The 142,946-nt window shown below is 40.2% G+C and overlaps 1 protein-coding gene across 7 annotated transcripts; it reads left to right on the top strand.

Moving 5' to 3' along the window:
• Positions 1 to 59,388: 59,388 nt before the first annotated feature.
• On the top strand, positions 59,389 to 139,851 carry scel (sciellin). 7 transcript variants are annotated; one of them, XM_072577925.1, is made up of 25 exons: positions 59,389 to 59,559; positions 82,694 to 82,794; positions 86,015 to 86,111; positions 87,157 to 87,228; positions 87,992 to 88,057; positions 91,695 to 91,760; positions 97,101 to 97,166; positions 105,516 to 105,551; positions 106,592 to 106,639; positions 107,109 to 107,168; positions 109,286 to 109,375; positions 111,198 to 111,266; positions 111,869 to 111,943; positions 112,888 to 112,971; positions 115,007 to 115,090; positions 115,428 to 115,505; positions 116,888 to 116,959; positions 118,155 to 118,226; positions 121,825 to 121,905; positions 123,896 to 123,973; positions 125,057 to 125,131; positions 127,449 to 127,520; positions 133,119 to 133,227; positions 134,323 to 134,425; positions 137,873 to 139,851. In XM_072577925.1, exons 2-25 carry the CDS (start codon positions 82,737 to 82,739, stop codon positions 137,887 to 137,889), a joined length of 1,728 nt encoding a protein of 575 aa, XP_072434026.1. In that variant the 5' UTR covers positions 59,389 to 59,559; positions 82,694 to 82,736; the 3' UTR covers positions 137,890 to 139,851. The 7 variants fall into 7 exon arrangements, with proteins under 7 accessions (XP_072434026.1, XP_072434025.1, XP_072434029.1 ...); XM_072577924.1 differs by having other exon boundaries at positions 118,152 to 118,226; XM_072577928.1 differs by lacking the exon at positions 87,157 to 87,228 and having other exon boundaries at positions 118,152 to 118,226.
• The last annotated feature ends 3,095 nt before the right edge of the window (positions 139,852 to 142,946 follow it).

Below are 142,946 nucleotides of genomic sequence, written 5' to 3'. Positions count from 1 at the left end.
AAGGATACACTTGAACAGAAGTAATACAGTATCAGAGTGGGCATGAAAAACCTTTACAAATAATGTCATTTTTGCTATACATGGTGCCTTATTTGGATTTATTTTGATGTATTTTGTGTAAAGTCTGCTTCAGGGGTGTCACTGTAATGTAAGGTTAACAACAAAGCTATCCAGTGGGAATTCTACTTGAAAGAAATAAAGGTAGATGAAAGACAAGTTGATCTACATTGCTGTCTGGGAGGTTGGAATTTACCTTTCTGTGATTTTCCAGCGTTCTGAAACTGACAGAAAGAACATCTTGATGACTGTAACATAAAAACATCCTCATTGCATATGAGAATTAATGAGAGTAGCCTCACTGCCTTTGACACCCTGGCTGTAGTTGTCAGTTTGATTGCTCTTATTCAATGAGAAGCTGTAATACAGTTACTCAAAGCAATATGAATCTACTTTGTGGATTCGAGTCTCGCAACGCAACAGTTTAAGTCTACGGACAAGAATTTGGCAGTGCTTTGAGGAAGGATATCACTCCATATGCCTCACAAATGCTGAGATAGCTCTTCCTTTATCTATTTTCATTGTCAAGGGAAAGAAGAACAATCAATTTAGCTGTTCAAACTTATTCTGTTAGACAACTAAATCATGACTGATCAGTATCTCAACTCCTTTTGTCAATCTTATTAGATTACATATGGAATACAGCAAATTCAGTTTTCAAATTTTCAATTTGCCCACCTTCAATAGCTATTTAGAGCAATTTCCAGCTCTGTCCTTGCTAAATTGCCATGCTAAATTGTCCACAGTGTCCAGGGACCTGATTTCCAGCACCACTCTAATCTTGATCCATATCCTGCTAAACCTTCCCTATCCATATATTTGTCCAATTGCCTTTTAAATGTTGATAATGTACCCGCCTCAACCATTTCTGCGAAAAGGTCATTCCATATGTGTACCACCCTCTGTGTAAAAAGGTTGCCCTTAGGTTCCCTATTATTCTTTCCCCTCTAATCTTAAACTGATGCCCTCCAGTCCTTGATTCCCCAACCCTGGGAAAAAGACTATATCACCATATCCATTCCTCTCATGATCGTATACAGCTCCTATAAGGTCCCCCCTCAGTCTCCTACGCTCTAAGGAAAAAGGTCCTAGCTAGTCCATCCTCTCCCTATAACTCAAACCATTGAGTCCAGGCAACACCTTTGTAAACTTCTTCTGCATTCTTTCCAGTTTAATAACACCCTTCCTATAACAAGATGACCAAAACTGAACACAATACTCCAATTGCGACCTCACCAACATACTGCACAATTGCAACAAAACTTCCCAACTTCTATACTCAATGTCCTGACTGATGAAGGCCAGTGTACCAAAAGCCTACTTCACTGCCCTGTCGACCTGTGACTCCACTTTCAGAGAACTATGAACTTGAACTCCAAGACCCCTCTGTTCCTTTACACACCTTAAGGCCCTATCATTCACCATGAAACACCATGCAAGACCTCACACTTATCCATATTAAACTCCATTTGCCATTTGCCATAGTTCATAAATCAGATTTGTTCCCACTCAGACTTTTTTTTAATTTAAATCCACTAGCAGATTCCCTATGATGCTTGTTGATGTGTCAGAGGATCTGATCTTTTATAAAAACCGAGGGCTTTAGCCATGTAAAATAATGAAATCAAGGCCTCTGGTTTAGAGTGAGTGAATAAGTCAAATTATGTCTCTTGTTAAATGGTATTCTGAGATATCTCTGAGTACCTTGTGGATTGATTTTTAGGGTTCTTTTCATGATTCTGTGTAAACGAGTGCCTTTGTTTAACAACATGTTAAATTCCTTTACCAACTCTAAAATCATGTCAGAACAGGAGACCACAAAGAGTTGGCTATTGGGAATATGGTAAAAACAATGACTGCAGATGCTGGAAACCAGATTCTGGATTAGTGGTGCTGGAAGAGCACAGCAGTTCAGGGAGCATCCAATGAGCTTCAAAATCGACTTTTCGGGCAAAAGCCCTTCATCCTTCAAGCTTTATTCCTGATGAAGGGCTTTTGCCCGAAACGTCGATTTCGAAGCTCCTTGGATGCTGCCTGAACTGCTGTGCTCTTCCAGCACCACTAATCCAGTATTTTGAATAAGGGGCAACCTTGCCCTTTAGGGAAACTCTGAACTTGGTACAGAACTGGGGAATAACTTGGTAAAAGAAGGCCTAGTTTAGAGATATGGTAGAAAATGATAGGGCCCTGTGGAGTGTTGTCAAGCAGAGAGACCAGGGCTGCAGGTACATATTTCCTTGAAAGTGGTGTCACAGGTAGACAGGATGGTGAAAAAGGCATTTGGCATCCTTGCCTTCATTGGTCAGAGCATTAAGTATAGGTGCTAGGATGACATAATGTGGCTGGACAAGACATTGTTACAAGTAGTTAGGCCACTTTGAGGGTATTGCGTATAATTCTGGTTGCCCTGTTAACAGAAGGATGTTGTCAAACTGGAAAGGGTGCAGAAAAACATTTACAAGGATGTTGCTGAGACTGAAGGGTTTGAGTTATAAAGCGAGGTTGGATAGGCCTAGACATTTTTTCCTGCAGTGTCAGAGGCTGATGGGTGACCATAGAACAGTTTTTAAAGTCACGAGGGACATAGATATGTTCAATAGACAAAGTCTTTTTCCAGTTGTAGGGGAGTCCAAAATTAGAGGGCATAGGTTTAAGGTGAGAAAGGAAAGATTTATAGTAACTCATGGAGAATATTTTTCACACAGAGGGTTTTGTATGTATGGAATAAGCTGCCAGAGGAAGTGGTGGAGGCTGGTACAATTACATTTAAATATTTCGATAGATGCATGAATAAAAAAAGGTTAGAGGGATATGGGCCAAACATAGGCAAATAGGACTAGTTCAGTTTAGGAAACCTGGTCAGCATGGACAAGTTGGAGAGAAGGTTCTGATTCTTTGCTATCTGACTCTATGGCTGTATTGGGGGAGCGGTATGGTACTTTGATTTATTTTGACAGCACATGGATTGGTTCTGGGCTTTGGAAGAACTGAAGTGGTGCCCCTAAGTTATTTGGTAACACCACACCAGAGTTGTAAAGGTTTGGGGGCATAATGACACCCATCTCGTTTGTTATCATTGTAGTTTTGGACTGGATTTGAGATTTCATAGAATCACATAATAGGATCCAGAGGCTTTAGAGAATTTGTGGTTAGAATGTTTTCTGGGAAACCCATGGCATCTGCTTTATGAGCATTGTGATTGTAATGGGGTCAACTAGCTATACCTCATAGAGTATCAGTTCCCTGATTGGGGCGGTTAACCTGCTCCAGTCAGTGAGCCCTGGGGGACATAAAAGAATGAATGCCAGGGATAATAACATTTTAGTGCCTGACTCAGTAAGAAACATTGCTATTGATTAGATTAGATTCCCTACAGTGTGGAAAGAGGCCCTTCGGCCCAACAAGTCCGCCAAAGAGTAGCCCATCCAGATCCATTCCCTCTAAATAATGCACCTAACTCTATGGGCAATTTAGCATGACCAAGTCACCTAACCTGCACATCTTTGGACTGTGGGAGGAAACCCACGCAGACATGGGCAGAATGGGCAAACTTCACATAGACAGTCACCCGAGGCTGGAATCAAACCCGAGTTCCAGGCACTGTGAGGCAGCAGTGCTAACCACGGGGCCACTGTGCCATCCCTATACAAAAGCTATACATTTGTAAATAAAGGGTGGTCAGTGCTGGGATACTGACCTCTGTGGAGTTACTTCAATGAGGAGATGGATGCAGATTTAAGGAGACCTTTGGTCAGATAACAAAGTGTGTGGAGGAGACAAGATGATCTATGATAGAATTGCCAACACTGACTTGTGTTTCTTTCAGAGATATGTACAACTGTTAAATTTGATATCCGTAAAGCAGACCATTCCCTCTCTAAACATATCTTCATGTTTCAGTTATTGACAAATATTATGATTACATTTTTTGTAAACATGGTTGAATTGAATAATAATTGAAAGCTTTGTTCATATCTCAAACTCAGTTTAAACATCATAATGCTTTAACAGATGGTTTTGCTCTCTCTCTCTCTCTCTTTTGTTTGCACATTCTCTCTCACCAATAGTTAAAAATCACACAACAGCATGTTCAACAGGTAACTAGATGAAGGAACAATGCTCTGAAAGCTAGCACTTCCAAATCAACCTGTTGGCCTGTAGCCTGATGTTGTGTGATTTTTAACTTTGTCCACCCCAGCCCAACACTGGCATTTCCATAATATGATATTATGATAGCCTGGAATTTCTGTTAAATAGCATTAGTTTATCTGATATCATTTGCGTTATTGGTGTAAAGATTGCACAATTTTTAGCATAAAATGCATTTGCTGCAAATGAAGCTTACATGATTTCAAAGCTCAGCACAGCTTTCAGACCCTGCCCAAAAACACAGGCAGGGAGCTAAATGATTGCAGACAGCATTCAAGAAATGGTCTCAGTAACATTCCATAAACTAAAACATTCTATGGGACATGAACATATGAGGAATGAATTGGAAGCAGAATTAAACAATTCAGTCCCTTGAGCCTGCTTTGTCATTCGATAAGATCATGGCTGATCTGTTGGTGTTCTGAATTCCACATTCCCAGTGACCCATGATAAGTTTTTGAATCACTTGCTTAACAAGAATCTATCTACCTCTGCCTTAAGAATATGCAAAGACTCTGCTTTCACCACAGACCCATGACTCTCTGAGAGAGAAAAAAATCGCATTTCTGTTTCAAATGTTTAAAACCCCATTAGAGGATTCACCCATTAGAGAAAACACTTTCTCCACATCTACACTGTCAAAACCGCTTAGGATCTCACATGTTTGGAACAAATGAACTCTTCTGAATGTCAGTGGATACAAGCCTAAACGCTCCAATCTTTTCTCATAAGACAACCACCCTAATACCAGGAATTAGTTGGATAAACGCTCTCTGAACTGTCTCCAACACATTTACATCCTCCCTTAGATAAGGTGCCAGTCCTGTGCATTGTACTCCTGAACTAGTTACACTAGTGCCCTTTATAATTGAAGCATGCCCGTACCAGTTTAGTATTCAATTTCCTTCACTTTAAATAAAAACATTCAATTTTCTGTCCTAATTAGTTGCTGTGCTTGCACAGCAATGTTTTGGGTTTCATGTAATTCAAGGGGTTGTGATAAACCAGAGGATTGCAAAAGTTTTAAAAACCTACAAAGGTGACCAAAAAAGAGTGGGAGAAAATAAGCTGTGAAAGTAAACTACTGAGTAATATGAAACAGACATTAAGACCTTGTTGAGATATCTAAGAAGGAAGAGAGAGAGAGAGAGAGACCGAAGTTGTCATAAGCTGCTATAAAAATGAAGCTGAGGAAATAATAATGAGGAATCAGGAAAGGGCTGAGGAGATGAATAAATACATTATATGTTTTCACTGTAGAGGATATTAATAACATACTAAAAGATTAAATCAAGTTGTCAAAAGGTATGGAGGAAGCAAATTCAATAACTACCATGAAAGAAAAATTACTCGAGAAACTCATAGGGTTAAAGGGCAACAAGTATATTGAAACTGATGGGTTGCATCCAAGGATATCAAAGTAAGTATTTACAAAGATAGTGGATCCTTAGATTTTAGAAAGGTCTCCAAGGATTGGAAAATTGCCCTTATTCAAAAAGAGAAGGATATCAAAAAAAGGTAACTATAGGCCAGTCTGTCATTGGAAAAAAATGTTAAGGTGCTTTATAAAGGATGTAACAGCAGAGCACTTAGAAATGCATAATTTAGTAAAGAGTTTCACCGAGGCTTCATGCCTCTCACAGGTATTAGAATTCCTTGAGGAAGTAGCAGGCAGGATAGATGAAGGGCGACCAGTAGATGTAATATATTTGGATTTCAAAAAGGCATCCATAAGGTACTCTACAAAGATTGCTTAAGAAGAGCTCATGGTGTTGGGTCTAGAATATTAACATGGATGTAGGGTTATCTAACTATCTAAAAAGAGACAGAGAGTTGGGATAAAGGTGGCATTTTCAGTTTGGCAACCAGTGACTAATGGAATGATCCAGGGATTAGTGATGCGTCCACAACTATTTACATGTATTAATAACAGGAATGAGGGAAGCTAATGTACTACTTTATATTTATAAGTGGCACAAAAAGTAATGGATGGGGAAGTAGTGAAGATGTCACAAAGAGTCTGCAGAGGAATATAGGAGAAAGTGAGGACTGCAGATGCTGGCGATCAGAGCTGAAAAATGTTTTGCTGGAAAAGCGCAGCAGGTCAGGCAGCATCCAAGGAGCAGGAGAATCGAAGTTTCATTCCTGAAGAAGGGCTCATGCCCGAAACGTTGGTCCTCCTGCTCCTTGGATGCTGCCTGACCTGCAGAGGAATATAGACAGGTTAAGTGAATGGGCAAAAAACTTGGTGGATGGAACATAATGTGTGAAAATGTGAGGTTATGCACTTTGGTAAAAAAAAGAAGAGCTGAATATTAATTAAATGGAGAAAGACTGGTGCACAGTGAGATTTGTAGATTCTTATGTAAAAACATAGCATACATGTTTAGCAGATATTAGGGAATCAAATAGAATGGAATAATGGTATTTATTTCAAAGGGAATGGAGATAAAAATAATGAAATTGCTCTAAACGTATTCAAGGCACTAGTCAGACTACACCTAGAGTATTGTGAACAGCTTTGCTCCCTGAATCTAAGGAGAAATGCACTGCAGTACAGATATATTTCACTGGGTTGATTTTGGATATAGAGGGATCTTCTAATGAAGAGAAGTTGAGTGGGATTGCATTCATAGGAGTTTAGAAGAATGTGAGACATTTTATTGAAATAGGTAAGATTTTTAAGCGCTGGACAGGATGCAAGTGGAGAGTTTAGGGCTATAGTGTATTATCTCACAGTGAGTGGTTCCCTACTTCAGAGAGAAATGCGGGAGATTCAAGATGGTGGCAGTCTGAATAGTCTTCTGTGTTGGGCTCTGTGCCATACCCCAAGCAAAGTGGGTTCCTACCCCACCCTGCCAGAAGATTGGGAGAAGATCCATAGGCTTTTGCTTATAAAGGTTTGAAGATAACGTTTTTCATGATTTTTCTGGGGTCATAATTAAGCAAAGGAAGATCTTTGATGATGTAAAGAAAAAATTAAGAGATTTAAACATTCAATTTTCTCTGAGGTACCCGGCAGTGCTACATTTCAATTATGTGGAAATTGTTTACAATTTCAATTCAGCGGAAAACGTACGAGAACGTTTGAACTCGCTGATATGATAGACTTTGACCGAGGGAGAAGGAGAAAAAGTTGCATGCGGACAATGGCATAATATAATTTTTAAAAAATCTTTTCTCTCTTTGTTATTTTCCATTTTGGGTATTGGTATTACTCTGGTGTAAAATCCGGTATGTTTTATATTATGTCTGTTTGATAGTTATTAGTGATTCCATTGTTCTGTTTTGCAGGGTGAGGAGTGGTTACTCCTTTGATGTAAAGATGTGTGGGGTGGAGATGTGGAGGGGGAGGGGTGGGCGTCCATTGTTAACTTGTAGGAGTGCAAATAATATGGTTTTTTTCCATTGCTTGGGTTTGGGGCATGGCCTTAACTGGAAGGTGCTAGGGTGGTTGTCAGGATGGGTGGGAATGCCCCCTATGCGCAATGGGGAGAGCTCTAGAGATTTGTGTTTATTTGTTGAAGTTAGAAGTAGAGGTTAGTTTTTTTTTGTTTTAATTGTTTTGGTAGTGGTTGTAGGAATAGACACTAGATTTGATAAAGTTTGTTTTTTTTTCCACTCATTGCACTTTGATTGGACTTGTTCCTCTCAGGAGACTGCGGGCTGTGGGTCTGGTCATGGCTAATGATCTGTTCAGGTGGTGCACCTGGAATATAAAGGGGAGTCATTCCCCCATTAAAAGGAAAAAGGTGCTCTCAAATCTTAGGAAGGAAAGGGTTGACATCGCACTGTTGCAAGAGGCACATATGACTGATAGGGACCATCTGAAGTTGAGGGGTGGGTTTGGGGGTGGGGATGGATCTCCCAGATCTGAAGAGGTACCAAATAGGTACTCTGTTGTCATATGTAGGCGAAAGGGAGTGCAATGACTCGAAGTTGATATTGCTTGATGTAGACGCCTCGCAGGTGAGATGTCCCCTCATAAACTTGCTTTTCCTGGATAATATGAGATCTGTAGTTGAGCAGTGTGAGAGTCTGATTATCATAAATACGGTAAAAGCATGAAGGATAATGCGGCAGGGTGAGGGCAATTTGCTTAAGACTTCGCCATTCACCCCGTTGGTAGGAGCCCCAGGATTTAAACCGGGGTCAATGGGCTCCAGCTTCAGAGTATGGGAGGGTATATGGGTCTCTGTCTGGGAGATTTATTTGAGGGAGAACATAGAACATAGAACATTACAGCGCAGTACAGGCCCTTAAGCCCTCGATGTTGCGCTGCCCTGTCATACTAATCTGAAGCTCGTCCCACCTACACTATTCCATGTACATCCAAAAGGTCTTGTGTCTTTCAGCCAATTAGGTCAGAAATATGGAATCCCTATTAGGGACCTTATTTCGATATTTCCAGGTTAGGGATTATATACAGAAGAAGACTATGGTCTTGGCCCAGCCCTATAAGTTAGACATAGAATGAATTGTGCTCCGATGTGGGGGCATTCTCTCAGTTAGTACTATATGGGAACGACTTGGGGGATATGGAGAGACTCTATGAGATTTGGAATCAGGAGTCAGGGGAAGAAACCTCATCAGAAACATGGGAAGATGTATGGGGGAATATAAAGAAAATTTCAATATGCAATAAGGCACAAGGTGCAATTGAAGATTTTCCACTGGGCCCATATGGCACCAGAAAGATGAGCAAAGTTTAAGAAAGGATCTTCCCCGAAATGTCCCAGATGTGAATACAGTATTGGCACCCTTACACATTGCTTTCGGTCCTGTTACAAGATCAACGGATACTGGGGGGAACCATAGTGAATGAGTTGGAGAGGATCCTGGGAATGGAAGTTAGGGAGGATCCAGTTTCCCTCATTTTGGAATTATCGAATCTTCCTCTTTGGGTGAGCAGGGGAAGGGGTTATTCAATATTCTTACACACTATACGAGGAAAAACATCCTAATGAATTGGATATCAGAAAAGCCTCCAATCTTGCAGGGTGGCACAGGCTTGTGATGGAGCATGTCTCTCAAGGTTATCTGACAAATATGTTGCACCAGGGAATGGAGCAATTTTATAAGACATAGCAGCCCTTTCTAAATGACATCATGGATCTGTCAGCGGTACTGATTAAGGCTTTTATATAGCAACGAGGGCTGTATATGGTGGTCCGGAGACCCCAGGGGTAGGGGAAGGCCCGGTAACTATGGGTATAATAACTGTTGCTCCCATGGACGGGAGCCTTGATGGAGGTGCGGCGAGTGGAGTATTGGAATAGAGTACAATGTAGTGTAATTTAATTTTAGTAGATTGTAACTTAATTTAATGTTGTTTTATTTAATTTGAATTTATGCTAATTTGGTTTAAGTAAATATGAGATGACTGCATCTCGAAGAATAGTCGGCAGTTTATTGTCAACGTTACTGTAATATGATATAATAGTACAATTTTATTTCTACTATTCTCTACTTTTGTACTTTTATAACTTTATTGGTTTGTTTCTTTTGTAAAGGAATGACAATTTTTTTCATTTAATATATACATAAAAAAAGACAGAGAAATTAGGAGGATTTTACTCTTTCAGCAGGAAATAACTCGATGGAATTCTTTGCAATAGGAAATTTTTGAGGCTTTGTGATTAAGAATTTTCAAGGTTGAGATGGACTAATTTTTAACTAGTAAGGGAATCAAAACTTGTGGGAGAAGGCAAGAAAGTAGAGTTGAGGATAATCAAGTCAGCCATGATCTCATTGAATGGAAGAGCATCCATGATGGGCAAATGGCCCACTTCTGCTTCTAAGTCTTATCATCTTATGCTGAAAATGTGTTGCTGGAAAAGCACAGCAGGTCAGGCAGCATCCAAGGAACAGGAGAATCGACGTTTCGGGCATCAGCCCTTCTTCAGGATCTGCAGTCCTCACTTTCTCCTTATCATCTTATGCACAAGGATAGCAGATCCCTGTAAATCTCAGAGCTTGATATCCTCCCAACATGTAGATAATGTACTTCTTTTCTATTTATCTTGCCAAAATTGACAATTGTAGATTTTCCCACATTATACTCTATTTGCCACATTTTTACCCACTCACTTAACACTTTACCTAAGTTTTTACAACCTCCTTATGTCATTTTTATTTACTTTGTACCGCAGGCAAATTTAGCAACCATGTCTTTTGTCATTTCATTCAAGTCATTTATATAAGTTTAAACAATTGAGGTCCTAACACAGATCCTTGTGGTACACTATTCATTTCATCATGGCAAATAGAAAAAGGCCCACTTACGCCTACTCTCTGTTTTTCATTAGCTAGCCAATCTTCCACTCTTGCCAATACACTTTCCTAACATCATGAGCTTTTATTTTCTGTAATGACCTTTGAGGTGACACCTTATTAAATGCCTTCTGGAAATCTAAGTACACTACATCTACAAATTCCCATTTATTTCCAGTACAGACTATTTATTCAAAGAACTCCAATAGATTGGTAGAACATGATTTCCCTAGCACAAACCCTATTGCCTCTGTTTGATTAGCTAAGTGCTCTGTTATAAATTCTTCATAATCACTTCCAAAATTTCTCAATGACTGATGTTGAGCTAGTTGGCCTGCAGTTTTCTGCTTTTTGTTTCTCTCCCTTTTTGAATAAAGGAGTCACATTCACTATCTTCTAACCTAATGTAACCATCTCTGAATCAAGGGAGTTTTTGGAAAATTAGAACAAATACATTGACCCTCACATCAGTTACTTCTTTCATGAGACTAGAATGAAGTCAATCAGGACCCAGACACTTATCAGTTTGCAGTCTGGCAATTTATTCAATACTATTTCTCTGGCGATTGTGATTTTCCTGAGTTCTTCACTCCATTCCAATTTCTAACTAATTGCTGCTTTAGTGACATTACTCATATTCTCTGCAGTGAAGACTGATGCAAAATATTTGTTCAAATCATTCGCCACTTCCTTATTTTCAATTGTTAATCCTACAATTTAATTTTCTGTGGACCACTGCTCACTTTGTTATGTCTTTCCTTCTTAAGTCATGGAAAGTTTTTCTTTCTTTATGTTTCAGTCTAGCATTCACTTACACTATAATTTTTCATTCTTTGCTGCTTTTTGGTCTGCTGTCCAATCTCCTCAACTACCACCTGTCTTTGCACAATTAGATGCAATTGATTTTAGTTTGACACAATTTTTAGCATATTTACTTTTATGCTTAAATGCTCTCATCATAAAGGATAGTTCTATGAACCTTCTTAACCATTTCCTATACCTGCATATCAACTTTTTGTGACTCATGTCCTAGAATCCTCGATGCCTCTGTGCATTAGAATTTTGCAGTTTTTCAGTCTTTTAAATTTATTCTTCCTGTCAAAATGAACAACGTCACATTTTCCCACATTATAGTCCATCTACCAGATTTTTGGTGACTCAGTTATCATTTCAATACAGTCTGCATCCTTGTTATCATCTCTATATCAGCCTGCATCTTTAACATTATTTTCTATTTATCTTTGCGTTATCTGCAATGAAGCCACATGCCTCTGATCCCCTCAACTAACTCTTCGATATAGATTATAAAGGGTTGGAAGTCCAGCAAAAATCCCCTGTGGGTGCCCACTTTTCACATCTCAACATACCAAAAGACCCATTCATGCCTATTCTTTGTGTTTTGTGAGCCAACTCATCATCTATCCATACCAGTGTGTTACCTTCTGTGCCATGATGTGCAACTTTGTGAAAAAGCCTTTTATGTGGCATCTTATCAATTGCAGCCTGGAAATCTAAGTACAGTGCATCAAGGAGCTCCCTTATGTCCACAGTGCATTGCACTCTCTATAATCTAGAAGGTTAAGGAGTGATCTGAACAAGATTTTCAAGATATAAACTAGGGAAAGACAGGGTAGATAAAGATGAACTATTTCCATTGGCTGGGGATTCTGCAAATAGGGGGCATAGTCTAAACATTAGGGCCAGACCATTCAGGGAAGCTATTAGGAAGCACTTTGAAGCCCAAAGGGTGGTGGAGGTTTAGAAATTTCTTCCACAAATGGCAGTGGATGCTACATCAGTTGTTAATTTTAAATCTGAGAAAGATAATTTTTTATTAAGCCAAGGTAGGGTCACCACTCGTGTCCCCACTGCTGGAAGTGCACCTAACTCCAGCTCCTTGGAAACTGCATGAGGGAACTGAAGCTGGAGCTGGATGAACTTCAGATCATTCAGGAGGCTGAGGGGGTAATTGAGAGGAGTTGAGGTAGCCATACCTCAGGTACAGGAAAAAAGCAGATGGGCTACAGTCAGGGGACAGAAAGGGAATAGGCAAACAGTGCAGGGATCCCCTGTGGTGCTTCCCCTCAATAACAAGTTTACCGTTTTGGATACTATTGAGGGGAATGACTTATCAGGGGTAAGCCGTGGGGCACAGATCTCTGGCACAGAGTCTGTACCTGTTGCTCAGAAGGGAAGGGAGTGAGAAGAGTGGAGCATTAGTCATTAGAGACTCCATAGTTTGGGGGACAGATAGGAGGTTCTGTGGGAATGAGAGAGACACACAGTGATTTGTTGTCTCCCAGGTGCCAGGGCCCGTGATGTCTCAGATTTTGTTTTCGGGTCGTTGAGGGGGAGTGGGAGCAGCCCCAAGTTGTGGTCCACATAGGCACCAGCAACATAGGTAGGAAAAAGATGAGGATGTAAGGCAGAAATTCAAGGAGTTAGGGTGGAGACTTAGAACTAGGACAAACAGAGCTATTATCTGTTACCCATGCCCTGTGCTAGTGAGGTGAGGAATAGGGAGAGAGAGCAGTTGAACATATGGCTACAGGGATGCTGCAGGAAGGAGGGATTCAGATAGTTGGATAATGGGACTTACTCTGGGGTAGGTGGGACTTCTACAAATGAGATGTTCTACACCTGAACCAGAGGGCTCCTATATTCTGGCGGGGGGGGGGGGGGGGGAGTGTAAACTAATTAATGCTCTTTGGGAGAATTTAAACTAATTCAGCAGGGGGATGGCAACCTGATTTGTAGCTCCAGTGATTGAGAGTAGTGAGGGCATGAATAAGGTTTCAAGGTGGTAAGGGTGTACCAGGAAGCTGGTTTGAAGTGTGTCTACTTGAATGCCAGGTGCATCCAGAATAAGGAGGGTGAACTTGCAGCATGGGTTGGTACCTTGGACTTTGATGTTGTGGCCATTTTGTACACATGGATAGAGCAGGGATAGGAATGGTTGCTGTAGGTTCCAGATTTAGGTGTTTCAGTAAGCACAGGGAAGGTGCTAAAAGAGGGGGAGGTGTCAAGGTCAGTATTACGGTGACAGAAAGGATGTCTGATGAGGACTCGTCTACTGATGTAGTATGGGCTGAGGTTAGAAGTAGGAAAGGAGAGGTCACCCTATTGGTAGTTTTCTATAGGCCACTGAAAAGTTTCAGAGATGTAAAGGAACGGATTGCAAAGATGATTCTGGATAGGAGAAAAAGTAATGGGGTAATTGTCATGGGGACTTTTTCATCGGATGGTGATGGCTAGCATGAGGGGACATAACTTTAAATTGAGGAATGATAGATATAGGACAGATGTCAGAGGTAGGTTCTTCACTCGGAGAGTAGTAAGGGCGTGGAACACCCTCCATGCAACAGTAGTAGACTCACCTTTAAGGGCATTTAAATGCTCATTGGATAAACATATGGATGAAACTGGAATAGTGTAGAATAGATGGGCTTCAGATTGGTTTCATAGGTCGATGCAACATCAAGGGCCGAAGGACCTGTACTGCACTGTAATGTTGTATGTTCTATGTATTAAGGGATATGGGCCAAAACTCAGCCATGATCTCATTGAATGATGGAATAAACTTGAGGGGCTGGATGGCCTACTCTTGTTCTGATGTTCCTATCCTTCAAAGAATTCCAAGTAATTGGTTAAGCATGACTTTCCTTTCACAAAACAATGTTGACTCCTTTAAATTACTTTGAGTTTTTTACAAGTGTCCACTTATAATCTCCTTTTGCCACAAAATTTGTCAAGTCCTGTAAATTACTTTTAGGTTTCCTGCTCTCTTCCTCTCTTCCTTCTTGAATAGAAGGGTTATGTTTTGAGTTTTCAGTTGGATGAAACTTTTCATAGCCAAATGAATTTGGAAGATTAACACGAATGCACTTACTGTCTCATTAGCAAGCTATTTGAGACTGTAGCGTGAAGTCCAACATGACGTGCAGCTCCATTAGTTTGCTCAGTACTGCCTCTCGAGTGATTATAATTTTACTAAGTTCCTTCCTTCCTTTAACCTTCTGGTTTACAGGTATGACTGGGTGGTTTTTATACTCACTATATAGTGTAGACAAAAACAATATATTTATTCATTTTATCCACCATTTCCTTATTACCTGATGTTAATTCCCAATTCTCACCCTCCACAGGACCATTACTCACTTTACTTGATATTTTCCTTTTTAAATACTTGCAGGAAATCTTGCTGTCTTTTTTTAAACATTTCTAGTTAGCTTCCTTTCATAATTTATTTCTCCTGACTATCATTTAGTCATTCTTTGCATTCTTTATATTCTAAACAGTCTTTGGACTTGATGTTCATCTTTTTTTGTTCACGTACAGAATGTGGGCATGGCTGACTGGCCAGCAATTGATTGCCTGCCTCTTGCTGCCCTTGAGAATGTTGTGCTGAGCTGCCTTTGTGAACTGCTACAGTCCATGCTCTTTGTATGCTTTTTCAAAATGTTTGATGTGCTCCTTAACTTCTTTAGTTATCCACAGATGGCGGGTCCTTCTTTTTGATATTTCTTCATAGTGAGAATGTACTCATCTCTTTTAAACTGTTATATTTCCTGCCTAATATGACAGTTCACTTCAGCTAGCTCAGCTTTTATGCCCATACAGTTGATCATATTTAAGTGTAAAATACTAGTCCTGAACCCAGTCATTTATTTTCTTTCAGACTGAAGTAGAACTCAATCATGTTGTGAGTGGTACATCGAGGTGCCTAAGGGACCTAAAGGGTAACTTTTTTCATGTAAAGTGCGATTTGTGCATGGAATGAGCTGCCAGAGTGTTATGACTAGGACAGACCCCCTCAAAACATTTCAAAAAGGTAGCCCAGACCCTAACTTTGTGAGTTACTTTAAGCAGATATGAAATGGACTCACCAGGAGAAATGCCGCTGGTCAAACCACTTCATTTTGAACATAATGGTGTTTATTTACAAGATTATGGAATGAAACACAAACAAAAGAAAACAGAATACCAAATGACTTAACCTATCTGAAAATCCAACAATTATCCCAACTTAATGATGCTGTTCCAAATACTTGCAACAATTCCCATGAACACCTCTTGGCACAGCAGGTAAAATCCAACACAGGATCTTACAGGGTAGAAGTCAGAGACCCTCTTCTTTGGGTCCAGCAGCTTTTCCACACTACTGTTAACAATCAAACCAAACCAGAGAAAAGCTGAGCTGAGAGAACTGACCACTCCCCTTTTACTGTTCAAGATTTTTTTTAAAACTTGAAAGCCCTTTTCTGAGGCAGTATCTGTTAGCTATTATCAAACTGGCCATAAAACTCTTCAACCCCAGACTTTCTGGAGTTTGTGCCATTTACAACCTTTCTGAAGATAAGTCGAGGACAGTGTAACCTTGTTAAAGGAGCAGCTTTGTCAGAAGAGGATGTGGTTGAGGCTGGTCCAATTGCAACAATTAAAATGCATCTGGACTGGTAGATGAATAGGGAGGATTTAGAGGGATATGGGCCAAGTGCTGGCAAATGGGGCTAGATTATTTTAGGACTGAGAGGCATGTTTCTGTGCTGTACTACTCTATGACTCTATGTCATTAATGAATCCTGGTATATATCACAATTCCAAGTCTAGTATGTTCTGCTTGCTGGTCAGGTCTGGAATGTGCTGCTCTAAGAAACTATCTTGAAAGCAGTCTATGAACTCCTCACTAAACCAATTTTTACCACGCTGATTTTTCCGTTTATATATACATGAATTATTGTCATAATTATTGTGGTTCCTTTGTCACATACATACAAATGTTTCTTCTTGTATACTTCATCCTACATTGTGGCTATAGATCAGTCCCATATGTGACTGATTTCCCCTACTTTTCCACATCTTTGCATAAACTGATTCTATATCTTGATTTCCTGTACCAAAGTCATGTCTGACTACAGCAGAAATATAATCTTTGATTATCAATGCTGCTCCTCCAGTTCTATGTAACCTCCTGTTCTTCTTGAGTATCAAAATCCAATCCTTGTTAAAGGATAGCTATGTCTCTTTAACAGCTAACAGGAAGCCAGAATTCAGGAAATGACAGACCAGTTAGGTTAACATCTATCAAAGGGAAAAATTAGAGGTTTTTCTTTTTTTAATAGATATTTTTATTGAAAATTTAACATGTTTTTACAAACTTACAAAATAAAAAACACAAATACAAACACTAATATACAATTAAATATTAAATAAATAATAACCAAAACCTGTCAAACAAAAAGAAAAGATAAAGAAAAAAAAAGAAAAAGACAAAACTCAACTAACTACTAATCTAACCTATAACTAACCAGAGCGTATAATAAAATATCTTACATTACTCAAGACAAAAAAAGGATAACATAGTAATTAAATAGTGAAGTACATGCTCGGAACGAATTAACATCAAGTCATAATAAAACCCGTGTTCATTTGGAATTCCTACCCCAAGGGACCCCGGACCAGCCAGACCGGCTACCACAACTAGATGAAAGACCTTGACAAAATGGCCGAAATATCTGTATCTATATAATTCAGGAAAGGCTGCCATATTTTATAGAATAATTCCGTTTTTTGGTGCACCATATCTGTAAGGAAGTCAAGGGGAATACATTCCATGATTAACCTGTGCCAATTTGGAAGTCCTGGAGGGCCCTCAGCTACCCAGTTTACTAAGATATTTTTTCTTGCACAAAAGGAGAGAATGGAAAATAATTTCCTCCCATGGACATCCAAGGAAGGCAAGCTCGAAAAGCCCAGGAGAAGAGATACTGGATCTACTCTAATTTCCATTCCCAAGATTTCTATCAAAGCATTTGCTACTCTGACCCAGTATTTGTGGATCTTATGACATGTCCTTAAGCAGTGTGTGAGAGTGCCCACCTCTATTTTACATTTGAGACACATTGGAGATGCTCCTGCCCTAAGTTTTGCCGATCGTTCCGGTGCTATATGATCCCTATGGAGTATCTTTAACTGAATGGCCTGGGTTCTATTACAGATGGAGATTTTTCTGACATTTTCCTAGATGACATCCCACATTTCTGTGGATATTTCCAATCCCAATTCCTGATCCCATGTTCTAAGCAAACGTTCCATGTCTTCATGTCTTCATGTCTTCATTATGTAATGAATGATAGAGAGTGCTGACCGAGGGTAAACCCATTGGCCACAACACTCTATGTTCTCTATCTGATTTATAAAGGTTATCTAATAGCGTAGTCTTCTTCTGGATGTAATCTCGAATTTGGAAGTATTGAAAGAAGTCTCCATTAGGTAGTCCAAGTTTCACATGCAGCTGTTCAAAAGACATCAAGACCCCTTAATCAAACAGATCCCCTAAATAGGAGATATCCCTGGACCTCCAGGATTTAAATGTGGCATCTGTGAGCCCCGGTTGAAAACCCCATGCCCCCATTGTAGGAGGATTAGGGGAGGTTTTATGTGAATTACCCTCGCTTTGCTGCATTATCTTCCAGGCTTTAAGTGCATTTATTACTACAGGGGTTTTACAATGGTCCATAATGACTTTCATCTCATCTAAAATTAGGGGTTATTAAGAGGGCACTTTACTTGAGAAGCCTCAATGTCCAGCCAGATTGATTGTGGGTCAGTTGAGACCCAGTTGGCTATGTAGCTTAATAGGGAACTCAGCTGATACTTCCCTAAGTCTGGAAAATCCAGCCCTCCCTTTGTCTGTGGAAGCTGTAGCTTCTTTAACTTAATGAGGGGCCGCCTATGATTCCAGCCAACCATATAATTTGCGCAGTGCCGGCCTCGGCAGCATCACTGGGAGCATTCTCATAGGGTATAAGAGCCGGGGCATGACATTCATTTTAATTAGAGCTATTCTACCTAGCCAGGAAATTGGAAGATCCCCCCAATGTTAAAGGTCCTGCCTTATCCTTTCCAGTAGATGCACAAAATTTACCTTGTATAGCTGACAAATACTGGGGTGATAAAAATACCGAAATATAAAAAACCCTCCAGAAAGGGAAAGTGAGATCCATCCAATAAGTGTAACATACTAGCGAGACCTATGATCTTGAGAAATTAATTTTGTAACCTGAGAATGCACTAAATAAATTAATAACTTGGATCAGGCGGGGCATGGACATCAAAGGATTACTAAGATAAAGGAGAAAATCATCTGCATAAAGGGTAATTTTATGTTGACCTGAGCCAACCCTTGGGGCCGTTATATTAGCGTCAGCTTGTATAGCTTCCGCTAGTGGCTCAATTATTAGCATGAATAGTAACGGTGAGAGAGGACATCCCTGACGGCAGCCCCTACCCACACTGAAGCTATCTGAGCCTAAACCATTGGTGATCATGACTGCTTTGGGGTCATTATACAACGTTGAGACCTATTTAGCAAATACCTTTTCAACGCCAAGCCTTTCCAATGTATAGAACAGGTATGACCATTCAACTGTGTCGAATGCCTTCTCCACGTCCAATGAGACTACTATTCCCGGTATTCTTTCCTGATGACAGGCTTGAATCACGTTCAAAACCCTTCTAATATTATCAGATGATCTACGGCCCCTTGATAAACCTCGTTTCATCCTCTTTTATTATGTATGGCAATACTGTCTCCAACCTCAATACTAATATTTTAGAAAGAATTTTAAAATCAACATTTAGCAACTGTATTGGTCTGTATGATGTGCAATCTTCTGGGTCCTTTCCTTTTTTGAGAATGAGGGAGATAGTCGCCTCTTCCAATGAAGGCGGAAGGCAGCCCTGACGATATGAGTAGTTATACATGTCCATAAGTGGGCCAGCTAATACTCCTGTAAACTCTTTGTAGAATTCAACCTGAAATCCATCTGGGCCAGGTGCCTTACTGCTCTGAAGCTGCCTGATTGCATCAAGTATTTCCTGGGTTGTTAGGGGAGCATTCAGGACCAATACCTGTTCCAGGGTTAAGTCTGGAAAGGCCAAGCTTTTAAAAAAGAACTGCATCTTCCTGGCTCTATCTTCACAATCCTGCGATTTATACAAATCAGAGTAAAACTTTCTGAATATTGTGTTGATCCTTTTATGATCGTGAGTCAGAGTACCAGCACTTTCCCGAATGGACCTGATAGCTTGGGGGGGCTTTTTTTTACCTTGCAAGAAACGCTAGGTATCTACCAGGCTTATCGCCAAATTCATATAATCTTTGCTTTGCAAATAATATTTCCCTCTTTGCCTTTTGGGTAAGCACGGTATTCAGGGCTGTCCTAAGGGCCGTAATCCTTTGTAATTTAGCATCAGTGGGCCTATCAATGTATACTGTTTCAGCTGCCTTTAAGCGAGCTTCGAGTCGACGCTGTTGTTCTCCCATTAGTTTTTTCTAGGTCGCCGAGTATGAAATGATCAGATCCTGCACAGAAGCCTTAATGGTCTCCCACATCATTGACGGGTTACTAGCCGTACCTGAATTAATTTCCAAAAAAGTTTTGAATTCTTGAGAGAAATATTTTACGAATTTACTATCCTTCATTAAGAAAGAATCCATACGCCAATGTCGGGGGGGCTGTCTCATTGTTCCTAGTCTTGATTTTCATATACATTGCAGCGTGATCAGAAATTATGATATTACCTATTTTGCAGCATAATATGGAATTCAAAAAGGTCAAGGGGGCAAAAAATCATATCAATTCTAGTGTGACAATTATGTGGATTAGAATAAAAAGAGAAATCTCTGCCTTGCGGGTGGAGGCACCTCCACACGTCTACTAATCCTAACTCTTTATTCAAATCCGCCAATTGCCTGGATCTGGGGGATACACCCGCAGTACTCTTGGGTATCCTGTCTATCTCCGGGTCCATAATGCAATTAAAATCTCTCCCTATAATTGTATGACGGGCCCTGAGAGCCATCAAGGTAAAAACAATGACTGCAGATGCTGAAAATCAAATACTGGGTTAGTGGTGCTGGACCGCAAAGACCGTTCCCTCCGTGACTACCTGGTCAGGTCCACAACCCCCTACGACCCACCCTCCCATTCTGGCACTTTCCCCTGCCACCGCAGGAACTGTAAAACCTGTGCCCACACCTCCTCCCTCACCTCTATCCAAGGCCCTAAAGGAGCCTTCCACATCCATCAAAGTTTCACCTGCACATCCACCAATATCATTTATTGTATCCGTTGCTCCCGATGCGGTCTCCTCTACATTGGGGAGACTGGGCGCCTCCTAGCAGAGCGCTTTAGGGAACATCTCCGAGACACCCGCACCAATCAACCAAACCGCCCCGTGGCCCAACATTTCAACTCCCCCTCCCACTCTGCCGAGGACATGGAGGTCCTGGGCCTCCTTCACCGCCGCTCCCTCACTACCAGACGTCTGGAGGAAGAACGCCTCATCTTCCGCCTCGGAACACTTCAACCCCAGGGCATCAATGTGGACTTCAACAGCTTCCTCATTTCCCCTTCCCCCACCTCATCCTAGTTTCAAACTTCCAGCTCAGTTACTGCCTCCTTGACTTGTCCGACCTGCCTATCTTCTTTTCCACCTATCCACTCCACCCTCTCCTCCTTGACCTATCACCTTCATCTCCTCCCCCACTCACCCATTGTACTCTATGCTACTCTCTCCCCACCCCCACCCTCCTCTAGCTTATCTCTCCATGCTTCAGGCTCATTGCCTTTATTCCTGATGAAGGGCTTTTGCCCGAAACGTTGATTTCGCTGCTCGTTGGATGCTGCCTGAACTGCTGTGCTCTTCCAGCACCACTAATCCTGAGAGCCATCAGTTTGGAGAAAGCTTCCATTATAAATTTGAAAGGATACGCCAGGGGACAATACAGATTCAAAATCCCATATTCCTCTCCATTTATAAGGGATTTAATCAATATGTACTGTCCAGATTCATCTTTAATCTGATTTAGGATTTTGAAAGGGATATTCTTCTGAATAAGAATGACTACTCCCCTAGTTTTTGAACTGAAAGAGGAAAAGAAGGCCTGATAAAATCCACCCTGTTGGAATTTCAAGTGTTCTTTATCCAGTAAATATGTCTCTTGTAAGAGAGCCAAATCAACCCTTTCTTTTTTGAGGTTTGATAGTATTTTCTTCCTTTTGATTGGCGAATTATTCCCCTTGACATTCCAGGTGCACCATTTAATCGAATGACTAACCATAATCATCCAGGCAGATCCGAGACCCCCCAGGAGGAAGAACCCCATCCAAAAAACCTCGAGCATAGACCATAGAAAATTCACAAAAATAGAGATTCTTTAATACACTCACGCCAATATAGTAAAAAAACTATTTCTAAATTTAAAAAAACATATTTAAAAGGAGATTTTCCCCCTCGCTTCCGGGGGCATCACTTCCTTTCCGAAAACCCATCGTATCCTCTCCCAACCAGTGCCTCACCCTTGACCCAGGCACCCCATAATAAAATAGAAAGCTTCAGGTGTACTATAAAGTTAATAGTGAGTACCCTACCCACCTCCCCACCCCCCCACCCACACCAACACCTAGATACATTTAGTAATGTTAATACGACATATAAACATATAAAACTATAAAGTTACAGTCTCAGCAGGTAATAATTAAGTATAATAACACAAAATAAAAGGGGGGAACAACCCCGCTGTAAAAGAACGAGATAAGGTAGGACAAGGCAGATGTCCCCCCCTCACCTGAATCAACTTGACTGCCCGGCCTATATAAAAAAAAGAAAATCGCATAGTGGAGAACAAATAAGTTCCCCTTCCTACCCCCCGGAGATGATATTAAACAATAAAGAGAACAAGAGACAAAAAAAGGGTAAACCGGGGTGGCGGTGATGGGGGGTGGGGGGGAGAGCAGAACAGCATTATTAACCATGCAAATTAATTCTTACAATCTATTTAAGAGAGTCCAAAAATTCCTTTGCCTTCTCCGGCGATCCGAAGTTATAGACGGATCATTCGTGGTTAAAACATAGTGTCGCTGGGTAGCGCAGGGAGTACTGAATGTTTAAGTCCCTTAGACACTTCTCCATTTCATCAAACGCCCTCCTTTTGCAGACCAAAGTGGGGAAAATTCCTGAAACAGCACAGTCTTAGATCCCTTGTATGTCATGGCCTGGGGATCTTTCCTGGGATTTCTGGAGGCTTCCAGGAGCATTTGCATCTCCCTGTAACACTGAAGCCAGAACAGGACTGGGCAGTGGCACCAGTCCAACCCGGGCCTGTGAATTGCAACCCGGTGGGTCCATTCTACCCGTACCTGGCCTGATCCAGCCTTCAGCTTCAACATCTGAGGGACCCACTGCTCCAAAAACACTGCAAGCTGCCCTTCCTCTTCCCGTTCGGGAAGGCCCAGCAAACAAATTGTTTTTGACGACCCCGATTCTCGAGGTCATTGAGGTGATCTTCTAAGGCCTGGACTCGCTGTTTGAGAGTCCAGACCCCACCCACGGCTGATTCTGCAGCAGCCTCGGAGGTTGTGGCCTTTAGTTCTGCCCCTCCAACTCGATGTTCGATTTTTTCAATGTCTCAGCCGTGCTTTTGCAGCGCGACCGAGAGTGATTCCCACCTACTCCTGGACTCTTCTATGAAGGCGTTGATCTTCGCTTTAAGCTTGGAAATCACTGCAACAAGGCTTGCCACCATAGGTAAGTCCCCCGGGGCGGCTGCGGACACCTCTGCTGCAGCCAGGGAGGGTGGGGGGAGGGGTTCCTGCCTGCTAGGCAGGAATGACCAGCTGACATTCTTTCCCTTCGTCATTTTAACAAAGCACCAAACTACTCACGTTTGATGCAAAATGACTAACTGTATTGAATAAAAGTTATTTTGAATGATTTGGTGGTGGAGGCGGGCAGCCCACTTTGCCTGAGTCTTTGGCAGAGCACTACAGACTCAGACTTGCTGGGTCGCCGCCATCTTGGATCTCCAGAGGTTATTCTTAAAAAAATGTTATTATAAGACACTTGGTTAAGTCCAAGGTAATCAGGCAAGCTAACATGCTTTTGTGAAAGGAAAATTAAGTTGAATTAATTTACTGGAATTCTCTGAAGAAGTAACTTGTGGTGCAGATTAAGGGGAACCAGTGGATACATTGTATTTAGATTTCCTGAAGGCATTTGAGAGGTGATATATAAAATGTCATTGTGGAAAGTTAAAGCACATGATGTAGGGGTGACATATTGACATGGATAAAAGATTGGTTTACTACCAGGAAGTTGAGAAAAGGAATAAGTGGTTCTTTCTCAGGCTGGCAGGATGTCATGTGTGGTGTACCAAGGGGAATCAGTGCTGGGGCCTCAACTCTTCGCAATTTATAAAAATGATTTGAGTTATAGGATTGAAAATATGGCAGTTAACTTTGCTGATGACATAAAAAATGAAAGTGAATTATGAAGAGGAAATAAGGAGCCTACAAAGCAGTCTAGATAGGTTAAGTGAGTGGATAAGAATCTAGCAAATGGATTATAATGTGGCAAGGTGTGAAATTGTTCATTTTTGTAGAAAGAACAAACAGCTATCTGAATAGTGAAAGAGTGGTAGAGCTCTGTGATGCAGAGAGATCTGGGTGTCTAGTACCTGAATCATCTCAGGTTAATATGCAGATACAGCAAGTAATCAGTAAATCTAATAACATATTATGGTTTATTGTGAAGGGAATTGAATACAACAGTAGGGAGGTTATGCTTCAGTTGTAGAGGGCACTGGTGAGACCTTACCTGTGTTCAGTAATGGTCACCATATTTAAGGAAGGATATTAATATGTTAGAACTAGTTTAGAGAAGGTTTTCTAGAGTAATACTTGGAATGAATGGATTGTCTCATGAGGAAAGACTAGACAGGCTAAGCCTGTGTCCTCTTGAATTGAGAAATATCAGTGATGACTTAATTAAAACATAAAAGATCCTGTGGAGACTTTACCAGGTTGAATGTTGAAAGGATGTTTCCTCATATTGGAGAAGCGATAGAAAAGGGTCATTGTTTGAAAGTAAGAGGGCTCCCCTTCAAACCTGTCAAAGTGTTCGGAGTCTTTGGAATTCTCTTCCTCAAAAGGCAGTGGATGCAGGAACTTGTAATATTTTTAAGGCAGAGATGGGAAGGTTCTTGACTACTAAGAGAATGAAAGATTATCAGGGATATGCAGGAATATAGAGTTGAGGTTCAAATCAGATCAACCAAGATCTTATTAAATGATGTAGCAGGCTCAAAGGGCAGAGTGGCCTATTTTGGTTATTTCCTCATATGTTCTTATGTACCAAATATATTCATTTCAGTGTGTGTTATAGATTCAGTGACTCTGTTATGAATGATACAAATGCTATATGGTTTGTTTTGCATCTTCTAGTCTTAAAATATTAGTTTATTTTGTCTCTCAGTCTCCTCCTGCCACCTCTGACCTTCATTTTCCATATTTGTGTTTTCTTCTCCTGCCTTGACCTTAGATTTGTTACATTTACCAAAGCTTGACCACTCACCCTCCTTCCTGCTTCCCCCCCAATGCACTTAATTTAGTCTAAAGACCCAGGTAATACAGCTTGAATGAGCATCAGTCTCTGAACTGGTAGAGATCCCACTTTCCCCAGTGCTCAATGAAGTAGAACCTATGTCTTCCATGTGTTACCCTACATCATAGAGTCATAGAGATGTACAGCGTGGAAACAGACCCTTTTGGTCCAACCCATCCATGTTGACCAGATATCCCAACCCAATCTAGTCCCACCTGCCAGCACCTGGCCCATATTCCTCCAAACCCTTCCTATTCATATAACCATCCAAATGTCTTTTAAATGTTACAATTGAACCAGCCTTCACCACTTCCTCTGGCAGCTCATTCCATACATGTACCACCCTCTGTGTGAAAAAGTTGCCCCTTAAAGTCTCTTTTATATCTTTCCCCTCTCACGCTAAACCTATGCCCTCTAGTTCTGGACTCCCCTCGACCCCAGGGAAAAGACTTTGTCTATTTATCTTACCGATGCCCCTCACAATTGTGAAAACCTCTATAAGGTCACCCCCTTAGCCTCCAACATTCCAGGGAAAACAATCCCAGCCTGTTCAGCCTCTCCCTATAGCTCAAATCCTCCAACCCTGACAACATCCTTGTAAATCTTTTCTGAACCCTTTCAAGTTTCACAACATCTTTCCAATAGGAAGGAGACCAGAATTACATGCGAAATTCCAACAGTGGCATAACCAATGTCCTGTACAGCCGCAACATGACCTCCCAACTCCTGTAATCAATACTCTGACCAATAAAAGAAAGAATACCAACACCTTCTTCAGTGTCCTATCTACCTGTTAATCCACTTTCAAGGAGCTGTGAATCTGCATTCCAAGACCTCTTTGTTCAGCAACATTCCCTAGGACCTTACCATTAAATGTATAAGTCCTGCTAAGATTTGCTTTACCAAAATTCAGCACCTCACATTTATCTGAATTAAACTCCATCTGCCACTTCTCAGCCCATTGGCCCATCTGGTCAAGATCCTATTGTAATCTTGGGTAACCCTCTTTGCTATCCACTACATCTACAATTTTGATGTCATCTGCAAACTTATTAATTGTACCTTTTGTGCTCGCATCTAAATCATTTATGTAAATGACAAAAAGTAGAGGACCCAGTACTGATCCTTGTGGCACTCCACTGGTCACATGTCTCCAGTCTGAAAACAACCCTCCACCACTACCCTCTGTCTTGTACCTTTGAGCTAGTTCTGTATCCAAATGGCTAGTTCTCCCTGTATTCCATGAGATCTAACCTTGCTATCCAGTCTCCGATGGGGAACCTTGTAGAACGCCTTACTGAAGTCCATATAGATCACATCTACCGCTCTGCCCTCATCAATCCTCTTTGTTACTTCTTCAAAAAACTCAATCAAGTTTGTAAGACATGATTTTCCACAAAGCCATGTTGACTATCCCTAATCAATCCTTTCCTTTGCAAACACATGTACATCCTGTCCCTCAGGATTCCCTCCAACAATTTGCCCAACACCAACGTCAGGCTCACTGATCTATAGTTCCCTGACTTGTCCTTACCACCCTTCTTAAACGGTGGCACCACATTAGCCAACCTTCAGTCTCCTGGCACCTCACCTATGACTATCGATGATGTAAGTATCTCAGCAAGAGACCCAGCAATCACTTCTCTAGCTTGCCACAGAGTTTTAGGAGACACCTGATCAGGTCCTGGGGATTTATCCACCTTTATACGTTTCAAGGCATCCAGCACTTCCTCCTCTGTAATATGAACATTTTGCAAGGTCTATTTCCCTACAGTCTATATCTTCTGTATCCTTTTCCACAGTAAATACTGATGCAAAATACTCATTTAGTACGTCCCCCATTTTCTTCAGCTTGACACAAACACAGCCTCGCTGATCTTTGAGGGGCCCTATTCTCTTCCTAGTTACCCTTTTTGTCCTTAATGTATTTGTAAAAACCCTTTGGATTCTCCTTAACCCTATTTGCCAAAGCTATCTTATGTGCCCTTTTTGCCCTCCTGATTTCCCTCTTAAGTATACTCCTACTGCCTTTATACTTTTCTAAGGATTCACTCGATCTATCCTCTCTATATCTGACATTTGCTTCCTTCTTTTTCTTAACCAAACCCTCAATTTCTTTAGTCATCCAGCATTCCCTATACCTACCAGCCTTTCCTTTCACCCTGACAGGAATATACTTTCTCTGGATTCTCGTTTTCTAATTTCTGAAGGCTTCCCATTTTCCAGCTGTTCCTTTACCTGCAAACATTTGCACCGAATCAGCTTTCGAAAGTTCTTGCCTAATATCGTCAAAATTGACCTTTCTCCAATTTGGAACTTCAACTTTTTGATTTGGTCTATCCTTTTCCATCACTATTTTAAAACTAATAGAATTTTGGTTGCTGGCCCCAAAGTGCTCCCCCACTGACACCTCAGTCACCTTCTCAAGAGTAGGTCAAGTTTGCACCTTCTCTAGTAGGTACATCCACATACTGAATTAGAAAATTTTCTTGTATACACTTAATAAATTCCTCTCCATCTAAACCCTCAACACTATGGCAGTCCCAGTCGATGTTTGGAAAGTTAAAATCCCCTATCATAACCACCCTATTATTCTTACAGATAGCTGAGATCTCCTTACAAGTTTGTTTCTCAATTTCCCTCTGACTATTGGGGGTCTATATTACAATCCCAATAAGGTGATCATCCCTTTCTTGTTGCTCAGTTCCACACAAATAACTTCCCTGGATGTATTTCCGGGAATATCCTCCCTCAGCACAGCTGTAATGCTATCCCTTATCAAAAATGCCACTCCCCCTCTTCTCTTGCCTCCCTTTCTATCCTCCCTGTAGCATTTGTATCCTGGAACATTAAGCTTCTTAATGTTCCAGGATACAAATGCTACAGGGAGGATAGAAAGGGCCAGTCCTGCCCATCCCTGAGCCATATTTCTGTAATTGCTATGATATCCCAGTCCCATGTTCCTAACCATGCTCTGAGTTCATCTGCCTTCCCTGTTAGGCCCCTTGCATTGAAATAAATGCAGTTTAATTTATTAGTCCTACCTTGTCCCTGCCTGCTCTGATAGTTTGACTTGCTTCTGTTCTCAACTGTACCAGTCTCAGATTGATCTCTTTCTTCACTATCTCCCTGGGTCCCACCCCTCCCACCTTACTAGTTTAAATCTTCCTGAGCAGCTCAAGCAAATCTCCCTGCCAGTATATTAGTCCCCTTCCAATTCCTTTACTAATCGTATCCATCCTGTGCTAATTTCTGTATAGTTTTGGTAGTAATCCAGAGATTATTGCCTTTGAGGTTCTGCTTTTTAATTTAGCACCTAACTTCTCATATTTCCTCAGCAGAACCTCTTTCCTAGTTAGACCTTTCAACTTGGGACCAATGTGGACCATGACCACTGGATGCTGCTTTTCTCACGGTGAGTTCATCTCCAGCCCTGGCATTGGACAAACTGCACAACCCCATCTGGACTTACACTGTTTGACTTCAGAGAACAGAGTCAACACTCCTCACTATGCCATCCCCAATGTCACTACATTGTTTTTGGACTCAATTCTTGAATGTCTTTTTTCTATCTCAGTCGTATAGCTAGCTCTGTAGCCCTCATTCCTAACCAAAGATCTGTGAAAATTTAAAACTTGGACAATTGATGGACAATTACAAAACTTGAGACTCCTATGCTTCTGCTCCCTGGCTTCCCTAACCTGCCTGATTTGCCATTATATCTTTCTGTTCCTGAATGCTGACTAAATTAGAAGACCCTATTCAAAGAGTTGTGACTGCATCCTGGAAAAAAATGTCCAGGTAACTGTTCATGCAGTGTCTGCAACTTGGTTTCCAGCTCCGTAACTCTGAACCGAAGTTCCTGTACCTAGCTGTGAGTACTTATATATCACACCAACATCCAGAAACACCCAGGTCCTGCAATCTCAGCGTATCTCCTGCCCTGCCATCTCTAATATGCGTTAATCATTAGTAAATGCTAATTAATTAATTTATAATTAATACAGCCTACACCTCCTCCAGAGTCATACCAGACTCAAAATGCTAACTCTGTTTCTCTCTCCACAGATGCTGTCCAATTAGGGGGATTATATTTAAAATCATTCAGACTTCAGGAAGGATAATGTGTTAGGGCAAGGCTCAGTACTCAGTAAACAACATTTTGCATTTATATAGCACTATTAACATAGTAAACACATCAACAATGCTTCACAGGAGAGTTATTAAACAAAATTTGACACTGAGCCACATAAAGTGATATCAGGAAAATACAGCCTGAAGTTTACCTAAAGATGTCATTTTTAAGGCCCGTTTTGAGAGAATGATAGATAGAGGTAGAGAGGCAAGGAGGTTTAGGGAAAGACTGTCTTTATTTAGAATTGCCTATTTCAGAATGTTTGAGTATTTCATTTCTTTTCACATTTGGTCTATTATTCCTGGTGCTTAATTTACATTGTTGAATAATTTTCTAAGGTTAGAGGCACTAAGTTATCAATGCTGTCCATTGTCCATGAACAATGGTTTGACACAAGATTCATCTCAATGTGTGCACCAACACTTGTTCACACTGAGGTGAGTTGGGGCCTCTTGTTCAAACATTGCGATACTCTTCAGTTCTAGATGTGTTCACATTTACTTTCACCGCATATTAAGACTGGTTTAATTCTAAAGCAAGAACTTAATTAATAAACCACCCCATAAAACACACATAGCACTCCAGAGTATTATCTAAAAAAAAATGAATCAGTGCAAACCACAAAATGCAGTTATACATTTGGCTACTCCACCCACAAGGGCTTTTGCTCAACAACAGCCTAGAATGTAGGTTTATTGCAGCCACTCCTAGTTACAGGTCAACGTCAAGAAACTTTAGCATTTTTTACCATCCTGTGAACAATACAATCTATCTTTGTTTCTATAGCAAAAACAGATCAAGCATTCTCATTGAAGATCTGGTTAAACCTGAACTACTCCACTGGTATCATAATTGCAGAGTGTTTTAAAGATTCAATAACACACCCATATCAAATGACATACCTTTGTAATATTATTTGCACCAGTTTCTTTCTTAATAAATCACAAGGGCTTCCAATGAGAGTAATTTCTGTTTAAGGATGAATTTGCTACTTGTGTTAGTTATGCCACCACTGACACCCCCCACCAACTCTACCAGCCATTTACCTTCATTTGCATTTGATGAATGGTTTACAAGTTAAACAGTGACATCAAGTAGTGCAGCTTTATCCTGAGTGACCCAATATCTTTCTCCACTCATTTTTTGATCAAAGTTAAAAATCACACAATGGCAGGTTATAGTCCAACAGGTTTAATTGGAAGCACTAGCTTTTGGAGGGTCGCTCCTTCATAGACAATCACATGATGAAGGATCAGCGCTCCAAAAGCTAGTGCTTCCAATTAAACCTGTTGGACTATAACTTGGTGTTGTGTGATTTTTAACTTTGTGCACCCCAGTCCAACACCGGCATCTCCAAATCATTTTTTGATCCATCTCATAATGACAGTCTTTAACTTAAAACATGGCATTTGTGCTTGAAGGACAATCGGGTTTGTTTTAAAAGTGCACATTTTTATGTTGAAGAGCCTGTGACCAGCAGTGTACCATAAGGATCAGTGGGTCCACTGCTTTATGTCATTTATATAAATGATTTGGATGTCAACATGGGAGGTAGGGTTTGTATGTTTGCAGATGACACGCAGTAGACAGTGAAGAAGCTTACCTCAGAGTACATTAGGATCTTAATCAGATGGACTCAATGGGTCCCTTGACTAATCAAGTTTAACTTAGGTAAATGTGAGGTGCTGCATTTTGGAAAGGCAAATTAAGGCAGGACTTATACAATTAATGGTAAGATCCTGGGGATGTTGCTGAATAAAGAGACCTTGGAGTACAGGTTCACAGTTCCTTGAAAGTAAAGTCACAGGTAGATAGGATAATGAAGAAGGCATTTGGTATGCTTTTCTTTATTGGTCAGAGCATTGAGTATAGGAGTCGGGAGGTCATGTTGCAGCTGTACAGGACATCAGTTCACCACTTTTGGAGTCTGATGTGCAATTCTGGTCTCCCTCCATTAGGAAGGATGTTGTGAAACTTGAAAGGGCTCCGAAAAGATTAACGAGGATATTGCTAAGCTTGGAGGGTTTGGGCTATGGAGAAAGGCTGAATGGGGTGGGAATAGGGAGCATTGGATGCTGAAGGATGACCATTATAGAGGTTTATAAAACCTTGAGAGGCATGGATAGGGTAAGTAGCCATGGTCTTGTCCACAGTCCAAAAATAGAGGTCATAGGTTTGGGGTGAGAGGGGAAAGATATAAAAGAGACCTAACGGGCTACATTTTCACGTAATGGGTGGTGCATGTATGGAATGAGCTGCCAGGGGAAGCGGTGGAGGCTGGTATAATGACACCATTTAAAAGGCAACTGGATGGGTATATGAATAGGAAGGGTTTTGAGGGATACGGGCCAAGTGCTGTAAAATGGGACTGAATTAGGTTAGGATACCGGGTCGGCTTGGCTGAGTTGGACCGAAGGATCTGTTTCCATGCTGTACATGTCTGTGACTACATGACATTTGTTTTCTTGGTGGGCTCTACCAAATATCTGGAGAAAATTGTTCTGCTTCAAAATTGCTTTTTTTTCTTGGAAAGAGTTTTAAATGTGACCAAATGGCTACAAAAAAAATCAATTAAACGCAGAATCCATCACAAACGCCAGTCAACTTATTGAAAATTATTAATCACGTCTTCAAAAGGGTGGCATGGTGGCTTAGTAGTTAGCACTGCTGCCTCACAGTGCCAAGGACCTGTGTTTGATTCCAGCTTCAGGCGACCATCTGTGTGGAGTTTGCACGTTGTCTCCATGTCTGTGAGGGTTTCCTCCGGGTCCTCCAGTTTTCCTCCCACAGTCCAAAGATGTGCAGGTTAGGTGAATTGGCCATGCTTGATTGCCCATAGTGTTCAGAGATGTGTAGGTTAGGTGCATTAGTCAAGGGAATCAGTCCGGGTGGGATACTCTTCAGAGGGTCACTGTGGACTTGTTGGACCAAAATGGCCTGTTTCCGTACTCTAGGGATTCCATGATTCTAAAATTAGACCTAAATATTCCAATGGCTTGTCAGTCATTATTCTTGGTTAGGTGCAAGTTGAGCATGGGGCCCCCGCAGAACCCCATCAAAGCAGATTCCGAAGGAATTACCTGGGTAATTGAATATGCTGCTGGGTAATTCCTCTACGCTTAGAACCTTCCAAAAGTCTCCATTTAAATCAGAGAATTGGGAGGGTTCTGCTGCTGTTAAGTAAATAGTTACTCAGGAAAAGTTAAATGATTAAACACAAAGTCTAACTCCTGAGTGTCTATTCAACTGACCCCATATTTACCTCACACTCCCTCCCTCAATTCTACCTCCTGCATACTCCTTGCAACAATCTGGATCCTGATACAATAAGCAACCACACACCAACCCCTGGAGGCATTACATCTCTGTCCTGGGATATGATATCCCTCTAGGGATGCAAACCTCACCTCGCCACTATCACACCCTGTGACCTGATACCTCCAGCCCCCTTCTGCCCCCCACCCCCACCACCTCACTCCACACCAGAATAGCCCGATGCGCTGCTGGCGCAGACCCTCAGCTAGACACCTAATTCCTCCTCCACTGAAATCGACACAATCCAGCACACCCTGCAGCCAGGCCTGATCCAACCCAACCTCTCTGGATCAGACCCTACCTTGTCTCTCCCTGGACCCAAAAAACACCCCTCCATCATGAAACCCGACCTCGAAACCCAAACCCCCCAACTTTAATGACTGTTGCATCTGGATCCCCCCACCCCAACTAGGGCCAATACCTGTCCTCTCTGTCCTCCCTACTGGACCCATTTTATTTCACCCACCTCATCCTACCCTAAACACTGCATCACTTACTTTGTTACTTTGTACCCTGGCACCCTACCCTTTGTATCCTACCCACCTGGTACCTTGCCCCCTTCTCAGCTAGCAGTTATTTATCTTGCACCCAACCTACCATACCGCTTACACATCTGGCATCCAGCAACTGGCACCGTATCCCTTCCCCAGCTGTCACCGTATACAGCTAGCACTATAGAAGTTGCAAATAAACCTGTTGGACTATAACCTGGTGCTGTGCGATTTTTTTTACTTTGTCCACCCCAGTCCAACACCAGTACCTCCACATATGGCTATATTTACCTGGCATATTCTCCACCTAGCCTCAACCTACTTTTGTTACTCTATCCCCTTCCTAGTTGGCACACTATTATCCAGCTGATACCCTACTTTATAGGCACCATGCCACCCTGCTTACTTGCGTCTCAGCCCCTAATGATCTGGCATCCTATCCCTGTACCATACCTCCTTTCCAGCTGGCATGCTGCCCTACTGGCACCTTATTTACAGGCACCATTTCCCCCTACCCATCTGGCACCCTTCTCTCCCAGCATCCAAATGTCACACTAACCTGACATATTTAGGTTTGATAGCAGCTGTCAAAGTTATTGTCAGAATCTTTACATTTCAGAATATGGCGGCTAACTGCTATGAAAAGATCCTTTCCAAAGCTTCTCACAAGCTTGCAGGAAAAAACTATGTTGGGGAATGTTCTTTGTGTGCTGTATGTAATAAAGTCAGAAACCTGCTATTTATCAATTACGTTACAATTCTGGGGCACAAATAAATCTTCATGAATCACTTTGGTATGGAGAGGAGAAGAAAGTCAACACAGAACTCTCTGGCTCATTTTATGATATAGATCGCATGAGCTAAGCTATGAAATTGAGGATACTTCAGAAGAACAAAAGGGTTTCTGATTGACTTCTTTTAATTGTGGATTACAGTGAAAACCTTAACAGAAAATGTCATACAGCAAAGAGTTCTTGGTCATGTATAGTTTAACTGAGAATTATGCAGTATAAGCTATTTATACTGGAAGAGATCTTACTGGTGCTGAGTATTGCCATTCTGCTGACCCTGCTGTCTTTAAGACTGTGATAATTAAAAACTATGTTCAGTAACCCTGAGGACACAGAGGCTCTAAAGCATCCTACAGCTCTTTCAAGATAATTCAGCACCCTGCAAGTTGTAGAACTATGATCTAGATAGGCACAAATGAGAAATTCAGAAACCTTAAAAATATTCAAGACCCGGCCACTACCACCTTTTGAGGAAGAGAGTTCCAAAGACTTACAACCCTCTGAGAGAAAAAGAAATGCATCTCATATCTATCATAAGTGGGTGACCACTTTTATTTTAAAAAGGAACTCATAGTTCTTGATTCTCCCACATTCACCCACATCCACCCTGTCAAAATGCTTCAGGATCTCATGTTTCAAACAGGTTGTCCCTTACTCTTCGAAACTCCAGTACTTGCAAGCCTAGCTGGTCCTACCATTCCTAATCAGACGACCTGCTCATTCCAGATATTAATCACAAAAGCTTTCTCTGAATTGATTTCAATGTAGTTACATCCTTAAATAAGGAGATCAATACTGTATGCAATACAAAAAAACCCAAAGTACTGCAGATGCTGGAAATCAGAAACAAAAAGAGAAATTGCTCGAAAAACTCAGCAGGTCTGGCAGCATCTGTGGGGACAAAACAGAGTTAACATTCTAAGGAAAGTTCACCAAAACATTAACTCTGCCTTCTCTCCACAAATGCTGCCAGATCTCTGAAGTTTTCTACTGTATACAATACCTCAGATGTGGTCTTGGATGTGTTTTGAAAACCAATCCTTTCCCTCTTCAGGTAATGAATCCAGTCTTTATCCAAACCATCTCTTCTCTGAAGATCTCCCTTATGTATTTAACAGAATCTTCCACTGGTGTTGAGTATCTCTCCTGTTGGCTGAAAAGCCATTCACAGAAACATGCTACCTCATCTCTGGAAGGTTCGCCATATTTTCTAACAGTCAGTTAGCTCTGAGGTCACCACTGGGCCTGCCTCTGAAATAAGGTCCCTGTGGGCTGAGGTCTCACCAAGCATGAGCTGCCCGTCAATCTGAAAATGGCAGACCCTGTGCTCAGTCATTCCATAGAGGAGGCTATGTTTGCTGTCAGAAAAGCAAATGCAAAGTCCTTGGACCGGAGAAAGGCAAAGGATGTGTTTGTGTTCCACTGTCGCAAGGTCGACCCAGGGTTCTAATGGAAAAAGTGCAGATGCTGGAGATCAGAATCAAAAAGTATGGTGCTGGAAAAGCAGAGCTGGTCAGGCAGCGTCCGAGGTGCACGAGAGTCGACGTTTCGAGCACAAGCTTTTCCTCAGGAATGTGGGGGAGGCCCAAGGGGACTCGTCTCCTCTGCCCTGAAGCCCAGCTTCCTATTCCCACCCCCCCTCCCATTCATCTTTCAGCCCTCTTGAGTCTCCCCCACATTCCTGAGGAACAGCTTATGCTTGAAATGCTGACTCTCCTGCTCCTCGGATGCTGCCTGACAGGCTGTGATTTTCCAGCACCACACCTTTTGACCCAGGGTTCAAAAACCTTTACACAAGAAACACATTGCCTTTCAATTCAAACACCCCCATGTTTTATCATTTTTCTTGTGGTTGTTTAACTGTATTGCTCTGGGAAAGGTTCCCAGCAGTACAGGGATAAGACCCTTTGCCAATTAAACGCCTTCCGGACAAAACAGGAATATTGAGGGAAAGGATGACAGAATGGAGGTTTGAATTTGACACAAACTCATCTATTTAGATACCCTTCCTCACCACTGTAGAGAGTAAAACATTCTGTCTACATTGTCACCTTTCAGTCTTAGACTCCAATCCATCTGGGGTAGTTTTCTTTACAAGTTTTTGAAATGATTCTTCTTCAGTTGGGGCTAAAGTAATAAGATTTGTCCACTTATTAGAGACAATCTTTAAGAGGTTTTAGGCACAAGTGTCAATCCCATCTTCCAATGTGTATGTTTATATTGTAAGTTATTGAAAACATCATACATTTTTGGATAAGTCCTTGCTCTACATGTTGTTCAAAATGAATAAAGCCTAAACTAAATATCTGAAAATTTAGTTCCTATGTTACAGAGACAAAGTGAAGAAGAATTTGCCTTCTGGGGTCCAGAAACAGGGTGGTTCTTTTAGGGTATGAAAGAATGTAAAGCATCATATATGCAGTGGAACCAGTGTGGCTGATCAATTTAATAGGAGTGATATGATGATCACAGAGAACAAAGGCAATGACCATCACATTGGGAATGTAGAAAGCATTTAGTCACAAGAATGACTGAACTACAAATGTGCTCTTTGTTCTTCTATTTAAATAAGATGGTATTCTAGGTCAATCCAAATTTAGCAATCTGAACGTTTATTGGTCTGGAACTTGCTGCAAAAATAACGGTGCGCTAACAATGCATGCCATTGTCGACTTGCACATTGACTAGATGTTCAATCTGTTACAAGATCAAGTTTGAGTTGCACATTTGCTGGTCATTTTTGGTGCCTAATCCCCTTTTTTGTATACTGAAGCTGTAAAACAAAACAACCAAGTAACACTCAAATGAAGGAAGTACTGATAAGATTTTATCTTTTCCACCTTTCACTTAAATATGGATCAGCTGCAACATAAATTAAAATTTAATTAACAGGCTAATGATGCTTCAGATAAAAAAGTAAATTTCATTTTAAATAATCAATGTAACAAACACATTTACCTGCAGCTTGAATTGCAGCACGCAACTACACAGTTCCACAATATTCTGCTTTTTATTTATGACGGGTAGGCCATGAGTCCTCTGTGAGAACAGATACAGCCTTTGAGTTTCACAGATATGATGATTGTCAGTATGGAGCTTCTTGCCCATGGTCACAAAGTCTTGATGGCCTTGCATTCCAGAGTTCTATTTTGACTGACCAGGCAATAACAACTTGGTTTACAGTTTAGTCACTTCTGAGAGAACACCCATTTCTACATTTCCAAACTATTCCTTATTTTAGGCATTGTTAACCAGTTGCAAAACGTATGTGAGATCCAATGGAACTGATGATTTATTCCTGAGCAGGATTTGATTCTTATCCTTCTTCAGTGTGTTCTTCTTTCTGTTACAGTCTGCTTTCTCTGTGTATCCGCATCTCTGCTATATTACACTTCAGTTCCTCTGCTTATAACTCTCCTTTATTCTGGCAGCCACAAGCTAACTTTTTACCTTTCTTCCTGTAGGAACTACTTCTTAGTCAAAGATCAGTCAGTCTCTCAGACCAGTATTTCTTACTGTTGGATAAAATTATAATTGTTCTCTTGGTGCGATTTTTAAAAAAAGTCAGTTTCAAACATTATTAAAAATAATATAGATTACAGTGTCATTTGAAATAAAGTCAAAACTTCTTGCAATACTGCTTCTGGTCAAAGATCATCATGCCCTCTCCTGTTCATTGGTCAGAACATCTTGTGTTTTCACATTTCTTGCCATTCAACCTGCCAGAGAAATGTTGGTAATTAACAACAAAATTTTGTTTTTGCTAACAGTTGCAGCACAGAAATAAGTAATTTTGTCCATCAAGTCTATGTCTACGTTAATGCTTCACACAAACATCCTGAAGCCTTAACTTTATCTGATCTTACTTAAATATTTTTGAATCCTTCTCTGTTAAAAATTTATTTGGCACTCCCTTTAAAATGTAATTGCCCTATTCTACTCAACCCTTCCATGGGAAAGCAAGCTCCACATTTTAATTATCCACTGAGTAAAGTGGTTTATCTTAAATTCTTACTTCAATTTCTTTAACATTTATTAAAAATATTACATTTATGACCCCTACCTTTGATCTCCTCCATAATGCAATGCTCATCAATCTTTTGGGTTAAGGAAAGGAACTATTCAAAATGAAAACAGAAAATATTTGAAAAACTTAAGAGATTTGACAACACCTTTGTGGTGAAAAACTGAATTGTTTGGCTGGATTTTCATAGAGTTGGGAATAGTCTGCACTCCTTGAAAAATAGGATGTGGGATCTAAATTTGGAATCCTGCTACTTTCTGACAGATTTAATTTTTATTGGGTCACGGGATTGAATCATACAAGTGTGACACCCAAATTGCTTTGGGTCAGAGTTAGTCAGAGCTAAGTTCAGATTGATTCAATTTTTATTGTTCCAGGGCCTTATCTCAATGTGGGAGTCACAAATTTATGCTGTAGAAGTAAGTGCTCTTGTGTTATGTTTAACTGTCATGATCTGAGGTTTTTAAAATTACTCTCTTTAAACTTGAAAAAAATGAGCTGAAGCTATCATTGAGAGTTAAAACAACACCCTTAATGTACTGATTTGATTGACAGACAATCTGGTTCATGTTTGGAAATAAAGTACCATTCAGTCATAGAGTCATAGAGCCATAGAGATGTATAACACGGAAACAAACCCTTCAGTCCAACTCATCCATACTGACCAGATATCCTAACCTAATCTAGTCCTATTTTCCAGCACTTGGCCCATATCCCACGAAACCCTTTCTATTCATATACCCATCCGGATGCCTTTTAAATGTGATAATTGTACCAGCCTCTGCCACTTCCACTGGCAGCTCATTCCATACATGCACCACCCTGTGTGTGAAAAAGTTGCCCCTCAGGTCCCTTTTATATCTTTCACTTCTCACTCTAAACCTATGCCGTCTTGCTCTGGACTCCCCCACCCAGGGAAAAGACCTTGTCAATTTATCCTATCCATGTCCTCATGATTTTATAAACCTCTATGAGGACACTCCAGGGAGAACAGCTCCAGCCTATTCAGTTGCTCCCTATAGCTCTTAGAGATCTTTGCCTACATTTTCTAAGGGCTGTTGTTATGCCACTCCTAATGCTTGGTTGAGTTTCAAATGTTACACTGATCTCAGGAGGGGTTTTTTTTTGCATTTGCTGAACAGTTTGAAGAGGCTATTAAAGCATTATCAGTATTTGGTATGGGCTCTGAATAGAAACTTGTTTTTTCTTATAAGGGAAAGTGAGGACTGCAGATGCTGGAGACCAACGTTGAAAAGTGTGGTGCTGGAAAAGCAGAGCAGGTCAGGCAGTATCCGAGGAGCATAAGAGTCGACATTTTGGGCATAAACCCTTCATCAGGAATGTCATCAGGCATTCCTGATGAAGGGCTTATGCCCAAAGTATTGACTTTCCTGCTCCTCGGTTGCTGCTTGACCTGCTGTGTTTTTCCAGCTCCACAATATTCTTGTAAGGGATTTACTTGTTAAAGAGATTTAAGGTTTGTGATTATGTTTCATGGATGGGATTTCTTTCAATATCAAGGAGAGAAAGCTCTTTTAGATGATTAGAGGCTTATATTTCTATCTCCATATGGTTCCTTAGGGATATGAAGGTGATTGGGAGTGTAGCATGTATGGAAGTAATGAATTGGCATGGCAGGGACATGAAGCTATGAGGGTCATGGAGGTGGCCAGGTCACATGAGTAGACATTGAATGGAAATGGTGGTTGCATTGGGAGGGTGATGGAGAGAGGGCCGAACAACCTAAAATGTAACTGGCATTAAATCCCAGTAGATGTTGTTTATGGGCTTCAGTAAAGCCTTTGACAATTAGTAAAGTTAGATCTCATCAGATTCAGGGTGAGCTTGTCAATTGGATACAAAATTGGCTTAAGAGCAACAGCCAGAGAATGGTGATAGAGGGTTGTTTTTCCAACTGGTTCACTTTTGTTTGTCATTTATATAAATAATGTAGATGAGAATATAGAAGATGTTGCTAGTAAGTTTGCAGATGACACCAAAATTGGTGGTATAATAGACAGTTAAGAAAGTTATCTAATATTACAAAGACATCATGATCAATTAAATCAATGGACTGAGGAATTGCAGATGGAATTTAATTTGGATAAATGTTAGGCATTTCATTTTGGTAAAACAAACAAGGGCAGGACTTATACAAATAAAAGTAGGATCTTGGGTAGTATTGTAGAACAGAGAGAACTTGGGGTTCAGATACATAATTCTTTGAAGTTTACATCACATTTGGACAAGTACAGGAATAAGAAATGTTTGGAGGTCTATGGGTCAAGCACAGCCAGGTGGGACTAGTTCAGTTTGGGACTATGGTTGGCATGGATACATTGGACCAATGCGTCTGTTTCCAAGCTGTATGACTCTATAGCTCTATTTTCCCACCGTTGTGGCTAATTACGTTCTGCTTCTGGAAATTGACAGTGTAATTCTATCCCATCATTGCCTCCCCAGAGTATTGTATATGACTCGGCCCTTTAAACAAACACAGGTCTGTTGAGTTGGCAAATTTGACCACTTGATTCATTTGCCTTGACAGCCAAAACCTGGCCCAACATTTAAGATTGTGACCTTTCATTGGAATTGTTTAAATTCCCATCATACAGTTAGTTACCCTTCAAGATTTTAAATATGTCATCTACTCAGTTCTTTCTTTATTTCTCCAATTTGATTTGAATTCACTTGATTTCCATCTTAGCCATTCATATTGTTCTTTCTCAGTGTTTTACAAATTAATTGTTTTGGGAGAAAACTGTTGGTTATGCCATTCTCCATGGGCTCAGATGTCTTGCACATATTGCACCGTCATCAAGTTTCACTCTCAGCAAACTATGTTATGATACTCCTATGTGACATGAATTTGCTGTGTCAATTACATCCTTCATGGATGTGAGCCCTCAGCGTGAAAATTGACACCCATTAGCTGCCTTGTTCAGACTATTAAAATGATAAATGAGAAGATTGATCACCATGAGAACAAAGTTCCACTTTAATGCTAGCACAATGGCATTTATGTTACTTCTATTGTGGGGCATGGGCATGGCCGTCCAGGCCAGTATTTATTGTCCATCACTAGCTGACCTTTATACCACTGCAGTCTGTTTTCTGTAGGTAGATCAACAATGATATTAGGAAAGAAATTCCAGGATTTTGACCCAGCAGCACTGAATGAATGGCAGTATATTTCCAAGTCAGGATGGTAAGTGGCTTGGAGGGGAACATGCAGGTGGTGCGACTTCCATAGATCTTCTAACATTGTTCTTCTAAATGGAAGTGTTTATGGGTTTAGAATGTGCTGCCCAAGGAGCCTTGGTGAAGTTCTGTAGTGTATCTTATAGATGGTACACAGTGCTACTACTGACAGTTGGTAGTCGTGCGAGTGAATGTTTGTGGGTGTAGTGCCAAATAAACTGGCTGAATTGTCTTGGATGGTGTCTTGAATTTGTTGGGATTCCACTCATCCATTCAATTGGAAAGTATTCCATCAAATGTCTGACTTGTGCCTTCTGGATGGTGGACAGACTTTGGAGAGTCGGTAAGGTGAATATGTAACACAGTATTCCCAGCCTCTGGCCTGCTCTTGTTGCCATAACATTTGTATTGTTAGCCCAGTTCAGTTTCTTATCAATGTAAATCCCCTGGATATTAATAATAAAGGAAGCAGTGATGGTAATACTTTTGAATGTCAAAGCGCAGTAGTTAGATTCTCTCTTATTTGAGATGCTGTTTGCTTGGTTCTTAATTAGCGCAAATGTTACTTACCACTTGTCAGGCCAAACCTGAACATCATCCAGGTCTTATTGTATTTTGTCATGGATTGCTTCTGAATATGAGGACTAACAAATGGTGTTGAACATTGTGCAATCATTGACGAACATCCTCACTTTTGAACTTATGATGGAGGGCAGGTCATTGATGAAGCAGCTCAGGATGGTTAGGACAAGGACACTACCCTGAGTGTTAGTGAGTGCAGGATGGGTACTCTTTTGAGGTTGAAGCTAAGGCATGCTTGGCATGGGCAGATAAAAGTGGGCACTGCTATCCAGCTAGATGCCCTGGATGTTGGCATACGAGGGTCAAACTGATAAAAATGTACCCCCACACAGATTCTTCACCTTGTTCAATACAAAATCCAGCAGGCTGCCCTGTTGGCCTTGTGAATAATGCCATAGCCAAGTGAGCCACTGGATGACACATGAGAAGTTGTCCGTGTGAGCTTGGTTCACATACCTCAGCTGGGTGTGCAGTCAGGAAACATGGGGGACTTCATTGTAAAGGCACGTGAACTTTGGTTCGGGAATCAGTCCTGAATGAATTCCAGTGAACTCTGTAAGGATGTGTGCATATAGTATTTGGATTAAAACAGAATTGCTTCTGAAGTGCTCCCCATTGAAATAACCAGTTCACTAATAAATCTCATGGTGGTTAGCACTGCTGCCTCACAGCGCCAAAGACCTGGGTTCAATTCCCGCCTCAGGCGACTGGCTGTGTGGAGTTTACACATTCTCCCCGTGTCTGCGTGGGTTTCCTTTGGGTGCTCCGGTTTCCTCCCACAGTCCAAAGATGTGCAGGTCAGGTGAATTGGCCATGCTAAATTGCCCGTAGTATTAGGTGAAAGGGTAAATGTAGGGGTATGGGTGGGTTGTGCTTTGGTGGGTTGGTGTGGACTTGTTGGGCCGAAGGGCCTGTTTCCATACTGTAAATAACCTAATGTTTAGAGAAAAAGAGCAAAAACATTTGCTGGCAACTTATGTTTAGTTTTAAAACTTGCATCATAAAAATGTGCACAGATATGTGACCAAGCTGCATTCTAGGTAAAAGTAGTTTCATGCTTTAGAATGCTCCTCCCAGAATAAACCTGCTTACTGATGAAGATGGAATTGAGAGTGAAAACCTCCTGAACAATAAGCATGATTTTACATAATTTCTTTCACAAGTTTTCTAATTATATTTCATCATGAAAGAATATAGAATATGTCAAATTTCTATGATTCCAAATCTTGAAGTCAGTCAACTAGAGTAACCCATTGAAGTCTTTGAATGCCAAACACCACCCATTGCAATACTATTATTATTTGAAAGGGTGTTTCTCTTCCAAACTTTGTAAGACAACTCCACAATTAATGCAAACAAAAGTGTAAATGCTTGACATGCCACTTGTTGCTCAGTTGCAAAACTTTTTGCCTCTGAGGGTTCAAGCCACATTTTGGACACTTAAGCATGAAATTCATGGCTAACGTGCCAACACGATAATGGGAGGAAGCGCGACACTAACTCAGTGCTGTCTTTCAGTCAAGGTATCAAACAAACCTAGTTGGCACATTCAGCACAAATTTTCCAATGCATTGTATGACTTCAAAGAACAGTAGAAATATCCATAGCATTTTGATCAATATTTATCTCTCAACTAACATCACAAAGTATATTATTTGGTTATTATTACAAGGTGGCTCTGGGCCCTTGTTGTGTACAAAAAGACTACTGCATTAAAACAATGACCGCACTTCTGTAGGGTGCTTTGGTACATTCTGAGTTTGTGAAAGATGCTATATAAATGAAAAGTCTTTTTCTCTCCCTCTCCCAGTTTCCTTTATATGCATATAAATTGGAGATCCTAATCATACCTCCTCCCATCTCATTCTTTCAATTTTCTTTGCCTGTCTGTCGAAAGGGTAACAGTCTATGGTTTTAAGGCACACCTTCATATCTCGTAGCTCTCATGCTTAACTAGGAAAGTAATAAGGTATTTCAGCTAGGAAGGAACCTAGTAAAGGTTGCTGGTATCAGCCAATACTGTGGAGAAAATAATTGAGGATGACATTCATGCGGGAAGCATGGAGGGATGTGCAATTGGGAAATAAAATCAACTGCCCAAATTGTAAAAGTGTAAATGACTGAATTAGAAACAGGTTAGTGTAGACCCAAAAAGATGGAACAACGTTAAATAAAAGGTTGACATTCTTATATTGTAACACAGAAGTTATGAGCGTAAACAACAACGTCGAGATGCAGTTATTTTGCAGAAAATTCGAGACTTTATTGCATTAACCAAAATCTGTTTCAACTGTAGAAGAATAGGAAACAAACAGTAACTGTAATTGATTTATGAGACTTCAACATAGATTCATAGAGCCGTACAGCACGGAAACAGATCTTTCGGTCAAGCTTATCCATGCTGACCAGATGTCCTAAATAAATCTAGTACCATTTGCCAGCATTTGACCCACACCCCTTGAAACCCTTCCTATTCATATACCCATCCAGACACCTTTTAAGTATTGTAATTGTACCAGCCTCCACCACTTCCTCTGACAGGATATTCCATACACGCATCACCCTCTGCATAAAAAAGTTGCCCCTTAGGTTCCTTTTAAATCTTTCTCCTCTCACCTTAAGTCTATGTCCTCTAGTTTTGGACTCACCTACCCTAGAGAAAATACTTTGACTATTCGCCCTATTCATGCTTTTCATGATTTCTTAACCTCTGTAAGCTCACCCTCAGCCTCCAACACTCCAGGGAAATTAGCCCCAGCCTGTTTAGCCTCTCCCAATAGTTCAAACCCTCCAACCCTGTCAAAGTCTTTGTACAGAGGAACCTCCATTATCCGGCATTCGATTAACTGAACTTCAGATTATCCGAACAAGATCACAAGATCCCGATGCTTGGCTAACTATATTATCTGACATTTGATTCTCTGGCATTTGAATAACCAAATGAAATACTCCCCACCCATGTCCTTCAGATAATCGAGGTTCCTCTGTAAATCTTTTCTGAACCCTTTCAAGTTTCACAACATCCTTCCTCGAGCAGGGAGATCAGAATTGCACACGGTATTCCAAAAGTGTCCTAACCAATGTCCTGTAGAAAGGAGGTGAAGTTTAAAACCAGTCTCAGGGTTTGGGCATTGATTGCCCATCCTTCATTTTGTTGTACAACTTGTTTTACAACTTCAAAGTCAGCTATTCACAATATATCAGATTGAGTAAGGACAGCAGATTTTCTGTCTGAAATCACAGCAATCAATTTTTATGCGACAATCTAATAGCATTGTAGTCAACTTTAGTGACGCTAGTTGAGTTTAAGAGTTAAAATGTCATAGTGGGGTTTGGAACTCAGTCTCACTGATGAGGGACCTGGCTAACAGTTAGTTAAAGTTTAGCACGAGTGGTTCAGATTAATGTAAACAGTGTAGACTCAATTTTTGTTGAGGCTAGTGTACAGTTGGGAAGTACACCCTTGCCCTCCTTCTGGGATGGATGACAATGACAAACCACCACTGACAATAAGGCCTAAAAAAAATGACTGAGTGTGAAGCACTCAGCACCTACATGACAGAACTCTGAATTCTTTATAACAGTAAAACATATTATTGATGAGGAAAATGCAATGCATGTCATATGAGTAGACTTCCGGACATTAAGGCATATGGAATAAATAACATCTAACTGGAATAAAACTTTAGTAGGAAGTAGGAAACATTGATCTTACTGGTCACTGCGTACATAGTAGCCTAGATATGAGCTCAGCAGGTACAGGTCAACATTTACAAATGGAGGAGTTAATTAATTCATGCATCTAAGGGGGTTGCTAAGCGATGTAATGATAGGATAGAATAGCAGCTAAAATATGACAAATTGAATTTAATAAGAATGACTGTGATGTGGGGCAATGCATTGGCTGGGTGACAAAAGTATCATGCAGAATAATACCAACAGTGCAGATTATACAAGCTAGGGCAGTTTTTGCATCTTGCCTTGTCCCATAGAAATGTCATGCTTGGAAATCCTTGAGTGACAAGGACTGGTGATGAGAGAGATATTTGGGGTGATGTACATTATTTTGGATTATAATTTATATAGAAATAGAGTCAATGATGTGGAAGAGCACAAGACATTAAATATCTCACTTGATAGGATGTAAAAAGTGCTAATGGAGACATTCACAAACCACCTTCTTTTCATCATGGCAATTCTCTCCATTACTTGTTAAATCAGAAATGTGCCTATTTTGTTGCACTGAGCAGCATTTACTCCAGATGTTAAAATTAATATTGGCTTCTGATTTATATGTTACCAATTGTTTGCCGTATTGTTTTCCAAAACACTTGAGACATGTTCAGTTCTAAAATTGTCCTGGAGATGATAGCAGGTAGACCGTTCATAATTCAGATCTCTGCCCCTTTCAAAGCTCCCAAATGCTGGACAGACCTAGTCTGGCTTGTGTGGTCCTTCACACCCAGATGACATGTTTGGCAAGAACTTTGCTGTTTAGTTCATGAATGCAATAAAGTTGATAAAGTGTGGAGCTGAAAAAAGCACAACAGGTCAAGCTGCGTCAGAGGAACAGGGGAGTCAACGTTTCAGGTCGGTACCTTTCATCCGTCCTGATGAAAAGTTCCAACCTGAAATATCGATACCCCTGCTCCACTGATGCTGCTTGACCTGTTGTGCTTTGTCCAGCTCCACACTTTATCGACTCTGACTCTCCAGCACCTGCAGTCCTCAGTATCTCCACGAATCCAACAAATCATCACACAAGATTTCACATCTGTTGGTCATTACATCTCTGCTAGATTCATCTTGTCAGGATCCAGGTAATGCCTTTTTGATGTCAGTACATACTTGACATCTGTGTCAGGCATCTTAAATTACACCTTATTTTTATTCATCTTCAGGTTCATCAGGTGAGCTCTTTTTAGCAGTCTCATGAAATTCTGTTGATGGTCTGTGATGGCTTCATCCATGGATGCTCTATGTCCATGGCTCCGCATATGTTCTGTGATAACTTCTGTTGTGTTCTAGCATAGATTACAGACAAGACACCATGACATATTCCAATGTGAATCTACTTGTCTTGCTGTTAGCTTCTCTCTGTATCACAGAGTCAATGACCTAAAGGACAGAGAGACAGCAACAAAAGAGGGAATATGTTGTGTCAGGAGATCATCTCAGTTAGAACCTGCAAGTCATATACAAAGCCACAGCATAGAAAACTTGCCATCTTTTTTCTAAACTCAATTGTCCAACAAAAATGATGCCACCATACACAGTAGATGGTGTTAGTTATTGTTTTCTTTTCAGGACTAAAGTTAAATTGTTTAAATTTGAAACCTCCTAGTGGTAATTGCATCAGTCATGTATTCACTGATTCAGTATGTCATCAAGTTAAACCAGGTCATTCATTGTCCAAGAATAAATTCAACAAGTTATGGCCTCAAGCAATCATGGTCATAACATTGTGTGTAGTAATTGACTTCTTATCATGTCAGCTCAGCAAATCTAATCAGAAACTAACTTAAAAGTGTCACCTGGCTTGACATTTCTGAACCACATTTGATTGCTGACACTGAAAGACAGCAATTTAGAGCTGCCATATTTGCACGTGGTCTGTAAGATGTTCAAAGGCAGTTTGTTCCAAGGATCAAATGGGGACCTGTGTGGCATCTCAAATAAATCTAAGATATAATTGATGAAATTTTCTGCAGATTACGATTGTTCATATCCATCTCTATGACAAGAAGAATCAAGCAGCTCTGGCAGTGAGATCCTCTCACGTTGCCAATTTTTCCCATGTGCTGGGAGGGTATAGTCTGGACCCCATCTTGCTTTGATAGCACCATCTCACCAACCTGCAAATTTCATCAGCCAGAAAAGACTTCAACACCATTAATGTTGAAATTATATGTGACCATCGATGCCAGTTATGGAGGCCAGGGTTGGGGTGTGGGGGTGGTATATCTAAGAGATACATTGGCAAATTGAGGATCCCTAAAGAACCTCAGTTAAATCTACTTCCAAAATGAATGAGCTGGATTTAGACTTCCTTTCATTGTGTAACTTTGCATTGCCCCTATTTAATTCAAAGATAATGTGAATCTGGTTATTTTTGTAAACCTTGACCTTTTTACTTGCTGAATAAATGTTTCCTTACCTATATTATTCTAAACTTGGAATTTTTGACTGATCCTACTTTCAAGCATCTACACATTACTTGACCTTCTGACTACCAGTGAAACAAGGTACGAACATGACATACTCTAAGGTTAGTTCATTTTAAGGCTTCATGCAATGGTATTGTGTAGTCTCTTATGACAGGCAGCAAGTTGAGAGGAATCCTAAGGTATCTCCTATTCACTCTTCCCCCACCAGTTAGCCTTTAATGTTTCAGAATTCATGTAGACAGCTATATTGCCCTGAAATGCTTCATCACCCTGTTGGACAGTGTCAAGGGAGGCAGCACTTTGTGTAATTTCTCTCAGCAGGCTGCTGCACCTCATCATCCACCTCAAGGCCTTGAATGATAGTCAGCTCCTTTGGAAAGCTGACAGAATAAACCTTTACCTCCAGTGATGTGTGGAATCATCACTGAAAATGCATGAGGTGGTTTTAAGTGTGCTAGGTGTCCAGTTCAGGCCCTGGCAAAACCCTTGCACATTTGTGTCAACGTTGTCCACATTCAAGTGCAGTGCCTTGGCTATAAGTCATCACTGTGCCAGGTCAAGGATCCATGCTGCCTGTGCCATCTTCAACTAAGGAGTCAGTTGTTTGTGAGACATGAGCAATACTTGGCTAATAGAATTTCTTTCATTATTGGGATGTAAAGAGGTTGGTTATCTCTCAAATATGTGAGACTTATCCTGGTCTGATAGTGACAAAGATATTGGGACAGAAGTCTTAAGAACACTATTGTATATTTATGAAAGTGCATCATAATTTATAATGATGCACTCTCTTTGTGGCCTCAATAAGCTTTTTCCCTCTTTTCCCTCCAACTACATTCATGCATAGTCCCAACATTTATAGCACAGAGTGGAGGGACCCTTCTCTGCAATTGACTGTTTTCCCTGGAAAGCTTAGATGGTTGTCCCCAGGGGAATTTCGGCCTTGAGGGCCCGGGTATACTGAGAGGGTCCTTCCAAATTGCAGGATTACCTTCCTCAGCTTCAACTTCTGCAGGCTTTGACATCCACTTCAGACAAAGAGGGAAATGGAGGCATTCAGCATCACTGGAGTGTCTTAATAAGAAGCCTCTGGGATTGGGGGTGGGGGGTGGGGAATCCTCTGGGGGCATCTCTACGTTATGAGTGCCTGCTGACAACCAAACTTTTATCCACCCATCTCCATAATCAGCGCTCCTCAAACATTCCAGAAGATTCCCCTGGCCTCAGAAACGCCATTAGCCATGTGGCTGATGCAGCTACTACCCTCACACTGAGTGATGATGTCACTTCCGCTCCCATCATGGCCACTCCCACAGCCACTTCTGCCCCTCACATCATCGCTGATGCCACACGCTCAGTGACTTCCGCCACCCCTACTGCCATGATCACCACCACTTCTGCCCCCACCAGCGCCACTCACCTGCATTCTGCTGACACGCCCCCCACAGACCCCACTGTCACTATCCCCACCCCCTGAACCCCGAGGGGAACACTACCCCTGTTCATGCCTCCACCCCCATTGCCCCCACCATGACACCCACTCCAGGTACTGGCTCCGACCCCACTCCCAGCTCCACGCCCACACCAGATCCCAGCTCCCGGCCCTGCCGAGTTTTCACCATCCCTCCAGACCTCCCACTCACTGAGGACGAACAATTGGTCCTCAGCAAAGGACTCACCTTCATCCCCCTCCGTCCACACATCAATGAATTTAATACACGCCGTGACATTGAACACTTCTTCCGCCGCCTCCGCCTCCGAGCTTACTTTCACAATCAGGACTCCCGCCCACCTTCCGAGGACCCCTTCGCCCACCTACAACACACTGCATCCACGTGGACACCCCGCGCTGGCCTATTACCTGCCCTCGACCTCTTCATTTCCAACTGCCGCCGGGACATTAACGGCCTCAACCTGTCGGCCCCCCTCCCCCACTCCAACCTCTCACCCTCACAATGCGCAGCCCTCCAATCCCTCTGCTCTAATCTGAACCTCACCATTAAGCCAGCGGGTAAAGAGGGTGCAGTGGTAGTCTGGCGCACTGACCTCTACACCGCTGAAGCCAAACGCCAACTCGAGGACACCTCTTCCTACTGCTCCCTCGACTATAACCCCAGCCCCCATCACCAAACCATCACCTCCCAGACCATACAGAACCTTATCACCTCAGGAGATCTCCCACCCACAGCTTCCAACCTCATAGTCCGGGAACCCCGTAATGCCCGGTTCGACCTCCTTCCCAAGATCCACAAGCCTGACCACCCTGGCCGACCCATTGTCTCAGCATGCTCCTGCCCCACTGAACTCATCTCTACCTACCTCGACACTGTCCTATCCCCCCTCGTCCAGAAACTCCCTACATACGTTTGAGACACCACCCACGCCCTCCACCTCCTCCAAGACTTCCATTTGCCCGGCCCCCAACGCCTCATCTTCACCATGGATATCCAATCCCTCTACACCTCCATCCGCCATGACCAGGGCCTCCAAGCCCTCCGTTTTCTCCTCTCCAGATGTCCCCTACAGTACCCTTCCACCGACACTCTCATTCGTTGGGCCGAACTGGTCCTCACCCTTAACAATTTCTCCTTTGAATCCTCCCACTTCCTCCAGACCAAAGGGTTAGCCATGGGCACATGTATGGGCCCCAGTTATGCCTGTCTCTTTGTTGGCTACGTAGAACAGTTGATCTTCCGTAATTACACCAGCACCACTCCCCACCTCTTCCTCCGCTACATTGATGACTGCATTGGCGCCACCTCGTGCTCCCGCGAGGAGGTTGAGCAATTCATCAACTTCACCAACACATTCCACCCTGACCTTAAATTTACCTGGACCATCTCTGACACCTCCCTCCCCTTCCTGGACCTCTCCATCTCCATTAGTGATGACCGACTTGACACTGACATTTTTTACAAACCCACCGACTCCCACAGATACCTGGATTACACCTCTTCCCACCCTATCTCTTGCAAAAATGCCATCCCGTATTCCCAATTCCTCCGCCTCCGCTGTATCTGCTCCCAGGAGGACCAGTTCCACCATAGAACACACCAGATGGCCTCCTTCTTTAGAGACTGCAACATCCCTTCCCACGTGGTTAAAGATGCCCTCCAACGCATCTCGTCCACATCCCGCACCTCCACCCTCAGACCCCACCCCTCCAACCGTGACAAGGACAGAACGCCCCTGGTGCTCACCTTCCACCCTACAAACCTTTCCATAAACCAAATCATCCGCCGACATTTCCGCCACCTCCAAAAAAACCCCACCACCAGGGATATATTTCCCTCCCCACCCCTTTCCGCCTTCCGCAAAGACCATTCCCTCCGTGACTACCTGGTCAGGTCCACACACCCCCCCCCCCACAACCCACCCTCCCATCCTGGCACTTTCCCCTGCCACCGCAGGAACTGTAAAACCTGTGCCCACACCTTCTCCCTCACCTCTATCCAAGGCCCTAAAGGAGCCTTCCACATCCATCAAAGTTTTATCTGCACATCCACCAATATCATTTATTGTATCCATTACTCCCGATGTGGTCTCCTCTACATTGAGGAGACTGAGCGCCTCCTAGCAGAGCTCTTTAGGGAACATCTCCGAGACACCCGCAACAACCAACCAAACTGCCCTGTGGCCCAACATTTCAATTCCCCCTCCCACTCTGCCGAGGACATGGAGGTCCTGGGCCTCCTTCACCGCCGTTCCCTCACCACCAGACGCCTGGAGGAAGAACGCCTCATCTTCCGCCTCGGAACACTTCAACCCCAGGGCATCAATGTGGACTTCAACAGCTTCCTCATTTCCCCTTCCCCCACCTCATCCTAGTTTCAAACTTCCAGCTCAATACTGTCCCCTTCACTTGTCCGGACTTGTCCGACCTGCCTATCTTCTTTTCCACCTATCCACTCCACCCTCTCCTCCTTGACCTATCACCTTCATCTCCTCCCCCATTCACCCATTGTACTCTATGCTACTCTCTCCCCACCCCCATCCTCCTCTAGCTTATCTCTCCACGCTTCAGGCTCACTGCCTTTATTCCTGATGAAGGGCTTTTGCCCGAAACATCAATTTCGCTGCTCATTGGATGCTGCCTGGGGTTAAGCAATCTGTGTCCAAATGCAACAAAATCTAGACAATATCTAGACTTGGGCTGACCAGTGGAAAGTAATATTCACGTCACACAAATGCCAAGCAATGACCATCACCAATAAGCGACAATCTAACCAATGCCTCTTGATATTCAATGGTGTTACCATCACTGAGTACCCCACTATAACATCCTGGGAGTTATCATTGGTCAGAAACTCAACTGGACTCACCACATAAACACAGTAGCTACAAGAGCAGATCAGAGGCTGGGAATACTGCAGCAAGTAACACACCTCCTGACTCCCCAAAGCCTGTCCACCATCTATAAGGCACAAGTCTTGTGGGCAGCACGGTGGCACAGTGGTTAGCACTGCTGCCTTACAGCACCAGAGACCCGGGTTCAATTCCCGCCTCAAGCGACTGACTGTGTGGACTTTGTACGTTCTCCCCGTGTCTGCGTGGGTTTCCTCCGGGTGCTCCGGTTTCCTCCCACAGTCCAAAGATGTGCGGGTCAGGTGGATCGGCCATGCTAAATTGCCCGTAGTGTTAGGTAAGGGGTAGATGTAGGGGTATGGGTGGGTTGCGCTTCAACGGGGCAGTGTGGACTTGTTGGGCCGAAGGGCCTGTTTCCACGGTGTAAGTAATCTAACCTAATCTAAAGTCAGGAGTCTAATGAATACCACTTGCCTGGATGGGTGCAGCCCCATTCAGGACAAAGCAGCCTGATTGATTGCCATTGCATCTACAAGCATCCATTCCTTCCACCATTGACACACAGCAGCAGTGTGTACTGCCTGCAAGGTGCATTGCAGAAATTTACCAAAGATTCTCAGTTAGCAATTTCCACACCCATGACCATTTCCATCTAGAAGGACATGGGCAGCAGATATGTGGGAATACCACCTTCAAGTTCCCTTCCAAAACACTCACTATTTTGTCTTGGAAATATATCACTGTTCCTTCACTGTTGCTGGATCAAAATCCTGGAATTTCCTTCCTAATGTCATTGAGGGCCAACCCACAGCAGGTGGACTGCAGTGGTTCAAGAAGGTAGCTCATCTCCTTCTCAAGAGCTACTAGGGACTGACAATAAATGTTGACAAGACAGCAGTGCCCAAATCCTCCAAAATGAATAAATAAAGAAAATGTGGCATGTGGACCCTATGTCTGCTACCCGCTTGCCAACTTTGGCCCTCTCGGCCTGAAAGTGAGCTGTTTTTACTGCACTGAGACAAGTGGAGTACTAAAGATGATAGAAGTGGATGTAAGGAAAGTTAGTGGTGATGGATAAGCAGGAGAGCTGATGAGGTTCCCCCACTGAGTGAATCGGAGGCTCACAGAGGGCAGGGAAGGTTAGTAGTACCAGTCATAATGTGTTTGTGAGCCATTGGCATGGTGCATGTGATAATAAACGTTGTACTTCATGATTCTTGATGAGAAGACTATGCAGTGGTAGAGTGAGAATGAATGGTGGCCCTGTGTGTGAGGTAGCAGAGAGATGATGGTGGCAGAGCACAGAAGATCATGAACCTTCTTCCTTCATGACTAGTCATTGAATTTCATCTGGGAGACTGACCACTTTTTTGCTCCAGGCTGTCTGTGTCTGATGGATAGGTTCCTTTGCCAGTTAGTAGGATACAGCAATGCCCTCCTCTCCACGATCCCATTCATCAGAACCACCAGGTCCTTGTCAGTGAACCAAGGAGCTAACCTGCCTTTTATGCCATTTCCTTGGGGATAATGTGACCGTGAATCTGGAATATAAATATAGTGTCAGTCGCATGAACTTCACAAAGTCTCAGCAGAGGCAAGCACTTCTGCCAAGTGATCCACAAGGTGGGCATAATATGAGCTGGTCACATAATTAATGGGATGAAGAGTGGAAGATTGCATTAAAAAAGACACCATGAGCTGTGGTGGACCAGGTGCCATGAATCTCACTTAACAATCAATTTGCTTGAAAGAAGAATTTTTTTAATTTTATGAGTGCATACGTCTGCAATGTTAGTCATGCAAATAGTGATGTTAATAAACTTTAAGACATCTGTCTCAACAAGTGCCTGACTCATTGTGGTATTTGTTGTTTTGTAGACTAACACAATAGAAAGCCACAAGATGCTTCCACTCCTGGATGATCACAATCTCAGGTTGCCTGGCACTCTTCAGTGGAAATGCTGAATAGCATGTGAAAACATTTGTACCCCTACATGACATCCAGGTGCAGTTAAAAAAAACCTGATACTCCGTTTCACATCCTAGGAGCCTACCTACAGTGGTAAAAGACCTTTGCTTTGGCACATTGTGGCAAAATATTTTCAATGGTTTATCTTTTCAAAGTTCTATTCAGATCCTTTGAATCTATATGCATACTCAGCTCTCTTTCTTTTCACACTGTTATCAGGTTGTGAAGCTAGTCCGTACGAGTTTTCATTTTCTTGAATACTCCCTACTTTTCCAGCTCTTCTCTTTTGTCTTTCAAGACAGTTGGAACACTTTTGGTCTCACATTCTCATTCACTTTGAGTTGAATTTTATATTATCTTTGTAATCCTTTAGGTTCTGTTCAGCAGTCAATGGGCTGAGTGGCCTGTGAAATGCTGCAAATCTCCTCTGGTATTTTTAGGGCTATTAGTTCAATTTTTATCGCTGTGAGATAGGTCAAATAGTGTCAACTAGGAATAGCTCTTCACAGTACATGTGGTGGGAAACAGATTTATTTTTATTCATTCATGGTTCATGGTTTAGTTGGCTGGGCCAGCATTTATTGCCCAACTCTAATTGTCCTTGAGAAATTCTGCAGACCATTTGGTGTAGATATCCACATACTAGTTTGAAAGGGAGTTCCAGGATTTTGATTGAGCAACACTGAAGAAAACAGTGATATATTGCCAAGTTAGGATGGTGACTGGTTTTCTATGCATTTTAACTTAGTGCATCTCTTGTCTCTTCCCTGTGATCCTGCACATTGTTTGTATTCAAATAATCATCTGATGCACATTTGATTGCCTCAATTGAACCTGCCTCCACCACGCAGTACATACTTGCAGTGATAAAAAAAAATTCTCATCTCGCATTTGTTGTTTTACAAAACACTTTAAAATTGTACCCATTGGTTCTTGGTCTACCTACAAATGGGAACTGCTTCTCCCTGTCACCTCTCTCCAGAATACTCATGATTTTGTAAACTTCTGCCAAATCTCTACTCCAAGGAAAACTGACCCAAATTCTCCAATCTTTCCTCATAACCAAAATATCTCTACCCTGGAACCAGTCACATAAACCTCTTCTATACTCATTCATCTTATGGTGTGGAGCCCAGAACTGTAAACAATACTTCAGCGGAGGCCCATCTAATGTCTTATATAATCATCATTACCTCCCTGCTCTTGTGTTTTATACCTCTATTTGAAAAGCTTAGAATATGGTTTGCTTTATTAACCGCTCTCACTGGCTGTCCTACTACCTTTAATCACTCATATACCCATTTATGCCAAGTTTGTCTGCTCCTGCGCACATTCTAGAATAGTACCCTTTCTTTTATACTGTCTCTCTGTGTTCTTTTTATCAAAAGTGTGGAGCTAGAAAAAGCACAGCAAGTCAAGCAGCATCTGAGGAGCAGGAGTGTCGACGTTTTACGCATAAGCCCTTCTACAGTCCTCATTTTTTACCAAAATGCACCACATCGCATTTCTCCTTGTTGAACTTCATTTGCCACTTTTCTGTCCACTCTGCCAACATGCCAAAAGTTCTTTAATATTCTATACTGTCCTCCTCACAATTTTTCCAAGTCTTGCATGGTCCTGGGGAACTCTGTGTCTAATCTTCTTTCAGCCTGAAACATTTCCCCTAACCATTACCCTCTGTTTAGATCTTAATTGCTGTGCCAATCTTTGCAAACGTTTTCAAGCAGGGTGGAATGCTTGCAATTCTCCATTTCTCTGGCACCATACCCCACTGCCCCACTGCCCCCTCACCAAGGACCCACTCCCCCCAACTGGTTTCTCTGTGCCTTAATTGCACCACAACCAGAGTAACAATGTGATTGCTTTGAATCTGTGTGGAGCAAACAGGGACACAACATGATATGTACAGTCAACATTTGCATGACAGACAAATGACAGATCAGCATCAAACTCAATATAGTAGGATATGGAAGACTCCAAAAAGGATGGCTATGGTATGCCTGTACATGAACCTTTGACAGAGTGGATCTTTTAGGATGGATGCAACACAAACCATTTGTGCAAATACAGTGGAAGACTGTAAATGTGGTTGGATGAATATAACCTTATGTCCCATGCTTCCATCATCCAAGCAAGCCAGCAATAACAGCATGTTGTTAGGTACAGTTGGAGGAAAGCAGAAACCAACTCCACAGTTTTATGCAGCCAATGATACTTAGCCGGTCTTTGTGAATTGTGGCCCAGGTTTGATGATATGTTGGCCTTCATGGTGACAGGATTTGAGTGTAGGAACAGGGATGTCTTGCTGCAAATGTGCAGGCCCTTGGTGAGACCACATCTGAAGTGTTGTGTGCAGGTTTTGATTACCTCATATGAGGAAGTGTATTCTGGCAATGGAAGGAGTGTGACATAGGCTCATTCCTGGGATAGCAAGTCTGACATATGAAAAGAGCTTGGATCAGTTAGGAGTATATTCACTGCAGTTTAGAAGAATGAAGAGGATCCCAGATAAGCCTATAACATTCTAACAGGACTAGAGAAGGTAAGCTCAGGAAGGATATTTCTGATTACGTCCAGAACAAAGGTCACAATCTAAAGATATAGAGTAGACCAATTAGGACTGAAAGGAGGTGAAATTTCTTCACCCAGGATTTCACTAGCAGAGAAAGCAGTCAAGGCAAAAACATTGAATGTTGTTGTCTGGTTTTTCTTTAAACAAGTTGTATACATCTCCGACCAGAATGTTCTGAACGATTTGCCCAGGTGTCCCACAATACCAAAGTGGTCAAATCAATACAAACACAAGCCGGTACCAAAGCAAAACATTTCCACTTTATTAGGAACAAAATTATAATAAACTTTAATACTAAACATACTGTCCCTAATTCTATTTGGCCCCTTAAGGTTACAATACTTCCCAAGTCTCTTGTAGATTTAAGCAACTGCGCTCCCTGTGGCTCTGTCTCTGGATCTGTGAAGCTGCTTTCTCCCTCTCTCTCTGTATGGATGGTCAGCTTGTCTCTGCGTCTTACCATGCTATGTTCCTCAGAAGGCCTCAGATGATTACAAGAGCAGTTCCAAGAGAGAGGTGTTCTGCTGACTCAGCTGGCTGGCCACAGCCAGGGTACTGTGCATGAGATGATTGTGATTGATCTGACAAAATTGTTGTGGCCAGGATTTGCATTGGACATACTTGAACAGTGCTTGTGTTTCACATAACAAACTCTATAGATATCCTCAATCTGTACAGTGAAAGTGCCTTGATGTGGAGGTGCCAGTGTTGCATTTGCGGTGAGCAAAGCCAGTAGTCATACAGCAACAGCTTATAGTCCAACAGGTGAACTCTGTTTTTATACCTTTTAGATGGTTTTCTGGAACTTTCTGTAGTTCTGGACAATCAGAGAGTTACACTTAATAGTTTGAAAGATGAATCAATCTTTTAGATGGCATTCTACTGTCAGTCTCTTTCTATAGCAGGACCTGGTGCCTTTCTGCCTGGGCTGTCCTGTGTTTAGTGGATAAGTTGTTGCGGGAGTCTGTGCTGAATAACTGTTGTCTTTTACATTATGCTAATGTCACTAGCACCTGGCTGCTGTGTTTGCATTGTGTATGGTGTATGGGTTTTGTGATTTCAGAGTTTCACTTGCTAATATACCCAGCATTCCTTGCCGTTTGGCCAAGTTAGCAATCTATCTTATCTTCTGGCAGCCAGGAGGCTCTGCATTGTTTTCAAGAAGGAGAGATGGATATAGATTTTAGGACTAAAGGGATTGAAATAACTGCCTGGAGGCCAATATCCCATCACCAAGTCAGCCTTTGTTTCCTTGTGCACAGTATACTGGCTGTGGCCAGCCAGCTCAGAGTCAGTCCCCTGAACTGAGGAGATTCTAAATCTCCTGTTTATTTTTTATTCATAGTTATACAAAATACAATATAACAATAGCAATACTCAAGAGAAGTAAGGACACAACCATAATGTGCCTGAAATTTCACAAAACAACACTACATAAAATAAAACATATAAAGTTTCATCTTCTGTTTATATTGGTCAGCCAAGGCTTTGTGATTGGCCCAGGTTAACAACTCCAATCAAGGATCTCATAGTCAATAAGATCCACTTCATTCCAATTACCACAAGGATTAAATGGTATGGGGAGTATAAAGATCAGACATAATCCATGGTCCATTGAATGGCGAAGCTGGCTTGAAGGGTTGAATGGTCTACTCTGGCTCCTATTTCCTGTTTCTATGTGACAAGGTTACCTATGATTACCTTTGCTTCACTGAGATGATTGTGATTGATCTGTCAAAATTGCTGTGGCCAGGATTTGCATTTGACATAGTTGGATAATGCATGTGTTTCACATAACAAATTCTATAGATGCCCTCAACCTGTACAGTGAAAGTGCCTTGATGTGGAGGTGCCAGTGTTGGACTGGAGTGAACAAAGCCAGAAGTCACACAGCAACCGGTTATAGTCCAACAGGTTTATTTGAAATTGTAGAAGTTTTCGGAGCGCAGCCCCTTTGTTAGCGGCACCTGACAATAAGGCTGTGCTCTGAAAGCTTCTGTGATTTCAAATAAACCTGCTGGACTATAACCTGGTGTTATGTGACCTCTGACTGTGTAAGTGCCTGATTAATATAATTGCCTTGTGAATCTGCGATGATTCCACCCCTTATGTTTAAGGAAGGACCTTATAGATATCGTTCTGGCCTGTTCAGAAGAGCAGGTTACAATTGTCCCTATTGCCCTACAGGTGAATCCTCACGATGATTTTAAAATCACCCCTTATTTCCTCTGGTTGGCAAATCAATAACAATGGGATGTAGATTCAGGATTACCCCTGATAAACAAAGAGTCACCAAAAGTATTTTGTTTTTCAGGAAAGTCATTTAAATATGATTAAAATAAGAGTTTGATTAAGAAATCAAATACGATAACGTCATTTAAAATTTAGTTGGAGAGATCATTATAAAACTATAATGCAATATTAAAGTGCATTGGGGTTAGGGCAGGGGAATAGCCTCTAAATTTGGCACATGTCTTATTTGCTTCGATTAAATCATATTTGAGATACATCAGCAGTTTATATTCCTTTTTAAGCTGCAGGTCCTAGTTTAAATGATTATTTGGCTCTGATTTGCAATCAATCTTGGATATCCATCATTCTGTTTTTGTTTAAAAGATAGCAGTGTAAAAGCTCTGTCAGGAACAGTTTGGTTCTTGTACTTTGCAGACAGGTGTATGTGGTAACTAACTACCCTGCAAATAATATTTGGGTGGTGGAATCTGCTCAGGTGGAGTTGTGCTGATATGGAAGGAATGTAGTTTAGTTGATCTGAGAGGGTGTGGTGGAATGTGGAAACTCTGCTGCCACTCTACTTCGTTCTTTATGCTTTCTGCTCGTTGGAGGTTGCTCTACCTCCCTCTTCTCCACCCAGAGGGAGTGAGTGTGAGTCAGTGTCAGTGGGGTGGAACCATGTTAATACAGGAACAAATAAGCTGGGAGTTACCTCTGCCAGCATTCTGTTCAACTTTACTCTTGTCAGCTAGCTCGCTGGAATACAGAGCAGCAAAGTGTATTCAGCTGCTAACACTGCTAGAGGAGAAACTCCAAAGGAATTCCTTCAGAGAACAAAAATCCAATAGGTGAGTGCCTGATATTAATATTGTACTTATTTTAATCACTCTGACACTTTGAACAGATTTGATCAAAGTTCAATTAGCAACCTATTTATACACTTTTGGCTGTTAATGTGTAAGGAAGTGAAAAAGAATCCCAGTACCTTTAAAATGGTTCAAATGACAATATTGTTTATGTAGCAGAAGAAAGTTTGGTTTGAATTTGTTAGATTCTCAACATATGTTGATGGATTTTGGCTGGCCAGTTATGAAAGGTGTTCCCTCCTTGAAATGGCATTGCTATGTCACAAATTCTAGGTAAACTTGAATGTTCTGTCACAAATGAAATGATCTATGAATTACAATGCAATATATTTAATGCATATATTGCCAGAAGATTTGTCAAGGGTCAAGTCATTAGGAGTGAAATTTAAGTCATTTTTGTAATTGTATTGCTTTGACTTTGGTATAGGAATCTTATAATCAAGTGCCAATTCACGAGAGTGGTCTGACTGTAACTGTCTTTGACATAAATCTTTGCATGAAAAGCTTCTACCTTTACTTTAGTATGTTATTTTTTGATAAATGAAGAAGTGATTAGTGATCAGATAGATAAAAGCAGGGCTTGTAAAACAGTCACAAAGCTAAGGGTTGTATTTTTTTTCAGGTGTGGCTGTGGATGGTGAGGCAAAAATAAATATGCATTTGAAATTATTTTTTGCTGATGATTAATCGTAGTTTCATTGGAAGCACATAAAGCAGATCCGGCAGAGATGATTCGGGCAGTCAGGTAGCTAACATACACTGACATGCATTACCATGAGAAAGAATCTCCAGATCAGTCTGCTGGGAACTCGACATGAGTGGATTTTCCATTTGCTCAATATAGAGTGAATACCCCTCTTCTTTAGGCTGGTACCTCACTTTACCAAGCTTAGAAGTTACAGGCACAGGTGGCAGTAGACAAGCCTTAAGAACCTCGAGTATAAAACAAAGATACACTGCAGTTTCCCCATCAAAAATGACACAGCTTGTCTCTGCTAAGTTTCTTCTTGATTGCTCAACCTGGACCACCATATCTGTTTTGGAGTTACCTTACAGGGTTATATTTGGAATAAAAAAGGAAAGGTTTTAACCCCAGTAGCAGGTCTGCCTCTCCAAACATCATTAAGCTGTTCAATCATTAGAAATAGCTTGGACTGCAGCCAAACTGACTCATTCAGGAATTGCATGACTGAGGGTGTCACGAAATAGCAAATTGGTTGAAATCCTTTATCACAAGTCATTCCAACTTAGATCTGATCTGATTCCAAATAGATCCCACTTATTTCCGAATCAAAGAATTTAGACACCAGCTGGTCACTAAGCAGTGATAGATGTAGGTTGAAACCCTTGACAGATTCACAGAAGCTAATGGGACCCCCCCCAGAGTAATGTGTCATCCATAACCAATGTATGGTCTCCTTAAATTACATAATGAATGGTGGTGGAAATAATTGGAAATGCAAAAGTGCAGCATTAAACAAGTAGCAAACACTGCTTTAAATTTCACACCACTGACTTTCTAATAATGTCTCATTGTGCTTGGGTCCCCAGCCTCAGAGTTTACCCATCTATTATATATTGTAGATAAGCCCTCAGCAAAGGACTTACACGGGACAACGTGTGTCCTCCCAGCTGCTTTGATATTCAAGATAGATTCGTAGAATCATAAAATCCCTACATTGTGGAAACAGGCCCTTTGGCCTAACAAGTCCACACCGATCCTCCGAAGAGTAACTCACCAAACTCCTACCCTCTTACTCTACATTTACCCCTGACTAATGCACCACACCTACACATCCTTGAGACAATTGGGACAATTTAGCTTGGCCTATCCACCTGAACCTGCACAATTTTGGACTGTGGGAAGAAACTGGAGTACCCGGAGGAAACCCATGCAGGCACGGGAGGAGGAAAACAGGCAAACTCCACACAGACAGCCACCATGAGGGTGGAATTGAATTGGGTCCCTCGCACTGTGAGGCAGCAACACTAACCACTGAGCTACTGTGCCCCTCTGTGGGTGTTGGGGTGCGGGTTGCAGTCCAGCTGAAAACAAAACAGCCCATCGACTCTCCCACTGCACCCACTGTCAAAACGGGTGGGAGGTCAGCCCTGGGGATGACCCACAGCAGTGTCACAGGTGGAATCCAATTGTTGGGAGTGCTGGTGCCTCTACTGGTGCTTATTCAAGCTGCAAGACATCATGAACCTGGCAGGTGAATGGCCTCTCCTCGGTGTGGACCCACTGGTGTGTCACGAGGTGGGAGGCCTGGGTTAAGCCCTTCCCGCATTCAGGGCAATTGAAGGGCCTTTCCAACGTGAGGACCCGCTGGTGCTTCACCAGGTTGGAGGCGTGGGTAAAGCCCTTCCTGCACACAAGGCAGGTGAATGGTCTCTCGCCAGTTTGCACCCGCTGGTGGGCCAGCAGGACAGAGGAATCGCTGAAGGCCTTCCCACACTTGGGGCAGGGGAAGTGCTTCTCACCAGGGTGGACCCACTGGTGGATCACGAGGTGGAAGGAGCGAGTGGACACCTTCCCACACTCGGGGCATATGCCCAAATCCTGAGGCACATCATCACCTGATCACTCAATGTCTTTGTGCAAGAGACTTGGAGAAGAAAATGTTTCCACCATGAGGCCAGCCGACCCTCCGAAGCACCGATCAGAACAAATTAAATATCAGCTTAAACCATAAATTCACTTAACTACTTGCTCCTGCAAACTGAAAGAAGGTTACTGGGATGCAACAGATGAACAAAAGATCCTTTTTAAATAAATATGAACTGTAATTTATGAAGATTAACTGTGTGTGCTAATGGACTCACTTCTGATCTTTTCATTTTAAATATTATTTTGCAGTTTACTCCTGACAAGGATTTTATGCAGTTTTATTTATTTTTGACAAAATCTCAGTGTTATCGCTGTTCATGAGATGTGACACAGTCAAGAAAGGCTTTGGACTTGAGAAGGGTGGAGTATTTTATTTCCTAAGAGTAAAATAAAAGAGATGGATAGGAGGCAGTGCAGTTGCTATGTGGGTTGGAGCCTCATGAAATGTGCCATAGCAGGCAGAGGAGATTTCTGGGGTTGTTGTCAGTGAGTAGGACTCTTGCTTTTGATGGAGAATGTTGTGAGTTCAAATCCCACGTCAGCACTTGAGTAGGAACAGCCAAGTTGATACTCCAGTGTTACGTTTTTAGAGCTGCTATGTTTTGTCTGTTATCTCAGGTTGATGTAAAAATACCAACAGACTATTTTAAGGAAGAGGAGGAGAGTTATTCCTTAGTATCTTGGCTAATATAATGTCCAGAGTATTGGGTCATTATCACATTCCTGATTTTGGTATAAATTGTTGGATAAACATAGCAGGCCTGGCAGCATCTGTGGAGAGAAAGCAGAGTTAATGTTTCAGCTCCAGTGATCCTTCTTTATACTTTCGTAACTTGCTGTTGGTTGCAAATTGGTTGTCACATTTCCTATACTACACCAGTAACCACTCTTCAAAAACATCTCACTGTCTGCAATGTGCTTTGGATTGTTCTGTGGTTGTGAAAGGAGGTATTGAAATGCAAGTCCTCTTTTTTGACATATCTGTGTCACCTGGTGAATTGGAGGTATGGTTAGGCTGACTGCTGGAAACACTGAAAGCCAAACAGTCTATTTAATAGCAAATCATTATGTTTACAGAGTTTATTCAAAAAACAATCTCTCTGAACTTCAACAAATAAAACATATGTGCAACATCAATTCCAGACATTTAGTGTGGGTGTGATTGCAAGAGGAATTATCCAACAGCATTCCTTCAGCCCGGAGTAGTGGGAATGCTGTGCAGTCCAGTGAGGGTTAATAGACAATTACAATTAGAGACACTTGTGCGATTTTTGTGATAAATACTGTTTCATTGTGCAGGCAATCACTGTGTGACAGAATGAAGGGATGACCTTTTCCTTCACACTAGGTGTCTGATGTTAGTCATGTTACAAAGAAGTGCTGAGGCACACCAAACACTCAGTCTCAAAGATGAAAAAATTGCATAGAACATTTTAACATTGCAGCCTCCATAGGAAATTCTGACCATGGTGGTGCATACATGTAAGAGACTGAAATGTTTCTTTAGTTTTGTTGCTGGTAACCTGGACTCTTGTTCATCATCAGAAAATGATTCTGCTCCAAATTGAAAAAAATGGATGAGAGATGTGTCAGATGAGATTGGGCAGGATGCTTCCTCTGGTTTACATGAAGAAGGGTGGAAAGCAAAGGGCTGCCTCATTTATAGGGTGCCCTGTTTGTATTCAGGGGTTCTCCACCAAGATATCTCAACCCCTTTCTTCTGTGCTATCTGTTCAACAGCTTCGAGCCCGCAACTCCCTCTCCCGATTTCCTAGGCTCTAGTGTCAAATGATCCAGAAATGCTCTCATGGATTGGTTGCAGCAAATAGTTGCCTCCATGTATTTTTTCAATCTCATTCTGTGGAAGTACTACGTCTGTACAATTGAAACTAACATCGAGTCTTCAAAGTGGGAAAATATCCTGTTAATCTCAGATAGGTACTTTTAAGAAGAATATGCAGTGTTGTATAGCACTTCTTATGAATACAGGATGCCCAAAAGCTTTTCACAGTCAATGGAAGGTATGAAACATTTTGCGGTGTTGTTCCTATTGTAATAATGGAAAGAAAAGGGCAGCTAATTTGCATTTGACAGCAGGTACAATGTTTTTGAAAAGGGGGATATGGGAATCACCGACAAAGCCATGATTTATTGCCATACCGAATTGCTCCTGAGAGTGCAGTGATGAATCATCTTTTGACAACTGGATGGTTTGCTAGGCCATTTCAGAGGGCAGTTAGTGTCAACCACATTGCTGGATAGCTGGAGCCACAGTGGCTCAGTGGTTAGCATTGCTGCCTCACAGTTCAATTTCTGGATTATTTGACACTAGCACCTAGGAAGTCGGGAGAGGGAGTTGGGGGCTCGAAGCTGTTGAACAGATAGCACAGAAGAAAGAGGTTGAGATATCTTGGTGGGGATCCCCTTAATACAAACAGGGCACCCTATAAATGAGGCAGCCCTTTGTTTTCCACCCTTCTTCACGTAAACCAGAGGAAGCATCCTGCCCAATCTCACCTGACAGTCTTGGGTGACTGTCTGTGTGGAGTTTACACATTCTACTCGTGTGTATGGGCTTCTGGGTCCTCAGGTTTCCTCCTACAGTCCAAGGATGTATAGGTCAGGTGAATTGGCCATGCTAAATTGCCCATAGTGTTAGGTGCATTAGTTGGAGGAAAATGGGTCTGGGTTGGTTACTCTTTGGAGGGTCGGTGTGGACTGGTGGAGCCGAAGGGCCTGTTTTCACACTGTCGGGAATCTAATCACCTCAGCTGGCAGGTTTCCTTTTTATGTAAGGGCGTTAGTGAAACACATGGGCTTTTACAAAATTAATAAAAGCTTTATTGATTTTAACTTTACTATGGATCTACTTAAATAATTTTAAATTTCAAGGCCACTATGGGAACATTTGAACTTATCTAATTCGCATCAATTCAAACTTGTTACTGATCCAATGTATAACTACTATGCTGGCATTCCTGATCCTTTCAGAACATAGACACAGAATGTTCAAGCCTACTACGATTAGAAATATATGACCTTATAATGGAGTTTAAAAGCACAGCAAATACAATGTTGCATGGTTTGGTAAAACTCTTGTCAATTTGTAGTTTAGTTAGTCAAAGTCCCTTGGCAATATCTTGACCCGAGTCTGCTTGAGAACAGCTACAACAGAATTTCAAATGGAAACACATTAAATCTTATCAATTTGATGAAAATTTGCATTGACTATTAGAAAATGGGAACATGAGAATGTTATTGTCATTCTGCTGTGAATACAACCCCACCCAAAACTTGCATAACCGGTTTAGGTAATTTGCAAATACACACACAAACTCTTTGTTTTAGTTTTTTTTGATTTTGAAGAAGCTGTTTTCTCTCCACCCATATAATTTAACCGCATAGTCACTAACATCAGCTGGTTATGTAAGTACAATCCCTGAATTTATTAGGAAACTGGCTAGAGGGCTTTCAGGAGAAACTGGTCCAGAATACAAAGCAGGATATGTGAGCAGAGCAATGAGTCTTAAACATGTGTTTATATGTCAACTTATTAACTAATGGCCCTTTTCTACTATTACTCAGGCTTTAAGGTAATAATTTTTAAATGGTGGTTTGTGACTCTTCTGTACAATATTACTTTTCTCATCTCAGTGTTTTCGTATGTCTCTGCTTCACAGAGGCAATCAAAAGAGACATACTTTCTAAGCTTCTGATTCTGTTTTTTTGGTTTTATAAAAAGTTAGGCTTGGAGTTATTAAAAGCATGGTTCTGTGTTTTAAAGTGCCTTATAAAGATCAAGAAATTTAAAGTAATTTTTCACGGTGAATAAAGGTACAATCAAATACAAGTCATTGTTCCACACTTTGCCCTAGTTTTGGATTTGTTGGATCAAAACAAACCGACTTTTAACTCGGGCATACTTCGTAGCTTGGATCATGGTATACTGAAAATGGCTAATATTCAACAATCTGGTGCAATAGCAAAAGTATGAGTTCAGCCTCTCCTGTCTGTTGAGAATCCAGTTCACATGCATCTCTGTCTTACTAACCATTGAATACTGGGGTACTCATCAGTTTATTACTGCAAATATTATGTTTCAGAAATGTTAACTCATTATGATGCAAACATATAATGCAGTATTATGTACAAAACAGTGATAGTTACTTCTAAATTGGTTCATTTTGATGCTGGCCATTTATATATGGTCAAGTGGATGGTTAGGCCAAGTTTTGCTGGAGTAGGGCATCTTAGTTGAGAGTGGACTGTAGATGCTGGAGGTCAGAGTCGAGAGTGTGGTGCTGGAAAAGCACAGCAGGTCAGGCAGCATTGGAGGAGCAGGAGAAATGACGTTTTGGGCAAAAGCTCTTCATCAGGAATCTTGTGACGTTAACTAGATATAGTGGCTCATCACCACCAACAACATCAATATTATGTTTATGGGGCACCTCTAATGAGATACGATGAAATTTTTCAAGGCATTTCACAGGTGCATTACATAACAAAGGACGGAGTTATCTAAGGAGATATTTGTCTGGGTGACCAAAAGCATGGTCAAGGCTGGAGAAGTGGCTTAAAAGAGTATAAAAATATCAAGAAGCAGTGAGCAAAAGAGGAGGAGTTGGGGGATGCATTCCAGAGCTTGGGGCCAAGGCAATTTGTGGAACAGCCAACAATAGTTCAGCAACTTTAATCGAGAATGCACAAGAGGCGAGAATTAAAAATACACACACCTCAAAGGGTTTTGTGGCCAGAGAAGATTACAGAGATGGGATAAGGGACAAATGTACAGAAGGATTAAACATTCAAACAAGCTTGAGGCCATCATTTGCAGTGTGATTTACTGCAAGTTCAGTCTATTAATCATGCAGCAATGGCAAGGGACCATCTGGAATTGTCATTCACAATAGGACCATTGGCCTGTTCCCTTTGTCAGGGCAATTTAAGGATTGAGAAAGAAATGGTAATGACTGAGAAGAAAGTAGGGGTGAAGTATTTTCAAAACAAGAGAAATAAAGGGAAGAAAATGTGGACTAAGAAGATAGTAAAAAGAGAAAGGAAGTAAGGAGAAAATCTAAAGAATTTAAATTTAGAATTTTAAAATCTGTCAGAATTTTTCCATATGAAAGAGCTAGTTCTAAACAGTGCAAATTATTCCCTCTCTAGATTAGAGTGATCAATCGTACTAACAATTATCATGTTGCTCAAAGAGCACTCACGGGGTTAATTATGAGCTCAAGGCTTCTGTGGCATGCTCAATGGGCAATTAATGTATAAATCCAACAAGTCCCTAAAAGTAACAGAGAGGCTACGGACAAGATACCATTTGTGAACAGCAAGCAACAGTGGTCTAAATTGAGCAGAAAATTCAAGAGGCTTACAACTCACAGGGTATCTCTTTTTTCCCCTTACAGTATTGACACATTATGCATTATGTCATATGCCTTGAGATGTTTTGACCCAATATAAATGCCAGAATATTATCATCATCGTCATAATGCGTGCTTTTATTGAAGATAGTCCTTTGCCCATGGTAATTATTCCATATCTCTCTCTCCTGTTGCAACCTTTTCATTCACCAAAAATCATCTTCAACATAGAGTCATAGACTCATAGAGATGTACAGCACAGAAACAGACCCTTCGGTCCAACCTGTCCATGCCGAACAGATATCCCAACCCAATCTAGTCCCACCTGCCAGCAACCGGCCCATATCCCTCCAAACCCTTCCTATTCATATACCCATCCAAATGCCTCTTAGATGTTGCAATTGTACTAGCCTCCACCACTTCCTTTGACAGTTCATTCCATACCCATACCACCTTCTGCATGAAAAAGTTCCCCCTTAGGTTTCTTTTATCTCTTTCCCCTCTCACCCTAAACCTATGCATTCTAGTTCTGGACTCCCCGACCCCAGGGAAAAGACTTTGTCTATTTATCGTATCCATGCCCTTCATGATTTTTTAAACCTCTATAAAGTCACCCCTCAGCCCCCAACGCTCCAGGGAAAACAGCCCCAGCATATTCAACCTCTCCCTATAGTTCAAATCCTCCAACCCTGGCAGCATCCTTGTAAATCTTTTCTGAACACTGTCAAGGTTCACAAAATCTTTCCGATAGGAAGGAGACCAGAACTGCATGCCAGAACAATGGCCTAACCAATGTCCTGTACAGCTGCAACATGACCTCCCAACTCCTGTACTCAAAATTCTGACCAATACAGGAAAGCATACCAAATGCCTTCTTCACTATCCTATCTACCTGTGACTCCACTTTCAAGGAGCTATGAACCTGCACTCCAAAGTCTCTTTGTTCAGCAATACTCCCTAGGACCTTACCATTAAGTGTATAAGTCCTGCTCAGATTTGCTTTTTCAAAATGCAGCACAACATGTCCCGCATTAATATTCTCTTCTCTTCCACTTTTTTTTAAAACGTTCCCTCCAAAACATTTCTTACAAGTCCATTCACTTTCCAGATGTGCCCTGTCCAATTTCTCTGCCTTTTCCTAATTCCTTATATTCAATAATTCAAAGGGCGAAATGGTGATTCACTGTACCAAGAACCTGGGTTTGGCTCCATCCATGGCAACTGTCTGTGTGGAGTTTGCACTTTCTCTCTGTGTCTGCGTGGGTTTCCTCTGGGTGCTCCGGTTTTCTCCCACAGCCCAAAGACGTGCAGGTTAGGTGGATTGACCATGGTAAATTGCTCATTGTGTCCAGGAATGTGCAGGCTAGGTGGATTAGCCATTGGAAATGCAGGATTACAGGGAAACGGAATTGAGTATGGGTGGGATGCTCTTTGGAGAGTCGGTGTGGACCTGATGGGCCAAATGGCTTACTTCCACATTGTAAGGGATTCTATGATTCTGTGCATTTCTCTGTTTATTCACTCTCCTTAGCACTTCAACACTTTTTACTCTTCTATAGAACATAGAACATAGAAAAATACAGCGCAGTACAGGCCCTTCGGCCCTCGATGTTGCGCTGACTGAAGCCTACCTAACCTACACTAGCCCAATAACCTCCATATGCTTATCCAATGCCCGTTTGAATGACCATAAAGAGGGAGAGTCCACCACTGATACTGACAGGGCATTCCATGAACTCACAACCTGCTGAGTAAAGAATCTACTCCTAACATCTGTCCTATACCAACCTCCCCTTAATTTAAAGCTGTGTCCCCTCGTAACAGCTGACTCCATACGCGGAAAAAGGTTCTCATGGTCAACCCTATCTAAACCCCTAATCATCTTGTACACCTCTATCAAGTCACCCCTAAACCTTCTTTTCTCCAATGAGAACAGCCCCAAGTGCCTCAGCCTCTCCTCATACGATCTTCCTACCATACCAGGCAACATCCTGGTAAACCTCCTCTGCACCCGTTCCAGTGCCTCCACATCCTTCCTATAGTATGGTGACCAAAACTGTACACAATACTCCAGATAAGGCCGCACCAGAGTCTTATCCAACTGCAACATGACCTCAGGACTCTGGAACTCAATTCCTCGACCAATAAGGCCCAGTACGCCATATGCCTTCTTCACCGCACTATTTACCTGGGTGGCAACTTTCAGAGATAAACAGCAGATCTTGCCGAATTTCCTTTAAAATCAATTTAGCAAGTTAGTACCCCGTGTCTCATATGAATATGAGGCATTCCAAATCAAGTTCTTTGCAAGTTACATGGCAGTATGGTGGCTCAGTGGTTAGCACTACTGCCTCACAGTGCTAGGGATCTGGGTTCGATTCCCACCTTGGGCAACTGTCTGTGTTGAGTTTGTACATTCTCCCTGTGTCTGCGTGGGTTCCATTTGGGTGCTCTGGTTTCCTTCCCACAACCTGAAGTTGTCAGGTTAGCGGAATTGGCTGTGCTAGATTGCCTGTAGTGTTAGGTGCATTAGTCAGGGGCGAATGTATGGAAATGGCTCTTGGTCGGTTACTCTTCAGAGGTTCGGTATGGACATGTTGAGCCAAATAGCCTGTTTCCATACTGTGGGAAATCTTCTTGAGTTGTTTATTCACATTTTGCATATCAGCTGTCTTTGCCTATCAAATACAGTTCTTCCCATTCTAGATGCTTTACTTCTTGCACTTGTTCTTTACCTTCCAGGAATGTATGAATATTTATTGGAAAATGGAAAGGAGTTTGCCAATGTTGTTTTTCCCCAGTCCTGTTCAATGTCTGTGCAGAAGCAATGATCTAAAAAGCATTTTAAGACATAGAGCCTGGCACTAAGTTTCTTGTGTCTTCGTGTGAGGTGTTTGGGGTTTGGCGAATGATAAGATTGGTTAGATTTGCAGATGATAAAGTGGTTGAAACCATAAAGAGGGAGCTTTACAAGAGCTAGTAACTAGACTAACAATGGCAAGTATGAACATGGGAATGGAAGTGAATAATGGCAATAGTTTGATGATACATAATCTCATAATCACCAGGAAACATTCATGGAAGGATAAAAGCTGAATGTTCCTGAGCAGTGGAATATCGTTGTGGAAAGTTACATATGTGAATGACAGAGTTATCACCTCCTCCTATTAACTCCTTCCTCAATCTACCAGTTCCTTAGAAACAGAGCCTGACTCACTGCCCTAACTGGTTAATATCGTTCTAGTTAATGATATGACTGAAACTTGTTTTCTGGGCTTTTAAAAGGAATTCTGACAGCTGGAAGGTTGGGTGTGAATCTCTTCTTGGGTTTACCAAAATGAGCTCAAGTGCCTCAATGTCCTTTTTTACACTGGAATTTGACTAGTATGGTGAGCAAAGAAAGACAGAGAATAAAATGGGCTGCCCATGGACTAAAATTAAAATAAAAAGTACTGCAGATGCTGAAAATGTGAAACAAGAAAAAAGCTGAAAATACTCAGCAGGTCTCGCACTATCCTTGGAAAGAATACAAAGATTTTTCAAGTCAAATATGTCTCTTAGAATCATACAGTCATAGAGGTGTACAGCACAGAAACAGACCCTTCGGTCCAACTCATTCATGCTGACCTGATAGCCTAACCTAATTAGTCCCATTTGCCAGCATTTGACCATATCTCTCCCAACCCTTCCTATTCATATATCCATCCAGATGCCTTTTAAATGTTCTAATTGTATCAGCCTCCCCCACTTCCTCTGTCACTGCATTCCATACATGCACTAACCTCTGTGTGAAAACGTTGCCCCTAAGTCCCTTTTATATCTTTACCCTTGCACCTTAAACCTAAGCCATCTAGTTTTGGACTCCCCCAACATGGGGGAAAAGACCTTGTCTATTTAACCCTGTCCATGCCCCTCATGATGTTATAAACCTCTAGAAAGTCACCCTTCAGCCTCTGATGCTCCAGGGTAAACAGCCTCAGCCTATTCAGCCTCTCCCGATAGCTCAAATCCTCCAACCCTGACAACATCCTTGTAAATCTTTTCTGAACCCTTTCAAGTTTCACAACATCCTTCCTATTGCAGGGAGACCAGAACTGCACACACCATTCGAAAAGCAGCAATATGACCTCCCAACTCCTATACACTGACCAATAAACGCAAACATACCTAACACCTTCTTCACTATCCTATCTTTCAAGGAACTATGAACCTGCACTCCAAGGCCTCTTTGTTCAGCAGCACTCCCTAGGACCTTACCATTAAGCGTATAAGTCCTGCCCTGATTTGCCTTTCCAAAATGCAGCACCTCACATTCTTCAGAATCTATTTGACTTGAAACATAATTCTGTCCGTCTACCCACAGATGCTGCCAATCCAACTGAGTATGTTCAACACTTTCAGTTTTTGTTTCCCTTGTGCTTTCTAATTTGTTTAGCATTAATAGCCAATACTCATTACATCCCCATAACAATTAACCCTGTCTTCCTAATCTACATGAATGATACATTTCCCATTATTTGAGGTCAAAAACCATTGAATAAGGAAATGGCAAGAGTAGAATTCTCTTTAATGGCACGTAATTCTTTCACAATGGGGTGTGAAATTGATCTCCAATGGCACTGCACAATAGACAATTGTGTATCAGCGGTTCATGTCATTTAGCACCTGCTTTTCTACATTGGTAACAATTGTATGCATTTAAAATAGTAAGAAAACATCAGCAACTGCTGCTTTATTTAGTTTCTTGACTTACATGTTTTTCAGAAGCTCTGTTAAATTCTGAACAGTGATTAAATATGACCGCAAAGAACAGTCTTTTATGGACTGCAGCGTGAAACAATTTTATAATGATGAACTGAAATTAACGAAAAAATGACATGTTCATGATATATGCATTAATTTGGCTACCTGGTACAACAAAATTCCTCAGCAATGACTGATCTGATTTTAATTTCAGGTTATTGTTTGGTTAGCTTTTGAGAGAGCTCTCTCAACATTTCAAACAGACCAAAATACTAGCTAGGAGGATTTTGCAAGATTGTCTAGACTGACGGAGCAGCTACCATGTTCTGATTCAATTCCCAGGCAGAATTATAGAATCTTTGAAGCACAGGTAGAAGCCATTTGGCCCACCAAGTCTGTGCTGACCTCCAAAGAGCATCCCACTCCATCCCCACAACTCCACATTAAGCATAGCTAATCCACCTAACCTGCACATCCCTGGACACTATGGGGCAATTTAGCATATTTAATCCACTTAAGCCATTTCATTTGGACTGTCAGAAAACCTGGCAGAAGCCAACACAGTCACCCAAGGTTGGACCTGAACCCAACCATATGAGGCTGCAGTGTTAACCACTGAGCTACCATGTCACCCATAAATCACCAGTGATCTATATGGTTCGCCTTTCTCGTGATGTGCTATGACTATACAGTTTGCTAGGCCATTACAAAGAGATGTTAAGAGTCAAAATGTTGATGTGCTGTCGCATCTTCCTAAAGATTAACCTGGTTAAGGGCAGGAGCTCGTCTTCCCTTAACGACATTAGTGAGCCAATGAGCTTTACAATATGAACCATCCATTTTGCAAAACAAATGAATCACTACCTTTGTAGTTCATGCATTCTCTTTTATCCTTGACTTGGAGGTGCTGGTGTTAGACTGGGGTGGATCAAGTTAAAAATCACACAGAACCACCTGATGAAGGAGCGGCACTCCGAAAGCTAGTGCTTCCAGATAAACCTGTTGGACTATAACCTGGTGTTGTGTGATCTTTTATGCTTGAGCCAGTCCATCAAGTCGAGCACCATTTATAAAGTGTAGAACAAAAAACCATGTCTTTATTTGTTTATTTGGAAATACAAATCTCAAATTGTTGCAGGTGACAGATTGTTAGGTAAAGTTAATTGGTGCAACTGAACTGCAGCTCATCATTATTCAACTGTTTTCTCCAGAATGACTTTCAATACTCCTGTTCAACTCTGACTCGTATTAGTTCTGTAACAAGAAGCATGTCTTAGGGAAGAAGAGAAAGAAAGACTTGAATTTATATAAAACCTTGCACAACTCTGGATATCTGAAAGTTTCTTTAGCCAATTAGGTAATGTTGAAGTGTGGTTGCCATTGTAATTTAGGCAACATGACAGCCGCATTACACACAACACATTCCTACATACAGTAAAATGATAATATTCTGTTTATAGTGATGTTGATCAAGGGATAAACATTGGGAAGGATCCTGAGGGGAATCCCCCTCCCCCACCACTGTGCGTCTTCAATATAATGCCATAGGATTTTTTTTTAAGCATATTCCTGAGAGATCAGATGGATCCTCAGTTTAACTTCCCCTTTGGAAGATAGTACCTTTGATAATGCCATACTTCCTCAGTACTGGAGTGTCAACCTAAATTTTTCTTCTCAATTCAGTGTGATGATCTTGAGCCTATAACCGTCTGATTCAGAAGTAGGAATACGACCACCTGAATCTCATTGGAGAATATTTCAATAATTAATTCCTTTTATCAATGTATTTTAGAGCAGATATAAAGTCAGTGTTAATTGTAGCACTTCCACTGAAGTAATACCAGCTTCTGAAGAAGTCTATATTGGTACAATGGAAATGAAAGCATCTCAATTGATATGGAGTCCATCTAACGAGGTTTATTTCTATAGGTGGTGTTGGTTGTACATTTTAAAAGATCGCCATTACCAAACTGGGTGATTCAGCTCACAGATCTTTTAAGCTGAGTGGATGTTCCCTTGGCATTGGGAGGGGTCTTTTTGGAATATACCAAGACAGAGTATTACATTTTCCAATGCAACTGCTGAATAGTTGTCCCATACAACAGCTGTCCTGTTCACCCTGGCCACTTCTGCATTAAATCTCATCATGATATTCAAGCGATCGATTCCAGGGTGCCTAGAGATGATCAGAAGGAGTAGGGACAGGTCAGTCAGCCCATCATGCATGACTTACCATTCAATGAGATCATGGCTGATCTTCTACATCAACACCATACTCCCGACAGCATCCCCACATCCCTTGATACTATTAACATCAAGAATTTGCTCAAAACAAATAAAATATATCCCCCAGTATTATAAACCAAGTCGAATATCCTTCATAATATACCAACTTTTGACTTTAGCTCTGACAGATATCGTAAGGGCTAGATTTTACATGGCTCCATTGGCAGATTTGAATGTTGAAGGTCTTGGCAAATGCAGTGTGCAGCCACCTACCAGCTTGCACTGCCCTCACTAAATTATACAAGTGGCGGGGTGCTGTTGGGTGGTCTGCACACTTTTGACTAATTAATGCTCACTTAAAGGGCTGATACTGCTGCCATTGGGGTTTAATTGGCAGCAGGTGAGGCCCATGCCATGTGTCCAGTCTGGCAAGATTCCTGCATGGGATGTTGGTGGGTAGGGATGGTCCTCCTTTAATGCACTCCTGACCATGACCTTACCACCTTCACACTCCCCCCCCCCCCTCCCCCCACCCCCCCCCTCCCCCCCACATCCTCACCCCCACTTGTTGGGAGCTGCCTGCTTGCCACTGTGGTGTGATCCCTATATACTGACCCAGCAACCAAACCAAACACAGACATTTGACTGAAAGCTGTTGCCTGAGATGGATCCTCCTGATCCAGAAGGTTAGAAGTACCACCTTCAGTGTGCTGATGGCCTAATGTCAGTTAGCAGGTTATGGGATACCCAATATTTCCTTTTGGCAAACTATTTAGCTGATAGGGTGCAGGAAATCTGGATTTCATACAATTCAGCCCACAGTTTATTTAACATTCTAGCATGGGTGGTGTTGCATATTATCTCAACATTAGCATGAAGAATATCTTTAACAATCATAATATCATGATATTGTTTCTGTATTATAATGTGTGACCTGAAGGTTTCAGACTTGGTCATAACTGGTGCCACTTTAAGCATGACATACTGATGAAACCATTCCAGCAAGTAGCTTAATAACAACCTAGACACTGAAGTCCCTGTGACTTTCATATATGTATATATCAGAAGCTATAATAAATGTCTGTCGAATCTTTCATTGTACATTATCCACGTCTAGTTCTTAAGTTATGGGAGCTAACTTAAGCATTGCCACATTCAGTAAATACCTTGTTGGAGGAAAAACCTGCACCTGGTAGCAACTCAGACTCCAGCAGAAGATATTCAGTTTCCTCACTGAAGGAGCACCAGATGTTACTGCATCTCATGGGACAAGTTCCAGTTAGCCTATCATCCTTCCTTGAGTTTAAAAGTGCAGCAGTATCAGAAGGCTACACTGTCATAGCTTCAGGGGCAAAAGAAAAGAAGTAACCATCTATGATAGTGATGCTAAACAAGTGATGATCATACACAAGAAGCTAATAATTTTTAAAGTGAGGTGCTATCCAGGAAAAAAATATGATGTCCAAACTTTTTTGTTTAAGGATTGACAAACACTAGACAATCTGTGTTCCTCTTTGATTCTGCTAATGTAATACATAAGAGATAGGGTCCCTGACACAGTAGTTAGCATTACTACCTCAATGTGCTGGGATCTGGGTTGAATCTGCATGGGTTTCCTCTGAGTGCTCCAATTATTTCCGACAATCCAAAGATGTGCAGGCTGGATGAATTGGCCATGCTAAATTGCTCATTGTGTTTGGGGATGTGTAGGTTACGCGCATGAGTTGGGGGTAAAAATATAGGGTATGGGAATGGGTCTGGGTGGGTTATTCTTTGGAAGGCCGGTGTGGATTTGTTGGGCTGAAGGGGCTGTTTCCACACTGTAGTAATTCTAAACTTCTAAACAAGATGCTTCGAGTCTAATGAAAGAAAAGTTACGTTGACATAGGCTAACATTGATATAAATATCTGAAGTTCAAAGTTACAGAAGTATTGATTAAATACATTACTTTATCTATTTAAAAAATTGCACAATACCAGGTTATAGTCCAACAGGTTTATTTGGAAGCACTAGCTTTTGGAGCGCTGCTCTTTCATTAGGTAGCTGCGCACCTATTTTGTAACTGCCATGTACACTGTGATTTTTCTAGAGCATTACAGAGTATGCTTTTATTTGTGCTCAGACTAGCTTGTGTGAGAATTAGGCTGTAAGGGTTAAATAACAGTTAATTGATTTCTATGTTTACTGTAAACAGAAATCCTGGCAAGCCTTGTACAACATTAGTGCCTGTGTCAACAGAACACCCTAGAAAGACCATAGGAGTCAGAGAGATTAGACACAGGGAGGTAAAGAGACACTGATAAGAAATGGAACAAACACTACCAGGTTAGAATAAGGTTAAACAATCCCTGACTGGATGAATAAGATACTGACCTGGAATGAAAACAAACATTGTTTGTATGAAGCATGCTTGGAATTCTACAATAAGATGCCTACATGCCTGAAATGATGCAAAAGTAATGAATTCTAGCTAGTCTAGAGTATAGTTTCTCTGCATTCGCTTGAAAAAAATTATCTTAGATCTGTATGCAAACTCATGTCGTCAATCACTAGAAATAACCCAACATATGCTACACGAAACATTCAAGTTTTCTCACAAGGGATGAATATTGTTACGACAAGGTAGGAGGGAAAAAAATGCCTCTCGGTCTGTCACAACAATATTATTTATTTCTTTAAGCAAGCATGAACTGTATCACATATCAATTAAAGATGTAATTAATTAGATCTAAATGAGGGAGCCAATTACAGAATTTCTTGAGTGAAAGAAAGAAGAATTTTATTACTGACTAACCCTGAGGTAAAATGCAGGTCATAAGTTTAAATGTAAGAATGTCTAGTGCAGACAAAGGGAATAAAATTACATATTTAAAAATCCTAACATTGATTTTTAACCTGAGACTACAATTATTTAAATGTTGACTGGTAATCTTAGCAGTGGTGAAGTTTATAGGTGTTCTTGAGTTCTCAGTGAATTATGGTTTCCTCAATTTGCTTTTCATTGGGCATTGTTTTTGAGATCTGTGAGAGTCAGGGAAAGAGATTATCTTCTAATTCTTGTTACAAATTTGTTTTCTTTCTTTTTGCTCTGATGCACAAAAGCAGCTCCTGAAATATTGTTCAATGTGTGTTTCTGAGTATGCTTTCTTTATCTTTCCAAGATGGCGACCTGGCAGGTGAGGTTTTCCTTTTCCAATATGTGAAATCATCACACACGTGCATTAAAACACGAGATACAAATTTCTTGATGTAAACACAGTTGTCTCGTTTCAATGTCTTTAGATAAAAGTAGTATTTGATTTCTTCCACCTGGGTCTCAAACAGCTTGCTTCGCTCTGTGGTCAGAAGCACCATAACCATTTTAAGTCCACATTTCTTATCTTTTTAGAATGTATTTTAATCCACTAAAAGTTTTAGTATAACAGTTGATGGCCCATGTTTACCATTGTTGGAACAGTGCTGTCTTGCAGTCTGAAGGTACACAGAAGAAATGCAGTGTAAATATGAATACCAGTGTCCCAATATTCTTCCTGCAATGTACAAGTTAATACACTGACATAGTTGCAAATAGATAGTTACACTTCACATAAAGCATAGATAATGTCCCCACAGTTCACACCACCTATGATAACACCACACACAGTTAAAAAAAAACTCACAATTTTTGCATAAGTCAGACAATGCACCACGCTAACTCTTCCCAGAGTTCAACCACAACACAGTGCTAATACTCCACACAGTTCAGACAAAATACATTTCCAGAAAAAAGCCCCTCAAAATTTGGAAAGTACATAGCTTTGATTTTGGAGGTCGTAACAAACAGTGACAACATCATCGTCTCAGTTTTGACCAGACTTTTTAGATATGTATGTCCAGCCTGAAGGCAAGCCCTTGGTTTATTATCTATTGATTTCTTATGCTGAGCTGTTTTTCATGGTTTTTGGCAGTGGCAATTTGCTGATTTGAGACCTATCTTTTCCTGGAAAGATAGGTCTCAAATCAGCGAGGACAGAGGCAAAAAAAGACACTAAAAGCATTATTCTGAACTGCTCATCAGACATCTAGCCAGACCAGCTAACTGACCCCCACAATTCTTGATGATTCAATAGACATTAAACTAGGAACTGTTTTCTCCCTTGAGAGACAATATATGAACAAAGATACCACTTCCTTTTCACATACATTCTTTTATTGTGTTTGCACATACATCCAAGTTTAGTGACTTTATGACATGAACCTGTTGCGCAATCAATTTACTCAGTCATAAGGTGGGCAGGAGATGTCTGAACTGGGTTGGAGTTTTCCAGGTGAAAATTGAATCCCGTAGATCAATTCAATGAGTGAATCATAGCACATATATATAACATATTTAGCTCTGTTTGTAGAGCTAATTCAGTTGCATATTCTTAAGTATTCAGGCACACTGAGAAAAAGTTTTTGAAGCTTTATGGGTGGCACGGTGGCACAGTGGTTAGCACTGCTGCCTCACAGCACCAGAGACCCGGGTTCAATTCCCGCCTCAGGCGACTTTCTGCGTGGAGTTTGCACATTCTCCCCGTGCCTGCGTGGGTTTCCTCCGGGTGCTCCGGTTTCCTCCCACACTCCAAAGATGTGCTGCTCAGGTGAATTGGCCGTGCTAAATTGCCCATAGTGTTAGGTAAGGGGTAGATGTAGGGGTATGGGTGGGTTGCCCTTCGGCGGGGCAGTGTGGACTTGTTGGGCCGAAGGGCCTGTTTCCACACTGTAAGTAATCTAAAAAAAAGTCAACGCTCCTATGCTAATATTGTAATCTACTAAAATATTCAATGTACAGAGATTACATCTTGGTATAATATTAAGGAAATCAAATCTTATATGAAATGTTGCTTCTGGATTTGTTTCTTCATTACAGTAAAAGGTTGGTTAGTTCATTTGGCTGGACAGCTGGTTTGTAATACAGTGTAGCCTCAATAGCAATGGCTCAATTCCTGCACTAGCTGAGGTCACCATGAAGGACTGTCCTTCTCAAACTCTCCCCTTGCCTGAGATGTGGCGATCTTCTGGTTAAACCATGAACAGTCATCTCACTCTAATGAGACAGTGAAACTATGTCAGCTTTACCTTCGCCCATTTAATTTACTTGTACTTACTCACAAGAAAGAGTTTGCTTTCTCTTGTTCTGGATTGTTCTGCTTTTATATATTTGTAATCTGTGCACATTCTTGTTATCACCATATTTTTTGTGAGATCAGACTTCCATAACTCTTCAACCTCATTGTCAAGTCCTCTCTATAATGTTTGACCTTTCCTTTTCTGGTTGAACAACTGCTTACTGCATATAAACACAAAGTTATCCAACAGCTGTATCAGGAGCCCATATTTAGGAATGCATTCTCTCAAATTGACAGTTCCATTGCCCGGTGTGCAAGTCTTGTCTTAATGTTAACTTTCAATCTAAACAGTCATTGCAAACTTTCAAGTTCTTCTATGCTTCATCATAGAGAGTCATAGAGTCATAGAGATGTGCAGCACGGAAAAAGACCCTTCGGACCAGATATCCCAACCCAATCTAGTCCCACCTGCCAGCTCCTGGCCCATATCCCTCCAAACCCTTCCTATTCATATACCCATCCAGACGCCTTTTAAATGTTGCAATTGTACCAGCCTCCACCACTTCCTCTGGCAGCCCATGCATACCCGTACCACCCTCTGAATGAAAAAGTTGCCCCTTAAGTCTCTTATATATCTTTCCCCTCTCACCCTAAACCATTGCCCTCTAGTTCTGGACTCTCCCGCCCCAAGGAAAAGACTTTGTCTATTTATCCTATCCATGCCCCTCATAATTTTATAGACCTCTATAAGGTCATCCCTCAGCTTCCGACACTCCAGGGAAAACAGCCCTAGCCTATTCAACCCTTCCCTATAGCTCAAATCCTCCAACCCTGGCAACATTCTTGTAAATCTTTTCTGAACCCTTTCAAGTTTCACAACATCTTTCCGATAGGAGACCAGAATTGCTTGCAATATTCTAACAATGGCCGAGCAATGTCCTGTACAGCCGCAACATGATCTCCCAACTCCTGTACTCAATACTCTGACCAATAAAAGAAAGCATACCAAATGCCTTCTTCATTGTCCTATCTACCTGTGACTCCACTTTCAAGAACCTATGAACCTGCACTCAAAGGTCTCTTTGTTCAGCAACACTCCCTAGGGACTTGCCATTAAGTGTATGAGTGGCAGATGGAGTTTAATTCAAATAAATGCGAGGTGCTGCATTTTGGGAAAGCAAATCTTAGCAGGACCTACAACACTTAATGGTAAGGTCCTAGGAAGTGTTGCTGAACAAAGAGAACTTGGAGTGCAGATTCATTGCTCCTTGAAAGTGGAGTCGCAGGTAGATAGGATAGTGAAGAAGGCGTTTTGTATGCTTTCCTTTATTGGTCAGAGTATTGAGTACAGGAGTTGGGAGGTCATGTTGCGGCTGTACAGGACACTGGTTAGGCCACTGTTGGAATATTGCATGCAATTGTGGTCTCCTTCCTATCAGAAAGATGTTGTGAAACTTGAAAGGGTTCAGAAAAGATTTACAAGGATGTTTCCAGGGTTGTAGGATTTGAGCTATAGGGAGAGGCTGAACAGGCTGGGGCTGTTTTCCCTGGAGTGTCGGGGGCTGAAGGGTGACCTTATAGAAGTTTACAAAATTATGAGGGGCACGGATAGGGTAAATAGGCAAAGTCTTTTCCCGGGGTCAGGGGAGTCCATAACTAGAGGGCATAAGTTAAGGGTGAGAAGGGAAAGATATAAAAGAGATCTAAGGGGCAACTTTTTCACACAGAGGGTGGTACGGGTATGGAATGAGCTGCCAGAGGAAGTGTTGGAGGCTGGTACAATTGCAACATTTAAGAGGCATTTAGATGGATATATGAATAGGAAGGGTTTGGAGAGATATGGGCTGGGTGCTGGCAGGTGGGACTAGATTGGGTTGGGATATCTGATCGGCATGGATGGGTTGTATTGAAGTGTCTGTTTCCATGCTGTACATTTCTATGACTCTATGACTCTATTTACTTTCCCAAAATGCAGCACCTAACATTTATCTAAATTAAACTCTATTTGCCATTTCTCACCCCATTGGCCCATCTGATCACGATCCCGTTGTAATCTGAGCTAACCTTCTTCGCTGTCCAATACACCTCCAATTTTGGTGTCATCTTCAACCTTCTAACTATACCTCTTATGCTCGCATCCAAATCATTTATATAAATGATTAAAAGTAGTGAACCCAGCACTGATCCCTGTGGAACTCTGCTGGTCACAGGCCTCCAGTCTGAAAAACAACCCTCCACCACCACTCTGTCTTCTACCTTTGAGCCAGTTCTGTCTCCAAATGGTGAGTTCTCCCTGTATTCCGTGAGATTCAAATTTGCTCATCAGTCTCCCATGGGGAACCTTGTTGAATGCCTTAATGAAGTCCATATAGATCATATCTACCATTCTGCCCTCATCAATCCTCTTTGTTACTTCTTCAAAAAACTCAATCAAGTTTGTGAGACATGATTTCCCAGGCACAAAGCCATGTTGGCTATCCCTAATCAGAGCTTGCTTTTCCAAATACATATATATCCTGTCCCTCAGGATTCCCTCCAACAACTTGCCCACCACCGACGTCAGGCTCACTAGTCTATTGTTCCCTGGCTTGTCCTTACCATCTTTCTTAAACAGTGGCACCACAGCAGCCAACCTCCAGTCTTCCGGCACCTCACCTGTGACTATCGATGATAAAAATCTCTCAGTAAGAGGGCCAGCAATCACTTCTTTAGCTTCCCACAGAGTTCTAGGGTACACCTGATCAGGTCCTGGGGATTTATCTACTTTTATTCATTTCAAGCCATCCAGTATTTCCTCCTCTGCAATATAGATATTTTTCAAGATGTCACAATCTATTTCCCTACATTCTGTATCTTCCATTTCTCTTTCCACAGTGAATACTGATGCAAAATACTCATTTAGTGTCTCCCCCATCTCATGAGGCTCCACACAAAGGAAATACTGCAGTTGTCATTGTAAATTTGATATGAAGTAATGTGTTCCTCTAAACTGTTTTCTATAATTAATAGATAATAACAGAATTTCACGGATAATAAATGAGGAATTTTGACTAAATTTTGCTTTATTTGCTTCTAGGTGAAGCTGTTGAAGAAGACAAAAGAAGTTCCAATCTTTAGAAATGGCACTATTCAAAAAAATATCAGAATCTTTCTCAGTCAACAAATCCAACCAAGCAGGTTTGTAAGTTTTGATATTCTTTTTGCTGCCCATACATATATAAACCATAGTTTATTCATGGATCTAATATAATTATGTGAGGCTGAATATATAATATCACAATTGTCCTCCAATTAATGTCAGCAGGACTGTCATTGAATGAATAAGTAATGTCATAAAGCATTTAGGAGTTAGAACAAAGGAGCTATTATTTAATGGATAATGTGAGCAGTGATACACCAATAATCTCATTACCTGTCTCTTCGGGTATTCTTATTATTCCCAGACCACAGTTATGTCAGGGTACAACTAACACATATTACCCCTATTATAGTGAGATGTATTTTACAAATAAACCATAATAAAATCAACTTTTTTACTCCTGTTTTTCTAACTTATGTGAAAACCTTTGTCCACTGGCATATTGTTCCAGAACCATGTTCAAGCTGTTACAAAATGATCAAAGAGATTCCAATGATTATATTTCCTGCCTTATGAAATTGGCATCCAAAGCTTCTCCCTTTCAGTGACTGGGACTTTCCTTGTATTTAGATACAATAATCAAGACTCAAAAGGAGTCAATAATGTTTATTTTAGGAATTGCAACAGAAAGAGCTATTATTATTATTATCATTGGACAAGTTAAAATGGCACCTTCCATAATTACTGGCAGGATAATTTATTTTGAGTTCAGAGCAACTAATTCTCAAAAGTAAAGGAGAAAACATTCTCAAAGGTTACCTATTTTTGCATGTTTAATTCCTGAATTCATTTCTCCAGAATCGGTGACAATGGTTGACATGTTCAAACTCAAACCACCTCAAGTAATGCATTTCTTCAATGACTCTTTGTATCATACTTAAAATTGAATCCAATATAATTGAACTGAAAACAGTGGGTGGCACAGTGGCACAGTGGCTAGCCATGCTGCCTCACAGTGCCAGACACCTGGGTTCAATTCCCGCCTGTGTGGAGTTTGCACGTTCTCCCCGTGTCTGCGTGGGTTTCCTCTGGGTGCTCCGGTTTCCTCCCACAGTCCAAAGATCTGCAGGTCAGGTGAATTGGCCATGCTAAATTGCCCGTAGTGTTAGGTAACGGTAAATGTAGGGGCATGGGTGGGTTGCGCTTCAGCGGGGCGGTGTGGACTTGTTGGGCCGAAGGGCCTGTTTCCACTCTGTAAGTAATCCAATCTAAAAATTGACTTGCTTTAGATGGGTGTAGTTTCATGTGTGAACTGAAATTCAAAGATTTAGAACTTATGATGGAGGTAAAGTCAGCATAGTCCCATCCTTTCATTATATAGAGACAACGGTTGTGGATTAATCTGAGGGTCACCATCCTTTATGTGTGAGGAGAGATTGAGAAGGAGAGTTCTTTGTGGTAACCTTAGCCAGTGCGCAGAATTTAATCCATGCTATTGCCATCCTACATCACTCATCAGCCATCCAAGCTCATCAAGCCCTGTTATGGTACAGTTTACAAAGGGCTGGTTGTATCCCATATGGAGTAGTTCTTTAGCTGGACTCAGGACTGGTTAGAATCAAAATGGAGTAGTTCTTGAATTGGCCCAGATTATCTGGTCTCTGGATAATCGAAGACCCTGCAAGATGCACTACGGAATCTCTTGGAAAGCCAAGTGCTAGAACTCCATGGGAATCACCAGGCAGTGTAATCTTCCAATGGACACTTCCTCTGCTCTCCAGCACCTTCTGAATGTGTCTCTGATTCTGAGTTAGAGTCAAAGGTCTGTGAACCGTTCTGGATAGTTGCTCAGAAACTGTTAGAAAGTAAAAATCCTTCTCTACCTCCTTGACAATTATATGACTATCCCCCTGATATTTCATACCAACTCTCTCCCAACCATCATTTCCCCACCCTGACTAACTATCCTTTACTGTTGCTCTGATGAACCTCAGGTCAATCCCCATGAATACCCCTAACCATCCTTACTACCCCTAATCTTCCAAATCACTCTATAACCTACCACCCTCTCCACATGTCACTTTACTCAGCTGACACTGCGCCCACCTATCACCTTATCCCTTATTCACAATGCCCCCTTCACCCACCTTTCCCCCTTACCTAAGTACCCATCCTCACCCCTCCACAGCCCTACTCCCTTTCTCACTTGTATTATCCATTCAAAACCTGATCCAACCTATTCCCTCATCTGCTTTATCCCCTCACATCATTAATTTATCCATAGTACCCCCTCACTCACTTATCTCACTGATTCAACACCCTTATCCATTGTCCCCCAACCCACCTTTGCCCTAACCCAGTTTTCCCCTCTTGCTTAATTAATTGACTTACCCTGCCCCATTATATGCTTACATTCTCATGTACCTCTTCGAAAGAAGCTTTGGGACATTTAAAATTACCAGAGTGTGACAGTTAGTGTTGTAAGAAGGGACTAGGGCTTATATTCATCTTCTTTTCATGAAAAAAAAAGCTCCATTTCAGGTTGACTCAGAATTTGGAGAAGAAAGGATAGAAGTCCCAGCCAGACAGGTGGAACTTGTGTCCCTGAGAAAAGCAGGAACCAAGTGCCAATCTGATGGTGGGTGGGAAATTTAGGCAATTGATTTTGGAAGAGGTGCAGTGCAGAATTGCTGGATTGATACCAAATGCTGAATAGATTATGTTTTGAAAATGGATTACCCAGACTATTCACCTGGAAATTCACCTGGAATGATGCAGATGAAATGCTTAGATTGCTAAGGATTTGATAGGACAGGTAGAAATTATTTCATTTGGTAGGAGAGTTCTGAAGAAGGCATTAACCTTAGTATTAGAACTGGACTACTCAAGAGTGAAGTTAGAAAGCATATGCAAAGAAGAGCATATACACTAGAATTGGGATCACCCTCCTAGAATGAAGGTTTGGAGACTGTCAACTGACAATTTCAAAACTTGGCTTGCTAGATTTCAGTTATATATTAAGGGTTACAGTACAAAAGCAGGGAGATGGAGTTAAGAGGTAGACAAAGCAAGATGTGTATGAAAGTCAGAATGAGTATATCCCTATGTTTGACTAAGAGAGGAGAGATTGCAAAGTAGAATAGGAAAAAGATAGGGATAAAAGTAGTTTGCTGTAAAAAAGGACCTAGATGGGATTCACCCAATGAGCAGAATGACTTTTTCCATTTCTATGTTGTTACTGACTGATAGATTTTCTACTTTCATCTGTGATATTGCTTTCACCACAGTTGTTTACAGATCATAAAATTTCAATTTCAGACGAAGGCAGGGACCAGGTTTTACGGGAAACAAAAAAGAAAACTCGTTTAATGAGTGATGAAGCATGGATTAAAAACAAACCATCAGATGAAACACAGTGAGTGTTGAACCACATCCTTAAAATAAGAATTGGAAAGTTAAAGCGACAATTGTTTCACAATGTGCCACAGTCAGTTTATTAATCTGCTTGAAATGAATTTTAATTAATGATTGTTTTAATTGGGTGAATAGTGGTGAATCAGCTAATCTCTTTCCAACTCTTTTTGTTTGGTCATGATGATGTTTTAAATTGTTGTCAATATGAGGCTTTCAAGTAAAATGTAATCAATTCGACTTTGCTTTAACAGTTTTTGCTCACTTCCTTGCTGAAGTTTCCAGTCTATATTTATTAGCACCACCTGGTAATACTCATTCTGTGTTTGTTTGCAATGTCCATTCCAGTCTCAATGTAATAAATTAATTACTGTATTCTGACATCTGCCATACCCTGCCATTGGGCAGGAAATATGTTGTTTAATTTCATCCTTTACCATGCATTTCTTTCATACCTCTCACAAGCCTAACCAAATACTTCCAGTTCCATCTTCTTCACAGCTCCTTTAATATGATTGTTGGACTCATAATCACTTCTTACTTTAAGTGGATTTTCTACTTATCAGTTCATAGAGTTCCTACAGTGTGGAAACAGGCCATTTGGCCCAACAAGTCCACACTGACCCTCCAAAGGATATCCCACCCAGACCCAATCCCCTACCCTAATAGTCTACAGTTCCCCTGACTAATGTACCTAACCTACACATCCCTGAACACTATGGGCAATTTAGCATGGTCAGTTCACCTAACCTGCGCACTGTTGGATTGTGAGAGGAAACCGGAGCACCCGAAGGAAACCCACGCAGACATTGGGAGAATGTACAAACTCCACACAATCATCCAAAGCTAGAATCAAACCTGAGTCCATGATTCTGAGAGGCAGCAGTGCTAACCACTAAGCCAACTATTCTGTCATTTGTTACCTGACTGTTTCATAGCAAGCACCAACGTCCTTTCCTCCAGCTTAATTGTTGTGTTGAGGGAGTGTTCTATTTTGAGTTCTATAAGCAAAACACATTTAATAAAACAAAATTATTCTTTATTAACAGGCAAATGTCAACTGATGTCAACTATGGCAAAAGTGTACTAAGCCGAGTTAAATCTAATGAAGCCCTGAACAGGTAGAAACAATCTTCTGCATTAAAATTTGTTCTGCCTTGCATATCTTATATAAGGATAAGAGGACAGATCATAGAAATACAGGAGATAGGAGCAGGAGTAAGCCATTTGACCCCTCAGGCCTGCTGTACTATTCAACATGACCATGAAACATAAAGTATGCTTATTTAAAGCATTTCTTTGCCTAACTTCACCAGGAATGGTTATATTGAATGATGCAATACATTTATTTAATTCTTTTATTTAATTCTGTACAAGCAGAAAATAATTTATATATTAAATAAAAATAAATTGTTGCTTTATTTAAAAAATGTAAATTCATGTCTTGAATAAATTTCAGCAAACACAGAATGAAAATGCACTTTTCTGTATTTGGCATGATCACAGTAAAATACACAACATTGCAAAATTTTTTATTCACTACGCTAATTACAAAGCACACTCGTCTCAATCAAGTTGAATAGGTTGTTTCTCTTAAGTCGCTGAAAATGTATTGCTGGAAAAGCACAGCAGGTCAGGCAGCATCCAAGGAGCAGGAGAATCGGCATTTCGGGCATGAGCCCTTCTTCAGGATTCCAGCAACACATTTTCAGCTCTGATCTCCAGCATCTGCAGTCCTCACTTTATCCTGTATCTCTTAAGTCATTCGGTTGATCATGCACTTTTTAAATTCTGCATTTTTTTGAGTTAATTCCTTTTAGCTTGGCTTGATGACATGAAGTACATGAAGTTTCTGAGTCTGCCTTGTTTGTCTTGTTTACACAGTGATTCAAGTAAGACGAGTGGCCTGAAGTCAACAACAAAGGCAGACACCATAGATGGACGAAGAAGGTGTGAATTTATCAAAAGATTTTTCAAGAATCAAAAAATACATTGCTGTTTTTGTGTGTTTGATCAATGTGTTATGTTAATATAGTTTGCCAATGTAACTAATGAACAACAAAGAATTTAATTTAAAAGCAGGGCTATTGTCTCATGAATTCACTTTGTCAAGTTGAATGAGTTTCAACAGATTCCCACATGGAATTTTAAAATATGCCATTCCAACATGAAAAATTGGAACAAGTCCAACCTTTTCTACTGAAACTATGACTCCACTGGGTTAAAGGTCAAACAAAATTAATGCTGACTTCATTCTGTGTCCAGAATATCTCATTCTCCATCCATTTTGAAGTGAGCAATGCAAAAATTAATCCAACAAAGTTGTTAGGTTAACACATTTCTAAATGTCACATTTTAAAATGTTACAGCATGTAGCAGACAGGAATTTCCCAGAACTGAGTTACAATGCTGATGTTCTTTCTTGACTGTTGGAATATACATTCTGACATACAGCTTGAAAATAATCATACAAGAGCATGTTTAACATTAGGCTTTCATTCGTGGCTAGTCTGGCAAGATAGCATAAAGAAGATCTAGCTTTGAGGTGAAAGTCTAATTATGAGTTTGGATAATTAAATTCCAAGTTGACAACATTTGTAGTAATAATTTGAACGTGTTGTGATAGGAGCAAAAGAAATGTGTATGTTTTGCAACATTATCGATGGGAAAGTAAACGTGTTTTTGAGCCTGATCTACACCAACCATATAATGATCTCAAATATAAGCCAACAAATGACATTGTAGAAATAGCTGGGTAGATGAAATCCCTTTGTCAATAATCTTTTATCATGTAGTAAATCTAATTTAAATTCGACTGTCATGAAGACAGTGGTAAATGTCCATCAAAACCATTAAACCCAAGCAAATGAATAAACAGTGATCAAAAAGTGAAACAAAAGTTTTTTATATTTTCTATATGTATGTTAAAAATTGACAGAAGGTGGTAATACTTAACTCCTAAAATATGCCACATTTCATACTATACTGCTCAGAAATGTTGGCAAATAGTAAACAACATTTCTCTATAATACAACCTAAAACCATTGAGAAGATGAAAAAGCATTTTTATTTGTGCAAATACAATGCTATTATGTACAAGCTTTTGAAACAGAGTTGAATTCTTCTTCAATACAAAACATCTATGATAAGAAAGCAGCGTGAATAATGATCCAAATATCAAGTTTGCTTGAGCAAGGTCTTGTCAATCAAAAAGTTCAGTGAATGGCATCCATTGATTTCGTATGGAGGCTTGAGTTAGGTGGACATATGGACATGAATAAATTATTGTGCTGACATGTGCATTTGGAGTCCAATGTAGTGACGATCAGAACTGAGGTCCCAGGGGAACAGAAGAAAGCAGTTGAACAGGACTTTTTCCAGTTCAGTACCCACTAAATTCATGATTGCCCTGCTAGCTTCTAAACATATTTCCCCTATCCAATATGAATATAGTTGAAATTGAAACAATTTTACACCTTCCACTTCTGTGACTGTGATCACTGGATTAAACTACACATCTGAGTAATGCTCATTAAGAGACTTTAAATTCTTTGAACTGAATACAGTGAAATGGTGTTTGTATAATTAGTGTTGAGGTTTCTTTTATTTATATAGGTGTCAGTGATATTTTCAATGGAAAGAATGGCGCAATAAGAAACATTATGTATTGCATTAGTGATGCTTTATCAAAAGTGGAAAAGTGTGGTGCTGGAAAAGTGCTGCAGGTAAGGCAGCATCCAAGGAGCAGGAGAATTCACGTTTCGAGCATAAGCCCTTCATTAGGTATGTCAGGACATTTCTGATGAAGGGCTTATACCCTGAATGCCAATTCTCCTGCTCCTCGGCTGCTGCCTGACTGGCTGTGCTTTGCCAGCACCACACCTTTCGACTCTGATCTCAAGTATCTGCAGACCTAACTTTCTCCAAGATGCTTTATCAAGAGACAGAGATATTTTCTTTAAATGCATTTTAAGGCAGAATTGTTCTCTTTACCAGCAGCGCTTGGGTAATTAATGCTGGCCGTAACAAAGTTGTTCTCAGCCGATTCAGATCCGAAGAATTCCTGGACAGGTAGAAAAACTGGCGGTACCAGGAATAGTATCTGGCCACGAAACATTTCAGTGGTAGTGATGAATATGAATTCCAGAATTGATCCTAGCTTTCCCAATCAACCTGATTCAGCATAATTTCACTGGATGATTGTTTGCAAATCAGATTTCCTCCTTATTTCTAACCATTTAATGGAGAATACCAATTCCTAGCCATACCTTCAATTGATGCTTGCTTGTTGATTTTTATCATTGTTTTTCATACCCTTTCCTTCTGTTCAAATAATGTAACAGGAGTGATTGATTCCTTTTTAAATGAATTGAATATTGTTAAATATAAATTCTTTCAAAATTAATAACATGAATATCTTTCAATTGCAGCACTTCGATTGTGAATGTTTGTTCTTGTTTTTTATTGGTTAGGCTCGGGCTCAGGTGACCAAACATTTAGGTGAAAGTAGATAAAACAACTCAAATGCACAGTGAAAGTAGGTAAACCAGGCCATTAACCAGAAGAATTAGAATCTGCAATACTATCCAACCTGACACATGGTCTGAACCATTTCTTTGTTGACCTCCCCCACTTCCCCAACCCTCCCATTATAATAATCTGAGTTATGTTTAAAAGCCCAACATGTCAAGAAATATAAGGAGAAAGGAGGTGCTTGGAGCTAAATCGCAGACCAACCATACATCATTGCATGAGAAATCTGGCTCAAGGGCTAAATGAGCTATTCATGTACCTATACTAAGATGTTTCTGGAACTACTCAATTTCAGCATCACCCATTAAATAATTCATGCTTCCTTGGTTGACCTTCCAAACCTGCCTCCAATTGAGGCCTTCTATTGGTCAATTAATGACCACTTAAAGGCTTCATCCCACTGCCACCGGGAATAATCCGGCACTTCATGGCCCTGTCACATGTGGTGGGCTTGGCAAGTGAAACTGGGAGAGCCACTTTCCACATTGAGAGGGAGTGATCCCTTGATCAAAGGGAACAATTGTTTGGTTGAGAGACTGGATATCAGGAAGCTGGAGGCTGAGGCACACCCTTCTATACCCCTTTCCTCACAACCCCCACGCCCCACAGTATTCACCTGTAGTGTGCGTGCCTTTGTGATTCTGGTACTTCAGATGGTGCCCTTCAGGCAACAGTGTCAGCCTCCTCAGTCGTATTGTTAAGTGCCTCTGGCTGCTAACTCTTGCTAGGTAGCACTCTGGGTCTTGATTTCAGGGGAAGGTTCACTGTGATCTCACCATTGCCTGATTAGTATAATGTTTGGGGAGCTTTCCCAAAAAAAAGTAGTCTGAATCTGTCAATGATTCTGCAGTAGGCAGGAGAGATCCCTGAAGTCTCAAAAGGAATTAGCCTCAATGCATGAAATAAAGAAGATGAAGATTTACGCCTGTCTGACATGTCGGACGTTTCCAACTTTTCAAAGCTTTTAGCATTTTGGATTTTTGTTTTCTTAGTTTCATTGCTCCATATTGAATTAATATAAGCTATAATAACTATCGAATCTTCATTTGTATAGGGACAACAGTAGCACTACTGATCTCAGCACAACACAACGGTCTTCAACTTTGGATAGACCTACAAGGTAAGATCATGACAACAACTGTAACTGTAGTGGTCATAGATAAATTAAAGAACATTATGAAATCTGTGGGTTGTATCTATCCTACAGTAACGAATGGAATCAGTAGTGAAAGATCTAACATTGGTTATTGGCAGATTTGGATTATATTGAAGTACAATTTATGAGAGTTAGGTAATCAGTCACAACATTTATAATAACCACTGGGAAATATGAAAGGTTTATTTTCCATCCTCACCACTCTTGGGACTTTATTCTTATTTGATGGAATAAATAATTCTTCAAAAACAAAAGTAAATCCAATTATCTTTAACTATTGCAGATTTAGCATGAAGCTGTAAGGAAGTGTTTGATGAAGATCATGAACAGGGGTTAGCAGAAAAATAAAACTTACCAAGCCTATTTCACCACTTCACGTTTCTACTGTGACATGTCAGAAATGGTTATTGAGGGAAAATAACATCTGATTTAAATGGCACTTCTTCAAGTGTACTCGTCATTCTGCTGATGAATCCAGTCTGGAACTGAAATCTGGATACAGCAACAACAAAACAACTTGCAGATTTGGGCATTGCACATGTGCCATTAGTGCCTTTCTGACTAAGACCTTTCTCAGTGTTGTGAGATGAACTTTATTGATCTTAAATAAATGTTGATTGTGACATATCAAGCTTCATCTAGGCGGCAATGATCATCCCCCATATAATCAGATACTTCAAATTAATCTTTTCTATATCTCTTTGTTTGTTCACTTCCCTCTCCCACCTCATTCATCATGCTTTAGACATATCCCACTCTAAACCATCTTCAGCATGGACTTAAATTTTTTTTGATTACTCTTCAGTTAAGGGCCTTTGACTTCCTTTTAGTTACTGGCACTATATAATTGCAAGCTGCTGTCATGCTGGTACACTAAATGCCAAGGTGGCAGCTCCAAAACAAATTGAGAGAGGCTTGTCTAACTCTTATAACCTGCTGTGTTGCTTATTTTACAAGATTGCTTCAAAAGCATTTTAAACCAGCAAAGTAAATCAGAATTGTTTATTAGCGAGGGAAGTTTTGTGAATGTCTGGTTTTGAATTGTTACATTATGCTGGAGAGCCGATGTTTTATCAGAATAGTGAAACAGGAGAAGAAGACTTGTATTATTGTAACCCCTTTGATATGTGCAATGTGCAAACAGAACGTTTGAGTAAATTTGTTTAGCTTTGTATGTTTCAGGTATAGAACTGTTCTTTTAGTTAGCAGCTCAGAGCCAACTCATGGGCTTGATAATAAAGTTGTGATCAGCCGATACGGATCTAAAGAAGTCCTGAACAGGTAGAAGTATCAACTGTGATACCGGCCAGAGTGAAGCTCCTGCAAATAACTGAATGCAAGAAATCACCTCAACATTTTCAATCACTTTTAAAATAGAGGTTCCTTGGAATGATGGAAGCATGCTGTTTGTATTGAATAAAGTGGGCCTGACAACAATTAGCTACTTGTGCTATATGCCTACATCACTGAATAATAAACAGCATAATATTCCCATTCCTAATAAAGATCATTTATACAACTGGTGCTTTTTGACAGATTGCTTTAGGGTGTTTTATTTTTAAATAAACTCTCATTTGTATATCAACACTGAATTTGAGTGCATTGGAGCAAAGCTATATTGTTCCAGGTGGAGCTGCTATGCTACAATGGATAACCCTGCAGCCTCTGAGCCTGGTTCAAGTTCTGTCTTAGAATTCAATGATCAAGGACAGTGCAGCCAAACAGATTGAGGACAAATTCCAACATGTGACAAGTGGTAACAAATTGGAGAGATTCTTGTCAGCCATGTGATAAAAGGAACTTGGATATGCATGTAAAAGTACATGTTGTCACAGCAATCCACTGCTAGAATGAATTGTGACATACCACTTTGAAGTCCCTGCACTGATCTAGTAACATATTGAGCAGTTTATATTTTTCCTTTAAAGCTTAAGGGAGCTGGGTAATTCATGAGCAAACACATGAACTATGACTACTTGAATCTATAGTGGAGGCTAGGAGGGATTTGGCCAACCCAGAAACTTAGTGTTAATAGCTTATGTGCTAACCTAGTGCCTCCTTTCCCACCCTAAGCGACTTTTGAGAGTTTGGGAGGAGCTGAGGTTGTGGATGAGTGAACTTGCCTGTGGCACTGATCAAGACATGTGAACAGCTCATTAAGACCACGCCTTGATTGCTTAAAAATTATCAAAGAGCGGGCAGCCTTCAGCAGTTGGCTAATATAGACCCGTTCAAGGATGGTGAGAAAGTTGCTGTAAAGAGCCTTAGTGGAACAGAGGAGGCTTATTCAATCATTGGAAATGTCCAAAACATTTTAAAACTTGCCAAGTTCCTACTCTATGCAGGTTTCATGTCCCCACCTATTCCTGAAATGTGAAATGTCTGCACTTTCCATTTCTTCAAACACAGAATTTACTGGCCATTAGATCAGCCACAATAGTGACCTCTGAAGTGAGTCTGAACATGGTTTCCTTGTGATGCCTTCCTTTTCTCTTTGCGTGCCTTTTTTAGGTCCTCCAACTAGCACTCGCCACCGTCCTCCAACAATGTTCTTCCCTCCTACCTAATGGCTCCATGGTATTTTTGGCTGCATATTCAATGTTACCACAAATTGTAATCAGTTTCTTATCAGATTGGAGAACAGTGTGGTCAGAGTTTTTCGTCACAAACACCAGTTGTATGAATTAGAATATCCGGATCACTGACTGTAAATCAGAATTTGCATTTCTTCTGCTCAATATTAATTTGAAGTTCACAATAATGTTTTCAAGTGACATTTCCTTGTTGATTTGAGCAAATTCAAGCCAGTTACCAAACTTCCTTTTAACAGGGATTTGCATGACATTGACTAGTGATCTAAGCTGATGTCTTTGAATTGCACAGGTGCATAGGATGGAGAATGGGATGTTTTCCTCTTCAGGATTATCTGCTATTTTTGTTAGCTATTGGAGTTTTATTGCTTATTTTCATATCCCTGCCTCTTCACATTTATTAGGGCCATTACATCTCAAGTACATAGAACTCCTGTAAATTCTTGAGTTGATTTAGCACCTGTGGCTTTGTAACCACATTAATTGAAATGGTAAAGACATGTCCTTATGAATGACATGTATCGTGGGTGTCAGTAAATTTTGACATATTCTGCATGAGCAGCCAAATTTACTTGAACAAATACGCTGGCACAACAAAATGCTAGTGTTGCTGCCAAACACATTTCCCATAGGTGCAGTATTGAGCACATTAGTGACAACAGGCAAAAGTAAAATTGCTTAACTATGACAATAAGTCATGAATGTTTAAGCAATGATATCATGCAAATATTCTAAGCAAAAGAATTTGACAACATTCAGCAAACGTTGACTTCTTTTAAGCATTTGTCTGGCACTTAAAAGTGAAACAATAAGGGAAACATACATGGGATTTTAAGTTTTCTGTACATCAACATAGACTTCCATACTTTGCAATGTCATGTAAACACCTGTAATTTTATCAATATTCATGTTTTATTATTGTCAATATTCATATTTTGTTGAACAGACTAATTCTATAATGCAGATTTTGAGCTGAAATTTCTGACAGCAAATACCCCCATTAGTGCAGAAATTGAAGCCCTTTTAATTTCAGAACCTGTGAGCTAAATTCTGTAGACATTGATAGCTGTCTGCCACAAATTTGTGAGTGTCAGAGAATTATTATAATAAAGACAATGAGCTTAATTATTATTTGACAATGTGGTTTGACTGTGACAACAGCATCCCTTTGAGTTCATAATGTGGTAAACACCAATTAATTTTACTATCATTTTGTCTGGATAGCGAACCCAAAGTAAACTATTAGACAGAAAATAAAAGTTGTCACAGACCAATAATAAAACTGTCTTCTGAAAATACACGTTGACTTTTTAGTTAGTGGCTACAATTCAGCTTCAGTTTCAGCTCCATGTTATTGATTCAGCTGGGTATCTTCAAATTTATTGAAACATACAGATGAGAAATGTATATCATGGATTTGCTTTTATTCACTCATGGGCTGTGGGTGTAACTGCTTGGGCCAGCATATATTGCTCATGCCTAACTGCCATGGAGAATGCGATGATGGGCTACCTCCTTCAAGTGCTGCGATTCTCAGGGTTTAGGGACACCCACAATACTGTTAGGAAGGGATTTTGACCTAATGACAATGAAGGCACAATGATATAGTTCCAAGTCAAGAGGGTTAGTGGCTTTGAGGGGAACCTACAAGTGGTGGTTTTCCCATATGTCTGCTGCCCTCATACTTCTAGATTGTAGGTGTTGTGGGTTTGCATTCATTCTCTGTAAACATATGTGTAAACATATGTAAACATACCTACCCTTGTAAGATAACAAAGATTCTTAATTGAAGCACTGTTAAACATTTTACTCAATTCCAGTCAAAGAGCTATTAGTGCAGATGGCCAAAAGGTTGCTCAAAATATAGGCTCTAAGGATAACCTTAAATGATGAAAGCAAGATAGAGACAGAGGTTTAAGGAGGGGATTTTAGGTGTTAGGATCGAGACAGTTGAAGTTACAGCTGCCAATGATGGAGTGAGTAAATTCAAGGATATTCAAATGTCAAGTTTGCAGGGTTTCAGAGTTGAAGACTGTTACAGAGAAAGGAAAGAGTGAGGTCATGGAGGGATTTAAAAGCAAGAATAAGAATCTTAAACAAGACATTGCTTAATCAGGAGCTAATATTGATCAGTGAGCACAGAGATCATGGGTGAAAAGAACTAGGTGTAAGCTAGGATGTATTTTAGATGATCGCAAGTGTATAGAGGTTAGAATTTGGGAAGCCTGCCAGGTGTTTATTTATTGTCGAGACTAGAGCTAACAGAGGCACAAAATAAGGTCTCAGCAGCAGAGTGCTGCTAACACCTACTCATTGCAACATTCACTTGATTTTAGCTAAAGCTAGGATTTTTGCTCCATTTAGCAATCCATTCTAAATAGCAATCATTCTATTCTCTCAACTTAACAGATATTAACATTTACTATGCTATATACCCCTGTAGGATCATTTCTCAGATGCCTTCTTTCAATTCATACAGCAGAGATTTTTCCAGTACAATTGATTTTTGGCAAAGCAGATAAAAAATCACATTTAATCAATGCTAAAATCTTTCCAATCAATATGCCTTCCAAATTTCATGACTTCAAATTGTGCTTTGTGAATTTTGACTGAGTTTTGTTCATAATTTTCATGCTAGTAGTGCTGAAAAAATACTGCTTCGCTTTCATAGTGATTGATTTTCTCGACATTTATTTTCTCTTGCTTTACACAGTGACAAAGGTAGCACCGACATCTTCAGCCCTACAAACAAATATTCAAGTTTGGAAAGAAAGACCAGGTATGTTGGAAGTTCAACAGTGTCACAGAATATATTTTCCTACAAAAAAAGCTTACCATTATATTACTTTATAATGAAACCAAATATTAATACTTTAGATCTTTGGAATGAGCATCAATCATTGGAGTTTGTGGTTAGACATTTATCCAGTAGGCATGAAACTAGCACAAGAGAAAATTATTAAAATAAATGCCTGATTCCCATTTCTTTCATTTTTAATTGAGTTGAGCGTTATCACAAAATGTGATCTTCGTGATGAAGTGGATGAAATGTGCCAACATTGATGTATTTTCCATTAACTAATTGGACAATGTTGCAGTTGGCAAGTTTCTCTGTTTGGCTCATGTCAGATACAAATCTAAGAAATAATAAAAATTTTCACAACTTTATGCTACCCAGAAGCACGTCTCAACTTTTGAGCTACTTCCCTGAAGTGCAGTCTCTGTTGTTTTATAAGCAAGTCTGGCAGTAAATGTACACAGACCTATGCCGAACAAGCATTAGTGAGATAAATGACCAGCTATAGGCACAGGAATCACTGGAAATACTGAAAATCATTTCCAGCACATTTATTTAAAATTTCAGTATTGGGTTATGACCATCCACAATGCTCACTCTTGCAAATAGCCATTTAATTTGTTTTTTGGCCAACTGAATAGGAATCCTTTATGGAGCTGTTCTACAGGCATCTTGTTGAGACTATTTTTAACTCCTGCTTTGCCTCTGTTTCTGAACCTCTTGGGATGGGGTGTAGTTGCTTTGGGTTAAAATCTTGCCCCAATCCATATTAGCGTACAATGATTGTAAGATCTGATCAACAAATTCAAACTGTGGAAATAATTTTGAAGACATAATCACTTGTCAACAAATAATTGTAGAATAATGTATCCCTTGCAAAGTTTGCCTTTTTCACATGAACAGTCAGTTAAAGTGATCAAAACAGCAAGATGGCGTACAATCGTGAGACAAACATGAATAGGATTTAGGAGACCTTTATTGCAATATCAGAGTTTGTTTGCAATGCTAATAAAATTCCCATGCCAGATTTCTCAAAGACCAGAAGAATGGGTAACGAAAACAGTGACAGTTATATAAAATATAAGTTGGAGATTATTGTAAGCTGTGAGAGGATGACTTTGGAGATAGCTAGTTTCAGACTGGCAAAATCTTGAAGAACAATTTAAGCAAAGTAATGGAACAGTTTAGTTGGAAGCAATGGGAAAAAACATTATAGATTGAAGTAAAAAGCACCCAAGTTTGTTGATCAAAGGCTCTGAAGCAGAGGCCTTGTTTGAGATAATTTGGACTTGCTATTTCCATTTTGCAGGCCAATATTGTATTTACCAAATATTGAACCTGGAGGTGACAGAATTATGAGCTGGGCTGTCAATGGTAGACAGGCAGGCAGCCATTTTGATTAATGGGATATTAGAAGTTCAACTCAAGTTAAAGTAAATATCAAGAGAACAGAAAGCCAAGAGCAATTTTTTAAAAAAAGCAAATAAAATCATAACAGTATAAAAAATAGGAGGAGGAGTAGAATAGGTCATTTGGCTCCATGACCCTACTTTGCATTTAATAGGATAATGGTTGATTTGATTGTAGTCTTATGGGAAGGCAATGGCCTGGTGGTATTATCACTGGACTATCAATCCAGAATCCCAGGTAATGTTCTGGAGACACAGGTTTGAATCTTGCATTGGAAAGTGGTGAAATTTGAATAAAAGTCTGGAATTAAGAATCTAATGATGACCATGAATCCATTGTTGATTGTTGGAAAAACCCAACAATCTGGTTCACTAATGTCCTTCAGGGAAGGAAATGACCATCCTTACCTGGTCTGGCCTATATGTGATTCCAGACCCATAGCAATGTGGTTGACCCTTCCCTGCTCTCTGGGCAATGAGGCATGGGCAATAACTGCTGACCTGATCAGTGATGCCCTCATCCAGTGAATGAACTTTTAAAAAATGTAAATTTATTCAACGTGCTATACAAAATAGATTTATAATGAGACATTTTTATGTAAAAATGTCTCCTAATTTCAATGAATTATTTGAGATAACAGTTTTATGCTGGATGCTTTGTATAAATCAAGCATCCGTTTTAAATTTGCTATGTGTGTTGTGGACACCATGTTATTTAACTAATTGTGATATGACCAAGCTCAGAAAATTGGCTTATTAAATCCTTGCATCAGACTGAGTAGCATGTGAATAAGTTGTGAGATCTATTATTTTGATCTTCTTACTTGAGGAGGGACAAACTTGAATTGGAAACAATTTAGAGAGTGTTTACTACGCCAATTTTCTAGGATAAAGGTGCTGGCTGATGAGTAAAGGTTGAGCAAGTTGGGCCTCCATTCTTTATGGTTTTGAAGAATATGAAGTGATCTTATGGAAACATACAATTTTGAAGAGCCTGGCGGGATACATGCTGAGAGAGTACTTCCACTCTCACAATGGAATTTAAACTAAGGGCTACTGTTTAATAATGAGGTCTCCCATTTAAGACATAGATAGAGTCATAGAATCATAGAGATGTACAGCACGGAAACAGACCCTTCAGTCCAACCCATCCATGCCGAGCAGATATCCCAACCCAATCTAGTCCCACCTGCCGGCACCCGGCCCATATACCTCCAAACCCTTCCTATTCATATACCCTTCCAAAAGCTTTTTAAATGTTGCAATTGTACTAGCCTCCACCACTTCCTCTGGCAGCTCATTCTATACACATACCACCCTCTGCGTGAAAAAGTTATCCCTTAGGTCTTTTTTATATCTTTCCCCTCTCACCCTAAACCTATGCCCTCTAATTCTGGACTCCCCCACCCCAGGGAAAAGACTTTGTCTATTTATCCTATCTATGCCCCTCATAATTTTGTAAACCTCTATAAGGCCACCCCTCAGCCTCCGACACTCCAGGGAAAACAGACCCAGCCTGTTCAGCCTCTGCCCGTAGCTCAAATCCCCCAACCCTGGCAACATCCTTGTAAATCTTTTCTGAACCCTTTCAAGTTTCACAACATCCTTCCAGTAGAATTGCACATAATATTCCAACAGTGGCCTAACCAATATCCTGTATAGCCACAACATGACCTCCCAACTCCTGTAGTCCATGCTCTGACTTTGAGGTGGAACATCTTTGTAGAATCCTTAATGTTTGGAATTCTCTTCCTTAGAGAGGAGTAGGGTCTGGGGTAGTTGAATATATTTCATAGTTTCGTAGTAACGGAAGCAGTAGGCCATTTGGCCTGTCAAGCCTGCTCTGCCATTCATTAAGATCATGGCTGATCAATCCATCGTCACAGCTCCTTCAACTTGCATTATCCCTATAACCCTTAATTCCTATACCATGCAACAATTTGAGGCTAAGTTAGGAGATTTTTGATCCACAATAGAATTGTTGGTTTTGGAGGCCGGGAAGAAAGGAATACTTAAGGCTACAATTTGGATTAATAGTACAGTGATAATACTACTAGGCCATTGCCTCCCTATAAGATTTCAATTAAATCAACCATTATCCTGTTAAATGTTAAGTAAGAGCCAAATAGCCATTCATACTCCTCCTCATTTTTAAAAATATAATGTTATGACTTTACTCAATCAGTTTTTAAAAAAATACTCATGACTTTCTATTCTCTTGATATTTAACTTAACTTGAGTTGAACTACTAACATCACATTGATCAAAAAGGCTGCCCACCTTTCTGCCATTGACAGCCCAACTCATGATTCTGTCACCTCCAGGTTCAATTATGCCATTACTTTCCTAGCGATCTTCACTCCACCCATAATCTTTAGCTTACCTAAGATTCCACTGCCCATGTCAAAGACCAGTCACACTGACCCATCATTTTTGAACTCATGAGGATCAATCCCCCTCATAAGAGAGCCTAGTACCAGAGCGATTAGTCTCAGAATAAAAGGAAACCAATTTAAGACTGAGATCAGGAGAAATTTCTTCTCTTCGAGGGTTTTGAGTTTTTGGAACTCCTTGCCAAAGAGACCTGTAGGGGTATAGTCCTTGTGTATATTTAAGGCTGAAATAGGTTGATTCCCCTTCTGATCAAGAATCTAAAGTTATGGGGAAAGGCAGGAAAGTGGACCTGAGGAATATTTCAATCAGCCATGATCCTATTGAATGGCAGAACAGGCTTGAGGGGCTGAACGGCTTACTTTCTTTTCATCTCATGGACTGCCAATAGCTAGAATTTAAAATTTCAGTCCTGTATTTGAATCAGTCTATGGTCCCAGCCCCTTCTGTCTTTCTAATTTCCTCAAGTCACACAATCCCTCTTAAGGAGAGGCAACAGCCTAGAGGTATTATCACTGCACTGTTAATCCAGAGGCTCAAGTAATGATCTGGGGGCCCAGGTTCAAATCCCACCACAGCAGATGCTGGAATTTGAATTTGATCAAAAGAAATCTGGAAATCAGAGTCTAAACAATGACCATGAAACCATTGCCGATTGTCAGCAAAACCTATCTGTTTCATTAGTATCCTTTAGGGAAGAAAACTGCCATCCATACCTGGTCTGGCCTACATGTAACTCCAGACCCACATGGTTGACTCTTAACTGCCCTCTGGGTGACTAGGGAAGGGCAATAAATGCATAACCAGTGATGCCCTAATCCTGTGAATGAATTAAAATAACTTAATTCTTCTTCTAGTTACTTACGCATCCTGCCTTTATCTTTCCCACTGTTAGTGGACATATCTTTTGTCAGCTATGTTCCATACATTACTATTGCCTCAATAAGCTGCTATTTCCTTTAATACAATTCCCACAAAATCTCATGCATTTTCCATTTTTCTCCTGTTGGTGTCCATATTCCTTCAACACTGTCAATACCTTGGGGGCAAGGTAAGAGAAATTTGAAAGCAATAAGTCTCCATCCACATATCACGGGCTCACAAAAGATAGAAATTATGGTGAATATTAAATAAATAGATTGCTTTAAGCTTTTTAAGATGAAAGTGAGGCACAGAATAGATTACAACTGTGCTTGAATCATATTTACTTTTATAACTCAATGATGTGAGAACACTAGAAACCAATATTAACCTCATGACATAATTTGGCTGGTGCCACTCAAGGAGTTTATTTCCTTGGTACTCCTGGAGTGGTTCTTAGATTCTCTCTAAGTCTGGTTCTATGTTTCTTTAATATAGCTGTCAATGTATTTAAAATTAATGGATATATAAAGGTGTTATAATAGCACAAGGAATTTAATGGAAATATATTATGAAGCTGGGTAAAATTAAGTAATTGACCACTTAGTTTTCTGATATAACTTGGCCATCAAGTCAGTTTACCGTGTACCACCACATATTGTTGTCTCAATTCAGTTTCTGGACCTTTCACCTTTGCTGTTATTTTTTAGAAGCTTTGACCAGTGAATTAACTAACAATAAAACCTGCTGAGTATAACTTTGACTTGGAGATATAATGTACAGCAAACAGTATTGGATCAGGTGTCCATTTTACATCTCTCTTAATTTTATTATCCAAAAAATATTGGTGAGTTAATCCATTGAACAAACTTAATTAATTATTAGCTCCTGGTGTAATTAATTCTGAACAATTGTTGCGTAAAAACTCTCAAACCACTAAGTCCTTGGACTCTAGTATGATAAACAATGAGAGAGTGCCAAGTTTGGAGATTAATTAAAAAACTTTGAAAAGCCTCTTGTAGAACATAATTGAAATTGGATGCATGAAAATTCATTAAATCATAATTCTTTATTATTACTTGCTTAACCATTATGACCCACTGTTATCATCAAGACTAATCTGGTTTTTTTCTAAAAAGCTATTGCCTGCAAACAAAGTGGGACATGGCACTTTCCACTTGTTAAAGTAAGCAGCTAAAAGTCATACTGTAATTTAAATGGAGTTCAGGTACTCATGCTATAACAAGGAAGCTACTTCCCCTTGGGGTGCATAATGTATAGCAAGTTAAGAAGCTCATGCACTAATTTATTACCACAGGCATCAACTGTGGTCAGGCTTTGCAAACATTTCTCTGAGCTACCTTTTGGTAAATAATTTGCAGAATTGCTAATGTTGTATGTGAGACTAAACTAAGTCTGCACCTCATGATGAGATGGGTTTGTTGCCGTTATCTTCCTTCAGGGTAGGTGTCTGCAGGGCCTGGATGGTCAAGTTTGTTCGAAGAAATACACTTGCTGCTGTAATAGAAGAGGCTCTTAAACTGAAGAAGATAGAGTTTATTGTATTTTAGCAATTGATTACATATTACATTAATGCAGTAAATGTTACTTCAGAAACTGAAGAGAACTTGGATTTTATGTTTTACTCCTTCAAAGCCCTAAACTGCTCTGCTAACAAATCCATACAACATCATCATTGTGGGTAGTGCTTAAGGCACTCCATAGTACTAACCCTTTAATCCCCGATAAATTTTGAGAAGAATCTTGAAGGATGGGAAGGAGTAAGCAATAGATAATAATTTTGGGTGAGTTCTAAAGAATGGAGTCTTTGTCAATGAAGAATTTAACTTTCTTAATGAAAGGAGCAAGGTGTTCTGACACAGTGAATGGTGTCCCAGCTTCCAAGAGAGAACTTCTGGGTTCAAGTCTCAACCGAGGAGTTGATGGTCATGGAAGGTATTTTCATTAGTCAGCCAAACCAGTTGAATGTTTGCAAATCCTTCTATTGTTGCAGTCCAAATGATTCAACAGGTAAATCAGGTTTGGAGGAACACCTCTGTAGAAGTCAAACTACATTTTGTGGGCATTTTTGGAATCAGATATGGTATTATGGCAGATAAAGTTAAAATCAAAGCAGTAATTTATCAAATTTGTTTGGTGAGTGAAATAAAACCTTGTAAGTGGTTTAATTTAAATAAAGTAAGGTGTGTTTTAAAAAGATGTCACATTCATACACACCTAGAACTCACAATCGCCAGTCTTCTTAAAGATTACACCAGTAAAACATTTACATTATGGTAGCACCTTCCCACTTCTTTGTCTGTACTGCTCCTGCCAGGAATAATAGTATGGCGCTTTCATAATTTAACCTGACAGTTTATTTTCACGTCAAACCTGTATTAGATTGGCAATTGAATTTAAGGATTTCAAGTTACATTAATTGCGTTAAATTAGTTCATATATTTCTAATTCTTTATCTAGGTTAATTTTAATTCCTGAAGTCTGAAAATAATGCATTGATATCAGAATCTCATTGATTAGGGTTGTATTAGGTTAGATTCCCTACAGTGTGGAAACAGGCCCTTCAGTCCAACAAGTCCACACCGACCCTCTGAACAGTCACCCACCCAGACCCATTTCCCTCTGATTAATGCACCTAACACTATGGGCAATTTAGCATGGCCAATTCACCTGGCCTGCACATTTTTGGATTGTGGGAGGAAACCGGAGCACCCGAAGGAAACCCATGCGGACACAGGGAGAATGTGCAAACTCCATCCAGACAGTTGCCCAAGGCTGGAATTGAACCTGGGTGCCTGGTGCTGTGAGGCAGCAGTGCTAACCACTGAGCCAACCTGCTGCCCCTCCATTGAGCCACCCTGCCGCCCCGCATTGTAAAGATCTTTACACCTGGATTCCACTTCGAGTGTTACCCTCCGCAGTGTCAAGAGAAAATAATTTGTGATTTAATGTTATTACATAGAAAAATAGAAGGAGCATGCCACTTGGCTCTTCAAACTTGCTCTGCCATGCATGCCTGATCAACCAACTCAGCGCCTAGTTCCTGCATTCTTCCCATACTCTTTAACCCCTTTTGCCCTGAGAATGAAGTAACTAACTACTGAGTACATTTTCAAACAAGTTTTCTCTTGTATAGCATCAGTAAATTAAATTGTTTGGTCTTCAGATTTTATTATGATTTGGAACATTTCTCAATTATTTTGTTGGAATGGCTTACCAACCAGCCTTATGCAGGCTTTCCAATTTATTGCTATCCTCTCGGTTTAACATCTCTGATGAGATTAAGAGTTTTACTCAAACAGTTATTGAATATGAGAATTTTCAATATGAATAAAACATTCAAATATAAGACCAGCTCTGAAATGACACTGAGTGTAGCCCTCAGATTATCCATTGATCTTCACTATGCCTTGTATCATAAATCATTTACTGCATCAGATGAGCAAGATTCTGAGCTGAGCAGTTGATAAAATGGGCTCAAACGATTTGGGGCTATCATCAGTTACACTTTTAATAGCAATAGGTAATGATTCTGCAACCAACACTTTAAGTTTATCATCTAAATGGTGCTTTTCAGATTGAAATCAATGAAATTGTTCTGAAGACATTACTGAACAGCGTTTTTTTGTCTTTTTTGTGCTAATTGCAGGACCTCTTCATACAAAACAGAGGAATTGCCAAAGATGTGAGTGTTTTTTTTTGTTATTTCACAACACATAAATTAAGATGTGTTAGACTGGGTTTTGCAGTGATAAGGATTTGGAGGTGGGTGGGTAAGTTGGCTTTTCCCAGGGTTATTTAATGACTAGTGGGCTGTTAATTGGTTTGAAGCAGCTCGTCCTCCATCATGTAGGAAAAGGTCCCACCTCTGTAAGCAGCCTGCCAAGTCAAGTGACCTGGGTTTTATGGTTCTGGATTAGTGGTGCTGGAAGAGCACAACAGTTCAGGCAGCATCCAAGTAGCTTCGAAATCGACGTTTCGGGCAAAAGCCCTCCTGCTGAAGGGCTTTTGCCCGAAACAGCGATTTCGAAGCTACTTGAAGCTACTAAATATTTTTATCGGACGTCTGGACAAAATTATTTTCTGGGACCAGAAACATTGAGACATTTTGTTTTTGTGGCAGCACAGCAGTATATAACTCAAAGCCTTGTTGCTACAAAATTAAGACCCACAATAATGATGCAGACTTCCTGGTTCAATATCATGGACAAACTTACATATTCACCATAAAATACTTTCACTCAGTTTTTAATGTATACATCAAATGCTGTACAATAATATTCTGTACAATAATATATTTTCCATTTAATGATAAGTACAAAAGTAGCCATTCAGCCTCTTGGGCCTGTTCTGCCAGATAACTAGGCTGTGACTAATATAATTCATTGCAAGCCATTACTGACCAATATATAATATTACCCAACAAAAATCTATTATCTGATTGGTGTAAGATTCTATTGAGCCAGCACCCTCAATCATTTGGGTGATACCACTCCAAGTTTCTACTACACTTTGTGAAGAAGTGCTTCAGATTCACTCTTGGATAGGTTGTCTCTAATCTTAACATTATTCCTACCTAGTTCCACATAAAGAAGTGTTCTCCAATTATTTTTTTACTCTGCCATTGTTTACTCATCTTTGAGCTTTTTCAAGTACATTTGAAAATTGAATTAATACTTGAAAATGCAAAAACGTTTTTCTCTAATTTCAATTTTGTCTTTGAAGGACAATAATTACATCTGACACAAAAACTGAAAGTCCAACCAGCAAGGGGTAAGGCCACAACTTTAAAGTTTTACGGCATCTTTCATTCAGCTGAGGTTGTGAACGGCTTTAATTCTATTTATAATTATTCATAGTGAGACAGTTTCTATTGCAAGCCATTACTGACCAATATATAATATTACCCAACAAAAATCTATTATCTGATTGGTGGAAGATTCTATTGAGCCAGCACCCTCAATCATTTGGGTGATAATCACCCAATTCTAGTACCAATGCAAAAATTATAGCACTTAAGTTTGATATGGTAATCTTTGATTTTAGCTTGCATACCTTAAAACGTAATCAAGTCAGGATGGACCAATGAAGAATTGAACACTGTACAATGTTCATTCGAAGTTGTGGAAGTAATTGTTTCCATGGTCAGAGATTCAGAAAGTTCAACTTCAAGGATTATCCTACAATTCGAAAATGTTTTATGCAATGTTTCAAAGATAGCTTTGTTTTTCTTCTTTCTTAGCCAACTGAGCAGGCCCAGTCCTGATGGTCAAGTGACAACACAGGAAAAATCACCTACAAAGTAAGCATCAGGATCTAGTTGTTTTATAATTTATTTCACAAAACTTTAAATATTTTCAAAATGTGTTTATTTTGTGTTTTGACCCTCAAATGTGTACACGAAGCTGTAGGGAATTCTGAGTAAATACATATATTGAATTGCAGGAGCAGTTCAATATATGTATTTGGTTTTCATTGCTCGAGTTGCAAGTATCTTTGCATTGCTGTTTCTATAATAAATAGCCCCTTAGAGCTAAACCCATATCTTATCTTCACATTACCGAAAATCAACACAGGCTTTGTTTACTTTACAACTGTCAACTTGTAACATTTATAATTCAAAACTGTTAAAGTTGTGGCCTAAATATTTTTATCGGACGTCTGGACAAAATTATTTTCTGGGACCAGAAACATTGAGACATTTTGTTTTTGTGGCAGCCCAGCAGTATATAACTCAAAGCCTTGTTGCTACAGAAGTCCAAGTCCATGCTCATCTTTCCAAAGAACTGATATATATAAAAAAAAATTCTGGGAATTTTGATTTAGAATTAATTGGTAGAACTACTAAGAGGAACACTTCCCAAATCAATCATAGACAGGAGAGACCAATAAAGGAAAATGACAGTTCATGAAAATTGCTAAAAAGGAGACATATTGACAAAGTTTTCATCTTGCACTCATCAGAACATCAGGTCAAATGCAACAATGCCAAATTTCAAATGACTATAACAATTTTTATTACAGAACAGCAAATTTGGCAATTCAAAGTTATTAGCAAAGGCATTGCCATAGATGAAGAAAGATGAAACTATAGGCACTTTAAGTTCCCTTTTCTTCAATGGTTAAATTGTTGTGATCAATTGAGGTTGAGTACTCAGTAAGATAAATGCAAAATTTGGATTTGAGTGTTAACGTGCTAGAGCTTAGATGTTAAATATTACCCACAGACAACAATTTAGCAATTCCTGATTATATTATTTCATAGTCATTGCCCATTTTCTTTAAGATCTTTTCATTTCATAAATAATTTCTCCAGTAAAGAGAACCAATGGTGTGCCACTAGGATCGTTGCTGGGTCCACTGCATTTTTGTCATTTTTAAAAATCATTTGAATGTGAACATAGGAGGTATAGTTAGTAAGTTTGCAGATGACACCAAAATTGGAGGTGTACTGTACAGCAAAGAAGGTTACCTCAGATTAAAACAGGATCTTGATCAGATGGGCCAAGGAGTGGCAGGTGGAATCTAATTTAGAGAAATGCAAGGCGCTGCATTTTGGGAAGGCAAATCAGGGCAGGACTTATACACTTAATGGTAAGATTCAGGGAAGTGTTGCTGAACAAAGAGACCTTGGAGTGCAGGTTCTTAGTTCCTTGAAAGTAGAGTCGCAGGTAGATAGGTTAGTGAAAAAGACATTTGATATGCTTTCCTTTATTAGTCAGAGCATTGAGTTTAGGAGTTGGAAGGTCATGTTTCGGCTGTACAGGACATTGGCTGGGCCACTTTTAGAATATTGTGTGCAATTCTGGTTTCCTTCCTATCAGGAGGATGTTGTGAAACTTGAAAGAGTTCAGAAAAGATTTACAAAGATGTTGCCAGAGTTGGAGAGTTTGAGCTATAAGGAGATGCTGAATGGCCTGAGGCTGTTTTCCCTGGAGTGTCAGAGGTTGATGGGTGACCTTATAGAGGTTTATAAAATCATGAGGGGCATGGATAGGATAAATAGACAAGGTCTTTTCCCTGGGGTCGGGAGTCCAGAACTAGAGGGCATAGGTTTAGGGTGAGAGGGGAAAGATATAAAAGGGACCTAAGGGGCAAACTTTTCATACAGTGGGCGGCATGTGTATGGAATGAGCTGCCAGAAGAAGTGGTGGAGGTTAGTACAATTGCAGCATTAAAAAGGCATCTGGATGGGTATATGAGTAGGGAAGGTTTAGAGGGATATGGGCCAAGTGGTGGCAAATGGGACTAGATTCGGTTTGAATATCTGATCAGCACGGACGAGTTGGACTGAAGGGTTTGTTTCCTTGCTGTACGTCTCTATCACTCTATGACATAACTTTGAACATTATTAAGTTGTATCATTAATTCTGACCTATCGCATGTAGAAACTGACATTCAGATTCTCTTAACTTGCAGGCCAATTTTGAAATGGGGTAGCCAGAAAGAAGAAACTTCTAGAAGTAGCTACACTCCCAAGAGTTCAACACTGGAACGAAATACTTCAAAGTGAGAAAATTGGAAACTTTAATTCTGCCTTTTAAAAAGAATTTATTTTATGCCATTTCACTGATTTTTCATACTGCATGGTTATTGAAACAGAGTTTAGTGTTCTAATAATAGAAAACAAATGGGTGTGTGTCTGTGTGTGTATTTAAACATTTCCTCTCTCCACACTGCTGTGGTAAGGTCATGCAGGGTAATGGGTGGAGCTGCATGTGTTCCTGTCCTTTTATTTTTCTTTACCATAGATTTCAGAATGTGACACTTGATCTGTGATTGTTTGTAAGTACAGTTTGTGGTCAAGCCCCACACCTGCAATGTCAACTGGCCAAATTACCATTACAGTCGGAACTGCTGTAACGCGTGTTTCTTCAACGTGAATTGGCTTTAACACGATTGAAGAATTTAGACCGTAATTTGTAGAACACAAACTTTCCTTATCTGTATTGGCTAAAACGCGATTCTGGCCCCCTCGGTTTAAATGGCATGGCTATGTGTGATTTTCTTATAACACTACATCACATGAGAATGGAACTATCATGTTATAGAAGAACGACATGTTTTATGATCACAAGTCAGCAATATAGTTATGATTTTAGAAAAGAAACTTTCCCTCTTTCTTCACTGAGATCAATTATTCTGACCAATGCTCTTGTATGATTAAACTCCTCATTTAAAGAACTCAAGGTTTGCAAGGATGTGTTAAAGGTTGGAGGATTTGGTCTATAGGGAGAGGCTGAATAGGCTGGGGCTGTTTTCCCTTGAGCATTGGAGCCGAAGGGGTGATCTTATAGAGGTTTATAAAATCATGAGGGGCATGGATAGGATAAATAGGCAAGGTCTTTTCCCTGGGGTGGGGGAGTCCAGAACTAGAGAGCATAGGTTTAGGGTGCGAGGGGTAAAATTTAAAAGGGACCTAAGGAGTAACATTTTCACACAGAGGGTGGTGCTTGTATGGAATGAGCTGCCAGAGGAAGTGATGGAGGCTGGTGCAACTATAACATTTAACATGCATCTGGATGGGTATATGAATAGGAAGGGTTTAGAGGGATATGGGCCAAATGCTGGCAAACGGGACTAGATTAAGTTAGGATATTTGGTCAGCACGGATGAGTTGGACTGAAGGATCTGTTTCCGTGCTGTATATCTCTCTAACTCTATGCATCTAAGAGGCTGAATGTTCGCATCCTGCTAAGCTCAGGAATAGGGAGGCCCTGAAAATGACAAAGCCAGTTGACATGCCAAGTTCCCACCCTGCTCCCCATGTGGGGCAATTTATTGAGTGCCGGTATTGTGCCAGGATAGCTGTCTGCACTATAGGAAAGGTGGGAGGTTGGGCTCACTCAAAACCTTGGTGACACCCTGTGACAGACTAGAGGTGTGTGCTCAGGAGTGCAGGCCTACTGGTCTGTTTTGTTTGCTAAAGTGTGGATAACAGCTATAAAGAGTGAGGGACTAACCCTTCCTCATGTCCTGCCCCCAACAATAGTGGCGTAGCTGCTTCTTGTTGAGGTGCCCTTTCACTTATTTGTCATGAGATCAGTAGCTTCTCTGAAGCTTCAAGGACTTTAATCATCCTTTGGCCTCAATGGCATTTCCAAAAACCCCAATCTAACAGGAAAGCCATTTTCATGCCAATTAAGAACTCACTCATGTGAACATTTTGACTTTAATCTGTTACCTACATGAGGAGGGTTGGGAACACACAGACATCCCTGACTCACATTCAGCACATCAGGTCAACTGGAGCAACTAGAGTAATATGGTTAGTGACTCGCATTAAGTGCTAGGACTGTGGCTACAATCCAATTTGCTCACCTGTTTATAGAACACCTGCGAAAGCTGAATCTGAGAGTCTGATTGATCTGACACCTACCACTGAAAGTACAAGCAAGGGGTAAGTGCTGCAAACTATGGCTAACACTTTAGTGATAGGCTTTAATCAAATGTACACTTGACAGGATTACAGCTTTGCCCAATCAGGATTTTGCTTCTTCAGTCTTTCAATTACTTTACACACACTTCCATGTATCCTATCTTAAATGTCAATTGTCCACTACTTGATTAATATTAAGTCCTGTTATAGAAAATATTATTTCATCAATTTTCCAATTTTGCATCTTCTCCTGTCCTGGTGGTGTTTTCTATTGAATGAATCATGACTGGCACTCTGGTGCTCCAACTGAGTGGTAACTTTTCATGTGTGAACAGTGTGGGTTGTCAAGCAATTGACCATGGGGACACTAAATAAATATCATGACATGGCCACCTAATTTACCAAAGTAATCAGGTTCTTGTTTAGGATGTGCTTCAGTTCTGTTTCAATATGCAATTATGACATTATGGCGAACAAAAAAAATCATGTTAACATTCAAATGGAATTCAACAAAATCTGTGATAACACATTAAATAAATCTGGCTGTCACTGGAATCATTAAAACAGGTATATGATGAACACTGGAATCTATGATGATAGTATATTTTCCTTTCCGTTTTCAGGTCAGATTTTATATCGAAGGTTGGAAGCAAAAGCCTAATTGATCTTTCAATCACTCCACAGCCATCAAAGACAAAGTAAGATTACAGTCAATGTTACCTGAAGCCAGAATAAGAATTGCAATATCATTTATCAAAACTCACACACATTTAGAAGCTTTAAAGACTGAGTTCAAAATGTTCTGAAAATTACTACAGATTTGAGTACTTGGTGGAATATATAGAATAACAGTTGACTGTAAATGGAGGCACAGAGTGCAGAAGCTGGGAAGTTATGAGAAATGTCAATATAACAATGTAGGAACTCAGTTGGAATACTGTGTCTATTTGTAAGCATCACACTTTAGAAAGTACATCAAGGCTTTAGAGGGAATCAGAGGAAATTTACCACTAGGGATGAGTGGGTTTCAGTTATCCGGAAAAATTTGAGAATCTGGGATTGTTCTGCCTGAAGTAGAAAAGATGAATGTGAAATTTAAAGGATGCATTCCAAATTATAAATGGCTTTCACAAGAGAAGGTGAGGACAAGCTGTTTCCTCTGGTAGAAAGTCCGGTAATTACAGAAAATAGATTAAAGGTAATTCTCAAAATAAAATCCACTGGGAGGTTGGCAGCAGAAGTGGAGAAAAATCTTCTTATTCATCGAATTATAACATTCTGGAATGTATAGCCTGGGAAGGTAATGGATGTAGATTTAATTTAATATTTACAGGAGATTTAGATTTTAAAAAGTTGAAAACCAAACTAAATTACAAGTCTTTGGAGAGAGATTAGGGAGTGGGACAAATCTGTCGACTTTTTCAGAGACCCTAGACACAAGTATCTTGGGTCGTATGGCCTCCTCCTGTGCTGAGTAATTTTATGACTATATGACTGATACTTTGCTGAAATGTTGAGATAGGACATACCTTGGGCATTTCTAAAACAAAAAAATTCTCTTTTACCTTGTGATATAAAATAATGTTGGGAAATTGCAGTAATGTTGGAATTGTGGCTTTTGCCAATTTTGCTCTTGTTTAAGAAGTCCGGTTGCTACTCCAACTACTCCAGTTAGAACTTCAAGTCTGATTGATCTGTCACCATCCTCTCCAGCCAAATCAAAGAGGTAAGTTCGGGAGTGCCTTCCTCCAGTTGACATATTGCAGTTGGATCAGGTAGTTAGCACCATTTTATATTTCTTCAAATACAAGTTCATGTTTAAAATAATGATACTGTTCCATTCTTTGTGAACACATGAAAATGCAGTCAGGAATTATTGGTGCTTATTATTCTTCTAACAAGCCTGAATATGATGGTTAGGATCCACTGTTTTCTCCCTTGGGTGATTTCTTTTTGGCATAACTGAGTCAATAATTGAACCTGAAGTATTGATTGTGATGTACCTGCTCATGGTTAATCAGATATCCTGTTGTCAAGGACGAAACACTTCTAATATGTCCACCTATGCCAAGTGTATTGTCAGCACATACATAATGGTGTTCTAGGCGAAAGTGAGGACTGCAGATGCTGGAGATTAGAGTCAAGATTGGAGTGGTGCTGGAAAAGCACAGCAGGTCAGGCAGCATCCAAGGAGCAGGAAAATCAATGTTTTGGGCAGGAGCCCTTCATCAGGAATATATGGAATGGTGTTCTGATAGCAATTCAATGAATTATAGAATCATGGCAAACACCATTCTGGATTCATGTCTGCTGCGGCAGAAACATTTAACTGGTCACCTAACTATTGGATTACTGATACACTATTGATTTTCCTGTCATCATTGTACCTCCTTGTCTACCACTGTGACTTGAACTTGGCTCTGACTACTCCCCAGTTGCACCATCATACTCTTTAGTATTCAGAGCTGAATAATGGTTCAGAAGTGCGATGCGCTGAGACAACTTCTGCCTGAGAGGTGACCTTATAGAGGTTTATAAAATCATGAGAGGCATGGATAGGGTAAATAGCCAAGGTCTTTTCCCTGGAATGGGGGAGTCCAGAACTAGAGGGCATAGGTTTAAGGTGAGGGGGAAGATTTAAAAGGGACCCAAGGGGCAACTTTTGTCCACAGGTGGTGGTGCATGCATGGAATTAGCTGCCAGAGGAAGTGGTGGAGGCTGGTACAATTACAACATTTAAAAGGCATCTAGGTGAGTTTATGAATAGGAAGGGTTTACAGGGATATGGGCCAAGTGCTGGCAAATAGGACTAGATTATGTTAGGATATTTGGTTGGCATGGACGAGTTGGACCGAAGGGTCTGTTTCCATGCTGTACATCTCTATGACTCTATGACTGCACAGCACATGTACTCTCAAGAATGAAGCAGCTTTGCCATTCCTTCATATTAAACTTGATACTTCCAAAAAAGATGCAATAATACAAAACTTTACAATGATTAAGAAAACCTAAAGTGATAATAAATTGACCAATAATTTACTCTTTACTAGTTCTGTTAAACCTTATTTGAAGCTTCTTTTTCCCCTGTGGAATGAATTTGCACATGAAGCAAATTTATGATTTTACGATGAAGCAGTGGGTAGGGGTACAATTACTATGTTTGAAATATATTGGAAAGTACATAGATAGGACATGTTTGGTGGGCTATGGGTCAGGTGCAGGCAGCTTGGACTAGTTTGGGGTTATGGTTGGCATGGATCAGTTAGACCGAAGCATCTGTTTCCGTGCTGTATGACTTGGTCTATATCTCACTCAGGCACAGTCTTCTGACTACACACTCCTAACTGACATCACAATTTGAAATATTCATCCCTTATGTCTGATGAATCATGAGTTAGTACAATAATTAACACCAGTTGAACCAACAACTTTCATTTGATTGATAGATAACTGTAACCACGAGACAGACTCCTGTTTAACAAGGCAGTTTTAGATACTTGAAAGTTGTTCATTCAATGTCAGAGTGTGGCTCTTAATTTATATTTAAACTTGAAAAAAAATTAGCAGAAGTTACTGTATGAACCAAATTCACTCCTGCACTTGGTCCACATCTCTCTCAGCTGTCGTCTTTTGACCATGCATTCCTTATTGACCTTACTAATTAATCTAAGATATATAATTATCAACTAAGTGTTAATGTGCTCTGCAGTTGCACCATCATACTTTGACACAGCCTTCAGTTAAATCATTTATTTTAACAGAAACAGTGGTGAGTGGGACAATACCAGCTATTCCATAACTACAAGCACAAAAACATCCGTTGACCCAACTGCAAGAAAGTCAAGGTATCACATTATATAGTGTGTTATTTAAAGCAATTATTTCTTCCTGGGATAAAGTAACAATTTGCTTTTTCCCATGAATGGAATGGAAATCCATTGAGTTACATAATGGGCTAGTGATCAACTTCTTTTTTTTACTATCTGTGTTCAGTAGTTTACTTATGATCAGAGACCACCCTCAAGTTCCTACTAAACAGTGGGTCCTCCAATCAGGAATTTTGACCAAGCAAAGGTGTTTGACAAGGGTGGTTTATGAGGGCGAAAATTAAAGTAGATTATTAATTTATAAATGTGATTAAGTGTTCAATCTGGTGTTTGAAACAAACAATTTTTTGAACAGGAACAGTGGAAACTGGGATGAATCCAGCTCATACACCACTACAAGTACAAAGTCAACCTTCAACCCAAGGAACTCAAGGTACTTTGACAGCAACTTGAAATATCAAAGATAGACAAGCTCTTCTTGTAAATTGCCTAGTGTAATCAGTGTAGATGTTCTGCAGGTATATGGGAACAACACTTAAGTCCAGATAGATTGGTTGGGCTTAGGCTTTGTAAACTAGCTAATGTAAATTTGAAGTTCTGAGATAGATGATGGTAGAACTTGGAGTTTGTGGCTCTAACCAACAATAGTGCCCTGAATTCCTGGCATGAGATACAAGTTGCAGAACAAAACAGGCAAACAGATTCCAAGGAGAAGAGATATGATCCCAAAATGAGGGAAAATGTTGCCAAAGAGAAGAGAAATAGTTCAGCATGTAGCTCCTAGAAAATTCCTAGAAACTAAATAGAAATGACAAGGTCGTACTGAAGTTTAATATTGAGGGTTGGGATGACTGTAGGGAAGGAAATTATTAAGTTTATGCTTTTCTGTGGGCTGTCATAAACATCTGGTTATATTTTTACTTTAACTTGAGGGCACAATGCTGATTGGTACAAGTCTGATTTGAGTCTCATTGATGTCAATGTGCAGGTCATTGAATGACTATCAGAAGTGACCCCTGGCTGATTTTAAGTCCTCTCTTGTCTGATGGTTTTGGGTGAACTTTAGTAACAGTGGCTACTTTTCCACTTCTGGTATTTTTAACCTTTGGGGAATTTTTAACCTTTAAAAATTCACTGAACAAAAGTAGATTTTTGTCTTCTTCAAATGATCAATAAGATAACTACTAGAACATCTGACTATCTTGAAACCCGCTTGAGTTTTTTTTAATTTTTTGAACTCAATGTAGAGAAAATCAGATAAGTTTTACAGCAGCTGATAACCTGCTTTCCGGATTACAAGCAGTGTGAAAGTAACTTCCACATGATCTAATTCATCTTTGGTGATTATCTTAAGCAGTGGGAATCCAGTTTGTAAATTTGATTAAGAGATGTGGGTAGCTTTGAAATTGGAAAAATGGAGAAAGACTCAATAAATAATTAATTTTAACATTAGTGAGTTTTGAGAAGATTTGTAGCTCAGGTTAGATTCCAGATGTAGGTCTGCTTGATGAGCTAGAAGGTTCGTTTTCTGACATTTCGTCACCATAATAGGTAATATCTTCAGTGAATGAAGCACTGGTGGTGTCGCCTGCTTTCTATTTATATGTTTGAGTTTCCTCAGGTTGGTGATGTTATTTCCTGTGGTGACATCATTTCCTATGGTGATGTTATTTCCTGTTCTTTTTCTTATGGGGTGGTAAATGGGATCCAGGTCAATGTGTTTGTTGATAGAGTTCTGGTTGGAATGCCATGCAAAATAATTTTAATATTTTCAGTGTAGTCTTTGAAATACCTTTTCCTTTTTCACATCAACAGTGGAGACTGGGATGAAGTCAACTCCTACACTACAACAAGCACAAAAACATCCTTCAACCCAAGAGGTTCAAGGTATGTTGATAGAATATGATGTTATGTAGTACAGTTTGCTTCTGCTAACTGAATTTGTAGTTTGTAACAGAGTTGCACTTACTTGTCAAGATTGCAAAGGGAAGTATTGAGAAATTTCTTTTAAGCTTTTGGGTGGAATTTTCCATGTATTACCTTCGAGCCTCCTAATCTTTCTCCCATTGTGAGCAGCACTTTCCTGTTGAAATGGCTGGGCATGGAGTGGGTGCCAAGTTAAGCAATCATGGTGGATCTCCAAAGTCAAGCCCACTCCCATCTTCAGTGTGTTCTTATACCATAAATCTCCGTTTGTAATGGACTGTTTCCACCATAGCTCAGGTTACAACCAACTTTGGTCTCAGATCCACTTCCTTTGCTGAGATGGCTGTAGATTTTCCTTCTTGATCTTGCACGTGAAGTCAGTAAGAGTGAGAAATCCATGTTTCTCCATTTTTCAGAGAAATTGTTGCTTGGTCTATTTTACAGCCTATTCTAATTAAAAACTGTAAGAATTAGTTGCTCTGAATGTAATCGTTCCTTCATTTGTCAAGATTAGTAGCCTCACTGACCTCAAGTGGAGCTGTCTTGTCATGTGCATTCTAAGCTTTCTTTACAAGCCTTTAGTCTTCTTTTCTTTTGGTCAAATACGGCAGGACATTTAAAGTTCATTATTCATGTCCCAATGGCCATGTTAATTAAAGAATTTTTTAAAAGTTCCATTTTTTTCTCATCAACAATATATCTCGTGCTTATGTAAAAAGCAATGGATAAGAAAATTTCTTGTATCTAATACAGAAATGTATATTGACGTAAAAGTCTCACTCAATATGGGAGCAATATATAAGATTGGATGGATTTGAGGTTCACAGGCAAATGCTGAAATACTTTGACACTCTGGGATATTGTACCAAGCAATGATAAAATCTGGAGTTTTTGTCTGTGATCACCGATGACCTGAATTTATGACTTTTGGATGAAAGCAGGGAAACATGTTTCCAAGACAAGTGAAAATATTTCAGCCTCTCACTCATAGTGTGAAATTCTTGAAACTAAGTATAAAGAATGTAATAATCCAAGGTGTAGAATTGCATGGTATAGTTGGAAGAGAAAATATATGAATAATCCTTTCTAAGGCATTACCCTTTGCAGTGGCTGGTTGAGATACTATTTTCATTTTGTTTTCTCTTTTGAACAGCAGTAATGAGGACTGGGACAATACCAACTCCCACACCACAACAAACATAAAGACAACTTATGATACAAGTTCCAGGTATTGCACAGTACATTTAAGATCGTTATATCAAATGATATCTAAGGTAGTCAATTCGTGGTTTCTTTCAATTTTTAATCTGGCTTTTTGTACAATTTGATTGCAATAAAAATAAAAACAAGAACAAAGAGAAAGGCTGACCATTTTCTTGCATCTGTTTCAGCAAACTACACTAAGCAAAAATACCCCATTGTTTCCTTTGTAAATGTTTTGCTCATCTTCAAAATCTATGAAGTTTTAATTGAATATAATATTGCTCTCTGGCTATTGGCATTATCTTTAGCAGGGAGAGTAATTACTTAATTGTTAAGTCAAGACTGAGTATCATGAGACAGTTTGACCATGAGGGGGGCCTTAAAGTCAAATTTAAAAACACATTCACTCATGTCTACTGTTCAGCAGACATCACTCATTAGTGCAATAAATTAAGAGTAAATTCAGATTATAAACTCAAGAAAATTTTCCCTCACCAAGGAGTCACCAAATTAGCCCTGGGCCAATTTTAGATCTTTGCTTTTTTTTGCTGACTGAGATATCTTGATTATTTTTAAAGTTAGCCTCTACTTTTTGTCATTTGCATAAATGATTTGGATGTGAGCATAAGAGGTACAGTTAGTAAGTTGCAGATGACACCAAAATTGGAGGTGTAGTGGACAGCGAAGAGGGTTACCTCAGATTACAACAGGATCTGGACCAGATGGTCCAATGGGCTGAGAAGTGGCAGATGGCGTTTAATTCAGATAAATGTGAGGTGCTGCATTTTTGGAAAGCAAATCTTAGCAGGATTTATACACTTGACGATAAGGTCCTAGGGTGTGTTGCTGAACAAAGAGACCTTGGAGTGCAGGTTCATAGTTCCTTGAAAGTGGAGTTGCAGGTAGATAGGATAGTGAAGGAGGTGTTTGTTATGCTTTCCTTTATTGGTACAGGAGTTGGGAGGTCATGTTGCAGCTGTACAGGACATTGGTTAGGCCACTGTTGGAATATTGCGTACAATTCTGGTCTCCTTCCTATCAGAAAGATGTTGTGAAACTTGAAAGGGTCCAGAAAAGATTTACAAGGATGTTGCCAGGGTTGGGGGATTTGAGCTATAGGGAGAGGCTGAACAGGCTGGGGCTGTTTTCCCTGGAGCGTCGGAGGCTGAAGAGTGACCTTATAGAGGTTTACAAAATTATGAGGGGCATGGATAGGATAAATAGACAAAATCTTTTGCCTAGGGTTGGGGAGTCCAGAACTAGAGGGCATAGGTTTAGGGTGAGCGGGGAAAGATGTAAAAGAGTCCTAAGGGGCAACTTTTTCACGCAGAGGGTGGTACATGTATGAAAGGGGCTGCCAGAGAATGTGGTGGAGGCTGGTACAATCGCAACATTTAAGAGGCATTTGGATGGGTATATGAATAGGAAGGGTTTGGAGGGACATGGGCCGGGTGCTGGCAGGTGGGACTAGATCGGGTTGTGATATCTGGTCAGCATAGACGGGTTGGACCGAAGGGTCTGTATCCATGCTGTACATCTCTATGACTCTCTGACTCTTCCAAGAATTGTGGTGAGAAATAAATATTTGTTTTGATTAGGTTTTTAATGTTCTGAGATTGAAGTCTTGAGGATTGCGAGAAATCTGGCCTGACCTAAGTAATCATGGCCAGATGCCAATAATCTTCATCCCTACAGACTGCTCACCCAGTGAAGGAATCAAAATTTGACATGAATAGGCTACAATACTCTCGATAGATATGAGCCTGAACCGTGCTGGAGGGGACAATTAATTTATAGAGGCAGGCTGACACAAACAATATTGTGTGCACACATACAATACTTATCTTTCTTGTATCAATGGAATGTCTAGTATCAATTCCACCATTTGAGGTAAGGTGGGTCAAGTTACTCCTGACCCTAACCCTAGACTCTTTTTTTCGATGATATGAGGTGTATCCAGAACGCTTCTTTTCATTTTGGCAAATCTTCCTTCAGGGCTGCAGACGACTTCCTTAGTCTATTCTTTCCATGCCAAATTCCACTTGTTTGTCATGAACATATCTTAATATTCAAAAAAACCCCACTTCAATCCAATAGCGTTCTATATCTCGAGGCATTTCTCATCAGCAAAATCTTCTTTCTCTCCAATCCAAATAAAGGATGCAAGAACAGAGATTTATAAAGGATGTGCTATTAAAGTTTTTGCTACTTTGTTCAAAGTGTACCTGGTCTCCTTTTTAACAGTGAGTTGTGACTATCGGGGGTACAGTGACAGGAAAATATTGCTGGTGTTAGAAATCAAAAACAGAATACTGGAGACACATAGCAGGCCTGGCAGCATCTGTGGTCAAAACTTCAGGGTTAACATTTCAAGTTCAGTGACCCTTATCAGGTCTGACAAAAGATTGCTGGTCTCCATGTCAACCCTGTCTTTTGCTTGACAGATGCTGCCAGTCCTGTTTGTTTTTTCAGCATTCTCTGTTTTTGTTTCAGATAGTGACACAATTTTGCTACATTCATAAAACAACTACAGATATGGGTGGAAACTAAATTCAACTGAAATTTTGGAATAACAAGCTAATCCTGGCAGTGGGGACCAAGACAACAACCAATGATTGTTGTAAAACCAATCTGCCTTCAAGGGAAGGAAATCTACCATCATTACATGGTCTGGCCCACAGGTAATCCTCGACCAAGAACTGTGCAGATAGCTCTGAAATGGTTGAGTAAACCACTCAATTTAAAGATCATCAGAGATTGGCAATAAACGTGGACCTTCTAGCAATACCCACATTTTATGATAGAATTTAAAAAGAGACTGGAGGAATGCCAATTCTGCTTTTCGTACAATCACAGAAACATCTACTAAGGTAATTTTGAAAAGCCAAAGCTATTGGTCAGTCTCACAATTGATGCATTTTATGGTTGCATTTCATTTGTCTTTAATTGCCAATTCAGTGACTGTTTCATGCAGATCGAAGCCCTGCACTTAGTGGTGCAAGAAGAATAGTCTATCTGACAAAAAATATGGTCAAATAAGGAGAAATCTGTTAATGATCTGGGAAGAAGCATGGAGATTATATTATATTTCCTTTTTATGCTGGAAGATTATAAATTTAAAGCCCATCAACACCTCTTTCTGGAATACCTTTAAGTAAATGCAATTATGGAAATCTTTCACATTGTAAAGTAATTAACTCTGATGCTGCAGAAATGATTTTGCTAGCTAAGGTAACATATGTCAAGCTCAGTGAGAAGAAATAAAACCATATTTTAAGAATCATTATGAATCTCCACAAGTAAGACATTGAGTTGGGCCATGACTACAATTTGAGGCTTAAATTTATACTTATTCATAATTAACGTAAATGCAGAAACTTCACATTCTGTTCATTGGTGGAATTCGTTCTTCTGTTCGTTGGTGGAATGTTGCTAATAAATAGTGGAGCTGTCATGAAATTCTTGAAGAAGACCAAGGGAAAACAGAGCACATCTTGTTTTGCACTGAAAATGAACACTACCTTGCATTTGCAGTATTGTCACATCTCACAATATCAGAAAATTACAGAGGAATTTTGCAAGCAAAATTAGAAAACAAATCATTAATTGTGTCTTTATTGTAGGTCTACGAGTGAACGTGCTCTTCCCAAAGATGAACCTTACGAAACACCAACTTCTTATACCAAATCAAGCAGGACTTTCAGGTACAAACTTTGTGCCTCTATCAATATTTCAATGCAGATCAACTGAAATGACCTTGCCTTAATTTATGGCCCAAACTAATCTCACTAGCATGTGCCTTAAAGAATACCAAATTATAGTTTAACTAAAAATTGTGAGATCTGTCTAGACAAGTGGTTAATTGTACATTAATTTGATGATAGCACACTGAGAATACATGGATTCCTGGAGGATTAGGCTGACTGTGAAGTCGTTTAAAAATGCCAGCTGGATCCCAGTCCTAAGGGTCTTGCTCCTATTCCCAATATTGGCAACTTTTGCCAGTACGGGTTCAGGGTGAAGGTTTTGAGCCCACATCCTACACAACCACCAGGCTGGCTCTATTTCAGTGTTCGGCACCTCATAGCAGTTCTGGAGTTGGGCCAGATTCTGGCTGACTCATTATTCACAGCTCTTCAAGAGAAGCTGTGAACCATTGTCTGGATCCATTATCGAAAGGAAACTTTAAAAGGTGCTGCCCATGCCCGACACACCACTTCATGTTCCACGTGTGTCATCCAATACACTTTCAAGGTCTTTATGCCACTTCCAGGCTTCTCATTCCTCATAAATGGCTTCCATACCTTCTCGGTACCCTCCATGGACCTTTCATTACCATTCAGCATGTACAGAAACATGAGGTTTATAATAAAAATGGCAAGTGTTGAAATTGTGAGAAAAAATATTAGAATTTTCTTTGTCAAAAACACACTGTTCCTACTATATTATAAATTTGTCAATCAGACCAGGCCGATATAAGTAGTTTCACCCAGCTCACACCTCTTAATACTGATAAAATAGATCTTAGAAGGAAAACTTAGTGTAACCTAATAAAGATGTCAAGTAAGCAAGTAAATACTCCTTTGAGTTATCCTATCAGACCTCTGCTGACTTAATGCATTTGTAAATCTTGGAGTTTGGCCAGGAATTCATAGTAAATTCATTTCGGATCTATATTAACAGAAAGCACTAGTCAGACATCTAGTTCTCTCCCTAACATCAGGTGTATGAGGGATGAGGGCTAAAGAGTGTGATAACTTCTAACACACTGGGCTAATGTCCCAGAAAACAAAGGCAGTCCTTTCAACACTTGCTGACCCCATGATCTGTAACTGGGGTCATGGGGCCCAATTCTCTCCTGCTCTGCCCACACCCCTCCCTGGAATAAAAATCACTATAACAGGGAGGTGGTCCTCTAAATCTGAACATTTCCAACCTTGAACTACCCACTTTATGGATGTAAATTCAGCTCATTCAGTTCATGTTGACAGTCCCCATCAAAGCTTTGTTATATCCTCCAACAAATCCTCAGATGCAGAGGATTCTTAACATTTGTTGTCATTTTACTATGGCTGCTATTCAGAACATTTGTATGTACCAAGGAATCCGAGATGCACAAAGGATGCACTGAGGTAAGAAATTTGGCATCTAAAACAAAGGTAAATGATGTGAGTTTTTCTTCCAGTGTTCAAGAGTTACCATGGAAACAGCTTGGCCTTTGCTCATATTGGGCTGCCTCAAGTGTACGGCAAGGAGACAGGACCTTTAGCCTTTCCTACCCTACTTCATCTAAACGTATCTTCCTCATTAGTTGAGTTCGAGTCTTTTGAATTTGAAAGGTTGCACACCATAACCATGTTGATGTAGAAAATGAGAGACAGGACTGGAACCAGGCAAATATGATTCTTAATTCTGTAGTTATGTCATTACTATGGTCGACTCATTAATCATAAATTGGGATAATTTCATTATTTTTTATTATTGTATCTCTATTATTTGCCTTCCATGCATCTTATAGATACTATTTTACACAGTTGGTCAAAAGTAACATTGACCTTCAGTGTGTCAGTTGATCATTTAATAATTCACATGGTATACAACACAGTTCAAGTTCACCAATTCATGGTACCTATGTTCAGTGAGATGTATACATCAGTTAATATAAATATCTTAATTAATGTTTGTCTCTTTCAGCTCTAATTCACTTAAAGATAAAAGCCCAATTGTAAAGCCAGATCTGTCTGAATCTCGATCATCCTACAAGGAAAACAGGTATTTTTATGAAGTCCCTATACTCTCTCTCTCTACCCCCCCCCTGCTCTCCTTTCTTCATGCTTATGTCAGATCATCTATGCTTTGTGAGCTTATTGTGAAGACCAGATTATTCTCATTATCTCTCCATGATGGAATAGTCTGATTTGACTCATTGGCAGGGGACACACATGAAGAATGGTTAATGGACTGCTAATAAAACTGATTAAGTTGATTTGCTTCACACAAGTTCAAGTGACAGCCTTTTTCCACAGACATTAGAATCCAATGACAATGTACATAGGTAGAATTTTGGGTTCATCCTATAATGGCTCTGTTGATAAATCTTTTATTCAAAGTTGATATCACCAAAAGGCTGGTCTTTATGTGGTGCGAAATGTTATAATCATTTCCTGTTGCTGATGTGGTGCTTCACAATATGGGAGCTCATAGCAGGAACTCAGGTGCTGAGGATTCTTAATACTTGTTATAATTTTAGTATGGCTGCTATTCAGAATACTTGCATGTACCAAGGTATCCGAGATGCACAAAGCATTTCTTAATGTAGATAGAAAGCCTGTATGCTTGCTTGGTTTTGCTAATGTGAAGGTAGACAGCTAAGCAGCACTTTAATTGATCAATAGCAATGACTGATACAATGAAATTACTGAATCGAGTATTGAATGGCTAACAACAAAGATGAATGCTCAATGCAAAAGTCACAATTTATTATCATAACAGTCCATTTGTTGAGGGAGAGTTCTGCTATACTGATTTAACCAAAGGTAAGGAGATGGGAGAGTGTTCCGTATACAACGAACTATCCAGCCAGTTCCCAAAGGGGAAGAGAGAAATGGAAGTTGCAATTTCAGACAGTCTACTCTATGAACATCATCATCTTTGAATATATGTCTGGGAAACTTTACAGATTATATTATCTGTGCTTAGAAAAAATTCAGATATATATGAGGCAAGTGAGATACAGTCTGATATACTGTGCTCATTAAAGGAACAAAGAAAAATTATGATTAATGGCTAAAGGAGTACTGAACAGGATATATTTTACTGAGATGCATCAAGTAATTGATAATGTTTTTATGCCAGCCCTCCAAGTGAGAATCTTATTGAAGATGGTGACTCATACCAATCTCCAAGTTATTCAAAGATCAGGAACTCCAGGTACATTCAACTATTTTCAACACTGTATTCAGATTTGTTCTTAAGCATTTAACTTTATTAAAAACTGGGAGGACCATCCACAATTCTGATTAGAAACAAACATGTTAAAACTCGCTTTTGAGGGTCACAGAAGGAGAATTGGATGTACAGATTGGAATCTGGGGTATGAGTTGGTGATGGTAAGTAGACAGAATTGTTGCAAATTAAGTGCACTGTGTTGATATTTCTCACAATCCAAACTGCACTCTTGAAATGAAATTTAGTACAGTCTGTAATAGAGTAGTAATGTATCTGCTGAAAATTTTGTTTTGCAACGATTACTCCCAACAAACCTTTCCTGTCTCTTGGGTCCATAGACCTTCCCATCCCAACCCCAAAACCCACAATTATTTATTTCAGTCATTGATACTACCAGCAGTCCAATTTTTGCTCTGCCTTCCTTCTGGAATTATACCATCATACACTGACTGTGCAGTAATGAGATAATTGTCCTAACATCTGGAATTCCTCCAGTCACTCTATTCTGACAGTCTCCCAAATTTCAAATCCATAGGTGAGGTGTTTAAGTGAGAAAATTATAGATGCTTGGGCTCTGTTAATTGTGAGTCAAGAGTGTGTTGATGGAAAAGCACAGCAGGTCAGGCAGCTCCAAGGAGCAGGAGAATTGACGCTTCAGGCATAATTAATGCCCAATACATTGATTCTCCTGCTTCTCAGATGCTGCCTGAGCTGTTGCACTTTTTCAGCAACACACTCTCGATTCTGATCTCCAGCATCTGCAGTCTTCACTTTCTCAGTTAATTGTGAGCATGCATCAGAGGAACAGAATCTCATAGGGATAGAAGTTGTATTTTGCTGTGCCTGGCTTTGATTGTAACAGGTCATAATTTTGCAGCCAAAGCCAAGTCAGTTGTATAAGGCTATAGTTCAGAAGCAGTTAATATTCCTATTGCCTTGAGTTCCATCCACACAGTCTGAAACTGGAGACAAGGAGTTTACCTGTAGTCTTCATAGGGAGCAGATGTATTCTGTACAAGATTGAGAGAGTCCTAGTAATTACTAAGTGCTTGAACAGTAATGTTGAGACAAAAAAAAATCTGCAGCTGCTGGAATCCAAAGTAGGTAAGCATGAAGCTGGAAGAACACAATAAGCCAACTAGCATCAGGAAGTGGAGAAGTCAACATTTTGGGTATAACCCTTCTTCAAGAATGGGGATGGAGGCAGAGGGAGCTGAAGATAAAAGGTGGTGGTGTAGGGTTTTGGGTGGGGAGAGGGCATGTGGTGATGTAGTGATTGGTGAACATAGGTATAGGGTACAGCCTGATTGGTCGAAGGAAGGAATTAATCCAGTTGGTAGCTGGAAGGTGGGGTTAGTTAGTAGAATGGAAGGGAGGAGGCGGGGCTGGAACAAGAGTCTGGGGATGGGTGAGGAGGTTATTTGAATTTAGAGAACCCAATGTTGAGTTCTCTGGGCTGTAGACTGCCCATGCAGAAGATAAGGTGTTGTTCTGCCAATTTGAGGTCTGATTCATTGTGGCAATGGAAGAGACCAAAGATGGTCATATTGGAGAGGGAGTGGGAATGGGAATTGAAATTGGCAGTGACTAGGAGGTCAGGCTGGCCCTGCTGAGATGCTTGGCAAAAGGTGCCCTTAGATTATGTTGTTGATGCTGCCTGACTTGCTGTGTTCTTCCAGCCTCATGCTTGAATAGTAATGTAATTGTACTTATTAACATCATGCAATAAACCACCTTATTAACTAAATTGGTTCCTATATGAAAATGCTCTAATACCATTATTATACAGGCCCTAGATAAAGTATAGACAAAGATATCAACAAACTATTTCAACAACTCTTTCTCTGAGCCACATAATGGCAGTGCCACAAGGTGCTAATAGTGGCAATCAGGGCAAATACCATATTGTGACCCAAAGAACTGTGAAAAATATCTGAAATTGACTCAGATTACTTTCTCCTCTGGCGCTGCTCAAGGCATTCACACTACTATTACAAATAACAGAAGAGGTGCCAACAGCCCACTTGTTAACATCTCTTCCAATTCTACACCCTGCCATTTCACCACCTTCCCCCAAAACTCTGCCCTGCTAATATTCAGAAAGTTTGGTTACTGATGGTGAAAGAAGTGGCCTCTGGCAGCGTGTGCCTTGAATTGTTGCAAAGCTAGAGGCCTAGTTTTTGTTTTGGCCTCAGGTTTCCTTGAAGCAAGGTGCCAGATTTAGTCCCAAAGAGGAAAAAAAGGTCTGTATGACATAGTGACAGAATAACAATGCAATTAACTCTTTTGTTTTCTATAGCTCATCTCTCTCTGATGGCAAGAGTCCTGCAAAAGTGATAAGTTTAACCACTGCCTTCACCAGTGCTGAACAGTAAGATTATTTTTGAATGTCTTAATTTTGTTGAATTTGTCTGTTAATGCGGTAATGGATTTGCCAAGTTGTGACACAAAGGAAAAGTACTTACATTCCTGGCCAATTAGCGTAAACCGTGTTTTGTTTTTGGAATATTATAAGTCAAAATGTGAAATAACACAGCATGACTTGTGGATATGAAAGTGGCAGTTGTGGATTCAGTGAGTTAAAACCTTGGAAGCTTAGCTTTTCATCCAGTTCAATCCAGCAGGATGGAAGCATTTTCTGTTTGCAACCACCTTTCATTTTCCTTTTCCTGCTGTGGCCCTTATTTAAGAAATTGTCACAACCCTTCAGTGAGAACTGAGGATGTGTTGGGGTGACCGTGATAGTGGGTTTGGTTGGGAATGGGTGATGGCTGTGAGAGTGGAAGCCTGTTGGAGAGAGAGCACAGCTATTTTAATTTTTTTTTACAGCCGCTACTCCATTTTTTTTTGCGGTAGTGCTTATTTTTTTTCCCCAGCACCCATGTTGTGTGTGAATCGCCTGTTTATTTTTTTTTAAAAAGGGAGTGCAAACGCCCACACCCAATAGGTTTTTAGATTTCTTTTCCTTCTTTTTCTTTTTTTGTTCTTCACAGCTATTTTAATTCAGTCAGAGCTCACTTGCAGTCTCTATTGCTTCTTAATTCACAACTAATGACACCAAATTCTCAGCTTGTGACCCCACCTGGGCTTGCAAACCACAAATTGAAAAGGTCTGTTGTAAGTGAAGTGAATTAGGTATAGTTTTTCAGTCAATTCCTTGACATGAAGTCATTAAGATGAACAATGTAAGAAGGGATTCACAGTGTTGTAGCATAATACTCTTTTGAAGTTAGTGTTAATGCAGACTGTGGGTTTGAAAGAGGATGAGTTTTACCATGCTTTTGATTTGAGAATTGCTTGGTACTGACACATTGTGGCTGTAATAAAATACTACAAGTCATGAGGACAATGACATTTTCAATATTACTGATAATCTTGGCAAAGTCAGTACATAAACTAACCACAAATGTAGACTAATCCAGCAATTATGGATCAAGACTTTCCTACTAATAGATCATGGCCTTTTGCAATCTGCTGGGCCAGCTGTGGTCAAAATGGAAACAAAACAATCAAGGAACTATAATTAATATATATAAACATTTGTATGTGCTATGCACAAAGCTGCATTGATCTGCTGATGCTTTATGCTGAGCAATTTTTCTTTTATCAGTGATCATTTTCCAATATCTTTCAATCATGGGTCAAGGAGGCAAATTCCAAATCTATCTTAGCTAGAGTAGGCATCAAACCTAGGCTCGTGGCATTAAGTGAACCACATACTAGTCATTTTGTCAACTAGTTAATCTTGTATAAACATTCACAGATGAAAATGAAAAACACTGCCTTGCAAACTGAATGAGTTGGACAAAGGACTCACCTTTATTCCTCTATGGTCCCAGATTAATGAGTTCGACACACGCTGTGACCTTGAACATTTCTTCCGCCGCCTCTGCCTCTGTGCCCACTTTTTCAACCAAGACACCTGCCCTCCCACCGATGACCCCTTCTCCCATCTCCGACACACTCCATCCACCTGGACACCCCGTGCTGGCCTGTTACCCACCCCTGACCTCTTCATTTCAAACTGCCGCCGTGACATCGACCACCTCAAACTTTCCAACTACCTTATCCATTCCAACCTCTTGCCCTTGTGAACATGCAGCCCTCCAGTCCAACCCCAACCTCACCATCAAACCCACAGACAAGGTGGGGAGGGGGGAGCAGTAGTAGTTTGACGTACCAACATCTATACTACTGAAGCCAGGCACCAACTCGAAGACACCTCCTCCTACTGCCCCTTTTGATCATGACCTTCCCTCCCATCACCAAACCATCATCTCCCAGACCATCCACAACCTCATCACCTCTGGTGATCTCCCAACCACAGCCTCTAACTTCATTGTCCATGAACCCTGCAGTACCCAACTCTATCTCATAGCGAAGATTCACAAACCTGACTGCCCCGGTCGACCCATTATCTCAGTCTGCACCTGTCCCACTGAACTCTTCTCTTCCTACTTTGACACCATCCTGTTTCACTTAGTACAGGAACTCTCCACCTACATTCATGACACCACCCATGCCCTTCACCTCCTCCAAGATTTTCATTTCCCCGGCTCCCAAGTCTCATCTTCACGATGGATGTCCAGTCCACGTACACATCGATCTGCCATGACGAAGGTCTCCAAGCCATCTGTTTCTTCCTGTCACGCCATCCCAACCAGTACTTTTCCGCCGACATCCTCATCCGCCTGGCTGAACTGGTCCTCACCCTCAACAACTTCTCCTTCCAAACCTCCCACCTCCTCCAAACCAAATGGGTAGCCATGGGCACCCACATGGGACCCAGCTATGCCTGCCTGTTTGGCGGATATGCAGAACAGCCCATCTTCCACAGTTACACCGGCACGACACTCCAACTGTTCCTCCACTACAGTTCCGAGGCGCTGCCTCGTGCTCCCACGAGGAAGTTGAATAGTTCATTAACATTACCAACACCTTCCACCTTGACATCATATTCACCTACACCAGCTCGGAAACCTCCCTCCCCTTCCTAGACCTCTCTATCACCATCTCTGCTGACCAACTAATCACAGACATATACTATAAACCCACCAACTCCCACAGCTAGCTATACTACACCTCCTCCCAGCCTACCTCTTGTAAAAACACCATCCCTTATTCCCAATTCCTCCAACTCTGCTGCATTTGTTCCCAGGATGACCAGTTCTACCTCAGAAAGTCCCAGATGGCCTCCTTTTTCCACGATCGCAACTTCCCTTACCATGCGGTTGACGATGCCCTCCCACGGATCTTCTCCACTTTACGCACCACCACCCGTGAACTCCACCCCTCCCAATGCAACAAGGACAGAACCCCCTTGGTCCTCACCATCCACCCCACCAACCTCCGCATACAACGCATCATCCTTTGCCACTTCCTCCACCTCCAAACAGAACCCACCACCAGAGATATATTTCTCTCCCCACCCCTATCAGTGTTCCAAAAAGATCTTTCCCTCCGTGAATCCCTTGTCAGTTCCACACTCTCCCCCAGTCCACACCCCACTCCTGACACCTTTCCCTGTCACCGCAGGAATTGTGAAACATGCACCCACACCACCCCCCTCACCTCTGTCCAAGGTGCCAAGGGATCCTTCCACATCTGTCAGAAATTTACCTATACCTCTACCAATATCATTGACTGTATCTGTTACACCCACTGGCCTTTTCTACATTGGGGAGACAGAACGCCTACTTGTGGATCATTTCAGAGAACATCTCTGGGACACCCGCACCCACCAAACCCACTGCCCTATGGCTGAACACTTCAACTCCCCCTCCTACTCCATCAAGGACTTGCTGGTCCTGGGCCTCCTCCACCACCAAACCATTACCACCCAATGCTTGGAGGAGGTACGCCTCATATTTCGCCTTGGGACCCTGTAACCACACAAGATAAATGTGGATTTCAACAGCTTCCTCATTTCCCTTCACCCCACATTATCCTCGTCCCAACTCAGCACCACCCTCCTGACCCATCCATCACTCCGCCCTCTGACCTATCATCTTCTTCCTCACCTTCATCCAACTATTGCTTTTCCTGCTACCTTCCCCACAACCCCACCCCCCTCCCACTTATCTCTCAGCCCCAACCCACAAGCCTCATTCCTGATGAAGGGCTTATGCCGAAACGTCGATTCTTCTGCTCCTCAGATGCTGCCCGACCGGCAGTGCTTTTCCAGCACTACACTCTCAACTCTGACCTCCGGCACCTGCAGTCCTCACTTTCTTCGAGTTGTATTCTCAGGGAGGGTGTAACCTAAATGAGGTTTTGTGGCATAAGGGCTGGTGTCACTGTCTCTGAGTCAGAACCTGATCACAGTGACTGGTGGAATTTAAATTCAATTAATAAATCTGGAATTGCAAACTGGTCTCTAATAATAATCACAGCAACTATCATCAGTTGTTATAAAATTCCACTTGATTTACTGTTTTCCTTCAGTGAATGAAATTTGCCATTCTTACCCAGTCTGGCCTGTATGTGATACCAGGTCCACAACAATGTGGCTGACTCTTAACTGTGTTCTGAAATGGTGGAGCAAGCCGCAGAGATCAAGGGCAATAAGGGACAAACAACAAAAACTCTGTCAGTGATGCCAAAATCAGATGAAAAAGTAAATTTTAAAATGTCAAGTGGTATCATTTTTATTAAAATTATTGGTAAGATACAAAAGTGTTTCAAATTCTGAATAACATTTTATAATATCTATAACTATTAGTGTTTCAGAAAGGTGGTAAAATTCCATGTAAGGGAATTTTACATGTTCATTAAACGAGTTTCTTTGGCCTCTTATTTTCTGGATTTCTACTTCTCTTTCTTTGATGCCTGAAATGCAACTTACAATGGACAGTGTTGGCTTTGGTTCAGAAGAAAAACAAACTTACTAAGCATGATTTCACATTATTATGGGTTTTTCCTTTTGTTCTTTTATTGTTAATTGTCACAGTTTCTGCCTGGACTTCCAGCTTAAATAGGAAACTGTCTGAAATTAGATTTAAGTTCATGCCCAGGTAATGAAGTAGGTGGTGCCCATTTTTTTAATATTCAGTTTCAACAAAACAGGTTCGTAGTTTCTTGAAAGTGGAATTGCAGTTAGATAGGATAGTGAAGAAAATGTTTGGTGTATTTTTCTTTATTGGTCAGTGCATTGAGTTGGGAGGTCATGTTGTGGTTGTACAGAACATAGGTAGGCTACTTTTGGAATACTGTTGTCAATTCTGGTCTCCTTCCAACAGGAAAGACGTTGTGAACTTAAGGGGTTCAGAAAAGATTTATAAAGATGTTGCTGGGGTTGGAGGGTTTGATATAGGAAGAGGCTCAATAGACTGGGCCTGTTTTCCCTGGGTTGTCGGAGGTTGAAAGGCGACCTAATAGATGTTTATAAGACCATGAGGGACATGGATTTGGTAAATATATAAGGACTTTCCCCTTGGTGAGGGAGTCCAGAACTAGAGGGCATAAGTTTAGGGTAAGAAGGAAAAGATATAAAAGGGATCCAAGGGCAACTTTTTCACACAGAGGGTAGTGCATGTATGGAATAAACTGCCAGAGGAAGTAGTGGAGGCTGGTACAATTCCAGCAGTTAAAAGGCATCTGGATGGGTATTTGAATAGGAAGGATTTAGAGGAATATGGGCCAAATGCTGGCAAATGGGACGAGATTAGTTTAGGATATCTGGTTGGCACGGATGAGTTGAATGAAGGTTCTGTTTCTGTTTGTACATCTCTATGACTAAAACAAGGTGATGTTTGTTTTTTTTGCTCTATATGTCAAAATGTGCTATGATACTAGAACAACAGAAGTGATCAGAAAAAAAACATCATTTGCCTTTTATTTTCTTCATGTTTCTCTCACTGGTATGCTTCTCCTGGAGCAGGTAGCTCAATTTGAGTGCTCGGGCAGGCAATCATGATGCTTTTTTAGTATATTCTCAGTAATTTTGAAGAAATATTTGTTTGGTTTGCAGGAGATCCTCGGATAAAAATAAGTGCAGCCAGTGCTACAAACCCATCGAACACGGTGCTAGAATGATCTTGGAAGATCTGAACATTAATTGCCATGCAGCGTGCTTTAAGGTATAAGTGTAGAGTAACAAAACTACTTAACCTAGATCATTGCACTGCAATAGCTAACATTAAAAAATACTACAATGTGCTTCTTCCATATTGTTTACATCATTTAAGATTTTTAAATTTAACCTATTTTTCTAATCAACCTATTCTAATCAGCTTATTCAGAAGTATTATTACATACCCTTAGTACAGATGGGACTTGAATCTGGGTCTCTTGGTCGAGATAGGAATACTACCACTGTACCACAAAGGGTCTCTCTGTCATTTAAAAAAAAAGTATTTTCCCAATCAATCTATTCAGAGATATTATTACACACCTCTCTGAAGCATGTGGGACTTGAATCCAGGTCCCTCGGAACACTACCACTTGCCCACAAAAGAGCCCTTATATGTCATTTACTAAGCAGTGTGGTTAATGGTTTCTACATTTTCCCTCTCGCCCTGTGGGGAAACAGGGGATATCCATTTAGAAAAAAAGCCTTCCATCATCAATTTATTTAACATCATAAAATCATCATGTGCTGAGTTGAAGGCCCACGTGCATTCTCTGACACGCTGCACAATTTTGACTTCAGCAGGCAGAATTCAATCTGAAATCGAAATGAACCTCTCTCTGTCAATTTCACCATCTGTATGAAAGATTTACTAGCCAAGCATACATTGATCACAACTAGAACATACAATGCGTTTTTTCAAAAATATTCTTGACAATAAAGGAGAAAACAAGCCAGATATTCTCTGAAACCTTCCTGATCGCTTCTCAAAGGATTGAGCTGGGATTTACCCATATCTGCTAATCTATAAAATCTCCTCCCAGCTATGAAGTACTAATTGATCTCAGGTGTTTCTATTTAGACTGCCCCTCTCCCCTTCCCTCTCCCCAGTGTATGTGGCTCAATGGGATAAGTTTTTAGATGTTGCAAATGAATAACTATGCTCCAGAAGTGCATGAGCTATAAGTGATACTATCTATATCCAGCCTGCATTTCCCAAAACCAAAATTATGCTCTTATTTAATTTGGCTTAGCTATAATGTTCTAGTTCATTGTAAGCAGTTTACACAAAGTAAAAATTATGATGATGCTTTTCTTATTGCAGTGCCAAATTTGCCACACCTCTCTTGAAAACCTGAGTGCTGGTGACAACTTCTGGGTTCACCAACGTGTTGTGCACTGTGAGAGATGCTATGATAACGTACAGGGTAAGTGGCAGTGTTAATTGTGTTTAATAAAAAAAAATTCATTGAATGGCCTCCCATGGCCTAGAACCCTGTCACCACGCTCCCTCCATTGGTTACCTCATGCAACCATTGTCAGTGCAATGGATCAATAATGACAGATGCAGTGCTAACCCACATGTTTTTCATTATTGAAATCTCAGTAAAAAATCCAGCAGTTATCGTACAGTCTATAGAAACAGGGCACTATCGCAAATCAGAACAATGCAGAGAAAGCAAAAAAGAAGAACTTGCATAGGAATAGGAGAAGGTTATTCCACCCATCATGAAAATAAGATCATCACTGATCCATATAAACCTTTACTTGCCCTGTGTCTTTTACAAAACAAGCATATTTAAATGGGCAGTCAATTTCCACTACCAAGTTCCTATAAATAACAATGGGATGATAACCAGGTAAAATGTTTTATTAAGGGATAAACATTGGATGACACACCAACAAAAACATTACACCATTCTTTAATAAAGGCAGAGGTTGCATCCTTTTAAACTTTTGGATTGTTCATTCAATGTTCAGAATTAGGTATATGGCTGGCCCAAACATGAACTACACACATTGCTTAATATGCATTGTCCATTAAAATCTTTATTTTAAGAAAGGAAATAAAATCAGCACTTGACTCCTTTTGTGCTGTAGGAACAGTCAAAAAATTCTTTGCAGTACCATTCATACTCATGTTACTTGTATCAAACTCATTGTCCTAAATAGAAAATGAAAAACTATGAAAGCTAAATACACCCTTGCTTTAGATTAGATTACAGTGTGGAAACAAGCCCTTCGGTCCAACAAGTCCACACCGACCTGCTGAAGTGCAATCCACCCATACCCCTAACCTAACACGACGGGCAATTTAGCATGGCCAATTCACCTGACCTGCACATTTTTTGGACTGTGGGAGGAAATCGGAGCACCCAGAGGAAACCCACGCAGACACGGGGAGAACGTGCAAACTCCACACAGTCAGTTGCCTGAGGCGGGAATTGAACCCAGGTCTCTGGCGCTGTGAGGCAGCAGTGCCACCATGCCGCCTTTGTCTGACTTGTTAAAAATTTCAGAGCCACGGTTTTGGTTCTCAGCTTAAAAAATATTAAAACTATTCTAGGAACTGGGCAAATTTAACTGCATTGCCACATTCTATATCCAATATTATTCCAGGCTGGAATTCTATAGTTGTAATTATATTGCTGACTGCTGCATGCAGAAACACTGAAATAATAGTTGCTGCTTATGATAAAAAGATTTTAAACTAACCTAGTCCTATGATAATTTTTGCAGCTTAATACAACAAGAGGCCACATGTTTTGTGGAATAACTTTTGACTTGATTTTTTTTTCACATTTTATCTTATTAAAACGAAGACCTATTTCATAGTGTCCTATATCCACTCACTGAAGGAGGTCTTAAACTGTGTAAACTAGGGACAATGATTTGCTCTTTCATTTCGTGTCTTTCCCTACCTATATTTCCATGAAAATGGGAAGAGGTGTAAAATGAGCTCCTGATTTGCCATCTGTTTATGCCATAATACAAAATCAATTTCCTTGTGAACTCTGATGATTCTGTCTTCAGTAATGCTGAAAAGAGAGATATTTTATACTTGTCTGGATAATTCACTAGAAATACCAAAGTAAAGGGAAGCAACACTTTTATCCTTTGAGATACGACTCTGTTCTTTTGCAGTCAGAAAAAAAACCACTTGTGCATTCACTTGCCTGTTTCAATTCAACAAAATAGGTGTCAGCCATTCTCTAGTTAATTTTCCAGGACAATGCCTTGACCAAACAGTCTCTCTCTGCCAAACAGTCAGTACTCTGCTCTCATACAATAAAAATGTTATTTTTCCTTTTACTTTGCTGTTTCTTTCAAATTGGCTTGATGTGTGCAAGATGGAGAGCTTCAGTAAAATGTGTTTATTCTTTAGGCCTCAAGTTGTGTACTATAAAGTGACAATTTATCTTCTGTCTTTGTTTCCTCTTGCAATCTTCAAGCACTTAAAATTAAATTTTGCTCCAATGAACCATTTCCATGCTAATTTTTCCTTATTTGTTTCCCTTCTTCACCTCTTGGTTATTTTTCATATTAAGTATCCTAGCTCTAGACAAGCACTTCTTTAAAAGTGGAAGCATGATTCAAGCCTTTTTATGAAAAGTAGCCTAGTTTTCAATGACTTTTTATTTTTTGTAACGTGTATCAAGTTGTAGAAAGTATATGGATCGTTGGCATAGATATTGCAGTCAGTGAAAAAAGACACTCAAAGGATCCAGTAATCTCTGGTGTGGAGTTGTCCTTTCTATGTGAGTTTGAATCTTGAGTCAGGTTAAGTGAATCTCCAGGTGTTTAACAACAGCGATGTCACTAAGTTGATTGAGCAACTAATTGCAATTAAGTGTTTTTCACAGACAGTAAGCTTGGAGGAGGTGAAACGTACTGATTATCTCTCACTTTGCAATAGCATTTTATAGAGTGATGTAAATAATTATGACATGCATATGAGATTAAGATAGTTAAATTATAATAAACTTGAAAGCATATAAAATTTATTAAAGATATGCAAATTTTTCACAGTGGCGAATCTCGACTCTCCATAAATATAAAATTAGATTTTCAAGGCCAGAGAGATTTTTCAGAAATAATTATCACCTTAGTGCATGTTAAAAATCTAGTTATACTTCATTCAATAGGCTCTAACATATTCACGGGATTCAATAGTGAAACTATGAGTACAAAATGGCAAGATCTCTTCAGCTATTTCTAATAGATTATAATCTATATAGCATTAATTTTACACTAAAAGGGGAAGTCCAAACTCCCAAAAAGCAATTTCTTGATTTTTGTGTTTAATTATGCATGCGCTGACTCCAGAAGTTACAATCAGTTTTGATATAAGTCATGATTTGGAGATGCCGGTGTTGGACTGGAGTGTACAAAGTTAAAAATCACACAACACCAGGTTATAGTGCTTCCAATTAAACCTGTTGGACTATAACCTGGTGTTGTTTGACTTTTAATTTTGATATAATGTGACAGTTCCATTCTCGTGCCATCTCGCATTATAAGAAAATTGCACAATTGCCACTCCATTTAAATTAATGGGGCTGGAATTGCATTATAGCCAATACAGGTAAGGAAAATTTGCATTCTACAAATAACAGTCTAAATGTTTCAATTGCGTTAAGGCCAATTTGCGTTGAAAAACACGCGTTATAGCAGAATCGACTGTATTATTGTTGTCAAGTATGACAGTAAATGCTGATTGCCATCACTGACACTGCATAATCCAAGCTGTTGTGTTCATCCCTTACTGTGATATGTTTTATTGTCTGATTGCAAAATACATGTGTATGCAGTAGTGCATGATGGAACATTGTAATCTCTTTCAAGTCTGAAAAACATTTCTTCTTTTTTTGCAGCACAACTGTCATACTAAATTGATACATGGACGAGTTTACCAGTGTTTCAACTACTACAATTTCAGATTTATTCGGATTAAGAGGATATATTTACACTGCTTTATGAATTTTAGAAAAATCTTTTAAACAATTTATCATTCCCTTTTTTCATTGTAATTTCTGGACTTTATTTCAAAATAATGGAATACAGTTTCATTAGTACTCTTTATGTATGCGTTATATTTTCGGGGGCAAATTGCTACAAAATGCCTGCATCAATGGAAGCGAAGTCACTGCTTTAAGAACAGCCATGAAATAACTGTTCCATTTGATCAGTATATTGGTGTTCCAGGATCAAATGTGATTTCTTCCTCAAAATGATGCTCGCCAGCCTCTGCTATTGCAAACGGATAACTATTTTATTTTCTAAGCATTGTGTTCTACCTGTATCTAGAGAGTAGTATCTGTTGCCCAAATTATAAAAGATCTACAGATGAGGTACCGAAGTAGAATGACATGTATTATTAGAACTGAAATCGTCTATCTGTTACCTGTCTTGCAAAAACAGATTCAGTTTTTCAAGGCAGAATTACATGACTTGAGAATGTAACAGATGCAATATGTCAAAAGGGCAGCCTATATATTACTGAGGGTTGAGGCCTGTTCATCTCTGCACAATCCAATTAGGCAATATGTGAGTTACATTTTTTTTTAATTTGAAGAACTGAGGTAAATGGTATTGTGGGATAAAATCTCCTTCATAGTATTGCCATTGCTTTGATTATGTGAACACCACCCTAATCATCATGACAAGATTGCATGTTTAAGGGCTGGCACTGTTATAAATTCAATATTTTGTTTCTGAAATTTAACTCTTAGCTTTCAGGTAAACTTGAGATTTGCAAAATTCTTAAGTGTAATTTGGAAAAAAAAAAGTGAGTTCTTTAAAATCAAGGGTTAGAAATTTGAAAGGCACACTTAAGCTAAGCTCTCTTTTATATAATTTCTGTAGTAAATTCTGCTTTTAGGGAGGTTTATATTTCTATATGGTAAAGGAAATCTCTAAACGATATTAGCATTTTATTTCAATTACTATTGATATCTATGTAACAATCTGGGTCAGATTTTCCTTTTGCAGTCTTACAGCTGATTGTACTGATGGAAGTTGCTGACAAGATCATTCAAATAAGCTGTCCATGGGCATGACACATTATGGTGACATTTCCACCATGTAATTTATAAATGTCATTCTGTTTGCAAGGGGTACCAGCTTAAACTTAATTTAGCTAAAAAATCACATTGTTTATGCTTGTTTTTGCTCTTGGTAGCAACAAACAAAATGAATAAATATTAATTTTGCATCTTCTAACACCACCTCTAAATGCTGCAAACAAGAGAGTCTGGCCCATTTGTATTTGACACTTTTTACATATAGCTTAGATTTCAATGAACAAAAAATATGGTTTGAACCAATTGAGAATTAAACAGAAAGCAGAATCAGTGGACCCATCAATTCTATCTTTAGAATTCTTGAAGATCACACATATCACATCATCTATAAAAGTAGTCTTTTATATTCACTGGAGAACTAACTTGTGAAACTCAATTGGTGTTTATTACTTTGTTGACCAACAGACTTCACAATTGCATCAGGAATGTAGGATGAAATAGAGGACTCTAACTTTACTAAAATCTTTGAAAGCTCAATCTGCCTAATTCAAAACCCCTTGTAATTGACAGTAAATATAAATTTAAACAAAAATTCAGTGGTGAGAATAAACACATTAGCAGGAACAATGCTTTGGTGGATCAAACTATCATTTGTCAGAAAGTTCCCATTCTAATTGAAATCTATCTGTCAGGAATGTGTTAACTAAAATGATGTGCTACATACTAATGCAGGAATATTTAGCAAGGAAAAATGTTGGTACAGTGCTATTTTGTTAATGAACTCTAATGTTGCGTTAATAAAAATGAAAGAACTGACCAAATTAAGTAAATACTGTTGTCCTTTAATGACGTGCTTGTTCCATTTCTTACTTGGAAATCACTTTTGATTTTTTCTTTCATTGATAAGTTTTATTTGACCCAGCCTTTCTATTATCATTTTAGTCATACATACAAAACCTATTAGACCATTGGGCAATTTTACATTTGGCTATGTTTACTTCAATTTCTCTTCTCTTTTATTCAGCAAGCAGTACTTTTTAACAAATATTTCCATACTGATCCTGTAGCTCTAAAAATATTAAATGGAATTTTGTCAAAACTTTTAATTCATGGTCTAATAGGGGAACAAAATTTGCCCCAATATTCTGAAATCTTGGTCTTCTCCTCTGGGGCAATTACATTTCTAAACATTTAATTCTGAAGAGATCAAGTTCCTTTTAAATCTAACCAGCGCCTATTATTTCTTCCCAATGACATCTCCAGACCCAGCCATCCATTATCAATTCTTGCCCTCACTTTAGGAGTAGAACTGAAAGGAATGTACTCCATACTTAGAAATGTAATTTCCTGTGTCAAAGAAATTGATTGACAGTAATCAACACCTATCACGTAAACACTGCAGCCTGTAATCCTGTAGATTGTAGTGCATAAATCAGTCTTTGCAGTCTCACAAAGATGAAGGCAGACTTGCACAGAATTCAAATTGTGAATTGTTGGTCTGGATGGTTGCCATTTTCCAATGTGAAAATGGTGATTCATATTAAATCAATGTGGCACACTGAAATGATTAATTGTATGCAGATAGAAATGGATTAGTTGTATGAAGATAAACTCTAACCACAATCAAAACATTTTAAAATCATTGAATTAATTACTTTTGGTACCCAGTACAAATAGATCAAATAAGTTATTTTGCCAGTAGCACCATAAAGATCCCACTCTGATTCAGATGTGGTGCTCTGATTTTCAGAATTATCCCCCTCCCCTACAGTGAGACACCTTCTTTCGTTGAGTTGGATATTCCGTGGTTTTGTATAATCTGATGACACTTTGCGAACTTCCGACAATTTGCTGATGAAGTCATAAAAACCATTAGCAGGGCACACACATTTCCACTCTTTCTGAAGGTTTCTTCTCAAATAACCATCACCCATTCCACTCAGCACCCACATGATCCTTGAATGGCTTGTTGAGGTGGGTATCAAAAGGTTGAACTATGGATGTTAAACTTCCTTGTATAACCGCATTATGGGTGCTATGTTTTCATAGACACCTGTTGAACTCATTGGTATATGGGATCTGAATATGACTAATGTTAATAAGCTGCATTCTTTACTTAGGCCATCCAGCCACCTATTCAACACATCATCAATTCATAAGTTCATTTTATTCTATTCATTCAGCCATTGATATGGGCGGCACGGTGGCACAGTGGTTAGCACTGCTGCCTCACAGCGCCAGAGACCCGGGTTCAATTCCCGCCTCAGGCGACTCTCTGTGTGGAGTTTGCACATTCTCCCCGTGTCTGCGTGGGTTTCCTCCGGGTGCTCTGGTTTCCTCCCACAATCCAAAAATGTGCAGGTTAGGCCATGCTAAATTGCCCGTAGTGTTAGGTGAAGGGGTAAATGTAGGAGTATGGGTTTGGGTGGTATGCGGGTCGGTGTGGACTTGTTGGGCCGAAGGGCCTGTTTCCACACTGGAAGTAATCTAATCTGATATGGATGCACTTAAAAATTCCTGGAAAAATATAGAATTTTTACAGAGTTTACATTTGAAAATTATGCTAGACATTATGCTGATGTGACATGATGGATACTTATTTTTCTGCTGTTTGATGATGAATCATTGGAACTGGTCATTTTAACACCAGGGTGACTTGGTAATTTCTGAGCCTTTTGCCATAACACTAGATTGCTTTGTTCCATAAACCTACTACAACATTAAATAGCCTGAACACAGCTTTTAATCTGTCCCACTTAAATGTTTATATATACACATTACATTCCACATGAGGGTGTAATCATTCTGATGATTTTCTAGCACTCATTCTGATACATATTTCTCTAGATCATTGGCTGGTCCCTGTTCCTGTGGTGCATTTGGTTTAGGGTTTTTCTTCAAGGTGGAGTCCTTCTTTTTCCATACAAACAGAATTCCTGCACTTGTTAGGTTAGCAAATCGTAGGATATGGAGTTGGAAAGCGGCTTTGAAATTAATTCATTTTATTGGAGGATCCTCTTCTGTTTGTCACTTATGGTGCCATGCATGCTCTGGTCCCTGTGAGTGTGCCTGAAAACCTCACTCGCCTTCTTCACAACACTGCCTGCTGCTTGAACCTATGCACTGACCTACAGTAAAACTAAGGAAAACACATTTCTTTTGTCAAACATTGAAGCTGACTATGAATGTTAGTACAGCATTGCAGGACTGCCAAGAGGTATCATTATATATGCCAAGTATAGGCAAAAGCATGACTTTTGGAACTGTAAGAAAATAAGAACATGGGAAATAAGAGCAAGAATAGGCGATTTGGCACATTGAGTTGTTCCACTAGTCAACAGAATCATCGCTAACCTGCCAGTCCCTCATAACCTTCTTCTCCCTGTCAATCAAAAATCTGTCTAACTCGGCCTTCGCTATATTCAATGAAAGTCTCCACTGCTCACTGGGGAGAGAATTCCAAGTGCAAATGACCCTTGAGAAAGATAAATAAAATCTTCTCATTTCTTGTTTATTTTAAACTGTGTCCGCCAGTTATGGATTCCCCACAAGAATATTTGGCCTCCCAATATTTATCCTGTGAAGCCCTTCTCAGAAGTTTATATATTATAATAAGATCACCTCTCAGTTTTTAAAATTCCAATAGCTATAGGCAAAATCTGCTCAATGTTTCTTCATACAATCATCCTTTCATTCCAAGGATCAGCTTAACGAACCTATTTTGAACTGCTTCCAACCCATGTAATTCCACCCGTCCCCAACTTAAGGAGAATAAAACTGCAGGCAGCATATGGGTTGTGGTCTCTGTACAGTTGCAGCAAATGACAACAGGACTTTCACACTCCATCTCCTTTGCAATAAAGGCCAACATTCAGTTTAACCTCTGTATTACTGCAATTTACTACACAATTTATACAAAATGATT

This window comes from Chiloscyllium punctatum, chromosome 9, assembly GCF_047496795.1.
Source record: "Chiloscyllium punctatum isolate Juve2018m chromosome 9, sChiPun1.3, whole genome shotgun sequence".
In the NCBI taxonomy this organism is placed as follows: domain Eukaryota; kingdom Metazoa; phylum Chordata; class Chondrichthyes; order Orectolobiformes; family Hemiscylliidae; genus Chiloscyllium; species Chiloscyllium punctatum.
This window is presented reverse-complemented; position numbering and strand designations above follow the sequence as displayed.

Bases quoted from the DNA above. Each gene is read 5' to 3' on its own strand.
- scel (XM_072577924.1), top strand. From the start codon at position 82,737: ATGGCACTATTCAAAAAAATATCAGAATCTTTCTCAGTCAACAAATCC. The intron at 111,944-112,887 runs GTAAGATTACAG...CTCTTGTTTAAG, and splicing joins CCACAGCCATCAAAGACAAA to AAGTCCGGTTGCTACTCCAA. The intron at 121,906-123,895 runs GTACAAACTTTG...TGTCTCTTTCAG, and splicing joins AAATCAAGCAGGACTTTCAG to CTCTAATTCACTTAAAGATA.